The sequence below is a fragment of the Embiotoca jacksoni genome, unplaced genomic scaffold, assembly GCF_022577435.1.
Source record: "Embiotoca jacksoni isolate LCO1_2020_lvr unplaced genomic scaffold, fEmbJac1.0.p SCAF_54, whole genome shotgun sequence".
Lineage (NCBI taxonomy): Eukaryota > Metazoa > Chordata > Actinopteri > Embiotocidae > Embiotoca > Embiotoca jacksoni.
The window spans coordinates 327,501-452,500 of NW_027185408.1; the positions used below are offsets into that span (position 1 = coordinate 327,501).

Sequence of the window (125,000 nt, forward strand, 5' to 3'; positions counted from 1 at the left end):
GGTCGTATCATGGTTATCTAACATGGTGGTGGACGTATTATGGTTATCTGACATGGTGGTGGACGTATTATGGTTATCTGACATGGTGGTGGTCGTATCATGGTTATCTAACATGGTGGTGGTCGTATCATGTTATCTAACATGGTGGTGGTCGTATCATGTTATCTAACATGGTGGTGGTCGTATCATGTTATCTAACATGGTGGTGGTCGTATCATGGTTATCTGACATGGTGGTGGTCATATCATGGTTATCTGACATGGTGGTGGTAGTATCATGGTTATCTAACATGGCGGTGGTCGTATCATGTTATCTAACATGGTGGTGGTCGTATCATGGTTATCTAACATGGTGGTGGTCGTATCATGGTTATCTGACATGGTGGTGGTCGTATCATGGTTATCTGACATGGTGGTGGTAGTATCATGGTTATCTGACATGGTGGTGGTCGTATCATGGTTATCTAACATGGTGGTGGTCGTATCATGTTATCTAACATGGTGGTGGTAGTATCATGGTTATCTAACATGGTGGTGGTCGTATCATGTTATCTAACATGGTGGTGGTCGTATCATGTTATCTAACATGGTGGTGGTAGTATCATGGTTATCTGACATGGTGGTGGTCGTATCATGGTTATCTGACATGGTGGTGGTAGTATCATGGTTATCTAACATGGTGGTGGTCGTATCATGGTTATCTGACATGGTGGTGGTCGTATCATGGTTATCTGACATGGTGGTGGTAGTATCATGGTTATCTGACATGGTGGTGGTAGTATCATGGTTTTGACCATCGAAATATAAAAACAAAACCACCACTGTAGTAACACTACTCGCCTTCAAAATAAGAGCGTGTTATTGGCACCTGTGAAGGAGGTCGGTGTGTGTTTGTGAGGGCAGTGAAGAGAAGTTTATCACCGGACTTTAATGTACTCCCACAGACTGCATGAATGTCTGTTGTTCGAGGATATAATAGTCTATTGTTGGGTTGAAGGAAACCCGCGGACGCGTCCTCTGCCGACCTGCAGGTGCAGCGCTACTCCACTTCCTTCCTGTCACCTGACCTGCATTTCCCACCAGGACACGATGCAGAGGGAAGAGAGGAAAATGTGTGTCTGGAAATCTGAGGTTATCGTGGTCATTTCAGCACTCACTTGACCTCTGACCTTTCTTGCACCTCTCCTCTAAATAAAGGTGAAGTTAAACAGCGGCGGTCTTATCCAGAGCAGATAGAGAAGGAAAAGCTGCCGAGGACAGAAACACGGGAAGGAAAACGTTTCTTTCAGCTCGCGTTTAAGTGTTTAAGAGAAAGTGGAACAGATGAGGTTGTTCGTACGATTTATTCACGTTTTCCAACTGTTGTTTTCGTCATGAGTACTTTCAGCAGGAGGTCAAAAGTCTTGAACCAATCAGATGATGCATTTCAGGTGTTGTTTCGTCCTGAGTTTCCTGAAAACTTTAATACTTTAATAGTTTAAAACCGGCCGAGACGAGTTTAGAAAAGAGATTTTTGCCATTTAGAATCCATCGTTTTATCTGAAGAACAAACTGCATGAATCTATTTGAACTTTTATTTTGGAAAAACTGTCGCAACTTTCAGTCAAACCAGGATCGCTGCTCCCTGCTGCTTCTTGCGCAATACTCTGCTTTTTATATCTTATTTTATATAATTAATATGTATTCCTATTCTTTGATATTTCTTTACATTTTTTTGTTTTTTAAAGATTTTACATGTATTTTGTCATTTTAATTCTTGTTGAAGTTTACGAGCAAAGAATACGAATTTCATTGTTCGCTTTAACCGCCTGTATTTTTTGGAAAAAAAAAATCTCTTAATCTTAATCTTTTAAATCTCTTAAATTGTTATCGTTATGCAAACTTCGCAATATTTTGCTTTTTAATGACGTTTATTTGTCATTTATTCATTCGTTATTTCCTATTAGCTTGTTTTCAAAGACCAAAAAACGAACGTGCTCAAATTTTCCACTCATACTAGCATCCTGACAAAAGTTCAAATTCAAACCAACCGATAAACTGACGTCACCCGTCGGTTTGCCAGAAACCTTAACGTCTCTTCATGTTATCGCAGGACGGAGACGAGAAGCTTCCCAGCAGTGATGAAGGAGTGTTGGAGGCTCCTTCAGCGCTTTAATCTCCAAACACGTCGACGCGCTCTCGAGACTGAACGAGGATCTTCTGGAATCTGCAGCAGAAGTGAGGGAGATGTTAAAAGTCCAGATTGTTGGAAAATACCTGTCAGCAGCTTCACCGCCTCCTTCACACACCCTGAGATCCAGAGCCTGTTAACACACACACACACACACACACACACACACACACACACACACACACACACACACACACACACACACATTCCTACATCACCACCAGGGGGCCGTCAGTGTGCCTGTACCAAGCGGGGACTCGTGGTTATTTAGAAAAACTGTAATTGCGAAGATGTGTTTTCTTTTAGAAAATGACCAATAGAAGACTTGTAACTGTCTACCTGTCAGAGTGGAGACCTCGATGGATCTGCAATGGTTGAGGTGAACAAAAGGCTGAAAAAGCACATGGAGAAGAAAAGAGACGCTTTCGATTGGTTTCAAAAATGTATAATAGAAGTATAAACCTGCTTTTTGTCTGCCCCTTCTCGATTCCACCTACGGTTTTATATAAAAGAGTTCGTAGCTTCAGGTCTGTAAAATGGTTCTGATGCAGAAGTGTCTTCAGCTGCAATACCAGCGAGTGCCAGTAGAGGTCGGCTAGAGGTTGGTTGACAAAGTCAATAAATCTGAGATATTGGCCCTCAAAAAGGGGTCTCTTTGATTGACAGGCCTGGGGTGGAATCGGGTTTCCGCTGTAGGTGGGCGGGGCATAGTGTTCTAAACTCCACCCCCTTGTTACTCCCCAGTTTGTCCAAATATGGTCTCTTTTGACATGTTTGATAATAACTGGCTATTTATTAGTCCGCCAGCCTTCAGTGCATCTTTATTGTTTTATTGATACGGTACATTAACTGTTCTACTTTAAACAAGTTAAAAAAAAGTTTCATTTCTTGTGTTTACGTGCAAATTTTACGATTTCTTGCAAGCGGAGAAAAAGGAAAATTGGACAAAAGTTGTTCTTGTTCATTTTACTTTGACATCCGTCGGTGTTGTTCGCCTTCGACATGCGGTCCAGGCATGAAGAGAGACTTGTGTGGCGGACGGCGCTGTTTTCTGGTTTGAGGCTATTTGTTTTACGTCTTTTCGTCTTCTTCTTTCTGAGGCTCCTTTCAGTGAGAACTGAGAAGAGAAGCAGCACGTTGTTCATCATCTTCACCACCTGCCACCGAAAAAGGAAAATCCCCTCTCGTCATGTCCGTATGAGAGTCGGTGTTCGTGGTGTGAGTTCAGACGTCCTGTTCAGCATTAGTCTCACCTCAGGAGGCCGGGACACTTATATCAGATCAACACCACACACACACACACACACACACACACACACACACACACACACACACACACACACACACACACACACGAGGTCAAAGGTCAGATAAATCAAACCTTTATCTGGAAAAATGATCTGTGATTTCACGACACGTGACTCAACTCAACCCAGCGGACAGTGTGGACGTCCGCCGGAGACGACGGGACGTCCTGACTTTTTACTTTGTGCTGTAAAACTGCAGTAAAAAAAAAAAAAAAAAAAAATGCTCCGACGGCTGGAAGAGTTTGAACACAACGTGCTTCACACACAAGCGTGTGAGATGTCCTCAAAAAGCTTCGATTTGATGGAAACCGTTCAGATCGCAATCATTCTGTTTTGAAAACGTTCCCACGTTTTAATTAATTCGTTCCCACGTTTAGATGGTTTCGGGAGTTTTGATAAATAATAGAAACTTGAGTTCTGCTGTTCATACTTCCAACATGGGAAGTTTCCCAAACCGATCTGAGGTCTGCGGTTGATTCAACGTTAAATCAGCCTTCGGCATTCTCCTCTTCAGGAACGTGACCCGGCTCGTCGTGGCCTCCTGACCTCACACGTTCCACCGCCAGGGGCCGCAGGCTGTGTGTGTGTGTGTGTGTGTGTGTGTGTGTGTGTGTGTGTGTGTGTGTGTGTGTGTGTGTGTGTGTGTGTGTGTGTGTGTGTGTGTGTGTGTGTGTGTGTGTGTTGACATTTGTGGCACTTTCTAAAGAGAGATAGTGGGTGTGGGAAAGACCTGCTCGTCCATCTCCAACCGTCCACGACACACACCCTCACACACGATCAGCTGATGCCCAACTCCCCCGACTCTCCCAGCACTGTGTGTGTGTGTGTGTGTGTGTGTGTGTGTGTGTGTGTGTGTGTGTGTGTGTGTGTGTGTGTGTGTGTGTGTGTGTGTGTGTGTGTGTGTGTGTGTGTGTGTGTGTCGTCACGGCTGCTGGGAAAGTCCCCTCGGCTTCAGTAATATTTCAGTGTGACCGGAGCTCAGACTCTCAGAAACATCATCCTCCGCAGCAACAAATGTTTTATATTAAATTTGAAATTCTTGGTGGTCAAAATAGTCAAATAAACCTTAAAACAACCGTTCACGTGTTTTCAGCCTTTTATCGTGTCTGAAGTCGTCCGACGAACACTTTACATGCCTGTTTTCTGAAATCTTCCTCTGAACCTCGTCATCCATCAGTTTAACGAGCAGCTCTAGAAATGCGTCAGCTGAGCGTTAAACAACTTCCGTCTGTGTTTAACGCCGCAGTAGATTTGATTCGGTCATTTACTCCGACACTTCACATCTGACATGATCTGACAGTAAAACCTTTAACGAGTTTTTTTTATTTTTTTTATTTTTGATTCCTGGAACACAGACGAGTTGAGTTCAACAAAGAAGCGTCTTTACTTTGCTGCTGTCGAGAAGAACGACCAACGTTCAGGGAAATTCATAAAAAACAAAAAACGCCTTGTGAGGAACAGCCGGCTCGTTTTAACGCAGAGGAGTCTGAAAACCTGAAAGACAGAACTTCAGACGTCCGTTCACGAGGTGGGATTTTTGTAAACGTTTTTTTGAATATTAGAAATGATTCAAAACTCCCCAAAAAAACGAACGGAAAAAAAAAATTGGTGTATTTTTGGGGCGTTTTCACACCTGGAAGTTTGAACCATTCGGACGAACGCAGTAACAAACGTTTACTCAACATTTATTGGTGCGTCTGACGTCGGTGTCGTCACTTCAGACATTTTAACGAAGAAAAATAAATTACCTGATTCATTTTGTTATTACGTTATTACGGCTTTAAGACCGATTTTTATTCAGTTTTGATCTTTAAATCCTGTGTTTTTAATTGTTGACCAGTTCATTGTTCCCGGTTGGTTAATGCGTGACAACTTCCTGTAATTGGTCCGAAGGTCCGAATCGTCAAAAACGAGCTGCCAAACGAACCGAACGATGGTTCGGTTCGATCTGGACGGAGACGAGCTCTTCCGCTCGGATCAAATATCGGCCGTTCGATCCACACCTGCTACTTTTGGTTCGGACCGAACTGAAAGGCGTGAAAGCAGAATCAGGCTTCGAGACGTTCGTTTCTATTTGCAAAAGGCCTTCGAGCGAGACGGTGAAAAACACAGAAGCATAAAAATGCACTTTCACTGCAGAAAAGTCCCATTTCGTCGTTTCCCATCCGTTTCTATAAATACAGATCATGAGAGGAGCTTTGATGGTGTTAAACGTTCGGAGAGCATGAGGGGGATTTCTTTGTGTAAAAACTTGTACTTTAAGTGGATTAACGTCCTGACGGATGAGAGGAGGAAAGGGAGAGTTGGAGGCAGAGATGCAGTGGATGAAGGGAGAAAAGGATAATTGTGTGTTTCTGCAGTGAAAGACTGTTATTCTTTGGTGCTGCTGAGAGGCGGCCATTGTTAGCTGGAGTTTACCAGTGGGACCGGTCATCAGAGATCACACACCCTGACAGGCGCCCTCGGACCTGATCTCCACGAGCTGCCCGGAGGAGGCTTACTCAAGATTATCTCCTCCAATCAGCAGCGCGCTGCCGGGAGATCTGTTCACTTACTTGTTTGTTCGATCGTCATGTGGGATAAACGTGTTTTCTTAAAAAGTGGCTCCGTGTCGTTGAAGCATTCCTTTGAGTTCCTAGAAAACGGATCTAAACAAAGTCAAGGATTAAAGAAATTGCCAGATTTGATCCTCAAAACTCAACAGCTTTCAGCCAAGCGGCAAAAAAACGTGACGTCGCACGTCGATTTGTGAACAGCTGTTTTTTAGCCTCGAATTTGGCATTTTTTTTTTTTTTTTTTTTTTTTTTTATTGGCCAGAAGTGACCATATTTGGACAAGCTGAGGAGGAGCGGGCGGTTGACCTGATTGGGAACCCGATGACACTCTGCCCCGCCCACCTATCGCTGGAACCTGACTGCGCCACAGGCCTGTCAATCAAACTAGCCCCGCCCCCAAACACAGCTGTGTTTGACTTAATATCTAAGAGGAGAGAATTTATCTGACGACACCATGATGATTTATGGAAAACATTTACTGACTTTGTATTTCAGGAGAGCTTTTTGAATGGGAGTCTATTGCAGACAGCCCCTACTGGTCGTCAGTGGTACTACACTTTAAAGCAATTACGCATTTGGCCAAACTTTTCAGACCCGGAAACTATGAACGAAAGCAAACTAGCCTTCATGTTCGTGTTCTCGTTGAAGTTCAGCATGTCCGAAACGTGTAAAACACGACTTCGATTTGTGATTAAAAGCAAAAGTGCAATCAGGGCGTTTACACTTATTTGCTTATCCACTTCCTGCAGCGCCCCCTGGTGTGTGGAGGACAGGGCCTCTAATTTCTTAACACGTGAAACGTGTTTATTAACCAAAAGTAGGCAATGCCAAGTTTTTAGTTGTTTTTTTTTGATAAACAACGCTTTACATTTCTAATCGAAGTTTTCAGGAGGAGTTCAATAATAAGAAATTAACTTGGTAACTCATTGTATCGCGGTGGGTTCAGGTGTTTGCGGGAAAAGCAGTTTTTCATCTAAGAACGAATGTTTTCTGAAACATCCTCACAGATTCATACCCCCCCCCCCTCTCCAATGTTCCCATGGTTTTCCCAGGCCGGCTCTCCCAGGGTGTTTGACCTGACTCTCGTGCCCCTCTCTGCCCTCGTTCTGCCCCTCTTGGTGCTTCCTGCCCCCTGCTGCTCCACACAGGCTCTTATTGTAGCCGAGCCTACGCCTGCCACTACCCATCACACACACACACACACACACACACACACACACACACACACACACACACACACACACACACACACACATCACACACGATCACACGCAAAATTCATGCACGACGCCAAGACAAATGTGGCTACACACACAATACCTGAAATAATTCACACACAATAAAAGTGAAAATCTTCATGACACGTGGAGAACCCTGTTGCCATGGCGCCACAGTTCAGGTGGTTTGCGTTCTCTGGGTTCTTTAAAAGACGCAGCAGCAGACAGGAAACTGTCAGCAGGGGGGAAAGGACAACGAGGGACAGGTGAAACTAATCAAGGAGCGGGGCCAACAATGCAGAAAAGAAGTCGGAACCAGAACAGAACCTCAGAAGGTCCCGGTGGAACTCGGTGTTGACAGTCTGGGGGACGAATTCACGGTGACACAAAGAAAACCCAGCTGGTGTCTCCTGACCAGACGCACCTTCTACGGTGTTGGACGGTGAAGCTCCGCCCCCTCTGAGCACGCCGCTCATCGCTTCATCGCCGTCGACTTTCGACTTTCAAGGCTTTCAAGTGTCTGACACATTTTTTTTTAATCTGTTCTACGAAGGTTTACTTGGATTTGAGGAACAGCGTTGGACCTACGATGGATTTTACTCTGAGCCACTTCCTTCTGTTGTCGGAGGCGACACACACACACACACACACACACACACACACACACACACACACACACACACACACACACCACACACACACACACACACACACACACACACACACACACACACCACACACACACACACACACACACACACACACACACACACACACACACACACACACACACACACACACACACACACACACACACACACACACACACACACACACACACACACACACACACACACACACACACACACACACACACACACACACACACACACACACACACACACCACACACACACACACACACACACACACACACACACACAGCAGAGGGCAGATATACGCTTCAACCCCTCCACCCTTGTTACACACTATCAAGATCAGAAAGCGTTTCCCATCAGCACACACACACACACACACACACACCACCACACACACACACACACACACACACACACACACACACACACACACACACACACACACACACACACACACACACACACACACACACACACACACACACACACACACACACACACACACACACACACACACACACACACACACACACACACACACACACACAGCAGAGGGCAGATATACGCTTCAACCCCTCCACCCTTGTTACACACTATCAAGATCAGAAAGCGTTTCCCATCAGCACACACACACACACACACACACACACACAGACACCACACACACACACACACACACACACACACACACACACACACACACACACACACACACACACACACACACACACACACACACACACACACACACCACACACACACACACACACACACACACACACACCACACACACACACACACACACACCACACACACACACACACACACACACACACACACACACACACCACACACACACACACACACACACACAGACACCACACACACACACACACACACACCACACACACACACACACACACACACACACACACACACACACACACACACACACACACACACACACACACACACACACACACACACACACACACACCGTCGACAGTCTGCAGACACTGCCCCCCCCCCCTTTACACACACACAGTCACACATATTGAAGTACAAAGTGTGCACACACACCCTTCCTCTCGTGCCTCCGTCCTGACTGAAGGGGAAAACCGGCCGAACAGACTCACTCACTGTTTCCAGGTTGTTTTCTGACGTAACCGACGACATGAAGCGACAAAAAAAAAAAAATATGGTGGACATTTGGTGCAACAGTTTGTGCAAAATTCTATTCAAGGGCAGAATTTCTGTTATTTCTATTTGCCGTGTAACATTTTACCGCATCTTTATTTGTGTTTTCAGTAAAACTCGAAGCTCGAAGGAGACGGACGTTCGTGCTTCAGATTAATGAAATTCAGAGAAAAACAAGTCGAGCGCCAGCGAATGAGAAACATGTCCAGTTTACTCCTGAACAATGAGACCAGGAGGAGGAGGATGAGGAGGAGGAGGAGGAGGAGGAGGAGGGAAGTGGGAGAAAAGGAGGAAAAGAGTGAAGGACTCGAGAGAAAGAAAAGACGTGACTGCGGGTGATTTAGTGGAAGTTAATCAGAGAACGTGAATCGAGCTGCAGAAAGAACGGAAGCGGCTGCACGACGTCTGGAGTGTGTTTGTGTTGGTGCGTCGCTGTCGGCGTGTTTGTTGACTCAGGCGGCGAGCGGCACGGCGGCCATTGTTTTGGTTCGGAGTCCCCGAAGTCTCAGAGTCAGATTTCAAGACGCTCTGAAGGACGATGGGTAACCAGCTGGTTTGTTTACCGGCTAGATTGATGAGGGTGTTTAAATTTAAAAACGAGGGGCAATAAATACGTTCCCAGACGGGGATTCAGAAAGTATTCAAACCTTTTGCACACTTTATCGTGTTGCAGACAACCAGCGGCGACGTCACCGCGTCGGTTTGTGAACGTTATGAAGCCTCCAGTTCAGATTCTGTCATATACCATATTTGGACGAGCTGGGGGAGGAGCCAGAGGTGGATCTGACCGATCTGATTGGAAACCTGACGATACTACGTCCCGCCCACCGATAGCTGTAACCTGACTGCACCACAGGCCTGTCAATCAAACAGACACACCCCCAAAAACAGGTCTTCTTGAATCTTCTTTTCTAATGAATGAGGGATTATTTTCAGATGGACCTCCAGAAAACTAATAAGAAGGAGTGACTTTAGCTAACAACACCGAGATAACTGATGGACACTTTACTATGTTGAGTGCTCTGAAATAACTTAATAAAGTTGAATTTAATTGAATAAACTCAACTAAAGTAAAAATCTTTGCATATAAATTGTTAAATCAAACATTCAGAGTATTAAAATCGGTCACATTCCTGCTTCTGTTCAGTGTTTGTCACCGACATGCTGTAGTACACACACACACACACACACACACACACACACACACACACACACACACACACACACACACACACACACACACACACAGGTTGACATGTCCACTGTAAACCGTCACCTTCCACATTCCCAGCGTTCCCGACGTTCCCTCCTGTTAATCTCTGTGGGACACCTGACTGTGTGTGTGTGTGTGTGTGTGTGTGTGTGTGTGTGTGTGTGTTCGATGTGTGTGTGTGTGTTCGATGTGTGTGTGTGTGTGTGTGTGTGTGTGTGTGTTCGATGTGTGTGTGTGTGTGTCACAGCTCGTCTTTCATGTCCATTTTAATCTCTTTAATTAATTCTAAGGTCCATATTACATAATAGGATCTTCACACACACACACACACACACACACACACACACACACACACACACACATGTGTATGTGTGTTGCTTATATGATGGCATGTCATGTTTGATTGACAACTGTCTCGGCCAATCACAAACACCCTTTTCCTTCTGTTTTTTGCTCCCTCAGCTCTGAGTGACGTCGGCGACCCAACGTCGTGCGCTCGTTTGTGTTTTTTAGGATTTCCTGCTGCCCCGTCCCGACCTCTGCAGAGCTCTATTTTTAAACTGCTGGTGACCTTTGACCCCAGCTGCTTTATTTAGGCTGGTAAACAGTCTGGGAAACTGAGAGGGATTTCCCCAAAACACTGCGTATACTTTAGTGTCTGAGCATGAAATCAGATGGACAGCATGAAATCAGATGGACGTTTTGCACTTTTCTGTCAACGTGAGAAACTGATGCAGTTTAACACAAATGCAAATACTGAAGCTTTAATGTTTATTATATGTATGTTTATATCTGGTTTCTTTTTGCTTAGTAAAGTTTTAACCTGCATTTTGTGGATGCAGAAATGAACTGCGTTCAACAGACGACGGTTTTCTGAAGTGTTCCTGAGCCCATGCAGTGATTTCCACATCAAAATCATGGCTGTTAAAGACGTCTTTTACATGATTTTGCAAATCATTGAATAGAAAACAGGATTTTATCTCCTTGAAAATGAAGTAATTGTTAAAATTGTGGAGTAATTCAATTAAATGATAATATTTGTTGCACATGTTTGAACATCTCAAGTTCTGATAGGTGAAAAGGAAAAAAGGAGGATCTCCAACATGAAGGGAAAACACAACTAAATCCGAGTGCGTGCAACAGTTTAAGACTTTAGAAACATCGCCCTCTGCAGGCTCATCGGCAGACCTACAACGATGACCACTCATGAATCACCCAGCTGAGTGGAGGAAACACCGGCTGAGTTAATGAGCATCTGTTTCGAGTCCAGAAAGATTTCGGGACATTTTTCTGACTTTATATCTGTTTGCGTTGAACAGATGTGCTCCGATGTGTCGTGTCCTTTCAGCTGTAACTTGTAAACAGGAGATTTATGCAAATGTACTGCAGCTCTCGGTTTCAGCAGTCAAAATCATCATATATTTAGTAAAAAAAAAAAAAAAAAAGACAAAGTCAGCAGCTCAGAGAGGAAACCACAATGTGGAATACGTAACTAAAAAGATGCTAATTTTAAAAGATCTGAAATTTAACACCTTCAACACCTTTAACAGGTCTTGCTTCCAAAAATTTAATCTAGAGTTAGAATATAATATCTGCATAATTTATAGATATTACTGTACATTTATAGTAAGTATAAAAAACGAATTTTACCAAATTATCTGAAATGTGAGAAGCAAATTTGTATAATTCCACTTCGGGTGCTTCTTTTTTTCTCGTAACACTGTTTTAAAATAAAACGTCAACAATGAGAACTTTTTTTTTTAATATTAAATCAATTTAAAAAAAAAAAAAAAACAGATACAATAAATAAAACCAAAATAACAAATTATGAATGTCTAAAATTATAAATTGTCCAAAATAAACAGATAAATAATATAGAAACAAAAGCGTAAATATATAAAACACTACACTTGTTTGGCTCAACTTGTTTAACTTTATGCAAATAACCTGTGACGCACCGGAAACGGAAGTTCTGTTTTTTTCCCGCAGGTGTTCTTTTTTTTTTTTTCCTCTCTGGTCTCGCGCCGCTCCAGCTGCCAGCCTCCGGAGGTTTTAAACCGAAAATGGAGTATAAACTGATCATGGCAGTCTCCGGCTTCCCGAGTCTGTACGACACCAACTCGCTGACCTACCGGGACCTGAACATGCGGAGCGACGCGTGGAGGCAGGTCGCCGAGCTCGTCGGTGTCCCCGGTGAGTGCCTCAAGTTTTTACGGCACCGGAACACCGACAGCCGCGCGGGTAACGCGCCGTGACGCCCGTTTGTTTCTCCCGGTAAACACACACTTGGCTGTTTGAGTGTTCAGGGGAAGGAAGGCGCCGGAAAAACGCCGTTTTCCTCTTTTTTTAACAAAGGAAAAAAGATCAAAACAACCGGAGTCCGTCTCTTATTATGCTCCGGCGCTGTGAGGCTCTCAGTTACAAGAACATTGGTTCCTATTGAGGACAAATAAATAAATAAAAAATACCCCACAAATGAATATTAATAATAGTTATAATATAATAATAATATCTTTTAGTAACTGTGACTAGAACAGGAATAAATGGTGCGTTTGTTTGGTCGTTTTTTCAGCTGCTAATCAAAGGAAAGTAAATCCAAGTAAAATATACGTTGTTTTTTTTAACAGTAACAAAAAATAGAATGTATAATAAATGCAAAGGTTATTTTTTATTTCAGGGTTTAGATTAAATTAAAAGACAGTGTGTTCCTGATAATGAAGGAATATGTCAACTTTTGCATCAGTATGGCTCAATGATGTGTTTTAATGAAAATATGATCAGGATTTGGACACAGTCGCCTCAGTTTATATACATTTATTTTATGAGATAAATAACATCTACGTCTTCCCTCCATCAGAGTCGGAGTGCAGGAGGAAGTGGAAGACGCTGAGAGACCAACACCGGCGCGAGAGGCAACGCGAGAAGGAGCGACGGGAGAGCGGGATCGGGCTCTTCAACTACCGGCCGTGGAGATACTCGTCCATTTTGTCCTTTTTGAACCCGTTCATCGACGCCAGGGCGGCGGGCACCAACGGCTGGGCGCTGGACCCGCAGATCCAGGCGGCCGAGATGGTCGGCTGCAGCACGACCACGGAGACGCGGAGCGACGACGACGAGAGTTACGGTTCGTAACTAACGAATCAACAGAGTTGAGTTACAGCCACGTGTCACATCGAAGCGTGTAATACACCTGCCGGTCCACCAGAGGGCAGCGTGTTTTTGTGACACCTGATGCAGGTCATGTGACCGAAGTCTGACAGATGAAGTACGAAATAAATTAAGTCCTTTTTAAAGATGCAGACTTTCCCACTCAGGAGGGTCGAAGTTTGAGTATGACAAAAGAACATGACACTAACACGCGGCCCTCTAGTGGACCAGCGGGAGTATTACACGCTTCGCCGCGATGAAGTTACTCCAATTTGCGTTGTTTCACATTTTGTCACTGAGCTAAACTCTCTACTAAATCATGACTGTTTGTTGTCCTGGCTCCTAAATGGTGGAATGAGCTCCCCAACAACATCAGGACAGCAGAAACTCTGTACATCTTCCACCACAAACTAAAAACACACCTCTTCAGACTTTATCTTGAATAGGAGAACTTTAGTAGATTAAAATGGAACTTACTTTTAGCACTTTGTAGTTTGGCTTTCTAGAAGAAATTGTATTTTCTTGATTCTTCTTGTTCTGGTTTTGTACCCTCATGGTTGAAATGAACTTATTGTGAGTCTCTTTGGACAAAAGCGTCAGCTAAATGAAATGTAATGTAAAAATATCATGTTTACGACGTTGATGCTTCCCGAAGATAAAACATGAAACGTGACGGTTCTGTACGTGTTTTTTTAGGTTTCGCTGTAGCGGACGCCACGACGACAACGACGTCCTCCTCGTCCTCCTCGGACTTCCTCCACAGGAAGCGGCCGTCCTCCGCCGGCTTCGACGCCGTCAGACTGAAAGAGGCGAAGGCGGAGGTGATGTCGGACGGCGTCGCCGCGGACGACGGCGTGCAGACGCAGCAGCACGCCAACGTGAAGGAGCTGTTCGAGATGATGATGCAGTCGGTGACGTCTCTGGCGGCGTCCTTGGCGTCCTCGCACTCTTCCTCGCACTCTTCCTCGCAGCCCTCGGAGCAGCCAACGCCTCCGGCGGCGCCGCCGACCCGTCGCAGCCCGCCGCCGCCGTGGACCGCGTCCAGGCTCAACCAGCTGAAGACGGAGGAGCAGGAGGCCGAGGTGGCCGAGCTGTTGGTCCACACAGACGATGAAGATGAGGAGGAGGAGGAGGTGGAGGAGGAAGCGGAGGAGGAGGAGGTGGAGGAGGAGTGCCGCCCTGCGTCTCCCAGGAAGAAGAGGAGGAGCGTGGACGGGCTGCTGGAGGAGCTGCTGAGGAGGACGGAGGCCCGCGAGGCGCAGAGGGAGCGCGACCCGGCGGAGCACCGGGACGACGTGACGCTGTTCCTGCTCAGCTTGGCTCCGGCCATGAGGAGACTCTCCGCCGAGAAACAGTCGTGGGTCAGAACCAAGATGCAGCAGTTCGTCCACGAGGCCGAGTTCGGCGCCACCAGTTTTCAGTGAACAGATCAAATGACTGAGAAAACATATTTTAAAACTCTGAAGACTTTCATTTATTCACACTTTTATAATCATGTCGCTCTGTTTTTCTTCTTCTGTGGTTTTATGTGGTTTTTAATAAAATCCTCCTGTTACACGTGTTTGTGTTTTTATTTATGAATGAATCAAAGTGAGTAAACACAGTAAACATGACTCAGACAGTTTTGTGGCAAATGTGAAAAAGTTTAACTCGTTAGGACTCATGAGGCGAGTCAGCAGTTGTAATTTAATATCTAATAAAACATGAAATAAATGTTTATTTTGATTCAACTCATCAGTGGTGAAAAAAATATAAATTAAAGTATGTGTAACGTGCTATTAATAATAACAATGATTGTTTGTATTTTGGAGAAACGCCGCCATCTAGCGGCGGATTGTTGCCACTCGCAGCTGAAAGACGTTACATCCGGGTTACAGGGTCAACGCATCAAAACACGGAAGCGGTGGAAGTTGTGAAGTGTTCAGCGCGAGGAGGAGAGCTGCAGGACGGACAGATTTCTGAGCCGTTTCCTCTTCTGACGTGTCGACGTGAGTAAAATCAGCAAACACCAACGTCTCTTTTCAGTGTTTTCATTTTTAGTGACATTTTCTTAATATTCGTGTAAAAATGCACAAAAAAAGGCAAAAACTACTGCAGGCAGTTTTAAACGTGGACCAGGTGAACTGGGGAAGTGGAGGCTGTTTAAAGGGCAGTTGAACATCTTTAAAAAAAACTTAATTCTGTTTAGAGCTGAATAAATAAGATGGTTTAAAATCCAGATTCAGATGCATGAAATCTTTATTCTCTTTTTAAAAACACTTGCAAAATGGGTGATTTCACTTCTTGATGTAGACCACCTCAGACCCGGTCCAGACCAAAAACTGCCACACCTAATCTGGACCAGATTATAAATGATTTATTCTGTTTGTAAAAATCCCCAGAAAATGATGATTTTGCACTAATCCTGTTAAATCTGGTCTGCAGTGAACCTTTATTTTTTCCAAACACACACAAAAGAGTGATTTCACTGCTTTTTAAACACCCAGACCACCTCAGACCAGCTCAGACCAGCTCAGACCAGCTCAGACCACCTCAGACCACCTCAGACCACCTCACAGGGAGCATTATCATTTCCTGTGACTTTAAGTTTAATAAATTATCTGTACAGTCAGTTTATATGACCTTTATTTAACCAGGTAAAATCAATTGAGAACCAGTTCTCATTTACAATGATGACCTGTCAGTACAGTCCACACAGTTTCAATGGAATAAAAGCGCCGCCGTGTCCTGAGTGACTCTGGTCTCTGCAGCCGGACGCCCAGCAGGGCGGCGGGCGGCGCCCCACGATGGCGAAGGTGTTCTGCAGTCCGGCCCGCCACGGCTACGCTGTGGAGGCGTCGCCGTTCATCCCCAACAGAGCGGCCTGCGCTGCCTCCCAGTACTACGGCATCGCTGGTGAGCTTTAGAAACCACTCTGCAGGACGGAGACACGTGTAGAGGACGAACCGATGATGTAACTGTGTGTTTGTAGGTTGCGGCTCCCTGCTGGTTCTGGATGAGACGGAGGCGGGGCTTGTTCTAGTCCGGAGGTAAAGTTGTTGTTTTTGTATTTTCGTTTTTTGTTTTTGTTTTTTGTTTGTTAATTAAGTAAGAAAAAACAAATAAAACTGATCTGGGAACAAACAGCAGCTGATGAATGTCAAGTTCAACCCCTGAAATGTAAAATGAAAATGAAAAATGTAAATAAAAACCGAATGTGATGATTTGTAAATTATATAAACTCATATTTAATTGAAAATAGAACAAAGACAAACATATTGAAACTGACATTTTGTGTTGTTTTATGAAAAATACATGCTCCGGGCTAAAGAGGAGAGGGACCACCCAGCTTGTTATCAGCGCTCAGTTAAAATAAAAAGCTGGCGTCTGTGATACTGAATTCGATGGCAGCAACACGTCTCTAAAACGTTGTTACAGAGTCGTGTTTACCACTGTGCTGCATCACCTCTTGTTTTAACAACACTCTGTAAACGCGTGGGAACTGGGGAAATCTGTCACTGGAGTTTTGAAAGTGAAATGTGGTCCCATTCTTGCCTAACAAGCCGGGTGGTCCCACTCTCCCCCCTCTTTAACCCAAAAGTTTAAATTTAGTCCCTGCATGCGAGTCCATGTAATAATACTTGTGTGTGTGTGTGTGTGTGCGTGTGTGTGCGCGCGCGTCAGCTGGGAGTGGGGCGACGGTCTGTTCGACGTGGCGTGGAGCGAAGCCAACGAGCACCTGTTGGTCGCCGGCGGCGGAGACGGCAGCCTGCAGCTGTGGGACACGGCCAATCACAGCGCTCCGCTGAGGGTGGCCAAGGAGCACACACAGGAGGTGAGACACACACACACACACACACACACACACACACACACACAGGAGGTGAGACACACACACACACACACACACACACACACACACACACACACACACACACACACACACACACACACTGTGTTTGCTGAGCATGTGTGTTGACCCTGGGGTGTGAAGGTGTACTCTGTGGACTGGAGTCAGACCAGAGGAGAGAACCTCGTCGTCTCCGGGTCGTGGGATCAAACCGCCAAAGTGGTGAGATTTTATTTATTTGTGTTTATTTTTATTTTTTTATTGTTTCTGTTTCCTGTTTCCTGTTCCTCTGATCGTCCTTGGTGTTTATGACTTCCTCCTTCGTTTCTCTCCCCTGCAGTGGGACCCGACTCTCAGCCGCTCGCTGACCACGCTCAGAGGTCACGAGGGGGTCGTCTACAGCACCGTCTGGTCTCCCCACATCCCAGGATGCTTTGCGTCGGCCTCGGGTGAGTTAAAGGAGTTCGACACGCGGTGATCGGTGTCAGTTTGAGGTTTGATTCAGTATCTATCTCTTTTTGTTTGTTCTGTCTTCGATTAAAGATATAGAATTATTTTTTTTAAACCTTTAATATTAACTTATGCTTAAAATATTCAACAAATTTTGCAAAAGTTTGAGCAAAAGAAAATTGAAAACAGAAATATTTTGAAGACAAAACTCGCTGAAGACTTGGAAACAGACGACCGTCAGATCTGGGAGAAGTCCAGTTAGATGTGTGAGGCGGCTCGCCACAAGGAGGCGCTGCTGCAGCGGTGTTGAGATTTTAAAGTTTGTGCTTCCAGACGTTCAGACTCCGACTCCGGGGGGAGGGAGGAGGGGGAGGAGGAGGGGGGAGGAGGAAGAGGGGGAGGGGGGAGGAGGAGAAGGAGGAGGGGGAGGTGAGGGGGGTGAGGAGGAAGAGGAGGAGGGGGGAGGAGGAGGAGAAGGAGGGAGGAGGAAGGGGGGTGAGGAGGATGAGGAGGAGGAGGAGGGGGGGGGGGGGCTACGATTGTGAGAAACTGGTTTCCAACACCTCCTTTCTTTCCTTCTTTCATCGACCAGCTTGTTCTCTACTTCCAGTACAACTTTCATCCTCTCTGAACGTTGAACATCATCAAAGCTCCTCTTATGATCCACATTCATACAAACGGACGGGAGACTAAAGACCATGAACTTTTCTGCTGTCAAAAGTAAAACAAAATGATGTTTGTGTTTCGCTCAAAGTCATTTTCATCCGGCTAACATCCGGCAAACATCTGGCTAACATCTGGCTTACATCCAGCTATCTTGAACTCGGTGTTGACGGTCTGTCTCTGGGGGACGAATTCAAACTCCAGCGTTTTGTCCGCTGTGTTTCATGCAAAGGAAACTAGATTTAAAACTGTCCGATTAACATTTTTTAGAAACATTTAATTATCCTGAAGTCGACACAAAACTTGTCCCAAACCGAAATAAAATCAAGCGCTCCTTGTGGTGACACTTCAGGTGTCAAACGACTTTTTTATTAAGCATGAAAAGCGTCCTCAGTCGTGCTGTGATGAAGAAGAAGAAGCACTGAAGGCGTTTCTCCTCTCGCTCCATCGAGGAAGTCAGTTTTTACAAATCAACTTCATTCACGAGACAATTAAGTTGGTTTCCCGGAGGGAGCGCTCGGCTGGCCTCCTCCGTGCGCTGCAGCGCTTATCGGAGGGGCGGAGCCGCGCTGCTGATGGATGTGTGATTGTGGAGCAGCTGGAGAGGAATCTGCTGCAGCTGTCTTCGGTGGAGGACGACGAGGCGCTCCAACAAGTTGGCTGATGAGGTTTGGTTTAATTAGCCAGCGGAAATCTGGGATGAAGTTTTCTAACCGGGGAGATGTTAAACTCAAGGTTTTTAATTCATTATATCTTTGACTGGATCTCTGCGACGCCGAAGAAAATTTAAGTTCTGCATTTAGAAGGAGTATCTTTTTAAAATTTATTTCTGAACATTTGTTCAACCAAACTGGATCTAAGGATCTTGAGGGTGGTGCAGTGGTTAGCATCGTCGCCTCACAGCAAAAAAGGTTGCGGGTTTGAATCCGGTCCTGGGCCTTTCTGTGAGGAGTTTGCATGTTCTCCCTGCGCTTGCGTGGGTTCTCTCCGGGTTCTCCGGCTTCCTCCCATCATCCAAAAACATGCACCTCAGGTCAGGTTACCTGGCGCCGCGCTAGTGGCAGCCTGCTGCAGCATCTCCCCCTGAGAGCCCCCCCTGAGAGCCCCCCTGCTGTAGTGAAGAAATTTCCCCTCAGGGATTAATAAAGTGAAATAAATAAATTTAAAACATTCACAAACTGACTCATATTTGAGCCAAACAGCGACCACCAGTGATGTCATCATCCAGCAGTGATGTCATCGTTGGTTTGTGAACATTATGAATCCTCCAGTTCAGATTCTGTCCGTCACCATCTTTACTAGTTCAGAGCGGTTTGGAGCAGGAAGTGACCATATTTGGACGATCTGGGGGAGGAGCCAGCGGTGGATCTGACCGATCTGATTAGAAACTCCAGAAAACTAATAAGAAGGAGTGACTTTAGCTAACAACACCGAGATAACTGATGGACACATTTTATTCACTTTGGATTTGATGAGAGAAGTTGAATGGGAGTCTATGGAGCCGGAGGCTTTTTGGAGCCGACCTCTAGTGGCACTCGCTGGTATTGCAGCTGGAGACACTTCTGGATCAGAACCATTTTACAGACCTGAAGCTACGAACTCTTTTAGAAACAGTCTGTAGTTGTAACCCACAGATGTCTTTAAGTGTCTTTTTTTTGTCCGACCAGCAGTCTAAAACCAAAATGTTAACTTTTTCAGCTCATTTCCAACGAAAATGATTTTCTCAAATGTGAAATGATCGAATTTGTAGAGACTTTAAGCTCTTTGTTGCATAAAATGAAAAAGATATAAAATCTCCTTTAGTTCGTGCAGCATCGGTTCGGACTGTTAAGATCTGGACGTGATCTGAGAGGTGGACGCTGCCGTCAGAGTTTCAGAGCAGTGAGACAGTTCATCACATCTGTGTTCAGCTAAATGATTCACAGAGAACTGACCTTTTGTAATGAAAGCATCGCTGTGGACGGACTGACCTGCGTGAGGCCGCTACAGCTGTTTACCTGCAGGTTCGTTATGTTGATCCACCTGGAACAGCTCAGACACTCCGATTCAGTACAAACACCATCGTCTTTTTTTGGCCCCTTTAATATTCAGTCAGCGCAAATATATAAAACCTTCTGTTTACCTAAACACTCAACTACAACCTGAAAATAAAGAGCTTTTATGGTAGAAATAAAACAGGTGTGCAGCGTTCATCAGCTCCGAAGAGGGAAATTGTGTCAGAGTCCGAAAGGTTAAAGTCAGCTGGAGTTATCGAGGGAGGCGTTTAAGTGCTCCTGAAATAATCAGACTTATTAAACCTGCTTCCAATAAATCATCACATGCACGACTGCTGAAGGAACCCGTGACTCGACTCAGGTCTCATTGAGCCAGCAGCCACAGTGTGTGTGTGTGTGTGTCCTGCAAAAAGAACACACACACACACACACACACACACACGCTCACACACACACACACACACACACACACACACACACACACACACACACACACACACTCCTGTTGATAAGATATGTGTTTGTTCCATGCTAGCAGGTAGAGTCTGGTTAAATAATTGATAGCAGGCATCAGAGACACACACACACACACACACACACACACACACACACACACACACACACACACACACACACACAGAGCTGGCCTGCTGGCCTCGGGGAAACTTTGGCTGGACGTGAGCTGTGACTGGCCTCTTTCTCTGCTGCCAGACACGACGAACAAACAAACAGCAGCGCTCACAGCTTCAGGGGCCAAAATGTGGATGAATGAAATCGACCTGCGACATCAAAAAGGACCAACGACCAGGAGAGGAAGACTTTACAAGTAAAAAAAAAGGTTTTTAGCAGTGAAATGTCGTAAAAATATATAAGTTAAAGTCCTGTTTGGGACCCTCTGACTGATATCTGGTTATTTATGACCTCATTAGATTGTTAATGCAACAATCTTTAATCTGTGATTTCTTGCCGAGATATTTAGATCATTGGATTGTTGATTGAAAGGGAACCATGTGAGGAGTTTAGAGGGACAAATCCTTCTCAGCTCAGAGACATCTGAACCTTAGAGCCGACTAATCGCTGCCGTGTTTTTGTAAAAAGACGGGATTTGGACCGGTTACAGGCGTCCGGTCCGTTCGTCCAAATATGGTCGCTTCCTGCTCCAAACCGACGGGTGACGTCACTGCTGGTTCAGACTCAACAAAATGCTTTTTACCGTTGTTCTACCTGAAATAGAGAAGACGAGAGTGGTGTGAAATTAAAAGAGCCATTTTCTTTTTTTCTCTCCTGCTGAGACGCATTTTCACACTTTATCTGAAGCCTGCGTGAAGCGCTAAAACACACACACACACACACACACACACACACACACACACACACACACACACACACACACACACACACACACACACACACACACACACACACACACACACACACACACACACACACACACACACACACACACACACACACACACACACAGGAAGGCTGGTGTTGATAGAGGAGTCCTGTCGTGCACCGCTGCCGGCCCGGTAAGAGCTGTAATGAGAAGACGGCCGACGATCAATAGACAGATGGATGGATAGAGAGAGAAACTTCCTGTGAGATCTTCAGTGTTTCTGACTCAGTAAACCGTGAGAAGTCACACACACACACACACACACACACACACACACCACACACACACACACACACACACACACACACACACACACACACACCACACACACACACACACACACACACACACACACACACACACACACACATCGGAAAGTGTCGTCTCTTAATCGTCGTTTCACGAGAGCGACGGTGGTTCTGACTTCGCCGTCTTTTTTTTTTTTAGCCAGAGGTGACCATATTTGGACGAACTGGGGGAGGATCTGGACGCTAAGCCCCGCCCACCTATCACAGAAACTTCTTGATTTTTGTTGTTGTTGCTATAAACCATAAACAAAGTGGCTTTTCTTCTTTGTGTTTTTTAGCAGCTGTTTCCCGGTTTGCACCAGAATAAAAACAAGGCGAGACTCTTTTTCTCGTGCAAAATGTCCATAAGAATGAAAAAACCCCAAAAGAGTGGATGTTGTAGACGTGAAGTCTGCAGACTGAACGAGGAGGCAGTTCAGGCTGAGAGTCCTTTTTGAAAACCACTCGTGGGTGTTGCAGACAGACGATCGGCCGTCGGAGTGACAGCTGAATTACAGGGTGTAATGGTGTTCTCCTGTCGGGGGGGGGGGGGGGAGCTGACCGGAGGAAATTGACCTTTTTATTTGTCCGTCTTTTGGAATTGCTTCGTTCCCGGTTAATGTCGGCTCTCCGCCGCCAGGAACCGTCTGACGTCTTTGAAATGAGGGAAAAAAGTGGAGAAACAGAAGAACTTAGAAGAACTAAAAACACCTCTTCAGACTTCACCTTCAATAGGAGAACTTTAATTAGCTTAACGTGGAACTTATTCCACGAAATTGTATTTTCTTGATTCTAGTTCTGGTTTGAACCCTCATGGTTGAAATGTACTTAACTGGCAGATGGCGTCTCATGCCGATAAGCTTATCGGGGTTTCCCATGCTCCCCGCTGCCTCTCCTCCTCACATCTTCTCAGGGTTTTGTTTTTTTCCCCTCCTCTTCCTCTTCCTCTTCCTCCCTCATCTCCATCCATCCAATTAGGTTCAGTGCCACTCGACATCTCCACCTCCAGCATCAGCAGGAGATCACAGCGTGTCTGTTAGTGTTCGTTGGTGTGTTAAGCTTCAGTTCGCCCTCCGGACCTCCTCCGGCGGCGGCGGTGCCAGTTCCACTTGGTCTCGGCGCCGCTACAAATCGAAGCTTCAGTAAACAACCATCCTCATCCTCATCTTCCTCACGTCTTTATCTCCCAACATCACCGTGCTTCAACTAGTGTCTATAAATCAGCTGTTTCCTGAATGAAAACGTCTCCCTGACGCTGGTTTCACCAAAAACTCCTCTGTGTTCAGGTTTTAAACTTCCTGACGCACATCGAACCCAGAGGCCCCGCCCCCTCTCACAGTTCACCGATCCACCGCAGCGCAGAGCCCGACCCTCTCAAACCCGCTGGAGTAACTCAATAATCTGACTGAAGTGAACAGCTTTTATCAGAACCTCTGATTCTCTGCCGGTGAATTGCTTTGACTTGTGCGTCTCTGAAGAACTCGTCCTCGTATCTTGTGCGCTCGCTGCTCGTGTACCATTCGTCTCTTTTCCTGTTTTCTGTCTCCATTCACAGAATTCAAAACATACGAACGCAGAAGTAATTTCACAATAAAGGAAGCGCGATCGTCTGCATGTAATTCGTCCCGCTGTGTGTTTCGTGACACCGCTGCTCTGCCAGCTCGCCTCGTAGGAGGACGCCGTCCAGCTGTGTGTGTGTGTGTGTGTGTGTGTGTGTGTGTGTGTGTGTGTGTGTGTGTGTGTGTGTTTGCAGGCCTCTCGCCCGGCAGCGCTGGTCATGGTTTCCCAGATAAGCGCTGTGGAGGTGGTCGATCTCTGCTCTCGTCAGGCAACCAAAACAATCATGTAAATCTTCAGTCTTTTGTTCTGCGGTCGCCCACCCGCTCGCTCTGATCACATTCAGCCTCCAGTCTGGAGTGTTTGGAGAATTTTTTTTTTTTGCTTTAATCTAAAATACCAACGTATGACGAGAGAGAAGTGCCCCCCCCCTCCATGTCTCCCCCTCCCCTCCCGACCCCCCACGAGGGAGGGATTAGCTGGAAGAGATGCCATCAGCAACAGGAAGTAGTTTGACCTGCGAGCATGAATCAAATGGTTCTTTGTGACCACAGGAACTTCTCCAGGAACGATGTCAGTGTTCGGGCTCCTGTCATACACGACTGTAGCACTCGATTGGTCAGGACGGATCGATTTGAGCCAATCAGAGAAGGGTTTACCCCTCCTCTCTCAGAGCCAACAGAAAGTCTGTTTTTCATCAGGTTAGACTGGTTTTAAATGTAGATGTAGCTGGTTATTACGAAACCTGGGTTTATTCAAATCTTCTGTTGCATCTGCTATTTAAATGCAAATCAGATTCTGGGTCTGAAAAATGTGGTTAATATGCTGCAATACCAGCGAGTGCCACTAGAGGTCGGCTCCAAAAAGCCTCCGGCTCCATAGACTCCCATTCAACTTCTCTCATCAAATACAAAGAAAACTCGAATTCATGAAAAGCGAATAAGATTCCCACCTTCCTGATGACATTGACTTACGCTTCCAACCCATCTGTCCTGCCTTCTTACACGGACTTCAGCGTCCTTTATTCTTTGTCTCAATATCTTGCTCATCGGATGTTTGTCACATGACCTGCCTCTGTTTATGTCGACATGATGCAGCAAAGACACGCCCCCTTTAGTGGACGGGCGGGTGTTTTACACGCTTTGCTGAGATACTGGGATATGCTTCACATCAGGTGTGTGTGTGTGTGTGTGTGTGTGTGTGTGTGTGTGTGTGTGCGTGCTTGAAGGTGTGTGTGTGTGTGTGTGTGTGTGTGTGTGTGTGTGTGTGTGTGTGTGTGCTTGAAGGTGTGTGTGTGTGTGTGTGTGTGTGTGTGTGTGTGTGTGTGTGTGTGTGTGCGTGCTTGAAGGTGTGTGTGTGTGTGTGTGTGTGTGCTTGAAGGTGTGTGTGTGTGTGTGTGTGTGTGTGTGCGTGCGTGTGTGTGTGCTTGAAGGTGTGTGTTAACTAGCTGAACCTGCTGATACAGCAGAGATACCAGGTTGTAATAGAGCGAGACCCTTTTACAGGAGTCAGCCTCTAATGCACTGCAGATCACACACACACACACACACACACACACACACACACACACACACACACACACACACACACACAGTCATCCTCCAACATTTACATGCAGAGCCAGATGCTCTTTGCTGCTGCTGCAAAAGAAACATAATGTTAAACTGTTCTGCTGCTGTAAACACACACACACACACACACACACACACACACACACACACACACACACACACACACACACACACACACACACACACAGAGTGGAGCTGGCATGTTTTCTGCTTCGTGATGCCAGAGGAGGTCCACGCTTGGCTGAGAGTGTGTGAATGAGGAAAAGGACTGAGGAAGAAGAGGAGAGGAAGAAGAGGAGGGGGGAGGCAGAGGAAGAGGAGAGGAGCCAGAGGAAAAGGAGGGGAGGGAGAGTAAGAGGAGGGGAGGTAGAGTGAGAGGAAGAGGAGGGGAGGCAGAGGGAGAGTAAGAGGAGGGGAGGCAGAGGGAGAGGAGGGGCGTGAGGGGTTAAAACAGTTCTGACAGAATCGATAAAGAGCGGGAGGATGCGGTCCGGACGACACCCGATGGGGGAGGGAGCGTTTTCCATCCATCGCTGGGATTAAAGAGGAGGTGCAGGGAGGAAGAGGAGGAGGAGGATTAATCTGCTGGTCAGCAAACACGAGGTGAAGCCATGATTATTTAAATTGTTCGGACCACGAGTTCACGTTCCAAAATGTTCCGTCCCGTTTTGCTCGCTGTGTTCGCCTCCCAGGGACTTCAGGTGGCGCCTTTTCCGAGGAGCCGGTCACATAATCCTATTAAGCAAATTTATTTTGTTTGCAGCGTCCAGCCGGAGACTCGGAAGTGGCTCCTGCCTTCTCGTTCTTCGAGTCCCGCAAACATCATTGCAAAGTTCAAATAAAGCCGCCGGCAAAATGTTACGACTGTAACTTTAGTTGTCCGAAGGAAAGTGAGACGAGGCCAGCTGCTAATTTATGTCGGTACATCAAACACGTTTCTGAAAGCTCCCTTTAAATACATCCTGGAACATTCACATTATTTGTGTTATTTCCAGCGTTTTACTTGCTGAGTATCACAGCAAAACGTGAAATAGACACGCTTCAGCCTCTCTAGGTGAAAACATCATGCGTCTCTGTGAGTTCAAAATTAAATAAATGACAACGAGTTACAGTGCAAACTCTGGTTAAGCCAGCAGATCATCAGTCTACCACAGCTGCGCTTAATCAATGACCGGGTTTGTCACCGGGCGAAGTGAGTTTGATGTTGGACGTGCAGAACAAGGAAAAGCCCATCAGCTCAGTTAAAGGCTGGAAATGTTTCCCAGCCTCCGTTCGTTTTCAAGCTTTTCGACCTTCACTGCAGCTGCAGAGTACGAACGAACCTCTGAGAACCTGCAGGCTATGAAACGCATGAAGAGGAGGAGGAAGAGGGAGGAGACTAAAGGTTGTGTTTGATGATTGTCGCAGTGCGTTGGCAGATCTACACTCACATCCATACCTCTATCTTTGTGAGGACCGTCGCTGACATTTTACATTACCCTGATCCCTGAAACCAAAACCACGTTCCTTCTGAAGGGTTGTCCTGAAGCGTGGACCGAACTAAATGTCCTCACAAAGATATAAGACCCCGACACACACCTCTGGGTCGATGCCATCATGAAGCGGTCCCTGAAATGAAACCGTGGTCCACGAGAGACTTCGTTATTCGGTGACGCGCTCGGTGAAAGAAAACACGGGCAGCTCCCCTCAATTAACCTCCTCGTCTCTCCGCCGGCCTTCACTTCTGTTTCTGCTTTTATTTTCTGTCTCTCTCCGGAGACGCTTCCTCGCTCCGTCTTCATCTCGTTTAACCGCTCTTTAGTTACAGAAGCGACGTGAATATCTACCGAATATTAAATACAGCTGGAGCTTTTACTAAAGGACGACCCGCTCCAACACTTCAACCGCAGTTTCTGAGGACAGGAAACACTCTTTTAGCTGGGCGGACATTATTCTGAGGAGGATATAGTCCAGAATGATCTGTGGTGGTGCCGGGCATGCTGGGTAATCCTCTGCTGTTTCTGCTCTCAGGCGACGGGACGCTCAGAATTTGGGACGTGAAGAGCGCTGCGTGCCGATTGGCCGTCCCGGCGCACAAGACCGAAATCCTCAGCTGTGATTGGTGCAAATACGACCAGGTATACCCGCCCACCTCCGGCTGCACCTTTGGTCTTTATGTTTTGATCCACGACAAATGAAGTTTATGTTTGGACCAGATGTAGTTGAAGTATTATAGAATTCCATTTAATTGCTTGTAAGTTGAATCTTTCATAAAATGTATGTAATTTTTTTCCCTACCTTAAAATGCTTTTAATACATTTTAAAGCACCTTATTGTAGTTTAAAATCCACATATCAAGCTGTAGTTTATTTTGATTTTCTTAACTCTGAATTCAAATATTGATATCCATCAGATAATAAGTGTAAAATACATTTAACCAGGTATGTTGAAGTTTAAACTGGAATTAACTGGTCTTTTTCCGAGTAAAAATCCACTTCAAAGCTTCTTCTGTGGTTTATTTATGTGCTGAAGTGTGTTTTCGCTCATTTATTTACTTATTCATTTTAATTTCAGCAGCTAGTAATAGTTACGTCCATTGAACCTTAATATGTTTGTTCTAATAATGAGTTTATAATAATGATTTGTCGTCTGTCTGCAGAACATCGTGGCCACGGGCTCCGTCGACTGCACTGTGTGTGTGTGGGACCTGAGGAACGTCCGACAGCCTGTCAATCAACTGCTGGGACACACCTACGCCGTCCGTAGAGTCAAGGTACACATACACACATTTTCAGTTCTGTCTTTTTTCGAGGACAATTAATGACTGTCGGTCTATGAGGACAAAATGTTCCAAAAATGTCCCCACAAGGTCTAAAACTCTAATTGGTCCCCACGAAGATACACAGATGAGTACGCCAAGCCTGGGTTCTGTTCCCTACACACTCTGTCAAATGTCCAACACAGTGTGTGTGCGTGTGTGCGTGTGTGTGCGTGTGAGCGCGCGTGTGTGTGTGTGTGTGTGTGTGTGTGTGTGTGTGTGTGTGTGTGTGTGCGTGCGTGCGTGTGTGTGTGTGTGTGTGTGTGTGTGTGTGTGTGGTCTTATTAGGTCCATTTAAGTGGGTGTTTTGATGCTGTCAGGCTTCACAATGCATCTCTGCCAACACACACACACACACACACACACACACACACATATATTAGATGTGTGTGTGTGTGTGTGTGTGTGTGAGAACAGACAGCTGCAGAGCAGCGAACACAACCCAGTTACTCAGATTAGTCACCACACACGTCATTAAACACACAGAGATGTCACAAATACACACACACACACACACACACACACACACACACACACACACGCACACACACACACACACACACACACACACACTCAGAGGACTTTACATTGACTTGCATTCATTTCCTTCAGGCTTATGTCCCCACAATGTAAGTAAAACAAGAACACACACACACACAAACACTCTTCACAGCTGCAAACAGAAAAACTAAAACTAACGTGAGCTCAGCCAATCGAGCGGCTCAGGCGGGGTTTTCGAGGACAAGGTGTCATCGATCGATCGCCGTTCGCCGGCGTTTGAAAATCTGCCGACTCGTATCGATCCACGGAGGAAGGAGATCAAAATAAAAAGAGACGAGCCGAGGAACTCCAGCCGTCAGATAAATTTATAGACAGTTTAATATAAAAACTCCATTCTGCGATGAATGACGTAATACACCTCGTCGTGACAGCCGATTATGATCGTTTACCTGGTGACGCGTTTCTTTTATTCTGAAAGAGTCAGAGGAAGTAAGCCCGATGATGTCACAGTGATGTCATCAGGGTTACCTCAGTATCGGCTGGCACACTTTACATTCACAGCGTTACAAACTGGAGCTGCGGCGTTGGGAGTTATGTTTGGCTTTTAAGAAGGAGAACAATCAACGCTGTGCTGGTGCATCATGGGAAATGTGGGATCCAGTGTGTTTGATGTTCGACACGCCAAACTCTTAAAAACAGAGTATCTCAGCGTCCGTCCGAACTTTACAGAACTACAAACGTTTAAACAAGGAAAATAAAATCAGTAAACTACTTATCAGTATTATTGATATATAACTATATATACATAACTATTTATTAATTATTATTTGTTCAATATTTGTAATTAAAATGATAAATAATAATTATAAACTTTATTAGAACACCTGCTCCTTCATGCAGATATCCAGTCAAACAATCATTTAAATGTTTTATCCAAATCAGGACGGAGTCGATAAATTAAAGGAAAACTACTGAAAATAAAATCGGTGTTTATCCGAGGAAACGCGTCTTCGTCTCTCGATAACTTCGTTCTGCCGAGTCTTGTTATTTTTGTTGTTGTCTTTTTTTTGCTTCGGCAACAAACGACTTTTGCCAGTGAAGCAGCTCCAAAAAAAAAAAAAAGCATCAGTGGAGAGAAAAGTGTTAAACGAGGCAGAGAGTCGCTGATAAGAAAGGTGAAGCTGTCAGAAGCAGAGAGGCGGAACAAATGAACGAATAAATTAATTTAAGAGTGCTTAGCCGACAGTCGCTGAAAACGGCTCTCCGCGGACTCTTTTCAGGCTCTGTGTGTGTCGGCACAATCCTCGAAGTGCTGAGCAGAAAAAAAAAGGAGGGGAGATGGGGGGGGGGGGGGGGGGGGGACTCCACTCAACCCGCCTGAAGCCGTCCTTCACTTTGATGGAGAGAAAAATGTTTTAAGCATTCAGGTTTTTTGTTTTTCTTCATGAAAACAAGCTCAAACACAGCAGATGAAAACATGTCGGTCCCCGAGGATCTGAACATAATAAATACACTTCAACAGAACAAACTCAGCAATTCTGCAGGTCCTCTGCTTTGTAGTTTTATTTTGAAAGGACAACTTTGTTTTTCTTCTAAAGGCTAAATTATTTATATTGCTTTTCTGTTTGTGAAACCACACGTGGTTATTTACCTTCCGAGATTAGAGATTGATATCAATATAAAACATGTTCGTCTTTTTTATTGCTCCTTTATTTTGTAGGATTGTTTTTTTATCAGCTGATCATTACCGTGCCGTTTTCTTTGTTTTTCTGTGTTGCATCACGTCTCGTTTAAACAACACTCTGTAAATGTTTGGGTAACCGAGGAGACCAGTGGCTGGAGTTTTGAAAGTGAAATGTTGTCCCATTCTTGCCTGATAGAGGATTTCAGGCGTTCAACAGTTTAGGGTCTCCTTTGTCGTAATAATACTTCTTGTAATAATCTTTATTTTTATAGCACGAGCAAGGGGCGGATCTGAGCCTCGAGTACTCTATGCCCCGCCCACTTATAGTGGAAACCTGACTGCACCGCAGGCCTGTCAATCAAACCAGACACGCCCACCCCAGACATGTCTGTGTTTGAGTTCTAATATCGAATCAGTGCTGACAGGTTTTTAGGAGCCGGGCCCTAGTGGCCCTCAGTGGTATTGCGGTTAAAGTCAGCCTCACCAGCTCCGTCCACTTGTATATAAAGTCTGCTGTAAGCTCTTAAAATGAAGTCTGAAACCAGCTGAAACAGGTGCACGTTAAACAGATGATATCAGTTTCCCGATTGTAATAGTTTTCGTTCCTCTCCATGCAGTTCTCTCCGTTCAGTAAGACGGTGTTGGCGTCCTGCTCGTATGACTTCACCGTCAGGTAAGATCACATTTCATGTGACATTTCCCTTTTATGTCCTTTTCTGTCTCGGTCGTGAGGCGACGTGAGAACTTTTTGTCAGATTAAATTGTCCTCAGCTTGTCGTCGCCGTGAAACACCGGGAGTCAAAACGCTCCCGTCGAGACGTTGAGAAGAATGTGTGTAACTCATTTTGCATTAATGGTCCATGGAAATGAAGGACGTCATACGAGTTTAATGTTTTGGCACAAAGAAATGAAGAGTCGACATTAGAGAGGAGACACAAAGTGTGGCGGTGGCAGAAACCCTGCAGAGCTCCTTCAAACTTTTGTCAAAGAAAACTCAGTGTTTGAATCAGGTGACCTCTGGCTGCTCTCTTCCTTTTTGAATGGGAGTCCATTGGAGACAGGTTTTTTTTGGAGCCAGCCCCTAGTGGCCGTCAGTGGTATTGCACTTTAAGGCAATTCTGCATTGTCTTCACTTTTCAAACTCGGAGGGTACGAACATTTTTATCTACATTCGATGGTGGAACCTTTAACAATAGAGAATTAAGCTAAGCAGCGGCACTTTAGCACACCCTGCTGGTGACACGTAGTTATGTCACCTGTCAAATGGCTTTTTCCAGTTAAATTCAGTGTGGTGTTGTCCCCCACATTTTAACACCCACCGCTACTGATTTCTAAAATTCTTTCTATGATCTGTTACAGACATGAACTAAAAAGATAAAGTGAAAATCCTCCACTAGGGGGCTCCAGATACTGCTTGAGACAAAGTTGTTCTCCTTCTCAGTCAAACCTGAACACACAGACATGAAAACATATTTTGATATTGTATATATGTATTTAATATCTTCATACTGAATCTGCTGTATGAATATACTTGCTTGCTCGTCACATATTTGTAGCGGATGGAAACGGCCGTTTTCTTTTACTGACTTTACTCAAAATTTGGTTAAATTTCACACCAGATTTGGATGGAGAACGTCTCATGTTCACTTAGAAATAATAATAATAATAAAAAAAAAGACAAAAGTCACAAACATTCCCGTTGAGCTGATTCAGTGGCAGGAAGAGCAGCTCTTCTGGAAAAATGAACTCGGAGATCCCCAAAAAACTCGAGATGGGATTAAAATTCCTGAAGGACCGGTGATTTTTACAAGAAAGCCAGCCGCTCAGTGCGACTGTATTTCTGGGCTCAAGGCTGTGAAATCACCCTGATACGTGATTAAAATTCCTGCCAACCGCTGCAGAAATTAAAATCTCCTCCTCGACTAAAAAAACCCATCTCACACCGAAGTTTTAACTTTTTCTGGAGGTTAAAAAGACGCGAGGAGTTTCTGCTGCTTGTCTTTCAATTACCACCCAAAGTGGATGGATGGTGTCATCCTGGAGGAAGAAGTAATGAGTCGGGACACGGCGTGATAACGTGTGATAAAGTTAACTGCTGTGTGAGACGGGGAGGCGAGAGAGGGCCGGAGACACAAAGACCCGACGAGCTGCAGAGTTCATAAAATGTGTAATTTCAGGGAAGGCTGCTTCTGTGGTTCTACGAGAATATGCTGCTTCTTAAAGTCCACCTGGTCTCTCCGTCCAGCTCAGCGGTGGAGATTCAACACAAAGTCCTCTGAGTCGATTTTACATTAAGAAACATTGCAAACTGTTATGTAAGCTACTTAACGTCTACGTTACGTTTTGCACAATCTCCTTTTTTTCTTTTAAAGCTGTTAATGAATGGAATTAACTAAAAGTCTTTAAAACCTGCACAGGTTCCCACAAAAAAAAAAAAAAAAAAAAAAAGAATTTTTAAAAAGCAGAATCGTCAGTTTTAAATTTGACAAACTTTTTTTATTTGTTTAATTTCTTTTTATTATATTTGTTGGCATATTTTAATAACATATCATCTACAAGAAACAAAACAAAACAACCAAAAAGCGGTCAAATTGAGTCCAGATATTGTTCCCGTTCATGCTGACGTTATTCCATCGTAATTTCTTAATAAGTAAGACTGAAACAAGTTCATGATGCAATCCTCCGTTTGCAGCTTTATGTTAAAGGATATTTATTAAAATCCCCAGACTTCACTGATCTGCTGTTTCTGTGGAGGTGGACGTTAAAACACTCAGTTATAAAAGGATAAATATCTTTGTACAAACAGTAAGAAAAAAACATAGAGAGATAAAATGGCAAAAGGGAAAGAAGAAACTTTCAAATAAGATGAATGTGGTTCCAGCTGGCTCGGTGACAAACCTGCGTTTTATTCTTTTATCGATTCAGGCTTTCATTGGCTCAAATACTCAGTGCTGAGTACTGATTTCATTCACACACACACACACACACACACACACACACACACACACACACACACACACACACACACACACACACACACACACACACACACACACACACAGAGAGAGAGAGTTTGTGCCTGCAGTAACGACACGCAGAGAAAGAAACGTACCAAACATCATGAAGTTTTGTTTTTCAAGAAGAAGCCCGCCGGCTGCAAACAGACAGAAGATCGTCGGCACACAAATATTTCATGACAATAAATCCTTGTATTTACACGAGGGAGGTTCACCGAGTGCAAATCCTCTTTACCTGCCAGGTAAAGATCCGGTGAAGATCTGGAGGCTCAGACGTCCTCGTTAAGTCGCCGCCTCTTCACGACTCAATGAAAGTGTGTTAAAGCAGCAGAAAAGTTTAGATTAATGACCACCAGGGGGCGTCTGATTCTGATCGTCTCACATCCATCCTGCAGCATCGCCCGTTAATGAGGTGAAAAGGAATCACTCCTGATCGAATCTGCACACACACACACACACACACACACACACACACACACACACACACACACACACACACACGCATCAGCCTCATTTTTCAGACCCGCAAGCTACGAACACTTTTAATGATCCAACCTCAAAGTAATAAAGAGAATAGGTGATAATTGTTACAAGAGAAACATGTTGCGGCCAAAGAAAGCTCACACACATGATCCATCCACGCTGCTTTAAGAAGATACCATCAGATGAAGTAGACCCTCAGAAAGTGTGTTAACGCCACGGTAATGAATGGATTAAGGATGATCTCCCATAAGGGAGGAGACGGAGCATTGGATCAAACGAAGGTCTGAAGAATGCTTTAAGTAAAGAGAGGTTTAGTGATCAGGAGTCATCTGGGGAAAACTTCTCTGACCGAGACGTTCAGACTTCAATGGATCAAACGTTGAATTATTATCAGCAATTATTTGATAACACAATAAAAATCTTAAACCGGACAGCTTTTGATATTTGATCCAAAAGACACAAAATAATAATAATAATAATAATAATAATAATAATAAATGCAGCCACATTAATCAGTCAACAAACCGCTGAAACCTGCCGACACGTCAATCATCTGCATCTTTAAATCTCCAATCTGAGCGTTGTCACTGTGTAAACACACCTGCTTCCACCGACCTGATCCACCTGCACACACAAAGAAAGCACACTCATATGTAAATACATCGCCACACACACTTCCATTGTGTGTGTGTGTGTGTGTATATATATATATATATATATATATCACGTGTGCGTCCACACACTTCTTTTAATGCTTGTTCTTCATCCCGTCCTCCCTCCTGGAGGAACCTCGCTCACCCTTCAAACCCAAATCTGTTTCTTGACACGTCTAGATTTTATCCATCAGATCGATTTTTAAAAGTCTGGACAGAAAAAAAATAACCACACAAAATGTGTTATAGGTCTTTTTTTTGGGCACATTTTGCAGTTTTGAAATGATTTCTTGCGTCACCATGTGACGGCTTCAGTCCACCGCAAAGTTGGAAGGAAACTACCGGAACAAGATGATTTATCGCGCGTCTTGTCGCGCTTCCGCGTCGGAAAGCCGCGTCACCGGCGTAGCTACGCGTACGTCGTTACCACGGCAACCCACGCAGATAGGATGGAGATGTCTGGACGCGCCGAGTCTGCTGTGCGATTGACGGTGCAGACAGTCAGTCCTAAAGATCTGATCCGAGAAAACAAATCCAATTTCCTGGAAGTCCGTGCGAAGCCTCGGTTCAGAGCGGAGCCCTCGTCGTGATTTCATCTCCTCCGCGGCGGGAAAACGTTTTCCAGCAGCCTTCAGAAACTCCTGCAGGTTAACGTCAGCTCACCAAAACTCTTTCAGACTGAAAATGTCTCGGCGCAGGTTGAGCTGTATGCAGACGATAATGTCCTTCATGTATCTGGTGGAAGTCCTTCAGACATGTTGAAGCTTAGATACAGTTTTGTATTTCATGCCGCAAATACTCCTCTCCTGTCTCTTAATATTTACCTTATTGTGCTGCCTGTCAGTCACAAGTAGCACAAACAACATTTAAAGCCGCTTATTAAGACATGTATAAACGAGAAATAATAATTTCAGACAGGAAGCCGATAAAATCACAGAGTCAGAGGTCATGTTTTCTTTTCTTAATGTCTCATGTTTGTTTTAGATAATGAGTTCTGTCCAGAGTGTGTGTGTGTGTGTGTGTGTGTGTGTGTGTGTGTGTGTGTGTGTGTGTGTGTTAACATTAATTTCCTGTTTGAATTAGAAGCCTCAATGACAGCAGCTCAGCGGAGCTTCATTTCACTCTCTTTATGTTTCTCTCCTCCTTTCTGTCACTTAATTCTCTTAGCTTACATTTTTTTTGTGTAGTTGTTCTTCTGCTTTCTTTTATTTTTCTGTCCCTCGTTGCCTCTCTTCTCGTCCTTAATGAGTTTCATAGCTGACGGCTGAATGGACTCTTCCACAGAATGAAGTACAAAAAGAAGCTAAATGATTATCTATCATGGAAACAGGTGACAAAAGACGACGCAGTACAAATAACACGGTGTGTTTGTCTAACTGGGACATTCATGTGGTCCTGTAGACACACACACACACACACACACACACACACACACACACACACACACACACACACACACACACACACACACACACTGAATCTGACATGTGTTTTTGTAAAACAGAAAATAGATTAATTCATTAATTCTTCAGTTCATTCTCCTCCGAAAGAAAGAATTTCTCAACTTCAGGGCTGCAAATAATAATTACTTTTACGATCAATCAAACTGTTGATTGTTCTTTTCTCGATTTGTTTGATCAATAGTCCAAAAATTTAAATCGTATTTGGGAATTTTTTTTTATTGAAACATGAGTGAAAATCATTGGCAGATAGAAATGTCTCCATCAAGCTTTTTGTTTTGGACCCCCCGAAAAAGTAATTGCAGCATTCATTAGATATTAAACACAGATATGTTTGGGGGGGGGGGGGTGTCTGGTTTGATTGACAGGTCTGTGGTGCAGTCAGGTTTACAGTATAGGTAGGCAGGGGCGTATCCACCCATGGCTCCTCCCCAGCTCATCCAAATATGGTCACTTCCGAGTAAAAAAAAAACAGACATCGAGGAACAACAGTAGTTGATAGTACATTTTTTTAAATTTATTTTTTAAGACCTATAAACGGCCTTTAATTTACACATGTTGCACCTAGATGTAATAAAACCAGAAAAGATCGATTTAACAAACAACTGCAGCACTTATGAACTTGTAATTTCACACATATGTAGCTTGTAAGTTGCTCACAGAGACCTTAGTTTTTGTAAATGAGCTACTTGTTTCACTTGTCGGTGCTGGGGTCCATACAGCAGGGGGCGCTGCAGAATGGGGTTCAATTAATGGAGGGGGTCTCCCGTCATAAATTATTGACACTGATATTTAGAAACCTTATTTTTTTCCCCCGATAGTTGGATGCTCTTTTTGCTAGAGGTAAAACCAGACTTTGACCAACAGTCAGAATTCAAACTCATAGTTCACGAGAGTTCAATAAAGATTTTTATATTAATCCATAAAAATGCCTTGATCTGCAGATTTCTCTGCTAATCTACTTAAAATAAATTCTGCTAATTCTACTTTGCTACTATATTTTTTTTCTCTCTCTCGCAGTGTTGAAATCTAAACAGCTGATTCCCTGCAGTCACCAGTAAATCACCGCCGTTGCTCTTTTTTTTATGGAGCCAATCAAGGCTGCAGTGGCTCTTAGCTGCAGGATTATGACTCCGGCATGTTAATGCAATGAATGGGGCCTCTGTGACAGAAATGCATTCCTTTCGGTGGAAATGTTTTTTTATTGCCACGTTGCTTCATTGAGTTTCAGACGTATCGCTCTGCACTGCAGGTGATGAACGTGTTCATCGTGGTTAGACGTACTTTACAAAATTACGTGTCGATTTTTGGTGAATGCACGTTTTCATGGTCTTTTACCGCTTATCACCTCTATCAGCCACTAAATCCCATTGTTACTGGGTATCCTGTTTGTTTGTTTTTTAATGCTCATTACACTCATTATTGGATGGATAAAAAACAGCAGGAGATTGACAGGTTGATTGGTGACGTGGAGGAGGCGTTGTGTTGGACCGCGTTGGATATCTTTCGATTGACCAGTCGACCGGGGATTAGAGATCTCTTCTGGTCAACGCCTCGGGATCCTCCCAGAGCGGCTGGAACGTGTTACTGAGGAGAGGGACCACCCCGACCTGACACCAGTTAAATGGTAGAAAAATGGACGGATGGATAAGATAACAGAGACAACTTTGTTTTTCTAAAATCTGTACCACTACAGGGGTAAAAAAGAATAAATCGAGCTAGTCTTGAGGGTGGCACCAGAGGAAAGACTCGACTCAACTTTGATCAACTGAAAGCCTCAGTAAGCTTCAAACAAGCTTTTCTTTCATTTCATTTCATAGTGGCAGTAGAGATAGACAGGAAACATGGGAAGAGAAATGGAGGTTATGAAATGAAGCGAAGGTCTTGAAAGGCGAACTGTTGAAGTTGCGGTTACGTAGTATTAACCTTCAGGTTACCGTGGCGCCACCTGAAGCCACATTTATAAGTGAAAAGCAGTAAATACTAAACTGTATTAAAGCAAAGGCAACGCCATCTGAGTTATTTAGGGACAAATACTATAACTGGGGTTTTGTCTGAATTTAGAAGTAGAGAGTTTCTGGCTTTGCAGCGTTTCCTCGTAATGTTGCATAAAGGAAGCATGTAAAGCGTGAAAAGTTTCGGCCCTGGTACAGAACCCTGTGGAACTCCATGACTAACTTTTGTGTTCATTAAAAGGTCATCGTTGACATAGAGGTTGAAAATCTATCGTGACAAGTATTGGACCCAGTACAGAACCCTGTGGAGCTCCGAACTTTTGTGTTCTTGGTAGAGTTCTTTTTCTTCTTCAACCTTTTCTATGGGAAAGTTTTTTTTGTTTTTTTTGTTTTTTTTACACACAGTTTGAGTCATCAATCATTCCAGAAACAAACGCAGTCTGCTCATTAGGACTGAACCACTCTGCACTGCAGTACTGTAGAGCACACACACACACACACACACACACACAAATACACAATCACACAAATACATGTACACACAGGAAACCGAGCGTGAGCTGTAATTTACACTAACAACGCACTCAATATATAATATCTCTCAATGGCTGACTCTCCCCAGACACCCATCGCTCATTGTGTGTGTGTGTGTGTGTGTGTGTGTATGGGTGGGTGGTGTGTGTGTGTGTGTGTGTGTGTGTGTGTGTGTTGCAGCTCTTCCAGTATTAATATGGGTCTAATGGAGCCCAATGGGAGCTGCAGTGTTCCTCCTGAAAGTGATTTAATTACATTTGCAAAGTGGATGAGTCTGGAGGGAGTGTTTGCTGTGTCAGGGCTTTACTCACACACACTCACACACACACACACACACACACACACACACACACACACACACACACACACACACACACACACACGCGCCGGCGAACACGCCACTCCGTCAAGACCAGGAAGAGAAACAGGCTTTCAATTAGTCTGATTGGCCGCCGCTGCCCGAGGTCTGGAGGCAGTGTTTTATTGGCTCTCCACTTTTCTCTCCGCGTCTCTTTTACTTCTTTATTTTTTCATAACCTCATTTTCTAGATTGCCGTCTCCTCTCGCATCCCTTCATCTTCAGATCTGTGGAGCTGCGTCTCTCCAATTCTCCTTCTGTCTTACTTATCATCCTCCTCCCTCATCATCCTCCCTCATCATCCTCCCTCATCATCCTCCCTGTGTAGCAGGACTTTGTAATGATTATGAGCAGGTGTGTTCTTCTTCTTTTTACACCAACCTGCAGAGGGATTCACTGTTCCCGTCACATTCAGTATCTTTGCAGTTATTTCTGCGTCTGTTGTGGGAAATTTATTTATTTAGGAGTTATTTTCTCTGTGTTTTTTTTTTTTTCATCAGCTTATGGTCACTTTAGCTCCAGCTGCCTCCTCCTAGTCCTAAAAATGAGCTGTCGGTCCCAACTTGCCTCTAAAAACATCCAAAGTTTGGATGAGCTTGTGTTTATAGCATCAACACGGAGAAAAACTTCTGCATTATCTTTTATTTTATTTAAGTTGTCATTTTGATTTCAGAGGATTCTTTTTTGAGCCCAGTTCGTATCATTCAAAATCAACTATTATACAGTTCCCATGTAGTTTTAAATGAGCCTAGATTGACTCTTACTGTAAAAAATTAAAAGTTTAACTGAATAAAAAGCCTTCTATAGTTTTATAGACAAACTGCCTGCTAAAAAAAACAAACAGCATTTCATCTGAAATTGAGTTTGCATCTGTTTTAATGGGCTGGTAAATGTTTAAATAACATTACAGACCAGTTTGTTGTGTTTAGCGGACACAAATGAACTATATCATCATAAAAGAGCATCAATAACAAATACAGCAATTTTTGAAATAAGAAGACCACATGAGAAAACACGATACTTTAACTACCAGGTTATAAAAGACCATTTTGTTGTTTCTGAGCTGTTTGTTTTGGTCGCTGCCTCGGCCACAGCTCTGAGTTGAACTTCTTCTTTTCAGCTTTTTTAAAGTTGTGATAAATGATGTCATGAATCATCATCGCTGTGTTTTATTCTTTATAACCAGCAGAGGAAGTCAAACGTCTTTGTGTTTTTTGTGTGTTTTTTAGGTTTTGGGATGTCGGTAGAAACGAGCCTCTCCTGGACACCGTGGAGCATCACTCAGAGTTCGTCTGCGGATTAGACTTCAACCTGCACATCCCCAACCAGGTGACACACAAACACACACTTCCTGTTGGTACCGTCTGTCTTATTGTACCCAACCAACCCAAAGATCTAAACTGGAGATGAAGTTTTCGATGAAAAACCTCCATTGAAGTTCATTAAAATAGCAAAAAAAAGTGAATGGAAATAGCTTCTGAATTTGTCATTATTGATCTTTTATTTGGGACCAACCTGCCGGAGAATAAACCTCCATCAAACTCTGAATTAGAATCCTACATAGAATAAACATCCTCCACCAAAAAAACGTGAACATTTTATTTGGCTCGTTCATCATTTGGACGTTCTCGATGTGTTCTTCAGATTTAGGAACATTTCCCCTGAATCCTCCTCACCGTGTCCTCGTCCGGTTTCTGTGTGACCGTTAAAACGGAGCCATTCATCAGTCTGTCTGCACACACACACACACACACACACACACACACACACACACACACACACACACACACACACACACACACACACACACACACACACACACACACACACACACACACAGCAATCTGTCAGGAAGCCGAGCTCTCAGATGTGTCGGTGATAAAGATGTGGTGAATTGAAAAGGCCACCGGTGTCAAATACAGTTTTTCTGCTGCTTTAGACAGGCGGTGTCTCTGCTGCACCGTGTGGTCCCCCTCCTTTATCTCTAGGGAGAGAGAGAGGAGGAACTCAGAAGCAGAGTGGTAAAAATGACTCCCAGCATGCGTGGGAAACACTGACAGACGCCATCGAACCCAACAGAATCCGTGTTGAAGTCCGCTGCTCGGTCATCACTCCTACGTCACTTTGAAACTTCAGCTTTTGTTCGCAGCCGTCCTCACGATGCTGTTTGTCAACGTGATTTTTTTTAGCTTTTAGAAGGTCAACGTTTTTTTAATGGTGTCTTTTTTTTGTCTTATTCTCTATTTATTGTCGGCAAATCTCATGAAAAGACCAAAACGTACTGAGTGTGTATGAAAGCCTGATAAATGTTGTTTCCTCTGTACTTCAAAAACTATTGAAAGACATCCGAAAAAAGGCTCGCGCTATTTTTTACGAGGTGCGTTGAGTCGCCAACAGCTGACTGGGAAAAAAAAATCATGTTGGGATGCAAATAATAACGACCAAGATGGAAGAGAGCGTACGTGATAACGAGGAACCCACGACTTCACGGTAAACCGTCAGTTTCCCACGGCAACCAATCACAGAGGGCAAACTGCCCCCAACGTAGACAAACGAGTTGTGTGTGTGTGTGTGTATGTGTGTGTGTGTGTGTGTGTGTGTGTGTGTGTGTGTGTGTGTGTGTGTGAGGAAGCAGCCGCACTAATGAGCTGTATTGTTATCGGACTTGTCATTATTGGAAAGCAGGCTGTAAAACACCACACACACACACACACACACACACACACACACACACACACACACACACACACACACACACACACACACACACACACACACACAGCTGTGACAGTGTGGAGGACACCCAGAGTGTCGTCACAGAGCAGATCTCCCCTTTCCTTCTTTATTGTTTCTCTCTGAACGAGCAAATTTGTTTTCTCTGTCATTTTAAATAACGAAAAATTTTAGTTTTTGAAAGTGTTGCAGAATTTGAACGTGACGCGGCGCCGATACGGTCGATTATGAAAACTTGACATTTTATTTTATTAGGAACATCAGATGTTTGAGGTCAGATATTTTGGGCCACAGAAAATCTTCATCACGCCCGCTTACAGCCAAGTGTTCCTGAGCCCATGCAGTGATTTCCACAACACGAAGATCACAGCCATACAATATCGGTTTTCTGCCTTAAACCCTTTCGTCTGATTTGGGGTCAAAAGATGTCCACTTACAGCCAAGCTCAAAGCTTTTTACACCGTGTTTAGTTCGACTCGTCGAGTTTAAAGTTAGTCTGACCCATAAAGAGAACAAACACATCGATGGGAAATAAGTTGAAATAAACTGGAATTGACAGATAAAAGGTGTTTTTATGGGGAGAGTGCAGCTGAACACAGAAAGAGATTTGAGTCGAATGTTGCGCAGCGTTTCTGTTTGTAAGAACTCGAGATGAACTCGTGCATCATTTCCATAAACACGTCTGGTAATCCCGACATCAGGCTAATCTTCTGGAAACCCGACAAAGCTCCATTATCAGTCCACAGAGACATCAAACTTCCTTTTTGCACTACTACTTCTGTCTTTTGGGGTTTTTGGGGGTTGTTTTTTTTGCCTTTAGATTATTTCTGTTTTAATTTCGTCCTCTGATCAAAGTGCTAACCGGCTCCTCTTTAATCACTTTTTGTTCTAATCGCCGTCTTTCTTCCTTTCTCTCTCTCTCTCTCTCTCTCCTTCACACCTCCTCCCTCAGCCCTGGTCTCATCCAGGCGTAGCCATGTGTGTGTGATGGATCGCCCTCGTTACAAGACAAACCACACACACACACACACACACACACACACACACACACACACACACACACACACACACACACACACACACACACACTCTGGAAAACAAACCAGGCGTCGTGGACCTTTGTGCGGTACGACAGAGCGTGATTAATATTTGCGTCTGGTTTTATTCTACGTTGTTCTTCATCCACAGCAGCTGTAAAAGGAAAAAAAAAATAAAGCGACGTGTTAAGAACACTTTAATATACGGTTTTATTTAAAAAGAAAACGTGGCTTTATTTTCCAGCTGGAGACTGAAGTTTTGAATCCAACCAACAGGAGGACGTGGTGCGATCGTTACCGACTATTTCTGGATTAATTAACATTCAGTACAACAAAAACTTTCGAACAGAAGGAATAATGTTGATTGTCTGGAAACAGCAGCTGGTTCTTGTCAACATGTTGGATGCTGAACACAAATTCTGTCCGTGTTCGAACTCCCGAACTAGCAAAGATGGTGAGCAGGAAGTGACCATATTTGGACGAGCTGGGGGAGGAGCCAGAGGTGGATCTGACCGATCTGATTGGAATCCTGACGATGCTACGTCCCGCCCACCGATAGCTGTAACCTGACTGCACCACAGGCCTGTCAATCAAACAGACACGCCCCCAAAAACAGGTCTTCTTGAATCTTTTTGAAAGAGAAATCCACGTTGACGTTTCCTCTCCCGGGTGAAAGTTCTGGGTTCGTTCCATCCAACCGTCCCCCGGTCTTCTCCCTCCGCGGACTTCACCCCCTTCGTACTTTGTCACATGACCTTTTTCGACCCGTCTCCTCAGGGTGCACGACACGTAAGCCACCATGTGTGAACCTCCATGATGCCAACAGATTAACAAATACAGTCGGGTTTTTGTTTGGCGGCCCTTCGTGGTACCGTAAAGCACGAGTCAGGATTTCCAAAACAAAAGCTTGATTCAAAGCCTTGTTACCGTGACAATTCAACAGCGATAACGTGTTTTGTGCTTCATAACCGCTGTGTGACTTTCCCCCCCGAGAACACAAGCTTATTAGTTTTTTAATTACTGTTTCTTCATCTTTTTCTCATTATTTAGAGTAAAAATCCATTAAATATTCCTCAGACTTTGAACTTTGTCTTACCTTCACGTTCCCTTTAGTCTGCCGGCCTCTTTCCTCACCACACATCTCCTCGTTCTCCTCTTTGTATGTTTCTCCCGCTCTGAGCTCTGCTGCAGTCTTGGCAGCCTTCGCATTACGACCGGCTGTTAAAGTTAATTAAAGGAGGGCATTCCTCTCCTCGACGGCTGAGTCACTGCACGACCACTTTGCTTACTCATCCCCCCCTCCCCCTTCCCTCCCCCCCTCCCTCACCACCCCTCTCCACCCCCCCAGGAGGCTGATTCAAAGATCGGATGGAGCGGGAGGGAAGAGCGGCGGTCCGGTGGGAGGTGGCGGTCGTGGAAAAGCACGGTCGTGTTTAGTTGTGACTGAAATCGTGAGCGAAATTGGAGTTTGTTGACCAGATTTTTCAGATTTCTCGTAAGTTTCCCGTCGCGCCGCTCGGTTGCGTGTTCGTGTCGTCACGCCGGCTGAATCACTGAGTTTGTTGGATAACGACAATCAGTGTTGAATTTTTGAAGGTTGTAACCTTACAAGAAGGCGCGTGGTTTTTGTTTACCCGCGTTCATAGCGAGACATCCAGAGAGGGTGAATTGTCTTCATGATATAATTAGAGTCCACTCTAATGTGAACACCGTGTTTGTTTCTGAGGAGTTTGAGCTTTTTATTTCCTATTTAAGTGGTTTTATTATTTTGGCTCTGATGTATATCTGCCTGTTTTTAGTTTTTTAGTAGTTTTTTTGTGGTTTCTGTGACCCTAAACGGAGGTTAGAGACAGACGTGGCAGGTAAAACTGACCTGACAGACATGAACTCACTCTGACGTGAAAACATTCCTGACTGCAGCCGAAACCTGCAGCACAGCGACCGAACGCAGCAGGACTTCTTCCTTTAGTTCTTTATTTATAACATCACCTCGTCACCCAGCAGCTGCAGCTTCTTCTTCTTCTTCTTCTTCTTCTTCTTCTTCTTCTTCTTCTTCTTCTTCTTCTTCACTGTTTAAAAGAACACAAAGCCCGTTCTAACACCTGTGACGACGGGAATCGTTGAAAGCGAAGTGGAACCGAGCGTCGCACTTTGAGGTGGTTTTGTGTTCTGCAGCCAGGAGAGATGACAGAGAGGCAGTGTGTCATTCAGCTGATAGCCACGTCCCGGCTGATTACAGAGTGGAGGGAGGGGAGGCGGAGATGCAGCTGACTCCATGTTGGACTCCTGTCGTCCTGCTGCAGAATGAATTTCAGAGGTCTGATGTGTGAGGAATAAAAATCTAAACAAGAGTCTCAAACTTCTGCAGATGTTTTTTTTTTTTTTTTTTTTTTACCAGAAAACACTTTGACACGAAGAGTTTTACATGATTGAACACACTTTGATTCAGGTGTTGCTGCTGAGAGTTTCCAAAACGATGCTGTGTAAAATGTAAATATAATTTGGAGCATCAAGAATTGAAAAATACGACAAAGGAGACCTCGAACGGTTGAGCAGCTGAAATCAGAACGATCATAAAGAATGGGACCACATTTCACTTTCAAAACTCCAGCAACTGGTCTCCTCGGTTCCCAAACGTTTACAGAGTGTTGTTAAAAGGAGAGGTGATGCAACACAGTGGTGAACGTGCCCGTGTCCCGACTTTTAAAACACGTTGCTGCCATCAAATTCAAAATGAGCAGATATTTCTTACACAACAACATTGACATGTTGTCTTTGGTATATTCTCAATTAAATATGGGTCTCATTCTGCTTTTATTTAACAACAATAAAAGTCCGTTGCTTTTTTTCTGTTTGGTGAGCTTTGCCGTCTCGTTCTTATTCTCCGTCTGACGGTTGAACCTGAACTCAACCTCCTGTGATTTCTGAACAGGCGTGTTCGTCTGCGTGTGCTCTGAAAGGTCCGCCGGGAACATTTCTGCTCAGCAATTAGAGGTAAAAACACCACAATTGAGAGGAGAAAAAAAAAAAAAAAAGCTGCAGGAACACGAGGACCGAATGTTCCCTGCTGACGGCGGACGGCAAAAATAATCTGCGGCTTGAAAACACGTCGGGAAGCTTCGAGCTGGAGACTCAGAAATGTAGAAAACAGAATTACATAAAAGTCTTCAACATCTTCCACCAATAAAACTACGATTGAAGGTTTCGGTCAAACCTGCATCTTTTTGAATCGAAGCAGGAGGATGAATAAATGAGAAGTAAATAATATTCCAAAAGTCTTCTGCATCATTTTACCTAAATCTTCCTGACAGTCATTCTGTCGTATTTTGTATCGCTGCAATTTTGAAGTTCCTTATTTCTATCTTTATTTTTTTGGATGCAGTGTTTTGAACATTTGTTATAGAAGCTGTGGCTGTAGGTTGAACTCCCAGGATGCACTTGGTGCTCTTGAGCAAGGCGTTTACCCTGTAACAGCATGTGATTGGCTGTGTTGTCTGCAGGTGTTGGACTGTTCCTGGGACGAGACGGTGAAGATCTACACGCCCGCCTGCCTGTCGGCTGGAAACCACAGTGCAGCACCTTAAAACACACACACACACACACACACACTCACACACACACTCACACACACACACACACACTCACACTCTCACACACACACACACACACACACACACACACACACCAGTACTACTGTACTTCTGAGGACGTCGTACTTAGCGAAGCATCGTGTCGGCTCGAGTAAAGCACCGGAGTCGCGCTTGTATTTGACGCCACCTGCTTCACAACGATTGGTTCATTCACAAGTTTTCACTGCTTAAAATAATCCTTTATTATTAAATGATATTTAAATGTATTTATGATAAAGTTTCCTCTAATTGTATCTTGTAAATCAGGATGTTTCACAGTGAGAGTAATATCCACGTAATCATATTTTTTCTCCCTTATCGCTGTGGTATTCAGTTCATCTCGAGAGGAAATGTCAACTGTGACTAAGTTCTGGTTTAAAATGCCACCATCATGTAGATATGCTGGTCCACAATGATGACTTGTATGTGCAGTGCCTTCAATAAAGCAGCAGATATCACCGTAACGCTGTCCATTCGTTTTCAGTCAGAAGGTCACTGTCCTGTCACTAAAAGAACATTTTAGGAACGAGAATGTTATTAAAAATATATTTATTTCAGTTGTAGATATCAAAACAGTTTGTAAGATCTTCGAAACAGTTGTTAAAAAATGTCGACGCACAAAAAAAAGTTTTAAAGTAGATTTAACCACGTTAGCACAAAGCTCACAGGTGAACCAGTTTTTTTCCCCACCAGGGGGCAGAAGAACTCCACAACATTAATGTCAATATAGTAAAAACGCACATTTCCCAACAATTTCTTCTGTAAGAAATTTTGGAAAAATGCGATTCCAATATAATGAACAGAACTTTAACTCGTCTTTGAGATGTTTGCGAGAGCTTACAATTTTACTCAATTCACGCAATAAATGTACGAAATAAAAGCTCTGCTGAAATCATTGCAGCACAAAGTAAACATTTCTAAACAAAACCTGCTTTTTCAACAAACTCGACTCCTCGTTTAGCCCATAGTCGGTAGTGGGAACGAGTTTTACTGCAACTGGAACACTTACCCACCTGTGTTGGAAAAAATAATTAAAATAATTTCTCAACTATTACCAAAAAAGAAAAAATTCTGCAAATTGCATTGCAAGTTTTGAGAAATGCTGCTGCAATATAATTTTTTATTTTTTTTTATTTTTTTTATTTTATTTTTTTTTTTTATCACAACTCTGAAGTTGTCACTAAATGCACATTTGCACACTTCACTGGCTTCACTTTGCATGTTTCCTCATTCCATCACCACCATGTGCTACATATTCATTTGTAAATCCACATTAAAATGGACTCAGGCCTGTTCATCCTGTTTTAAGTCAAATTACTCGGCCTAATCTATATTACCTATAGTCAGTGGAACAATGGATGCATGGATTTGTCGGGTTTTTTTTCCCCTGCAGAGAGAGAAGAGTCCCGGTCTAAATCCTCGGCCTGGTCTTAATCTCCCCTCGTTTGAAAGCGTCTCCGTCTCCCTCTGTCTCTGCGTGTTAATTGGAAGCTAATGGTCTGAGCTGGATAACGGCGGATCTCCCTCCCTTGTGGCCTGGAAACTGATTTTCTGATGAAATATTTCAATTAAAATATTGTCCAAGTCATTTCCACGCCTGTTATGACTGATGATGTCTTTGTTTTTTGATAAGGAGGAGGAGGAGGAGGAGGAGGAGGAGGAGGAGTCGCACTGTTGGCAAATATCCAAACATTTTTTATCTACAGAAAGAAAAGCTGCAGGATTCTTTAAACTTTCTGGTTTAGGCCAAATCAAGTCTCAGTCACATTCAAAAATTGTTTTAAAGCAGTTTTTACAGGCGACTGAAAAAATAAATAGACTGATATTTTGAGCTAATTTCCTGTTTTCAGACTCAAACGTGAGATTTTGCTGTTTCTTTCTGTTTCAGATCCGTTGTGGCTCTCAGACCGTCTCGGGCTCATTTTATAGATTCAAAATACATTTAACAAAACAAAGAAATCAGCCTCGTAACCCTCGATCAGACTCGTGTTCGTACATTTCTGCTTCTTCTTCTTGCAGATGTACTTCTAAACTTAATATCTGTAAAATCGGCTCATTATTTAATCCTGGATCCGTCCTGGACACATTTCTGATTTATTCCATCTTTTAAAAAGAAGATTTTGGCAACATACACATTTTCTGTCACAGCAATAAATCAGCTTTTGCATGAACTGAGTGAAGAGAGACGAAGGTTCACCGAGGGACAAACAGATACAAACAGAAGCAGCTGCCATCCAACCGGTTTTAATTCTACAACTGATCGCTTTCATGAAACGAAGATCACCACGACTGGGAGATGATTTCCAATCCGGTCCTGACGAGACGAACCCAAAAGGTTTTCATTGGGGATCAAACATCCACACCTTTACAAGACCCGTATAAAAATGTTTGTGAAAGATGCTTGTGGCCGGTTTTTAATAAACCCGTCGGTCCGCTGGAGGTTAACGAGGCGGCGTCACCCTCGGAAAGTCCACGCACATGACCGGCGCTGTGGTCATTTGAAGGAGGTCGTGTGACAAATAACAAAGACTGTTTAATCTCATAATTGTGAGTCAGCTTGTGGGTGATAAGATGGATAAAACCCATGACTTTCTCCCGGTGGACCGGGAGTTCGTGCCTACAAAAAAAATAAAAGAGACGTGTCTTTCTTTTGAGAAATCTTTTCCGAACCTTCGCCAAGTTTAACCCGACTGGTTTCTGCTGACCTGAGGGTTCGGACCTGTTGGGGACTGACGGGTGGATCTGTACGGCTGCCTGTAAATAGACTGTGATACAGAGTCGTCCTATTTCTTGGTGACGTCTTGTCACGATTGAACTTCACTGCCCTCCACTGGATTTCAGGATGTACTGCAGCTAGCAGCCGCATTCTCTCACGTCGTTAACGAAAGGGAAAAATAGTTTGTGAATCGGCCCCGTGATTCGGATCCACTCCAAAATGTAATGGGTTATTCTTTGGCCCACGCTGCACCCTTCCACCAAGTTTCGTGAAAATCAAGCTGTTTATTTTTCTGTAGTCTTGCAGACAAACAAACAAACAAACAAACAAACAAACAAACAAACCGAAAAGCAGAACATTGATAGCAAAAGATGTAATATCTGATTCTGCATTATTTAGTTATTAAAATAAACTTTCTTTTTGGTATTTTGTGGATACTTAATGTGTTTATAGTTTATTTAAAGGGATAATTGCACAATAAGGTACATTAACCTTCTAAGAGCTACGAAAAGAAAAGGCACATAAATCAACTGGACAATAGAGGAATAAATGATCAGGCAGACACGTGGTGAGGTCAACATAATCGGTGTATTTTAGTACAATGACTTCTATGATATAACAAGTAAAGACCCCCCCCCCCTCTCTCTCTCTCTCCCCCTTTCCCCTCCCTCCCCCCTTTCTCACTCTCTCTCTCTCCCTCTCGGGTGCTCAGCCAAGAGTCGCTGCGGCAAAATGTCATATTTCACTGGCTGCGCTCTCAGAGGACGACCTCCCCTCTACTGTACACCTCCTGCACATCTGCTGCTGCGCGTCTACTGTACTCTACTGCAGATTTCATTCCTGGGGATTCTCCTCCTCTTCTCTTTTCTACCTCTCTCCTCCTCTGCGTCCCTCTCATAGTTACCGGAGGTTGGTTTTTTTTCTCTCTCTCTTTTTCAGGAGCCAAAAGCGCAAAGAAAGTCACTCCTGAAAGATGTTCTGCTGATAATAATGAATGAGTGGAAACTAAAACCTGAACTGAGAGTTTGTGTTTTTTTGAACTCCGCGCAGCAGAGGAGAATGAGTCTGAGCTGCAGTTTGAAGTAAGAAGAAAAACCGAAGAGTCAGCAGAACCGAACCGAGGATCTCCTTCCCTTTTTTCTGTCTTCACATTTTTGTAATCATTTCTTTCACGAAAAGCTCCTGAATGCAGATTAATTCTCCTTCACTGGCGGTGCTAACGCGGGGTTTTATGCAGCCTCACGTCCTTCCTTTCCTCCCGTTTCTCCGTCCAACAGCAGCGCTTCGCGGCTGTGCGTAAAAACCCAAATCCTCCCCCTTCATCCCCGATAAGAAAGCTCTCCAAACCGCGCTGTGAGAGGACTCATCCCTGCCAAAAAGTAGCCTACTTCCCATCTCCTATTTGGCTTTCTTTAAAGCAAAACCAGCAGAGCACCACCATGGATGTGTATAACAGACGGCTGCTGGGGATTTCCGTGGCCGTGGCGCACGGCGTTTTCTCCGGCTCGCTCAACATCCTGCTGAAGTTCCTCATCAGTAATTATCACTTCAACTACCTGACGCTCATCCAGTTCCTCACCAGCAGCACGGCGGCGCTCACTCTGGAGACCCTCAGGCGGCTGGGCAAAGTCGCGATCCCGCCGTTCAGCCGGCAGCTCTCCAAGGTAAAAACATGAACTGACGCTTTCATTTCAGTGGCACTTTTTGGTGATTCTCAAAAAACAGAAATCCAAAGACTTCCAGTGGTAGCCTGTTTCATTTTGAGGTAAAAAAAAAAAAGAAAAAAAGAAAAAAAAAGCCTCCAACTATCAAACTGATAAAAACAATGTCTGAAAACAAATCTACGTCTTTTTAAATGAATATTATCACAAGTATTTTTACCCAAAATTCAAAGTCAGCCAATACATCTTGTAACTGTGTTTTTGTTTAAATGCAGAAAAGTAAAACCATTTCTTCAAGCCTTCTGTTTTTGGTGTCTGATGTTATTTTCTTAATTGATGTTCCTGTATTTATTTAGTTAGGTAACAAACAACTGTCAAAATTGGGTTTTTACATAAAAACATTTCTCAAGACAAACTTCATCTTCAGTTCATCACTACATTGCTAAAAAGTTAACATTAAGAGTTGATATGAAACTTCTGGATGCCTGAAATCTTTTTTTTTACATCATTGCTAAAAAAGCAGCACCCTAAAAATTCCACCCTACCCCCACCCTACCCTACCCCCACCCTACCCCCACCCCACCCTACCCCCACCCCACCTGATTGACTGACTGGATAATTGACCGACTGACAGATCGGCTGAGTTGCTGACTGACTGATAGACTCATTAACAATTATTGACTGTTTGTACAAATCACTGCAGTAAAAATGCACCCGAAGAAAGTTGTAATTTTTTTTTACAGCTGAATTAAAATGAACATTTATTTAGTTTATGAAAGTATAAAATATGTAGATCATTGCAGATGTTTAGTGAAGTTGGTTGCTCCAGTTTGCTGAGTTTTATTTCCCTCCCTGCAGTGATAGCAGCACTGTGTTGGTTCTATACTCTGATTGGTGCAGTCTCAATGTGGGCGGGCACGAAGAAACAATTCAAACTAATTTCCCAACATTAAATCAAATTAATGAAAACATATTGACCGGGAACTTTTTCCTTTGAACGCTGGTTGCTTGTGTTCCCATGTTAGCAAATCTGGGTAGGATGAAGACAGACAAACCCTTTGTGGCAGGTTGGCGACCCCTTGTGGACAGTTTGTGGATGTTTTTGGACAGTTTGCGACCCCTTGTGGACAGTTTGTGGATGTTTTTGGACAGTTTGTGACCCTTTGTGGATGGTTTACAATTCTGCAGCATTTGCTCTCCTTTTGAGAGACTTTGTGGCTTTTTTGTATCTTGGTCATTTAACTCCTTGCAGTTGTATGATTCCCCTCTTTCAAAAACAAATGATGAAAAGTCCCTCCACGGTGAACAGAAGTTCTGAATCAGGAGACGCTGAGACCTCTGGACTCCGAGCCTGGACCCGATCAGCCTGTTCAGTATCCTTTTCTGTTCGGGCACGTGAAGGTCATATGATTCTGATTACAGAAAGCTGTATGATGAAGATAAGGGAGAACTTGAATATGCTAGCTGGAGACCTGTGAAGTTAAGATACTGAATTTTTGGACCAGCGGGGGAGGAGTGAGCATTCGATCTGATTGGAAGCCGAGGTCCTGTCAATCAAACAGACACACCCCCAAACATACTTCTTTTATAATTCTAATATAATTTTAAAGATGGAATTATTTCCAGAAGATCAGATCACCAGAAAACGAATAAAAAGGAAGCAATTTAGCTGATAACACCATGATGAGTTGTGGAAAAAAAAAGAAATTCCAATTTTTTTTTTTTTATGCCAGCCCCTAGTGGCCCTCGGTGGTATTGCACTTTAAGCCACTTCAGCATTGGCCTCACTTTTCGAACTTGGAAGCTACGAACACTTTTAAACACAGTCTATGGTCTGGCCACACACCATTGAGGATGGTCTCCAGTCTTTTAACCGAAATCTTAAACAAACTTCAAACTTTAACGCACTTAGCTCCTCCCACTGGTCACTGATTGGTCCGTCCTTCAGAGTGCGAAAACAAACCTTAAGGCCAAAAGTGTTCGCAGACTAAAATCACAGTCAAGACTGAAGTTGTAATCTAAATGTGGGCGGACCCATTATAGACCTTTAGTAGAGCGCCATCCAGAGGTTTGGGGTGGTATGTACTATACAGACTTTTTCCAGATTCCTTAATGCTGCAACTAAAGCCAAACTAACAGAAAACTAACAGAGAAATATGGCAATGCTGACTTCCTCAAGTCTATTTAAAAAAACAACAACACCATTTTGTATTTGTTACATGTTTCTGCACGAACAGCATTCAGTAATCAGAAACCAGGACGCTGGCATGTCCACGTCTGAATGTTCAGGTTGTCTAACATCTTGATTGATGTGTGTGTGTGTGTGTGTGTGTGTGTGTGTGTGTGTGTGTGTGTGTGTGTGTGTTTGTCTGTGCAGGAGTTTGCGTCGGTGTGTATCCTGTCCACGCTGCAGTCCACCCTCACGCTGTGGTCTCTACGCGGCCTCAGCCTGCCGATGTACGTCGTGTTCAAGCGCTGCCTGCCGCTCTTCACGCTCAGCATCGGCGTGTGCGTGCTCAAGAACGGCGTGCCGTCCGTCGGCGTGGTCACCGCCGTGCTCATCACCACCGGAGGAGCTGCGCTGGCTGGTAGACACACACACACACACACACACACACACACACACACACACACACACACACACACACACACACTCTTATCGCCATCTCTCCAGGACTTCCTGAATCCAGAGTTGTTCTGTGATTATTTTGCTGCACAAAGCGGTTGAATTAGCAGCAGTTTCCCCTGAAATTTGCATGAACATTAACTGTGCGTTTGTTATTTTGGAAGAATGATCCATTAATTTAGCATCGCAATGCAAAACACATTTTCTGCAGAGGAAAAGATTTGTCACGTTCTCCAAATCAAAAACGAATCACCGAATTATACAAACTGCTCTGTCAGACATTTGAGTGTTTTCTGTGAGTAGCAGCTAATGTAGCGTTGAGCTACAAACCTCAAAGGAACCATCAGAACATTTACACCAAAATAACATCAGCCTGAAACAATCATTAAAGTACATTATTATTAAAAGAACTATCGTGTGTTAGGATAAGAACAATTTGAATGAAAAACAATGCTAGCATCAAAAGAACGATGTACATTAGCATAAAAATCATGTACCATTAAACAAACTAATGTACGTTAGCATAAACAGGAACTACAAGAAATGTGTTTCCATAAAAAATATAATGCTAGCTTAGTAAGTAAGTTGTAACGGCCGTTAGCATGAAATCTAACTGTACGTCGGCACCATTTCAAGAACCAACACATGGAAAAGAATTACGGTTCCGTTAAGTAACGTACGACAGATTTTAAAACCTTCTTTTCCATCCAACGATCTTCCTGTTATTACCCTCTCCCATCCGTTCCTCCTTTTAATGTCATTTTAATTGTCATAAGCATCCTGACAACATTGTTCTTCCATAAAAATCCCAGTTAAAGCAGTTTAAATGTTGCAATAACTTTTGTGTCTCATACGGATCCTTAATCAGCTTCCCCAGCTCCTCCATTACTATTAATGATCCTGAAGTCATAAACAAATAGAGAAAATACAAAAAAACTCTAAAGATAATTCATTTCCTGAATCCATCTCCTGTGCTGATGCCGCTCAGTGTGAGCGTTGAAACACGGACTGTGAAATGTGCAGAAGATGAATCTAATGGACAGATTCATCATTCTGGGTTTAATCTCGGTGATAATTGCCTCCGCCCCCGAGTAAAAATAAATCAATCAAATATTAGCATCTTCCAGGCGTCTTTTCGTGGATTAATAAAGTGAGATAATGTCATTTTGTCAACATGTTATGTATGCGTGTCGCTTTTAAACTGGATCATAAGTAAGTCGTTTTCAGGGAAACGAGAAGGAGCCTTTTCATCTTCATTTGGAGGAGGGGGGGGGGATCAAATATTCCCTGTGGTTTTTGGTTATTTAATTCATCAATCCAGATGGGATTTTAAAGTTCATGACATTGCAGGATCTGCTCTATAAAAAAAATAAAACTGGACTACTGAGCAGAGAAGAACATCCAGAAATCTGCTTAGAAATCCTAGAAAAAGAAGTTGCCTTAGAAACGCCACATTTCTACCTTTTCTTCAGGATCACAGTTATCTGTGATAAATGTCTGAACATCGATGATTCACAGCAGACCAGAGCTGCTCATAGATGATTCAGCTGCTTCTGATGCCACCAATTTGTCTAAATGGTAACTAATAGAGGCTGAAGGGGGCTCAAAGAGAACAACAATACCTGCATGATAACCTGCTGAATAAACATTTTCCACTTTCACACTGAGCTGATAAAAATACAGGTGAAAAAAAAAGAAAAATCCACTTTTAAGTACGAGGACGAGGATGGGATCGTTAAAAAAAAAAAAAAAGCAGTCGGTTTTCAGCTCAAAGGAGAGTGTGGAAAAAAAAGAGAAAAGAATCACTACATTCACTCCAGACTGGATTAAAAGCACTGAGCTGGGCAGGTAATATTAGAATCAGCCCATCTTATTACCTACAGAAATAAATCCTGTACAAACGGGGCTTTAGAGACACAAATCCTATGAATAGGAGCATTAAATTGCCTCGCTGGTGATGAGAGCTCATCTGCACCTTCAGCACTATGAAGAGACCTTAAGGACGGCGTATATTAAAGACCGGTGACGTTATATCACCACAGATGTTCGTAGTGAGAGTGTCGACTTTGATAAAGAAGGTTCTTTAAACCGTGAGCACAATCATTCTTTTGGTAAAAGAAAAATATCACGCTCAATCTTGAACAACACTTGTTGATGGTGTTAGCATGTAGCTGCAACACGTTAGTTTTTTGCCGATGATAAATAACATTTTATTGATCTGTAAGTGACTGATTTGTTAACAATCATTCTTTTAACCGAACTTTTCTTAACTTTTACAAAATCATAAATTTGTCTCAGTTGGCTAAAAGTTTCGTGTAAATCAGACGGTAGCTTAAAACATTTGTAGCCATGGCGACGTCACCCACAGAGCGGTTCTCGATGTGTGGGTGGAGCTTCATGCACTCGCCTGTCACTCAAAGCAGCCCCGCCCTTAACTCTGCATAACTTTTAGCCTTAATTCGATTTAAGCGGTGAGTTCTATTAAAATACGTGAAACAGTTATCGTGAACAGGAAATTAACTACCGAGACCAAAACCGTATTTTGTACCAGTTGTTGCTTCTGCTGTAAAGTTTAAATGTTCTAGTGGCCATTTGAGGAACCTGTTAGCTCGCTAAATTGTTAGTCTGTGTGACTTCTGGACTCGGTGTGTTTTTTGCACAGTAAACCAGATATATACACGAAGACGACACAAACACAACAACAATCGATGCAGAAAGACACAACAACAGAAAAACAAAGCTATGGAGAGGAAAAACTGAAAACCTCTTTTGGTCGTTTCCCCTCCAGGTGCTGGCGACCTCACCGGCGATCCGGTCGGTTACATCACCGGTGTTTTGGCGGTGATCATCCACGCCACCTACCTGGTTCACATCCAGAAGACCAGTCTGGACAGCGAGTACGGGCCGCTCACCGCGCAGTACGCCATCGCCATCATGGCCTCCCCGGTACGGACTCTCCTGTTTGTTTACCCGCTGCCGTCTTTAATTCTGTCCTCCGTTCTGACTCGGTCCGTTTGTCCGTGCGTGTCTCCGCCAGGTGCTGCTGGTGTGCTCCATCATCTCCATGGACACCATCAACATGTGGTCGTACGAGGGCTGGAAGGACCCGCGCATCAGCATCATCTTCAGCATCTGCGTCGTCATCGGCTGCGCCATGAACTTCACCACGCTGCACTGCACCTACATCAACTCGGCCGTCACCACCAGCTTCGTGGGCGTGGTCAAGAGCATCGCCACCATCACCGTCGGCATGGTGGCGTTCAACAACGTGGCGCCGACCGGGCTGTTCATCGGCGGCGTGGTGGTGAACACCGTCGGCTCCATCACCTACTGCGTGGTCAAGTACTTCGAGACGAAGAAGAAGAGCTCGTACGAGGACCTGGGGGAGGCGGGGAAGGACGGCGGGCTGCCCGGCGAGCCGTACCGGGAGAAGCTGCCGCTGAGCAGCAGCGGCCACGGATCGGACCCCGGACAGCCGGACACGGAGGGAGGCTTCAGCAGCGACGGGAGGGAGGAGGCGGAAACGACCCATCTGCCCAACGGAGAGCCGTGGACCGGGGACGGCGACGCCGGCTTGAACTCTCGCGTCATGACGGATAAAGAGGCGCTGGAGATGCAGAGGGAGCACTTCCACCGGGAGAGCGCCTCCTCTTTTCAGTCGGCCAGCGACAGCTACGTCGGGGTGTGGAGGTCCGTCAGACATCTGCAGCTCGTCAAGAAAGACCCTTTGCTCGATAACATGGAGCAGCAGAGTCCGTAAGGGACCTGAACTCAGACTCTGGAGAAGAAAACAGGAATAAAAAAAAATATATAAAAAAAAAAAATACGTCTGCTGAAGAAACCAGAGGACAAAAAGAAAACGACAGACTGAACTTCCACCTGGAACCTCTTTTATCAGCATCAGCGGTGCTTAAAAACAAATGCTTGTTGGTCGTGTTCGCTGCTGTTGCAATACCTCAGTTTCACCACCGGGGACTACAGACCAGGTTCTCCGTGTCGTCACCGAGCAGCGAGAAGAGGTTCCCGGGGGAGAAAAATTCTGCCTCTCGTCTCCTTCAGCCTCCACGGCACGGCCGGGACCGCGGGCGTCGCATGATATCGATCCGCCGGCTAGCCAAATAAAAGCAGGTCTTGTAGAAGAAAAACAAAAAACAAAAACAAAAACAAAAAGTCTGCATCTTGTGCAAAACTCGAATATCACATCCAATCAGGGAAGAGCTTCTGAACGTGTCCGGGTTTTGTTTTTGTGGCTGAATTGTTGTTTCTAATCAGAGTGCGAGTGACTCGTCTGCGTCTTGTTTGTCTGAAGTTTGATTTTCTCTCTGCAGGTCCGCCGTCACTCTTTACTGTCGGTCCATCATTTATGTGTTTCCTGTTTGTCGGCGTCGGTGGAAAACGAGGACACGAATAACGTGGCGTCACGCCGGGCTTCAGTGTTCGTTACTTTAACTTTCACGTTTTATTTCTGATGCTGCAGCGATCAGTCGTGGAATGTAACCAGGTACATTTACTCATCGGCAAACTGAACTTCTTGTATTTGAGTATTTTCTTTTCATGACATTTTAAGGGGGAAATATTTTCACTGCAGTGGATTTATCCTGCAGCTTTAGAGACACGATGCTTTGTCATAAATTAAACGTAATAATTTCGCACCCTGAACCAGAAAAATGATTTTCAACTCAAATCGTAATGATTTTAGTCGTTTTTTATGCCAAAATGCCCAAAATGTAACGCTTCCAGCCCCTCAGATGTTAAAGATTTCCTGCTTTTCTTTTCATTTATTTTAATCATCTTTGGTGTTTTTTATGATTTTGAGGTTTGCCGGCACCGTCAAAGCAGCTTCCTGCCGATTCACGGCACTAATTCACGCGTCAAACCCCCACAAAGACCCGTTTAGCCCCTTTGAGCCAAACCACTGAAATAAACTGATTTTGGCATTTTAATCGATGAGACTCGACTTGTGTTCCGACGGCAACAAAAAGGACTTCAGCAGCGCCTCTTTGCAGAAGGTTACTCTGAGGAGCCCAGATATTTTTTACCTTCAGTCAAGAACGGTTGCCCACAGCGAGGTGTGTGTGTGTGTGTGTGTGTGTGTGTGTGTGTGTGTGTGTGTGTGTGTGTGTGTGTGTGTGTGTGTGTGTGTGTGTGTATGTGTGTGGAGGCAATCCCGCACAAAGCAGTGAGTGGTTCCTTCCTCGCAACACACTTAATTCCCTTAAAGCACACTTTGTCGTTGATTATACCTTTCTTGTTGCTCTCCTTATATTTTATTTTTTAGAAAGATTTGGATTTGATGCCTCTAACCGTGCTGGAGTTTACAGACTGCTGCAGAAAAAGGTCGGTGGGTCGGTGGGAAGGAAGGAAACATGGCTTCAGGATCGACTTTTGTTTAAACAGATCGTTTCGAATCCTAAGTGATCAGCAATAACGTGCGATAAGGTAAACTGCAAATAGTTCTGAGAGGTGCATTTGTAGAACTTAGTTGTTGTTAATGGGCGAACTTTTTACAATTAGCTGTTTGTTAGTTGGATGTCAGACTTTCAACACCGAGTTCTACTGGGACCTTCTGAGGCGTCCGAGGGGAAAACATTCACTGTAAACCACCTGAACTGTGGCACCATGGCAACAGGGTTCTCCAACATGACAACACAATAATGCAACAGCAGTCATAGTTCCCCGCCCCACCCCTTACTCAGCTCCCTGCTTTAAAAACAGCCATGATTCTGTAGTGGAAATCACTGCGTGGGCTCAGGAACGCTTGGTTGTAAGCGGGCGTGTTGAAAACGTTCTATTCCCCAAAAATTTGATCCAAAATCTGATGTTTCTCTGCTCCAGTTTCAGGTCTGTGGTGAAATCACAAATTATTCATGTAACGTGAGGAACTCAGGCGATGACACGACTTTGAATCTGGGTCAGGAAGTAAAACTTACATTTTTTTACAATAACTAATAAGATATCTGTTTAGGAGAGAAAAGTTTGGTTGATTTGGCAGGAGGGATGTTCTACATTTTGGGAAATATGTACTCCTATTTACTTTCTGGCTGAGACACACCACATTCAGTGCCTGTAAATCAATGCACATCTAGAGTCATGACATCATCAGCCTACCGTAACATACTGACTGGAAGTAGAAGGAAACAGCCTCTACTATCACCCTTGAAGCGTTCTGATTAACACGTAATATCTAATTTATTTGATCAAATAAGGTTTTAATGGACGTTAGAAGCTGGAACTATTTCTGCTTTGCCGATTTCACGGCGACCGTTAGAGCCCAGGAAGTAAACGTGACGGGCTGCCGTTCACCAAGAAGTTTCTACAAGCACAATGTTTGTTAAAAAAGAGACCCAGAAATGAGCTTCCACCGTCCCACTGTTGTCTGACCGATGAGGCTCTCTGCCCACCTCGAGGCGACTCACCGACGCTATCTAATGAAATCAGTCAAAATCAGCCTCTCAGGGACACGTGTGGGCCACCGAGCCATCCAAACGTCTGAAGGAATTATTCACATCAGCCAGTTGGAGTCAAGACTCCTCCACATGTGGGCTGAGCCGTCACAGACAGACGTTTTCAATTAATGACCAGATCTGTTCCACTGAATTCAACAGCAGATGGCAAAGTTCGATCTCACTTCGTATTTACACCTGCTACTGTCAGCCTTTAACAAGTGTTATCTTTGCTGAATAAGGAAAATTTGCTTTCTTCGAAACCAATCCCAAAGTCTGCGTTTGAAGTAGCAACGCAATTAGCCTAGCTTAGCATGGGGCAATTAGTGCTCCCAATCTGAACCTTGTGGTCATTTGTGGTTTGAAAACAGCAAGATGGCGACGGCCGAAAGTCCAAAAACTGTAGGCTACAAACCAACGGGTGGCGCCACGTGCATAAAACAAACAAAACAGCAACCCACTCGTGGAATAACAGGCGTCCGAAGACTCCCCAGCTCACCTTTAACAGCATTTCTGCAGCAGTCGTGTAGTTTCTGACCTGAATCCTCTTTTTCACCCTTATTTTTCTGTATTTAGGGCCGAACAAGGAGCATTTATCTTCTCTCCTCCAAACATATAGTCTCTTTCACAACGAAAAGCTCTGGGCATCTCCAAATCTGTGGAGAGAAAAAGCTGTCAACCCTTGATATTGATTGATATTGATTTTTTCCTCTCACACTCCCCAAACTTCATTTAACGGTACAAGAGAGGTGCCGTCCCCCGGAGCTGCAGAGAGCCCGGTGCTGATTCCACCATTAACGCTTTAGAAAAAAATATTAAAAAAAGAAGGTAAATGTAGTCGTTAGAGCATGACGTGTGAAACGTTTGGTGTTGTTTCGGGGTGATAATGAGTCAGTGGGTGCTACCATGGCGATGTGGGATGTTTGACTGTGATCCAGAGGTCGGACGCTGGAACTGCCTCCTCAAAGAGAAAACAAAGAGAATTACGATTCATTTGATGTGTGTGTTTAATTCAAATATGAGCCACGAGTGCATGAATGTATTTTTAAATGTCTGGTTTCTCCTTATTGTACTGAAATCAGAAAGGCTGAGAATCACTGTGAAAACCTGCGTTAACGGCCCGGACGTTGAAGGACGTGAAACATTCAGACCTGGTTTCTTCAGTAAACTTCAGGCAGCTGACATTAAATCACTCTTTAGTTCACTGTCATGGATTTTTTTTCTGCGTATTGTATGAAATAAACACTTTTCTGTTGAATGATATAAAGTACACGAAAGTCAGATCAGTTCATTGTTGGTCACATCTGTTGAATCTTTGGAAATAACGCCTAAAAACATGCAATTTCTTTTTTTTTCCTACGACTTCCTGATTATTTCCTGGTGAGTTTCCTGGAAAGAAGTGTGCAATTTGATACCGGAGGGTTCATTTGCATAATTCCAATTGAATTGCTCCCATAACCTCTTTTCTGTCTGAACAGGTCAGATTAAAAATATAAATAGATAATTTAAATAAAGGCAATTAAATATATGTGAAGAATAGAGTGATTAGAAAATAATGACCATATTTGTGATTGTTAATGGAGCGGTTCTATAGAAATTATAATGTTCCCTGTAATTACAGCTGAAGTTCTTTCCAGGAAACTTGAGTCGATGCAGTGAACTGTGGAACATGAACAGCTGGAACATCTGTATGTCTGTCTGTCATTTCACCTACATTGAATGTACTGTATGCAGAGTGTAAATTGTCATGGATGGATTACAGAGTGGGTGTACTTGGCACAAGTCCATGGGGCTCCTGAACTCTGGAACCCTTATTTTTCTTAACTTTATGATTTAATAAATTCAGCAGAGATTCTGATAACGATATTTTTATTTCAAGATTGAAAAGTCACACAAATTTTGCAGAGATTTCCTGTATTTGCATTAATTTATTGCGATCGCAACATTTCCTGGAGGGAATGTCTTCCTCCTATATCAGAAAGATGAGGGGGGATTTACTTGTCTGTGCCCAGGACTCCGTTTTCTTTTAATCCATCCACAGTCACTATACATCCTTTTAGTTGCAAACCACAAGGACAGAAAGTGATTCAGAAACAAATCATCGGTTGTGATGACGGACGCAGCAGCATGTTGGAAGAATGACAGGCAGTAAACAAACAGCCTGCTGTCATGGAACTTTTTTGGTTTTTTTTAAAGGTGAAGTGTGTGGTGCATGAAAATTTAGAAACTTTTTCTGTCTTTCTACAAAAAGTTGTCAAAAGATGTTTTTGTTGACCAAAATAAAGCCAGTCTCATATTTCAAAAGTAACATTGCCGCTCTCTCTGCAAGAGCACTCACGGACGTCACATGGACTCTGCAACTGGAGAAATTGTTTATTGGATTTTTATCTGTCGACCGAAATATCAATACAAAGCCATATTAGAATATATCGTGCAAAATGTCATTAAAAAGTCATACTTTAGCATGTTGTCCGAAATATGATAAAAAGTCATACTATAGCATGTTGTCTAAAAATGTCAGATATGGGAAGAGCATGCTAAACAGTGGAATAAACCAGTATGGGATCAAACCTATAACCTGCTGCATCAGAGCTCAAAGTGCAAACCATTTCATCACCTGTTACTGACTATTGTCATCTAAAAAAATTAGTAAACAATCATAACATAGCATGTCGTCTTAAATGTGATAAAAAAAAAAGTCATGCTATAGCAAGTCGTCTAAAAATTTCAGATAGTGGAAGAACATGCAAATCACGAAGTGAAATAACCCAGCATGGGATCAAAGCTATTACTTCTTGCATCAGAACCTAAAGTGCAAACCACTTCACCAACTGTTATTTAGTAAAGTCATATAAAAATTTAATAAACAATCACACTATAACATGTCCGAAATTTGAATAAAAAGTCAAACTATAGGATGTCGTCCGAAATATGATAAAAAAAAGTCATACTACAGCATGTCATCTCAAATATGATAAAAAAAAAAAGTCATACTATAGCATGTCTGAAATATGATAAAAAAGTCAAACTATAGCATGTCGTCCGAAATATGATAAAAAAAAGTCATACTGTAGCATGTTGTCTTAAATATGAAAAAGAAAGTCCTACTATAGGATGTCATCCAAAATATGATAAAAAAAAAAGTCCGTTATGTCGTCTAATATATGATTAAAAAAAAAATCATACTCAAATCATATACAATGTCATCCAAAAATTTCTAAAAAAAACTCACTATAGCATGTTGTTGAAAAATTTCAGATAGTGGAAGAACATGCAAATCACGAAGGGAAATAACCCAGCATGGGATCGAAGCTATTACTTCTTGCATCAGAGCCTAAAGTGCAAACCACTTCATCAACTGTTATTTAGTAAAGTCATCAAAGAAAACTTTAACAAACTGTCATACATACAGCATGTCGTCTTAAATATGAAAAAAGTCAAACATACATGTCGTCCGAAATATGATACAAAAAGTCATACTATATCATGTCGTCTAAAATATGATAAAAAAAAAGTCATACTATATCATGTCGTCTAAAATATGATAAAAAAAAAAGTCATACACATCAATAGACACATCAACACACACATCAACGAGTTTAACACATCACCCCAAAAAATATAACAAAAATCTGATCAAAATGATAGTTATACATTTGAAAATATAGCAAATGCTAAATACATTATCGACCTAGTATATACAATGTTTTCAATCACAGTAGCATGGTAGTAGCAAAATAAGTAAATAAGCACAAAACTAATGTTTAAAAATAAATTCAGGTATAAATTATTTTTTTTTCTTTTGCAGACATCAGCATGAACAATAGGAAACAAAATAAAATGTGAAAATGACTGCATGTTTTTTACGGATTGAATGACTTGCACTGCAGAGAACTGTTTCTGGAAAGAATAAGTATTGCATTTCGTCGAAAAATGTCAAGTCGTGGAAGAACATGCAAATCACAAAGGTAAATAACCCAGGATGGGATCGAACCTATAAACTCTTGCATCGGAGACCAAAGTGCTAACCACTTCACCATCGGTTATTTAGTAATGTCACCTAAAAATGTAATAAACAATCATAGCATGACATGTCGTCCACAATATGAACAAAAAGTCAAATTATAGGATGTCGTCCGAAATATGGTAAAAAAGTCATACACGTCAGGTTCACGATTTACCCTCCGAGGTAACACACGAGGTTCACGGAGGACGAGACCTCCTAAGGCGTGTCCCTGTAAGGGTAAACCACAGCCACAAACCAAAGGTAAAATAAAAATATGATCAAAAAGTCATACTATAGCATGTCGTCCGAAATATGATCAAAAAGTCATGTTTTCCACGACATGCTATAAGTATGACTTCCGTTAAAGTTATGGATGCCAGCACAGTGGTGCACCTGTCAGTGTTGTCGTCTCTCAGTCGGGATGCACCAGGTTCAATTCCTGCCTGGATTGTTAACGGTGGAATTTGCATGTTCATGCAAAACTAGTAACCTAAAAGTAGAGTTTGTTATCCATAATGTGGATGACTAACTTATGCATGTTGTCCATAACGCAAAACATTACATTCAAGCAATAAGCTGTTTCATTCTTTTGCTTGCACTTTGGAGTTTTATTTTTTTCAATTTAGAATATATGTGTAAAGGCCTATCTAAACTCGTTTTGTCTTAACTTGAAGAAAAACATTATTATTAAAAATTAAAACTGCAATCTATAACTCCACCGTCCACAAATATTCATTCAAATGTGACCAAAATTGCTGCAGACATTCTTTGGATAGTAGATATACGTGTTTTCAAGGAGGTCTGCAGTGATTTTAAATATCTTCCTGTAATGTGTAGTGTATGCAAAACTTTTTCAATTTCTCCAAACGTTTCAACTTCTTTGAAAGTTGAATCACCATCAACAGGTGGAATTTGAACCTTTAATAACAACCTTGGTGAATTTAGTCACCATTTTTAGCGATTCACACATGGTGTACTTTAACGAATTCCTCCCACAGATCTTTTCGGACCGACTTGAAATTGAGTCTGTGCACTCTGAACATGTTTGGAATTAAAAGTTATCAAAATAATTTGTTTTAGTCGATCGGTGTGCCAGTGGTGTCGTGGACAAAAAGTGACCCAAAAGTCATGCTACGGCATGTTGTTCAAAAAATAACTGGCATTTTCAAAGTCAGAAATTACTAATGTCCTTTTTTGTGAGTCATGACAGAAGGGTGGAATTGAACCCCAAACCGTCCAGCTGAGAGGCAGCAATGCTAACCACTGCGCCACCAATCTTCCAAGGAGTTAGGCAGCATTGTGACAAATCTTTAGCTCACTGCAACCTATACCTCCACCGTCCACAAATATTCATTCAAATGCGACCAAAATTGCTGCAGACATTCTTTGGATAGTAGATATACATGTTTTCAAGGGGGTCTGCAGTGATATTAAATATCTTCCAGTAACGTGTTGTGAATGCAAAACTTTTTCAATTTCCCCAAACGTTTCAACTTCACTAAAAGTTGAATCACCATCAACAGGTGGAATCTGAACCATTAATATCAACCTTGGTGAAGTAGAATCTTTTACCTGTTGAGTTAACCAGACTGTCGGCTGAGTCTCTGGAAGCTCTGAGTGACTTTCTCCTGCCACGACTGATTCTCCGGCGCCGAAGATAGTCCTGCGGTCTACGACGCCGACTCCCAGCTGGAAACGACCTCATGAAGACACGGGTTCGAGCCCCGCAGAGGTAACACAACACACATGGTTCACGGTTTACCCGCCGAGGTAACACACCGCACATGGTTCACGGTTTACCCGCCGAGGTAACACACCGCACATGGTTCACGGTTTACCCGCCGAGGTAACACACCACACGAGGTTCACGGTTTACCCGCCGAGGTAACACGCAAGGTTCATGGTTTACCCGCCGAGGTAACACGCAAGGTTCATGGTTTACCCGCCGAGGTAACACAAGGTTCACGGAGGGCAAGAACTCCTAAGGCGAGTCCCTGTAAGGGTAAGCCACAGGTAAAAAAAAAAAAAGTCCAAAAGAGACTTTTTTTTTCATTGTGTACTGGTTGAGTTGACTCACGGTGAGAAGTAATTTGAGGCATGTCAGTTCAGAAAAAGGTCATACTCCAAAAAGTCGTAAAAAAGTCATGATATAACATGTCTAAAATATGGAAAAAAAACTCATTATAACATGTCATCCAAAATATGATTAAAAAAAAAAAAATCATTGCAGCATGTCGGCTAAAAAATGAAAAAAAAAGTCATACTATGAAAATATCAGATAGTGGAAGAACATGCAAAAAACACTGTGAAAATAGCGAGAACGGGATCAAACCTATAACCTCTCCATGGGAGCCGAAAGTGCTAACTACTTCACCATCTGTCATTTAGTAGTCATCTAAAAATTGAATAAACAATCATACGTCGTCTAAAATATGATAAAAAAGTCATACTATAGCATTTCATCTAAAATATGATAAAAAAAAAGTCATACTATAGCATGTCGTCTAAAATATGACAATAAAAAGTCATACTATAGTATGTCGTCTAAAATATGATAAAAAAAGTCATACTATAGCATGTCGTCTAAAATATGATAATAAAAAGTCATACTATAGCATGTCGTCTAAAATATGATAAAAAAAAAGTCATACTATAGCATGTCGTCCAGAATATGATAATAAAAAGTCATACTATAGCATGTAGTCCAAAATATGATAAAAAAAAAGTCATACTGTAGCATGTCGTCTAAAATATGATAAAAAAAAGTCATACTATAGCATGTCGTCTAAAATATGATATAAAAAAGTCATACTATAGCATGTCGTCTAAAATATGATAATAAAAAGTCACACTATAGCATGTAGTCCAAAATATGATAATAAAAAGTCATACTATAGCATGTCGTCTAAAATATGATAAAAAAGTCATACTATAGCATGTCGTCTAAAATATGATAATAAAAAGTCACACTATAGCATGTCGTCGAAAATATCATAAAAAAGTCACACTATAGCATGTCGTCCAAAATATGATTAAAAAAAGTCATACTATAGCATGTCGTCTAAAATATGAAAAAAAGTCATACTATAGCATGTCTTCTAAAATATGAAAAAAAGTCATACTATAGCATGTCGTCCAAAATATGATTAAAAAAGGTCACACTTTAGCATGTCGTCTAAAATATGAAAAAAAGTCATACTATAGCATTTCATCTAAAATATGATAAAAAAGTCATACTATAGCATGTCGTCTAAAATATGATAAAAAAGTCATACTATAGCATGTCTTCTAAAATATGATAAAAAAAAGTCATACTATAGCATGTCGTCTAAAATATGATAAAAAAGTCATACTATAGCATGTCTTCTAAAATATGAAAAAAAGTCATACTATAGCATTTCATCTAAAATATGATAAAAAAAGTCATACTATAGCATGTCGTCTAAAATATGATAAAAAAAAGTCATACTATAGCATGTAGTCCAAAATATGATAAAAAAGTCATACTATAGCATGTCGTCTAAAATATGATAAAAAAAAAGTCATGCTTTAGCATGTCGTCTAAAATATGATAAAAAAAAGTCATACTATAGCATGTCGTCTAAAATATGATTAAAAAAAAATCATACTCAAATCATATACAATGTCATCCAAAAATTTCTAAAAAAAACCTCACTATAGCATGTTGTTGAAAAATTTCAGATAGTGGAAGAACATGCAAATCACGAAGGGAAATAACCCAGCATGGGACCGAAGCAATTACTTCTTGCATCAGAGCCTAAAGTGCAAACCACTTCACCAACTGTTATTTAGTAAAGTCATCAAAGAAAACTTTAACAAACTGTCATACATACAGCATGTCGTCTTAAATATGAAAAAAGTCAAACATACATGTCGTCCACAATATGATAAAAAAGTCATACTATATCATGTCGTCTAAAATATGAAAAAAAAGTCATACTATAGCATGTCGTCTAAAATATGATAAAAAAAAAAAAGTCATTCTATAGCATGTTGTCCAAAATATGTTAAAAAAATCATACTATGGCATGTCGTCTAAAATATGATAAAAAAGGTCACACTATAGCATGTCGTCTAAAATATGATAAAAAAAAAGTCATTCTATAGCATGTCGTCCAAAATATGTTAAAAAAATCATACTATGGCATGTCGTCTAAAATATGATAAAAAAAGTCATACTATAGCATGTCGTCTAAAATATGATAAAAAAGTCATACTATAGCATGTCGTCCAAAATATGATTAAAAAAAGTCATACTATATCATGTCGTCTAAAATATGATAAAAAAGGTCACACTATAGCATGTCGTCTAAAATATGATAAAAAAAGTCATACTATAGCATGTCGTCCAAAATATGATTAAAAAAAGTCATACTATAGCATGTCGTCCAAAATATGATTAAAAAAGGTCACACTTTAGCATGTCGTCTAAAATATGAAAAAAAGTCATACTATGGCATGTCGTCTAAAATATGATAAAACAAAGTCATTCTATAGCATGTCGTCTAAAATATGATAAAAAAAAAAGTCATGCCATGGCATGTCGTCTAAAATATGATAAAAAAGTCATGCTATGGCATGTCGTCTAAAATATGATAAAAAAAAAGTCATACTATGGCATGTCGTCTAAAATATGATAAAAAAGTCATACTATAACATGTCGTCTAAAATATGATAAAAAAAAAGTCATACTATGGCATGTCGTCTAAAATATGATAAAAAAGTCATACTATAGCATGTCGTCCAAAATATGATTAAAAAAAGTCACACTATAGCATGTCGTCTAAAATATGAAAAAAAAGTCATACTATAGCATGTCGTCCGAAATATGATCAAAAAGTCATGTTTTCCACGACATGCTATAAGTATGACTTCCGTTAAAGTTATGGATGCCAGCACAGTGGTGCACCTGTCAGTGTTGTCGTCTCTCAGTCGGGATGCACCAGGTTCAATTCCCGCCTGGATTGTTAGCGGTGGAATTTGCATGTTCATGCAAAACTAGTAACCTAAAAGTAGAGTTTGTTATCCATAATGTGGATGACTAACTTATGCATGTTGTCCATAACGCAAAACATTACATTCAAGCAATAAGCTGTTTCATTCTTTTGCTTGCACTTTGGAGTTTTATTTTTTTCAATTTAGAATATATGTGTAAAGGCCTATCTGAACTCGTTTTGTCTTAACTTGAAGAAAAACATTATTATTAAAAATTAAAACTGCAATCTATAACTCCACCGTCCACAAATATTCATTCAAATGTGACCAAAATTGCTGCAGACATTCTTTGGATAGTAGATATACGTGTTTTCAAGGAGGTCTGCAGTGATTTTAAATATCTTCCTGTAATGTGTAGTGTATGCAAAACTTTTTCAATTTCTCCAAACGTTTCAACTTCTTTGAAAGTTGAATCACCATCAACAGGTGGAATTTGAACCTTTAATAACAACCTTGGTGAATTTAGTCACCATTTTTAGCGATTCACACATGTTGTACTTTAACGAATTTCTCCCACAGATCTTTTCGGACCGACTTGAAATTGAGTCTGTGCACTCTGAACATGTTTGGAATTAAAAGTTATCAAAATAATTTGTTTTAGTCGATCGGTGTGCCAGTGGTGTCGTGGACAAAAAGTGACCCAAAAGTCATGCTACGGCATGTTGTTCAAAAAATAACTGGCATTTTCAAAGTCAGAAATTACTAATGTCCTTTTTTGTGAGTTATGACAGAAGGGTGGAATTGAACCCCAAACCGTCCAGCTGAGAGGCAGCAATGCTAACCACTGCGCCACCAATCTTCCAAGGAGTTAGGCAGCATTGTGACAAATCTTTAGCTCACTGCAACCTATACCTCCACCGTCCACAAATATTCATTCAAATGCGACCAAAATTGCCGCAGACATTCTTTGGATAGTAGATATACATGTTTTCAAAGGGGTCTGCAGTGATATTAAATATCTTCCTGTAACGTGTTGTGAATGCAAAACTTTTTCAATTTCCCCAAACGTTTCAACTTCACTAAAAGTTGAATCACCATCAACAGGTGGAATCTGAACCATTAATATCAACCTTGGTGAAGTAGAATCTTTTACCTGTTGAGTTAACCAGACTGTCGGCTGAGTCTCTGGAAGCTCTGAGTGACTTTCTCCTGCCACGACTGATTCTCCGGCGCCGAAGATAGTCCTGCGGTCTACGACGCCGACTCCCAGCTGGAAACGACCTCATGAAGACACGGGTTCGAGCCCCGCAGAGGTAACACAACACACATGGTTCACGGTTTACCCGCCGAGGTAACACACCGCACATGGTTCACGGTTTACCCGCCGAGGTAACACACCGCACGAGGTTCACGGTTTACCCGCCGAGGTAGCACGCAAGGTTCACGGTTTACCCGCCGAGGTAACACGCAAGGTTCATGGTTTACCCGCCGAGGTAACACAAGGTTCACGGAGGGCAAGAACTCCTAAGGCGAGTCCCTGTAAGGGTAAGCCACAGGTAAAAAAAAAAAAAAGTCCAAAAGAGACTTTTTTTTTTTCATTGTGTACTGATTGAGGTGACTCACGGTGAGAAGTAATTTGAGGCATGTCAGTTCAGAAAAAGGTCATACTCCAAAAAGTCGTAAAAAAATCATGATATAACATGTCTAAAATATGGAAAAAAAACTCATTATAACATGTCATCCAAAATATGATTAAAAAAAAAAAATCATTGCAGCATGTCGGCTAAAAAATTAAAAAAAAAGTCATACTATGAAAATATCAGATAGTGGAAGAACATGCAAAAAACACTGTGAAAATAGCGAGAACGGGATCAAACCTATAACCTCTCCATGGGAGCCTAAAGTGCTAACTACTTCACCATCTGTCATTTAGTAGTCATCTAAAAATTGAATAAACAATCATACATGTCGTCTCAAATATGATAAAAAAAGTCATACTATAGCATGTCGTCTAAAATATGATAAAAAAGTCATACTATAACATTTCATCTAAAATATGATAAAAAAAAAAGTCATACTATAGCATGTCGTCTAAAATATGACAATAAAAAGTCATACTATAGCATGTCGTCTAAAATATGATAATAAAAAGTCATACTATAGCATGTCGTCTAAAATATGACAATAAAAAGTCATACTATAGCATGTCGTCTAAAATATGATAATAAAAAGTCATACTATAGCATGTCGTCTAAAATATGATAAAAAAAAAAAGTCATACTATAGCATGTCGTCTAAAATATGATAATAAAAAGTCATACTATAGCATGTAGTCCAAAATATGATAAAAAAAAAAAGTCATACTGTAGCATGTCGTCTAAAATATGATAAAAAAAAGTCATACTATAGCATGTCGTCTAAAATATGATATAAAAAAGTCATACTATAGCATGTCGTCTAAAATATGATAATAAAAAGTCACACTATAGCATGTAGTCCAAAATATGATAATAAAAAGTCATACTATAGCATGTCGTCTAAAATATGATAAAAAAGTCATGCTATAGCATGTCGTCTAAAATATGATATAAAAAAGTCATACTATAGCATGTCGTCTAAAATATGATATAAAAAAGTCATACTATAGCATGTCGTCTAAAATATGATAATAAAAAGTCACACTATAGCATGTAGTCCAAAATATGATAAAAAAAGTCATACTATAGCATGTCGTCTAAAATATTATAAAAAAAAAGTCATACTATAGCATGTCGTCTAAAATATGATAAAAAAAAAGTCATACTATAGCATGTCGTCCAAAATATGATAAAAAAAAAGTCATACTATACCATGTCGTCTAAAATATGATTAAAAAAAAAATCATACTCAAATCATATACAATGTCATCCAAAAATTTCTAAAAAAAACTCACTATAGCATGTTGTTGAAAAATTTCAGATAGTGGAAGAACATGCAAATCACGAAGGGAAATAACCCAGCATGGGATCGAAGCAATTACTTCTTGCATCAGAGCCTAAAGTGCAAACCACTTCACCAACTGTTATTTAGTAAAGTCATCAAAGAAAACTTTAACAAACTGTCATACATACAGCATGTCGTCTTAAATATGAAAAAAGTCAAACATACATGTCGTCCGAAATATGATAAAAAAATCATACTATAGAATGTCGTCCAAAATATGATTAAAAAAAGTCACACTATAGCATGTCGTCCAAAATATGATTAAAAAAAGTCATACTATAGCATGTCGTCCAAAATATGACAAAAAAGTCATTCTATAGCATGTCGTCTAAAATATTATAAAAAAGTCATACTATAGTATGTCATCTAAAATATGATAATAAAGTCATACTAAAGCATGTCATCTAAAATATGATATAAAAGTCACACTATAGCATGTTGTCTAAAATATGATAAAAAAAAGTCATACTAAAGCATGTCGTCTAAAATATGATAAAAAAGTCATACTGTAGCATGTCGTCTAAAATATGATAATAAAGTCATACTATAGCATGTCGTCTAAAATATAATAAAAAAGTCATACTACAGCATGTCGTCTAAAATATGATAAAAAAGTCATACTGTAGCATGTCGTCTAAAATATGATAAAAAAGTCACACTCTAGCATGTTGTCTAAAATATGATAAAAAAGTCATACTGTAGCATGTCGTCTAAAATATGATAAAAAAGTCACACTCTAGCATGTCGTCTAAAATATGATAAAAAAAAGTCATACTATAGTATGTCATCTAAAATATGATAATAAAGTCATACTATAGCATGTCGTCTAAAATATGATAAAAAAAAGTCATACTATAGTATGTCATCTAAAATATGATAATAAAGTCATACTATAGCATGTCGTCTAAAATATGATAAAAAAAAGTCATACTATAGTATGTCATCTAAAATATGATAATAAAGTCATACTATAGCATGTTGTCTAAAATATGATAAAAAAAAAGTCATACTATAGTATGTCATCTAAAATATGATAATAAAGTCATACTATAGCATGTCGTCTAAAATATCATAAAAAAGTCACACTGTAGCATGTCGTCTAAAATATGATAAAAAAGTCATACTGTAGCATGTCGTCTAAAATATAATAAAAAAGTCATACTATAGCATGTCGTCTACAATATCATAAAAAAGTCACACTATAGCATGTCGTCTAAAATATGATAAAAAAGTCATACTGTAGCATGTCGTCTAAAATATCATAAAAAAGTCATACTCTAGCATGTCGTCTAAAATATGATAAAAAAGTCATACTGTAGCATGTCGTCTAAAATATAATAAAAAAGTCATACTATAGCATGTCGTCTAAAATATCATAAAAAAGTCATACTATAGCATGTCGTCTACAATATCATAAAAAAGTCATACTATAGCATGTCTTCTAAAATATGATGAAAAAGTCAAACTATGGCATTTCGTCGAAAAATGTCAGGTCGTGGAAGAACATGCAAATCACAAAGTGAAATAACCCAGGATGGGATCAAACCTATAACCTCTTGCATTGGAGACCAAAGTACTAACCACTTCACCATCGGTTATTTAGTAATGTCACTAAAAATTTAATAAACAGTCATAGCATGACATGTCGTCTAAAATATGAAAAAAGTCAAACTATAGGATATCGTCGAAAAATTTCAGATAGTGGAAGAACATGCAAAACACCTTGTGAAATAACCTAGAACAGGATCAAACCTCTAACCTGTTGCATTGGAGACCAAAGTGCTAACCACTTCCCCATGTGTTATTTAGTACTGTCATCTAAAAATTTAATAAACAATCACACTATAACATGTCCGAAATTTGAATAAAAAGTCAAACTGTAGGATGTCGTCCGAAATATGATGAAAAAAAATAAAGTCATACTGTAGCATGTCGTCTGAAATATGATTAAAAAAATCATACTCAAATCAAATAGAATGTCATCCAAAAATTTCTAAAAAAAACCTCACTATAGCATGTCGTCCGAAATATGATAAAAAAAGTCACACGATAGCATGTCGTCTAAAATATGAAAAAAAGTCATACTATAGCATGTCGTCCAAAATATGATTAAAAAAAGTCACACTATAGCATGTCGTCTAAAATATGATAAAAAAGTCATACTATAGCATGTCGTCCAAAATATGATTAAAAAAAGTCACACTTTAGCATGTCGTCTAAAATATGAAAAAAAGTCATACTATAGCATGTCGTCCAAAATATGATTAAAAAAAGTCACACTATAGCATGTCGTCTAAAATATGAAAAAAAAGTCATACTATAGCATGTCGTCTAAAATATGATAAAAGTCATACTATAGCATTTCATCTAAAATATGATAAAAAATTCATACTATAGCATGTCGTCCGAAATATGATCAAAAAGTCATATTTTCCACGACATGCTATAAGTATGACTTCCGTTAAAGTTATGGATGCCAGCACAGTGGTGCACCTGTCAGTGTTGTCGTCTCTCAGTCGGGATGCACCAGGTTCAATTCCCGCCTGGATTGTTAACGGTGGAATTTGCATGTTCATGCAAAACTAGTAACCTAAAAGTAGAGTTTGTTATCCATAATGTGGATGACTAACTTATGCATGTTGTCCATAACGCAAAACATTACATTCAAGCAATAAGCTGTTTCATTCTTTTGCTTGCACTTTGGAGTTTTATTTTTTTCAATTTAGAATATATGTGTAAAGGCCTATCTAAACTCGTTTTGTCTTAACTTGAAGAAAAACATTATTATTAAAAATTAAAACTGCAATCTATAACTCCACCGTCCACAAATATTCATTCAAATGTGACCAAAATTGCTGCAGACATTCTTTGGATAGTAGATATACGTGTTTTCAAGGAGGTCTGCAGTGATTTTAAATATCTTCCTGTAATGTGTAGTGTATGCAAAACTTTTTCAATTTCTCCAAACGTTTCAACTTCTTTGAAAGTTGAATCACCATCAACAGGTGGAATTTGAACCTTTAATAACAACCTTGGTGAATTTAGTCACCATTTTTAGCGATTCACACATGTTGTACTTTAACGAATTTCTCCCACAGATCTTTTCGGACCGACTTGAAATTGAGTCTGTGCACTCTGAACATGTTTGGAATTAAAAGTTATCAAAATAATTTGTTTTAGTCGATCGGTGTGCCAGTGGTGTCGTGGACAAAAAGTGACCCAAAAGTCATGCTACGGCATGTTGTTCAAAAAATAACTGGCATTTTCAAAGTCAGAAATTACTAATGTCCTTTTTTGTGAGTCATGACAGAAGGGTGGAATTGAACCCCAAACCGTCCAGCTGAGAGGCAGCAATGCTAACCACTGCACCACTAATCTTCCAAGGAATTAGGCAGCATTGTGACAAATCTTTAGCTCACTGCAACCTATACCTCCACCGTCCACAAATATTCATTCAAATGCGACCAAAATTGCCGCAGACATTCTTTGGATAGTAGATATACATGTTTTCAAGGGGGTCTGCAGTGATATTAAATATCTTCCTGTAACGTGTTGTGAATACAAAACTTTTTCAATTTCCCCAAACGTTTCAACTTCACTAAAAGTTGAATCACCATCAACAGGTGGAATCTGAACCATTAATATCAACCTTGGTGAAGTAGAATCTTTTACCTGTTGAGTTAACCAGACTGTCGGCTGAGTCTCTGGAAGCTCTGAGTGACTTTCTCCTGCCACGACTGATTCTCCGGCGCCGAAGATAGTCCTGCGGTCTACGACGCCGACTCCCAGCTGGAAACGACCTCATGAAGACACGGGTTCGAGCCCCGCAGAGGTAACACAACACACATGGTTCACGGTTTACCCGCCGAGGTAACACACCGCACGAGGTTCACGGTTTACCCGCCGAGGTAACACACCGCACGAGGTTCACTGTTTACCCGCCGAGGTAACACACCGCACGAGGTTCACGGTTTACCCGCCGAGGTAACACAACGCACGAGGTTCACGGTTTACCCGCCGAGGTAACACAACGCACATGGTTCACGGTTTACCCGCCGAGGTAACACGCAAGGTTCACAGAGCGCAAGATCTCCTAAGGCGAGTCCCTGTAAGGGTAAGCCAGAGGTAAAAAAAAGAAAAAGTCCAAAAGAGACTTTTTTTTTCATTGCGTACTGGTTGAGTTGACTCACGGTGAGAAGTAATTTGAGGCATGTCAGTTCAGAAAAAGGTCATACTCCAAAAAGTCGCAAAAAAGTCATGCTATAACATGTCTAAAATATGGAAAAAAAAGTCATACTATAACATGTCGTCCAAAATATGATTAAAAAAAAACAAACTCATTATAGCATGTCGACTAAAATATGAAAAAAAAAGTCATACTATAGCATGTCATCATAAATATGACAAAAAAGTCATACTATAGCATGTTGTCTAAAATATGATAAAAAAGTCATACTATAGCATATCGTCTAAAATATGATAAAAAAGTCATACTATAGCATGTCGTCTAAAATATAATAAAAAAGTCATACTATAGCACGTCGTCTAAAATATGATAAAAATGTCATACTATAGCACGTCGTCTAAAATATGATAAAAATGTCATACTATAGCATGCCTTCTAAAATTTGATTAAAAAAAAGTCATACTATAAAATGTCTAAAATATGACAAAAAAGTCATACTATAGCATGCCTTCTAAAATTTGATAAAAAAAAAAGTCATACTGTGGCATTTCGTCGAAAAATGTCAAGTTGTGGAAGAACATGCAAATCACAAAGTGAAATAACCCAGGATGTGATCGAACCTATAAACTCTTGCATCGGAGACCAAACTGCTAACCACTTCACCATCGGTTATTTGTTAATGTCACCTAAAAATTTAATAAACAATCACAGCATGACATGTCGTCCACAATATGATAAAAAAGTCATACTATAGCATGTCGTCTAAAATATGATAAAAAAGTCGTACTATAGCATGTCGTCTAAAATATGAAAAAAAGTCACACTATAGCATGTCGTCTATAATATGATCAAAAAAAAGTCATACTACAGCATGTCGTCTAAAATATGATAAAAAAAGCCATACAATAGCATGTCGTCTAAAATATGATTAAAAAAAAGCCATACTATAGCAAGTCGTCTAAAATATGATGAAAAAGTCATACTTTAGCATGTCGTCTAAAATATGATGAAAAAGTCATACTATAGCATGTCGTCTAAAATATGATTAAAAAAAGCCATGCTATAGCAAGTCGTCTAAAATATGACGAAAAAGTCATACTTTAGCATGTCGTCTAAAATATGATCAAAAAGTCATACTATAGCATGTCGTCTAAAATATGATAAAAATGTCATACTATAGCATGTCGTCTAAAATATGATCAAAAAATCATACTATAGCATGTCGTCCAAAATATGAAAAAAGTCATACTATAGCATGTCGTCCAAAATATGATAAAAAAGTCATACTATAGCATGCCGTCTAAAATATGTTAAAAAAAAGTCATATTATAGCATGTCGTCTAAAATATGTTAAAAAAGTCACGCTATAGCATGTCGTCCAAAATATGACAAAAAAGTCACACTATAGCATGTTGTCTAAAATATGATAAAAAAGTCACACTATAGCATGTCGTCTAAAATATGATAAAAAAGTCATACTATAGCATGTCGTCCAAAATATGACAAAAAAGTCATACTATAGCATGTCGTCTAAAATATTATAAAAAAGTCATACTGTAGCATGTCGTCTAAAATATGATAAAAAAGTCATACTATAGCATGTCGTCTAAAATATGATAAAAAAGTCATACTGTAGCATGTCGTCTAAAATATAATAAAAAAGTCACACTATAGCATGTCGTCTAAAATATAATAAAAAAGTCATACTATAGCATGTCGTCTAAAATATGATAAAAAAGTCATACTATAGTATATCATCTAAAATATGATAATAAAGTCATACTATAGCATGCCGTCTAAAATATGTTAAAAAAGTCATACTATAGCATGTCGTCTAAAATATGATAAAAAAGTCATACTATAGTATGTCATCTAAAATATGATAATAAAGTCATACTATAGCATGCCGTCTAAAATATGTTAAAAAAGTCATACTATAGCATGTCGTCTAAAATATTATAAAAAAGTCATACTGTAGCATGTCGTCTAAAATATGATAAAAAAGTCATACTATAGCATGTCGTCTAAAATATGATAAAAAAAGTCATACTGTAGCATGTCGTCTAAAATATAATAAAAAAATCATACTATAGCATGTCGTCTAAAATATGATAAAAAAGTCATACTATAGCATGTCGTCTAAAATATGATCAAAAAGTCATACTATAGCATGTCTTCTAAAATATGATCAAAAAGCCATACTATAGCAAGTCGTCTAAAATATGATGAAAAAGTCATACTTTAGCATGTCGTCTAAAATATGATGAAAAAGTCATACTATAGCATGCCGTTTAAAATATGTTAAAAAAGTCATACTATAGCATGTCGTCTAAAATATGATAAAAAAGTCATACTATAGTATGTCATCTAAAATATGATAATAAAGTCACACTATAGCATGTCGTCTATAATATGATCAAAAAAAAGTCATACTACAGCATGTCGTCTAAAATATGATTAAAAAAAAGCCATACTATAGCAAGTCGTCTAAAATATGATGAAAAAGTCATACTTTAGCATGTCGTCTAAAATATGATGAAAAAGTCATACTATAGCATGTCGTCTAAAATATGATTAAAAAAAGCCATACTATAGCAAGTCGTCTAAAATATGATGAAAAAGTCATACTTTAGCATGTCGTCTAAAATATGATCAAAAAGTCATACTATAGCATGTGGTCTAAAATATGATAAAAATGTCATAGTATCGAACGTCGTCAAAAATATGATAAAAAAGTCATATTATAGCACGTCGTTTAAAATATGATAAAAATGTCATACTATAGCATGTCGTCTAAAATATGATCAAAAAATCATACTATAGCATGTCGTCTAAAATATGATAAAAAAGTCATACTATAGCATGTCGTCTAAAATATGATCAAAAAGTCATACTATAGCATGTCTTCTAAAATATGATCAAAAAGTCATACTATAGCATGTCGTCTAAAATATGATCAAAAAAATCATACTATAGCATGTCGTCTAAAATATGATAAAAAAATCATACTATAGCACGTCGTCTAAAATATGATAAAAATGTCATACTATAGCATGTCGTCTGAAATATGATCAAAAAATCATACTATAGCACGTCGTCTAAAATATGATAAAAATGTCATACTATAGCATGTCTTCTAAAATATGATCAAAAAATCATACTATAGCATGTCGTCTAAAATATGATCAAAAAATCATACTATAGCATGTCGTCTAAAATATGATCAAAAAGTCATACTATAGCATGTCGTCTAAAATATGATCAAAAAATCATACTATAGCATGTCGTCTAAAATATGATCAAAAAGTCATACTATAGCATGTCGTCTAAAATATGATCAAAAAATCATACTATAGCATGTCGTCTAAAATATGATCAAAAAATCATACTATAGCATGTCGTCCAAAATATGAAAAAAGTCATACTATAGCATGTCGTCCAAAATATGATAAAAAAGTCATACTATAGCATGCCGTCTAAAATATGATAAAAATGTCATACTATAGCATGTCGTCTGAAATATGATCAAAAAATCATACTATAGCACGTCGTCTAAAATATGATAAAAATGTCATACTATAGCATGTCTTCTAAAATATGATCAAAAAATCATACTATAGCATGTCGTCTAAAATATGATCAAAAAATCATACTATAGCATGTCGTCTAAAATATGATCAAAAAGTCATACTATAGCATGTCGTCTAAAATATGATCAAAAAATCATACTATAGCATGTCGTCTAAAATATGATCAAAAAGTCATACTATAGCATGTCGTCCAAAATATGATAAAAAAGTCATACTATAGCATGTCGTCTAAAATATGATAAAAATGTCATACTATAGCATGTCGTCTGAAATATGATCAAAAAATCATACTATAGCACGTCGTCTAAAATATGATAAAAATGTCATACTATAGCATGTCTTCTAAAATATGATCAAAAAATCATACTATAGCATGTCGTCTAAAATATGATCAAAAAATCATACTATAGCATGTCGTCTAAAATATGATCAAAAAGTCATACTATAGCATGTCGTCTAAAATATGATCAAAAAATCATACTATAGCATGTCGTCTAAAATATGATCAAAAAGTCATACTATAGCATGTCGTCTAAAATATGATCAAAAAATCATACTATAGCATGTCGTCTAAAATATGATCAAAAAATCATACTATAGCATGTCGTCCAAAATATGAAAAAAGTCATACTATAGCATGTCGTCCAAAATATGATAAAAAAGTCATACTATAGCATGCCGTCTAAAATATGTTAAAAAAAGTCATACTATAGCATGTCGTCTAAAATATGATCAAAAAATCATACTATAGCACGTCGTCTAAAATATGATAAAAATGTCATACTATAGCATGTCGTCTAAAATATGATCAAAAAATCATACTATAGCATGTCGTCCAAAATATGAAAAAAGTCATACTATAGCATGTCGTCCAAAATATGATAAAAAAGTCATACTATAGCATGCCGTCTAAAATATGTTAAAAAAAGTCATACTATAGCATGTCGTCTAAAATATGATCAAAAAATCATACTATAGCACGTCGTCTAAAATATGATAAAAATGTCATACTATAGCATGTCGTCTAAAATATGATCAAAAAATCATACTATAGCATGTCGTCCAAAATATGAAAAAAGTCATACTATAGCATGTCGTCCAAAATATGATAAAAAAGTCATACTATAGCATGTCGTCTAAAATATTATAAAAAAGTCATACTGTAGCATGTCGTCTAAAATATGATAAAAAAGTCATACTATAGCATGTCGTCTAAAATATGATAAAAAAGTCATACTGTAGCATGTCGTCTAAAATATAATAAAAAAGTCATACTATAGCATGTCATCTAAAATATTATAAAAAAGTCATACTGTAGCATGTCATCTAAAATATGATAAAAAAGTCATACTATAGTATGTCATCTAAAATATGATAATAAAGTCATACTATAGCATGTCGTCTAAAATATGTTAAAAAAGTCATACTATAGCATGTCGTCTAAAATATAATAAAAAAGTCATACTATAGCATGTCATCTAAAATATTATAAAAAAGTCATACTGTAGCATGTCATCTAAAATATGATAAAAAAGTCATACTATAGTATGTCATCTAAAATATGATAATAAAGTCATACTATAGCATGTCGTCTAAAATATGTTAAAAAAGTCATACTATAGCATGTCGTCTAAAATATAATAAAAAAGTCATACTATAGCATGCCGTCTAAAATATGTTAAAAAAGTCATACTATAGCATGTCTTCTAAAATATGATAAAAAAAAGTCATACTATAGTATGTCATCTAAAATATGATAATAAAGTCATACTATAGCATACCGTCTAAAATATGTTAAAAAAGTCATACTATAGCATGTCGTCTAAAATATGATAAAAAAGTCATACTATAGTATGTCATCTAAAATATGATAATAAAGTCATACTATAGCATGCCGTCTAAAATATGATAAAAAAGTCATACTATAGCATGTCTTCTAAAATATGATAAAAAAAAGTCATACTATAGCATGTCGTCTGAAACATGATAAAAAAGTCACACGATAGCATGTTGTCTAAAATATGATAAAAAAAAAAGTCATTCTATAGCATATTGTCTAAAATACGATAAAAAAAAGTCATACCATAGCATGTCGTCCAAAATGTGATAAAAAAGTCAAACTATGGCATTTCGTTGAAAAATGTCAGTTCGTGGAAGAACATGCAAATCACAAAGGGAAATAACCCAGGATGGGATGGAACCTATAAACCCTTCGCATCGGAGACCAAAGTGCTAACCACTTCACCATCGGTTATTTAGTAATGTCACCTAAAAATTTAAAGAACAATCATAGCATGACATGTCGTCCACAATATGAATAAAAAGTCAAATTATAGTATGTCGTCTAAAATATAATAAAAAAGTCAGACTATAGCATGTCTTCTAAAATATGATAAAAAAAAGTCATACCATAGCATGTAGTCTAAAATATGATAAAAAGTCATACTATAGCATGTCTTCTAAAATATGATAAAAAAAAGTCATACTATAGCATGTCGTCTAAAATATCATAAAAAAGTCATACTATAGCATGTCGTCCAAAATATGATAAAAAAGTCATACTATAGCATGTCGTCCTAAATATGATAAAAAAAAGTCATACTGTAGCATGTCATCCAAAATATGATAAACAAAGTCATACTATAGCATGTCGTCCAAAATATGATAAAAAAAAGTCATACTATAGAATGTCGTTTAAAATATGATTAAAAAAAAAGTCATACTATAGCATGTCGTCCTAAATATGATAAAAAAAAATCATACTATAGCATGTCATCCAAAATATGATAAACAAAGTCATACTATAGCATGTCGTCCAAAATATGATAAAAAAAGTCATACTTTAGAATGTCGTCTAAAATATGATAAAAAAAAAAGTCATACTATAGCATGTCGTCCAAAATATGATAAAAAAAAGTCACTATAGCATGTCGTCCAAAATATGAATAAAAAAGCCATACTATAGAATGTCATCCAAAATATGATAAAAAAGTCATACTATAGCATGTCGTCCAAAATATGATAAAAAAGTCATACTATAGCATGTCGTCCAAAATATGAATAAAAAGTCAAATTATAGCATGTCGTCTAAAATATGATAAAAAAGTCATACTATGGCATTTCGTCGAAAAATGTCAGGTCGTGGAAGAACATGCAAATCACAAAGTGAAATAACCCAGGATGGGATCGAACCTATAAACTCTTGCATTGGAGACCAAAGTACTAACCACTTCACCATCGGTTATTTAGTAATGTCACCTAAAAATTTAATGAACAATCATAGCATGACATGTCGTCCACAATATGAATAAAAAGTCATATTATAGCATGTCTTCTAAAATATGATAAAAAAAAAGTCATACTATAGAATGTCGTCCAAAATATGATAAAAAAAAGTCATCCTATAGCATGTCGTCCAAAATATGATAAAAAAGTCATTCTATAGCATGTCGTCCAAAATATGATAAAAAAAAGTCATACTATAGCATGTCGTCCAAAATATGAATAAAAAGTCAAATTATAGCATGTCGTCTAAAATATGATAAAAAAGTCGTACTATAGCATGTCGTCTAAAATGTGAAAAAAAAGTCACACTATAGCATGTCGTCTATAATATGATAAAAAAAAGCCATACTATAGCATGTCGTCTATAATATGATAAAAAAAAGTCATACTATAGTATGTCATCTAAAATATGATAAAAAAGTCATACTATGGCATTTCGTCGAAAAATGTCAGGTCGTGGAAGAACATGCAAATCACAAAGTGAAATAACCCAGGATGGGATCGAACCTATAAACTCTTGCATTGGAGACTAAAGTACTAACCACTTCACCATCGGTTATTTAGTAATGTCACCTAAAAATTTAATGAACAATCATAGCATGACATGTCGTCCACAATATGAATAAAAAGTCAAATTATAGTATGTCGTCTAAAATATAATAAAAAAGTCAGACTATAGCATGTCTTCTAAAATATGATAAAAAAAAAGTCATACCATAGCATGTCGTCTAAAATATGATAAAAAGTCATATTATAGCATGTCTTCTAAAATATGATAAAAAAAAAGTCATACCATAGAATGTCGTCCAAAATATGATAAAAAAAAGTCATCCTATAGCATGTCGTCCAAAATATGATAAAAAAGTCATACTATAACATGTCGTCTAAAATATGATAAAAAAAAGTCAAACTATAGCATGTCTAAAATATGATAAAAAAGTCATACTATAGCATGTCTTCTAAAATATGATAAAAAAAAGTCATACTATAGCATGTAATCCAAAATATGATAAAAAAAAGTCATACTATAGCATGTCGTCCAAAACATGATAAAAAAGTCATACTATAGCATGTCGTCCAAAATATGATAAAAAAGTCATACTATAACATGTCGTCTAAAATATGATAAAAAAAAGTCATACTTTAGAATGTCGTCTAAAATATGATAAAAAAAAAAAAATCATACTATAGCATGTCGTCCAAAATATGTTAAAAAAGTCATACTATAGCATGTCGTCCAAAATATGATAAAAAAGTCATACTATAGCATGTCGTCCAAAATATAATAAAAAAAGTCATACTATAGCATGTCGTCCAAAATATGAATAAAAAGTCAAATTATAGCATGTCGTCTAAAATATGATAAAAAAGTCATACTATAACATGTCGTCCAAAATATGAATAAAAAGTCAAATTATAGCATGTCGTCTAAAATATGATAAAAAAGTCGTACTATAGCATGTCGTCTAAAATATGAAAAAAAAGGCACACTATAGCATGTCGTCTATAATATGATAAAAAAAAAGCCATACTATAGCATGTCGTCTAAAATATGATAAAAAAGCCATACTATAGCATGTCATCCAAAATATGATAAAAAAGTCATACTATAGCATGTCGTCCAAAATATGATAAAAAAGTCATACTATAGCATGTCGTCCAAAATATGAATAAAAAGTCAAATTATAGCATGTCGTCTAAAATATGATAAAAAAGTCATACTATGGCATTTCGTCGAAAAATGTCAGGTCGTGGAAGAACATGCAAATCACAAAGTGAAATAACCCAGGATGGGATCGAACCTATAAACTCTTGCATTGGAGACCAAAGTACTAACCACTTCACCATCGGTTATTTAGTAATGTCACCTAAAAATTTAATGAACAATCATAGCATGACATGTCGTCCACAATATGAATAAAAAGTCAAATTATAGTATGTCGTCTAAAATATAATAAAAAAGTCAGACTATAGCATGTCTTCTAAAATATGATAAAAAAAAAGTCATACCATAGCATGTCGTCTAAAATATGATAAAAAGTCATATTATAGCATGTCTTCTAAAATATGATAAAAAAAAAAAAATCATACTATAGCATGTCGTCCAAAATATGTTAAAAAAGTCATACTATAGCATGTCGTCCAAAATATGATAAAAAAGTCATACTATAGCATGTCGTCCAAAATATAATAAAAAAAGTCATACTATAGCATGTCATCCAAAATATGAATAAAAAGTCAAATTATAGCATGTCGTCTAAAATATGATAAAAAAGTCATACTATAACATGTCGTCCAAAATATGAATAAAAAGTCAAATTATAGCATGTCGTCTAAAATATGATAAAAAAGTCGTACTATAGCATGTCGTCTAAAATATGAAAAAAAAAAGGCACACTATAGCATGTCGTCTATAATATGATAAAAAAAAGCCATACTATAGCATGTCGTCTAAAATATGATAAAAAAGCCATACTATAGCATGTCATCCAAAATATGATAAAAAAGTCATACTATAGCATGTCGTCCAAAATATGATAAAAAAGTCATACTATAGCATGTCGTCCAAAATATGAATAAAAAGTCAAATTATAGCATGTCGTCTAAAATATGATAAAAAAGTCATACTATGGCATTTCGTCGAAAAATGTCAGGTCGTGGAAGAACATGCAAATCACAAAGTGAAATAACCCAGGATGGGATCGAACCTATAAACTCTTGCATTGGAGACCAAAGTACTAACCACTTCACCATCGGTTATTTAGTAATGTCACCTAAAAATTTAATGAACAATCATAGCATGACATGTCGTCCACAATATGAATAAAAAGTCAAATTATAGTATGTCGTCTAAAATATAATAAAAAAGTCAGACTATAGCATGTCTTCTAAAATATGATAAAAAAAAAGTCATACCATAGCATGTCGTCTAAAATATGATAAAAAGTCATATTATAGCATGTCTTCTAAAATATGATAAAAAAAAGTCATACCATAGAATGTCGTCCAAAATATGATAAAAAAAAGTCATCCTATAGCATGTCGTCCAAAATATGATAAAAAAGTCATTCTATAGCATGTCGTCCAAAATATGATAAAAAAAGTCATACTATAGCATGTCGTCCAAAATATGAATAAAAAGTCAAATTATAGCATGTCGTCTAAAATATGATAAAAAAGTCGTACTATAGCATGTCGTCTAAAATATGAAAAAAAAGGCACACTATAGCATGTCGTCTATAATATGATAAAAAAAAGCCATACTATAGCATGTCGTCTAAAATATGATAAAAAAAAGCCATACTATAGCATGTCGTCTATAATATGATAAAAAAAAAGCCATACTATAGCATGTCGTCTATAATATGATAAAAAAAAGTCACACTATAGCATGTCGTCTAAAATATGATAAAAAAAAAAGTCACACTATAGCATGTCGTCTAAAATATGATAAAAAAAAAGCCATACTATAGCATGTCGTCTATAATATGATAAAAAAAAGCCATACTATAGCATGTCGTCTATAATATGATAAAAAAAAAGTCACACTATAGCATGTCGTCTAAAATATGATAAAAAAAAGTCACACTATAGCATGTCGTCTAAAATATGATAAAAAAAAAGCCATACTATAGCATGTCTAAAATATGATAAAAAAGTCATACTATGGCATTTCGTCGAAAAATGTCAGGTCGTGGAAGAACATGCAAATCACAAAGTGAAATAACCCAGGATGGGATCGAACCTATAAACTCTTGCATTGGAGACCAAAGTACTAACCACTTCACCATCGGTTATTTAGTAATGTCACCTAAAAATTTAATGAACAATCATAGCATGACATGTCGTCCACAATATGAATAAAAAGTCAAATTATAGTATGTCGTCTAAAATATAATAAAAAAGTCAGACTATAGCATGTCTTCTAAAATATGATAAAAAAAAAGTCATACCATAGCATGTCGTCTAAAATATGATAAAAAGTCATATTATAGCATGTCTTCTAAAATATGATAAAAAAAAGTCATACCATAGAATGTCGTCCAAAATATGATAAAAAAAAGTCATCCTATAGCATGTCGTCCAAAATATGATAAAAAAGTCATTCTATAGCATGTCGTCCAAAATATGATAAAAAAGTCATACTATAGCATGTCGTCCAAAATATGAATAAAAAGTCAAATTATAGCATGTCGTCTAAAATATGATAAAAAAGTCGTACTATAGCATGTCGTCTAAAATATGAAAAAAAAGGCACACTATAGCATGTCGTCTATAATATGATAAAAAAAAAGCCATACTATAGCATGTCGTCTAAAATATGATAAAAAAAGCCATACTATAGCATGTCATCCAAAATATGATAAAAAAGTCATACTATAGCATGTCGTCCAAAACATGATAAAAAAGTCATACTATAGCATGTCGTCCAAAATATGATAAAAAAGTCATACTATAACATGTCGTCTAAAATATGATAAAAAAAAGTCATACTATAGCATGTCGTCCAAAATATGATAAAAAAAAAAGTCATACTTTAGAATGTCGTCCAAAATATGATAAAAAAGTCATACTATAGCGTGTCGTCCAAAATATGAATAAAAAGTCAAATTATAGCATGTCGTCTAAAATATGAAAAAAAAGGCACACTATAGCATGTCGTCTATAATATGATAAAAAAAAAGCCATACTATAGCATGTCGTCTATAATATGATAAAAAAAAAGTCACACTATAGCATGTCGTCTAAAATATGATAAAAAAAAGTCACACTATAGCATGTCGTCTAAAATATGATAAAAAAAAAGCCATACTATAGCATGTCGTCCAAAACATGATAAAAAAGTCATACTATAGCATGTCGTCCAAAATATGTTAAAAAAGTCATACTATAGCATGTCGTCCAAAATATGATAAAAAAGTCATACTATAGAATGTCGTCCAAAATATGATAAAAAAAAAAGTCATACTATAGAATGTCGTCCAAAATATGATAAAAAAAAGTCATCCTATAGCATGTCGTCCAAAATATGATAAAAAAGTCATTCTATAGCATGTCGTCTAAAATATGATACAAAAAAAGTCATACCATAGCATTTCATCTAAAATATGATAAAAAAGTCATACTATAGCATTTCATCGAAAAATATCAGGTTGTGGAAGAACATGCAAATCACAAAGGGAAATAACCCAGCGTGGGGTCAAAAATATAACCTCTTCTATCAGAGCCCAAAGTGCTAAACAGTTCACCAACGATGTAGCAAGGACATAAAAAAATTTAACAAAAATTCATACTATAGCATGTTGTCTTAAATATGATATAAAAAAGTCATACTATAGCATGTCGTCTAAAATATGATATAAAAAAGTCATACTATAGCATGTCGTCTAAAATATGATACAAAAAAAGTCATACTATAGCATGTCGTCTAAAATATGATACAAAAAAAGTCATACTATAGCATGTCTTCTAAAATATCATAAAAAAGTCATACTATAGCATGTCGTCTAAAATATGATCAAAAAGTCATACGATTGCATGTCGTCCAAAATATGATCAAAAAGTCATACTATAGCATGTCGTCTAAAATATGATACAAAAAAAGTCATACTATAGCATGTCGTCTAAAATATGATAAAAAAGTCATACGATTGCATGTCGTCTAAAATATGATCAAAAAGTCATACTATAGCATGTCGTCTAAATTATGATCAAAAAGTCATACTATAGCATGTCTTCTAAAATATGATCAAAAAGTCATACTATAGCATGTCGTCTGAAATATGATAAAAAAGTCATATGATTGCATGTCATCTAAAATATGATCAAAAAGTCATACTATAGCATGTCTTCTAAAATATGATCAAAAAGTCATACTATAGCATGTCGTCTGAAATATGATAAAAAAGTCATACGATTGCATGTCGTCTAAAATATGATCAAAAAGTCATACTATAGCATGTCGTCTAAATTATGATCAAAAAGTCATACTATAGCATGTCGTCTAAAATATGATCAAAAAGTCATACTATAGCATGTCGTCTGAAATATGATATAAAAAAGTCAAACTATAGCATGTCGTCCAAAATATGAAAAAAGTCATACTATAGCATGTCGTCTGAAATATGATATAAAAAAGTCAAACTATAGCATGTCGTCTAAAATATGAAAAAAGTCATACTATAGCATGTCGTCTAAAATATGATCAAAAAGTCATACTATAGCGTGTCGTCTAAAATATGATCAAAAAGTCATACTATAGCATGTCGTCTAAAATATGATAAAAAAAAAGTCATACTATAGCATGTCGTCTAAAATATGATAAAAAAAAGTCAAACTGTAGCATGTCGTCTAAAATATGATCAAAAAGTCATACTATAGCATGTCGTCTAAAATATGATAAAAAAAAAGTCATACTATAGCATGTCGTCCAAAATATGATAAAAAAGTCATACTATAGCATGTCGTCTAAAATATGATCAAAAAGTCATACGATTGCATGTCGTCTAAAATATGATCAAAAAGTCATACTATAGCATGTCGTCTAAAATATGATCAAAAAGTCATACTATAGCATGTCGTCTAAAATATGATCAAAAAGTCATACTATAGCATGTCGTCTAAAATATGATCAAAAAGTCATACTATAGCATGTCGTCTAAAATATGATAAAAAAGTCGTACTATAGCATGTCGTCTATAACATGATAAAAAAAAGTCATACTATAGCATGTCGTCTAAAATATGATATAAAAAAGTCATACTATAGCATGTCGTCTAAAATATGATATAAAAAAGTCATACTATAGCGTCTCGTCTAAAATATGATCAAAAAGTCATACTATAGCATTTCATCTAAAATATGATACAAAAAAAGTCATACTATAGCATGTCGTCTAAAATATGATACAAAAAAAGTCATACTATAGCATGTCGTCTAAAATATGATCAAAAAGTCATACTATAGCATTTCATCTAAAATATGATACAAAAAAAGTCATACTATAGCATGTCGTCTAAAATATGATACAAAAAAAGTCATACTATAGCATGTCGTCTAAAATATGATCAAAAAGTCATACGATTGCATGTCGTCCAAAATATGATCAAAAAGTCATACTATAGCATGTCGTCTAAAATATGATACAAAAAAAGTCATACTATAGCATGTCGTCTAAAATATGATAAAAAAGTCATACGATTACATGTCGTCTAAAATATGATCAAAAAGTCATACTATAGCATGTCGTCTAAATTATGATCAAAAAGTCATACTATAGCATGTCTTCTAAAATATGATCAAAAAGTCATACTATAGCATGTCGTCTGAAATATGATAAAAAAGTCATATGATTGCATGTCATCTAAAATATGATCAAAAAGTCATACTATAGCATGTCGTCTGAAATATGATAAAAAAGTCATACGATTGCATGTCGTCTAAAATATGATCAAAAAGTCATACTATAGCATGTCGTCTAAATTATGATCAAAAAGTCATACTATAGCATGTCGTCTAAAATATGATCAAAAAGTCATAATATAACATGTCGTCTAAAATATGATAAAAAAAAGTCATACTATGGCATGTCGTCTAAAATATGATAAAAAAAAAAAGTCATACTGTAGCATGTTGTCCAAAATATGTTAAAAAAATCATACTATAGCATGTCGTCCAAAATATGATTAAAAAAAGTCATACTATAGCATATCGTCCAAAATATGATCAAAAAGTCATACCATAGCATTTCATCTAAAATATGATAAAAAAGTCATACTATAGCATTTCATCGAAAAATATCAGGTTGTGGAAGAACATGCAAATCACAAAGGGAAATAACCCAGCGTGGGGTCAAAAATATAACCTCTTCTATCAGAGCCCAAAGTGCTAAACAGTTCACCAACGATGTAGCAAGGACATAAAAAAATTTAACAAAAATTCATACTATAGCATGTTGTCTTAAATATGATATAAAAAAGTCATACTATAGCATGTCGTCTAAAATATGATATAAAAAAGTCATACTATAGCATGTCGTCTAAAATATGATACAAAAAAAGTCATACTATAGCATGTCGTCTAAAATATGATACAAAAAAAGTCATACTATAGCATGTCTTCTAAAATATCATAAAAAAGTCATACTATAGCATGTCGTCTAAAATATGATCAAAAAGTCATACGATTGCATGTCGTCCAAAATATGATCAAAAAGTCATACTATAGCATGTCGTCTAAAATATGATACAAAAAAAGTCATACTATAGCATGTCGTCTAAAATATGATAAAAAAGTCATACGATTGCATGTCGTCTAAAATATGATCAAAAAGTCATACTATAGCATGTCGTCTATAATATGATAAAAAAAAAGCCATACTATAGCATGTCGTCTAAAATATGATAAAAAAAGCCATACTATAGCATGTCATCCAAAATATGATAAAAAAGTCATACTATAGCATGTCGTCCAAAACATGATAAAAAAGTCATACTATAGCATGTCGTCCAAAATATGATAAAAAAGTCATACTATAACATGTCGTCTAAAATATGATAAAAAAAAGTCATACTATAGCATGTCGTCCAAAATATGATAAAAAAAAAAGTCATACTTTAGAATGTCGTCCAAAATATGATAAAAAAGTCATACTATAGCGTGTCGTCCAAAATATGAATAAAAAGTCAAATTATAGCATGTCGTCTATAATATGATAAAAAAAAGCCATACTATAGCATGTCGTCTATAATATGATAAAAAAAAAGTCACACTATAGCATGTCGTCTAAAATATGATAAAAAAAAGTCACACTATAGCATGTCGTCTAAAATATGATAAAAAAAAAGCCATACTATAGCATGTCGTCCAAAACATGATAAAAAAGTCATACTATAGCATGTCGTCCAAAATATGTTAAAAAAGTCATACTATAGCATGTCGTCCAAAATATGATAAAAAAGTCATACTATAGAATGTCGTCCAAAATATGATAAAAAAAAAAGTCATACTATAGAATGTCGTCCAAAATATGATAAAAAAAAGTCATCCTATAGCATGTCGTCCAAAATATGATAAAAAAGTCATTCTATAGCATGTCGTCTAAAATATGATACAAAAAAAAGTCATACCATAGCATTTCATCTAAAATATGATAAAAAAGTCATACTATAGCATTTCATCGAAAAATATCAGGTTGTGGAAGAACATGCAAATCACAAAGGGAAATAACCCAGCGTGGGGTCAAAAATATAACCTCTTCTATCAGAGCCCAAAGTGCTAAACAGTTCACCAACGATGTAGCAAGGACATAAAAAAATTTAACAAAAATTCATACTATAGCATGTTGTCTTAAATATGATATAAAAAAGTCATACTATAGCATGTCGTCTAAAATATGATATAAAAAAGTCATACTATAGCATGTCGTCTAAAATATGATACAAAAAAAGTCATACTATAGCATGTCGTCTAAAATATGATACAAAAAAAGTCATACTATAGCATGTCTTCTAAAATATCATAAAAAAGTCATACTATAGCATGTCGTCTAAAATATGATCAAAAAGTCATACGATTGCATGTCGTCCAAAATATGATCAAAAAGTCATACTATAGCATGTCGTCTAAAATATGATACAAAAAAAGTCATACTATAGCATGTCGTCTAAAATATGATAAAAAAGTCATACGATTGCATGTCGTCTAAAATATGATCAAAAAGTCATACTATAGCATGTCGTCTAAATTATGATCAAAAAGTCATACTATAGCATGTCTTCTAAAATATGATCAAAAAGTCATACTATAGCATGTCGTCTGAAATATGATAAAAAAGTCATATGATTGCATGTCATCTAAAATATGATCAAAAAGTCATACTATAGCATGTCTTCTAAAATATGATCAAAAAGTCATACTATAGCATGTCGTCTGAAATATGATAAAAAAGTCATACGATTGCATGTCGTCTAAAATATGATCAAAAAGTCATACTATAGCATGTCGTCTAAATTATGATCAAAAAGTCATACTATAGCATGTCGTCTAAAATATGATCAAAAAGTCATACTATAGCATGTCGTCTGAAATATGATATAAAAAAGTCAAACTATAGCATGTCGTCCAAAATATGAAAAAAGTCATACTATAGCATGTCGTCTGAAATATGATATAAAAAAGTCAAACTATAGCATGTCGTCTAAAATATGAAAAAAGTCATACTATAGCATGTCGTCTAAAATATGATCAAAAAGTCATACTATAGCGTGTCGTCTAAAATATGATCAAAAAGTCATACTATAGCATGTCGTCTAAAATATGATAAAAAAAAAGTCATACTATAGCATGTCGTCTAAAATATGATAAAAAAAAGTCAAACTGTAGCATGTCGTCTAAAATATGATCAAAAAGTCATACTATAGCATGTCGTCTAAAATATGATAAAAAAAAAGTCATACTATAGCATGTCGTCCAAAATATGATAAAAAAGTCATACTATAGCATGTCGTCTAAAATATGATCAAAAAGTCATACGATTGCATGTCGTCTAAAATATGATCAAAAAGTCATACTATAGCATGTCGTCTAAAATATGATCAAAAAGTCATACTATAGCATGTCGTCTAAAATATGATCAAAAAGTCATACTATAGCATGTCGTCTAAAATATGATCAAAAAGTCATACTATAGCATGTCGTCTAAAATATGATAAAAAAGTCGTACTATAGCATGTCGTCTATAACATGATAAAAAAAAGTCATACTATAGCATGTCGTCTAAAATATGATATAAAAAAGTCATACTATAGCATGTCGTCTAAAATATGATATAAAAAAAGTCATACTATAGCATTTCATCTAAAATATGATACAAAAAAAGTCATACTATAGCATGTCGTCTAAAATATGATACAAAAAAAGTCATACTATAGCATGTCGTCTAAAATATGATCAAAAAGTCATACTATAGCATTTCATCTAAAATATGATACAAAAAAAGTCATACTATAGCATGTCGTCTAAAATATGATACAAAAAAAGTCATACTATAGCATGTCGTCTAAAATATGATCAAAAAGTCATACGATTGCATGTCGTCCAAAATATGATCAAAAAGTCATACTATAGCATGTCGTCTAAAATATGATACAAAAAAAGTCATACTATAGCATGTCGTCTAAAATATGATAAAAAAGTCATACGATTACATGTCGTCTAAAATATGATCAAAAAGTCATACTATAGCATGTCGTCTAAATTATGATCAAAAAGTCATACTATAGCATGTCTTCTAAAATATGATCAAAAAGTCATACTATAGCATGTCGTCTGAAATATGATAAAAAAGTCATATGATTGCATGTCATCTAAAATATGATCAAAAAGTCATACTATAGCATGTCGTCTGAAATATGATAAAAAAGTCATACGATTGCATGTCGTCTAAAATATGATCAAAAAGTCATACTATAGCATGTCGTCTAAATTATGATCAAAAAGTCATACTATAGCATGTCGTCTAAAATATGATCAAAAAGTCATAATATAACATGTCGTCTAAAATATGATAAAAAAAAGTCATACTATGGCATGTCGTCTAAAATATGATAAAAAAAAAAAGTCATACTGTAGCATGTTGTCCAAAATATGTTAAAAAAATCATACTATAGCATGTCGTCCAAAATATGATTAAAAAAAGTCATACTATAGCATATCGTCCAAAATATGATCAAAAAGTCATACCATAGCATTTCATCTAAAATATGATAAAAAAGTCATACTATAGCATTTCATCGAAAAATATCAGGTTGTGGAAGAACATGCAAATCACAAAGGGAAATAACCCAGCGTGGGGTCAAAAATATAACCTCTTCTATCAGAGCCCAAAGTGCTAAACAGTTCACCAACGATGTAGCAAGGACATAAAAAAATTTAACAAAAATTCATACTATAGCATGTTGTCTTAAATATGATATAAAAAAGTCATACTATAGCATGTCGTCTAAAATATGATATAAAAAAGTCATACTATAGCATGTCGTCTAAAATATGATACAAAAAAAGTCATACTATAGCATGTCGTCTAAAATATGATACAAAAAAAGTCATACTATAGCATGTCTTCTAAAATATCATAAAAAAGTCATACTATAGCATGTCGTCTAAAATATGATCAAAAAGTCATACGATTGCATGTCGTCCAAAATATGATCAAAAAGTCATACTATAGCATGTCGTCTAAAATATGATACAAAAAAAGTCATACTATAGCATGTCGTCTAAAATATGATAAAAAAGTCATACGATTGCATGTCGTCTAAAATATGATCAAAAAGTCATACTATAGCATGTCTTCTAAAATATGATCAAAAAGTCATACTATAGCATGTCGTCTAAATTATGATCAAAAAGTCATACTATAGCATGTCTTCTAAAATATGATCAAAAAGTCATACTATAGCATGTCGTCTGAAATATGATAAAAAAGTCATATGATTGCATGTCATCTAAAATATGATCAAAAAGTCATACTATAGCATGTCTTCTAAAATATGATCAAAAAGTCATACTATAGCATGTCGTCTGAAATATGATAAAAAAGTCATATGATTGCATGTCATCTAAAATATGATCAAAAAGTCATACTATAGCATGTCGTCTAAATTATGATCAAAAAGTCATACTATAGCATGTCGTCTAAAATATGATCAAAAAGTCATACTATAGCATGTCGTCTGAAATATGATATAAAAAAGTCAAACTATAGCATGTCGTCCAAAATATGAAAAAAGTCATACTATAGCATGTCGTCTGAAATATGATATAAAAAAGTCAAACTATAGCATGTCGTCTAAAATATGAAAAAAGTCATACTATAGCATGTCGTCTAAAATATGATCAAAAAGTCATACTATAGCGTGTCGTCTAAAATATGATCAAAAAGTCATACTATAGCATGTCGTCTAAAATATGATAAAAAAAAAGTCATACTATAGCATGTCGTCTAAAATATGATAAAAAAAAAGTCAAACTGTAGCATGTCGTCTAAAATATGATCAAAAAGTCATACTATAGCATGTCGTCTAAAATATGATAAAAAAAAAAAGTCATACTATAGCATGTCGTCCAAAATATGATAAAAAAGTCATACGATTGCATGTCGTCTAAAATATGATCAAAAAGTCATACTATAGCATGTCGTCTAAAATATGATCAAAAAGTCATACTATAGCATGTCGTCTGAAATATGATATAAAAAAGTCAAACTATAGCATGTCGTCCAAAATATGAAAAAAGTCATACTATAGCATGTCGTCTGAAATATGATATAAAAAAGTCAAACTATAGCATGTCGTCTAAAATATGAAAAAAGTCATACTATAGCATGTCGTCTAAAATATGATCAAAAAGTCATACTATAGCGTGTCGTCTAAAATATGATCAAAAAGTCATACTATAGCATGTCGTCTAAAATATGATAAAAAAAAAGTCATACTATAGCATGTCGTCTAAAATATGATAAAAAAAAAGTCAAACTGTAGCATGTCGTCTAAAATATGATCAAAAAGTCATACTATAGCATGTCGTCTAAAATATGATAAAAAAAAAAGTCATACTATAGCATGTCGTCTAAAATATGATCAAAAAGTCATACGATTGCATGTCGTCTAAAATATGATCAAAAAGTCATACTATAGCATGTCGTCTAAAATATGATAAAAAAAAAAGTCATACTATAGCATGTCGTCTAAAATATGATCAAAAAGTCATACTATAGCATGTCGTCTAAAATATGATAAAAAAGTCATACTATAGCATGTCGTCTAAAATATGATCAAAAAGTCATACTATAGCATGTCGTCTAAAATATGATCAAAAAGTCATACTATAGCATGTCGTCTAAAATATGATAAAAAAGTCATACTATAGCATGTCGTCTAAATTATGATCAAAAAGTCATACTATAGCATGTCGTCTAAAATATGATCAAAAAGTCATACTATAGCATGTCGTCTAAAATATGATCAAAAAGTCATACTATAGCATGTCGTCTAAAATATGATCAAAAAGTCATACTATAGCATGTCGTCTAAAATATGATGAAAAAGTCATACTATAGCATGTCGTCTAAATTATGATCAAAAAGTCATACTCTAACATGTCGTCTAAAATATGATCAAAAAGTCATACTATAGCATGTCGTCTAAAATATGATCAAAAAGTCATACTATAGCATGTCGTCTGAAATATGATATAAAAAAGTCAAACTATAGCATGTCGTCCAAAATATGAAAAAAAAGTCATACTATAGCATGTCGTCTAAAATATGATCAAAAAGTCATACTATAGCATTTCATCTAAAATATGATACAAAAAAAGTCATACTATAGCATGTCGTCTAAAATATGATCAAAAAGTCATACGATTGCATGTCGTCTAAAATATGATAAAAAAAAAGTCAAACTGTAGCATGTCGTCCAAAATATGATAAAAAAGTCATACTATAGCATGTCGTCTAAAATATGATCAAAAAGTCATACTATAGCATTTCATCTAAAATATGATACAAAAAAAGTCATACTATAGCATGTCGTCTAAAATATGATCAAAAAGTCATACGATTGCATGTCGTCTAAAATATGATCAAAAAGTCATACTATAGCATGTCGTCTGAAATATGATATAAAAAAGTCAAACTATAGCATGTCGTCCAAAATATGAAAAAAGTCATACTATAGCATGTCGTCTGAAATATGACAAAAAGTCATACTATAGCATGTCGTCTGAAATATGATATAAAAAAGTCAAACTATAGCATGTCGTCTGAAATATGATCAAAAAGTCATACTATAGCATGTCGTCTAAAATATGATCAAAAAGTCATACTATAGCATGTCGTCTGAAATATGATCAAAAAGTCATACTATAGCATGTCGTCTGAAATATGATCAAAAAGTCATACTATAGCATGTCGTCTGAAATATGATATAAAAAAGTCAAACTATAGCATGTCGTCCAAAATATGAAAAAAGTCATACTATAGCATGTCGTCTGAAATATGATCAAAAAGTCATACTATAGCATGTCGTCTGAAATATGATCAAAAAGTCATACTATAGCATGTCGTCTAAAATATGATCAAAAAGTCATACTATAGCATGTCGTCTGAAATATGATATAAAAAAGTCAAACTATAGCATGTCGTCCAAAATATGAAAAAAGTCATACTATAGCATGTCGTCCAAAATATGATCAAAAAGTCATACTATAGTATGTCATCTAAAATATGATCAAAAAGTCAAACTATAGCATGTCGTCCAAAATATGAAAAAAGTCATACTATAGCATGTCGTCTAAAATATGATCAAAAAGTCATACTATAGCATGTCGTCTAAAATATGATCAAAAAGTCATACTATAGCATGTCGTCTAAAATATGATCAAAAAGTCAAACTATAGCATGTCGTCCAAAATATGAAAAAAGTCATACTATAGCATGTCGTCTAAAATATGATAAAAAAGTCATACTATAGCATGTCGTCTAAAATATGATCAAAAAGTCATACTATAACATGTCGTCTAAAATATGATCAAAAAGTCATACTATAGCATGTCGTCTAAAATATGATCAAAAAGTCAAACTATAGCATGTCGTCCAAAATATGAAAAAAGTCATACTATAGCATGTCGTCTAAAATATGATCAAAAAGTCAAACTATAGCATGTCGTCCAAAATATGAAAAAAGTCATACTATAGCATGTCGTCCAAAATATGATCAAAAAGTCATACTATAGTATGTCATCTAAAATATGATAAAAAAAAGTCTAACTGTAGCATGTCGTCCAAAATATGAAAAAAGTCATACTATAGCATGTCGTCTAAAATATGATCAAAAAGTCATACTATAGCATGTCGTCCAAAATATGATCAAAAAGTCAAACTATAGCATGTCGTCCAAAATATGAAAAAAGTCATACTATAGCATGTCGTCCAAAATATGATCAAAAAGTCATACTATAGTATGTCATCTAAAATATGATAAAAAAAAGTCTAACTGTAGCATGTCGTCCAAAATATGACAAAAAAGTCATACTATAGCATGTCGTCTAATATATTATAAAAAAAAAGTCATACTATAACATGTCGTCCAAAATATGATTAAAAAAAAACAAACTCATTATAGCATGTCGGCTAAAATATGAAAAAAAAAGTCATATTATGAAAATGTCAGATAGTGGAAGAACATGCAAAACACTGTGAAAATAGCGAGAACGGGATCAAACCTATAACCTCTCCATGGGAGCCTAAAGTGCTAACTACTTCACCATCTGTCATTTAGTAGTCATCTAAAAATTGAATAAACAATCATAGTATAACATGTCATCTAAAATATCATAAAAAAGTCACACGATGGCATGTCGTCCGAAATATGATTAAAAAAAAGTCATACTATAGCATGTCATCCGAAATATGATAAAAAAAAAAAAAGTCATACCATAGCATTTCATCGAAAAATATCAGGTTGTGGAAGAACATGCAAATCACAAAGGGAAATAACCCAGCGTGGGGACAAAAATATTACCTCTTCTATCAGAGCCCAAAGTGCTAAACAGTTCACCAACGATGTAGCAAGGACATCAAAAAATTTAACAAAAAGTCATACTGTAGCATGTTGTCTTAAATTTGAAAAAGAAAGTCCTACTATAGGATGTCATCCAAAATACGATAAAAAAAAAAAAAAAGTCACGGTTATGTCGTCTAAAATAAGAAAAAAAAAAAATCACACTCAAATCATATAGGATGTCATCCAACATATGACAAAAAAAAAAGTCACGATGTTATGTCTAAAATATATTACAAAAAAAATCAGACTACATCATACTACATCTTGACTTTTTTGGATGTCATCCAAAAATTTATAAAAAACTCACTATAGCATGTCGTCGAAAAATATCAGATAGTGGAAGAACATGCAAATGACAAAGGTAAATAACGCAGCATGGGATTGAACCTACAACCTTCTGCATCAGAGCCCAAAGTGCTAAACACTTCATCACTTGTGATTTAGCAAACTCATCAAAAAAATTTAACAAAAAGCCATACGATAGCATGTCGTTGAAAAATGTCAGCTAGTGGAAGAACATGCAAAACACATTGTGAAATAACCTAGAACCGGATTGAACCTATAACCTCTTGCATTGGAGCCCAAAGTGCTAACCACTTCACCATCTGTTATTTAGTACTGTCATCTAAAAATTTAATAAACAATCATAATATAACATGTCGCCCAAAATTTGAATAAAAAGTCAAACTATAGGATGTCGTGCAAAATATGATTAAAAAAAAAAGTCATACTACAGCATATCATCTCAAATATGATAAAAAAAAGTCAGACTATAGCATGTCCAAAATATGTTAAAAAATTCACACTATAGCATATCATCCGAAATATGATAAAAAATTCACACTATAGCATGTCGTCCGAAATATGATAAAAAGTCACACTATAGCATGTCGTCTAAAATATCATAAAATAGTCAAACTATAGCATGTCATCCGAAATATGATTAAAAAAAAAGTCATACTATAGCATTTCGTCGAAAAATGTCAGATAGTGGAAGAACATGCACAACACTGTGAAATAACCCAATATGGGATCAAACCTATAACCTGCTGCTTCATAGCCCAAAGTGCTAACCACTTCACCACCTGTTATTTACTAAAGGGATCAAACATTTTTAATAAACAGTCATACAATAGCATGTTGTCTTGATTGTGAAAAAGAAAGTCATACTACAGGATGTCGTCGAAAAATGGCAGATAGTGAAAGAACATGCAAAGTACACGGTGAAATACCCCAGCATGGGATCAAACCTATGACCTCCTGCATCAGAGGCCAAAGTGCAAACCACTTCTCCACCTTTTTCTTACTATAGTCATCTAAAAATAGAATAAAAAAGTTATACTATAGCATGTCATTCAAAATATGAAAGAAAAGTCATACTATTGCATGTCGTCGAAAAATGTCAGATAGTGGAAGAACATGCAAGATATTGAAATAATCCAGTAAGGGATCGAACCTAACATCCTCCAGCATCAGAGCCCAAATTGCTAACCAATTCACCGTCTAATTTTGTACTAACATCATCTAAAAATTTAATAAAATCTCATATTATATCACGTCATCCAAAGTGCTATGCACTGCACCACTACAGTATATCATCGTCTTTTTATATAATTAGAACTAATATTTCTTCTACTTCTGCTGATATTTTTTTATTTAAGTCATGAAAAGCTTTACTCTACTGGGTACTAGTACGTTTTCGTTGATCAAATCTTCTCAAAACTGGTTGATTTAGTTCTGATGATTCCTTCATAGGGAAAATTCTGAATTACCATATTTCTAAAACCACCCGGAGAAAGCCTGTGAAGAAATGTCCTCACACTCCACTGGTCTACCTCTGGTCCTCACAAATATGGTACATCAGTACACACACACATACAGACAGAGGCAGTGCATGTTGGGTGTACAGTTATTCTCCAGGGTGCTTTAAGGAACTCAGAGAGGAACAATAATGAAGACACAGGGTGTTTTGGTTTTTTTTTTGAACAATGTTTTTTCTTCTATTTGCACGTGAACTGAATGCTCGTATTGTTTCGGACTGCACACAAAAGTCCGTCTGGTGAAGTGAAAGGACCATCTGCTGCTCGTTTTGCATGTTCAGTGCAAAGTAAATTGAAAATCTTCTCTCACACAATAAACAATTTATCCTGTGGGGGGGGAGGGAGGGAACCCTGTTTATGGAGGTGTTTCCATGGCGATTAAGACGGCGTTTCCATCAGGACTCACCGAGGTTCACTGCACAAAACACCAATGTGAGGGTTCACACTGCAGGCTCGACGTTCGATCATCATCCTGCAGACAGAAAAACACAAAACCATTTCAGACCTGTTTGTTTGAGTCCGTGTTTTTTTCACCAGTAACGCGTCTCCTGTTGTCGTTCACACGTTAACATCCCCTGAATCCACCTTTAATTCTCCGACCTCGTCTGAATATTATATTAATGAATCATAAAGAACGTGTGATGAATGAGCCTCCGACCTGATTCAAGAAAATGAAGCCAAAAACAGTCACATTATATCGTGGTAACGAAAGTATTAATATTTGGCTTGAAAACAAAACTTGAAGTTAGAAAGAAAATGTAAAATAATTAAATTCAGGCATTAAAAAAAACATTTTAATAAAAATAAAATTAATAATTGTTTATTGTCTGACATCAACTCTTTTATTTTGATAAATATATATTTTAAAATGTTCTGGAGGGAGCTGTTGGGGGAGGGGCTCTCAAAAAACATGACTCCATACGACATTCGTCACAGTGACTTGTTATAAATGCAGATCCTAAACATACTAAAGTGTTTTTAAGGCTAGAATTTAAAGTTTCACACACTTTTTACTCATTTTGTCATCGTTAAATGTAAAATTTTATATTATGAATAAGAAAACATGAAAAATAATGTCAAGTTGATGTTCGCCGCTTCAATTTGTTTGCCGCTGCTTCGCCTCCACTCCGTCGGGCCGGAGAGTCTGAAAGGAGGTCCGATGGAGGGAGGACGCAAGACAACTGAGGAATAAAGAGAAAAGTGTGTGACTCAGCACTTTTAACTGCTGGAAAACCCATCTGAAAACTGTCCTTCAAATGCTTCAGTTCACACACACACACACACACACACACACACACACACACACACACACACACACACACACACACACACACACACACACACACAATGGTACGATTTGCAGGTTGTCTCTGTGCTGATAACGAGCCATTTGCAGGGAGAGGAGTGACTGAACTCATTTGTTGGGTTGAAGAGAGGGAAGCAGTTTGAATGACAAAAAAAAAAAAAAAAAAAAAAGAAGGCGTTAGGTCGAGAAAGTGTTTCAGTGAAAACTGAGAGGAGGAGGATCTTTTTATGTCTTCAGTAAAAACTGAATTGATTTTGGCTCGCGTTCAGTCAGAAAGCGAACAGGCGGGATTTCATCTCTGCCGAAGCTCTCCGACTCATCTCAGGATTAATTTGTTGGCTGTGTGCTCACCTCTCTGGAAACCTGTTCATGAAACTGGAGTTTTTTCTCCAAATGTTGTTTATAAGAAGCGAAACATGTCCGAAGTGCGTTATTACTCGCAAGAAAGTCCACAGAAATGTGTTTGGTGCGAGATAGTCGTATCCCCGAAAAAAAGGCGGTGTTTTATATTTGGACTTTTCATGTAACGTTCAAAGGCAGCAGTGAAACGCCGGGAAGCTGCGTGTTGTTTTTTGGGGGGTCATTTTGGGGATAAAATGCTCAAAACTAAAAAAAAAAAAAAAATAGAAAATCTCTCAAAATAACGCCGAGTAAAGTCTCACTTCAAACAGAAGCTCAGTCGTCACGCTGCAGAAGGACCTGGAGCTTTGTTTGTGTCGGCTGCTTAAAGAAGGAGAATAATGGTGAAATAGATGCAACGTGGCTTTTAAGGTTTCGTGTTGAGTAAAGAAAAAAAAATGACACAATAAAGAGAGCGCTTGAATGGATGAATCATGAAACAGGACAAATGCGTCAAAAGAAGCTTTTAGCAGCTTTGTGTTGTTTTATCAAGATGACAAAAAAGGCCACGAGAGAACAACGAACAAAGCAAAATGATGGCAACGTCAAGCAGGAGGAGAAAATAACAACTCAAACATCCGATTGAGAAAAAAAAAGAGAAAATGTCCAATAAGTTTTTAAGGTCAGTGTATTTAAAAGCCCGACGGCTCATTTGATATTTTAAAACATCTTTTGAAGACGTCGCAGGTGGATTTTGAAGTGAAGTCACTGCAAGAAAAACCTTTAATTAGGGCCCGAGCACTGATGGTGCGAAAGCCCTGTTGTTATCCAAGCGATTATTATGATTCTCCGTAAACAACTACATTTTTGCAGGCTTTATCATATTCAAAAACTGATGGTACACCCGTCTCTCCTGGCGAAAATGTTGTTATTTTAGTGGAGTCGCGAGTGGGCGTGGCCAAATGGCTCGCTAGCGCCCCCTAAACAGATGCCCTGGTGGCTCCATTTACCTACATGCACAAAATCCGGTGAACACGTGTATCACACCTAGATGTACAAAAAAGTTACATTGCACCATTACGTCAACTCAACAGGAAGTCCGCCATTTTGAATTTAGTTGCCATTTTTGGCGATTCGAACATGTTGTACTTTAACAAACTCCTCCTTCAGACTTTATTGGACCGACTTGAAATTGAGTCTTTGCCCTCTTAACATGTTTGGAAGTAAAAGTTATCATAGGAATTTGTTTTCGTCGATCGGTGTGCCCGTGGCGGCCAAAAAGGGACCCAAAAGTCATACTATAGCATGTCGTCCAAAATATGATATAAAAGTCATACTATAGGATGTCATCCAAAAAGTGACCCAGAAATTACTTTTAGGTCACTTTTTGCTGTTGTATGACTTTTTTTTTCATAATTTGGATGATTTTTTTAAAAGTCATTATAAAGGGGGTAATTGAACCTCCAACCCTCTTACTGAGAGGCAGCAGTGCTAACTATTGTACCACCAATCTTCCCAGGTGATGGTCAGCATTGTGACAAATCTTTGGCTCACTACAACCTATAACTCCACCGCCATAAATATTCATTCAAATGCGACCAAAATTGCCGCAGACATTCTTTGGATAGTAGATATACATGTTTTCAAGGGGGTCTGCAGTGATATTAAATATCTTCCTGTAATGTGTTGTGTATGCAAAACTTTTTCAATTTCCCCAAACGTTTCAACTTCACTAAAAGTTGAATCACCATCAACAGGTGGAATCTGAACCATTAATATCAACCTTGGTGAAGTAGAATCTTTTACCTGTTGAGTTAACCAGACTGTCGGCTGAGTCTCTGGAAGCTCTGAGTGAACTCCGTGAAACTCTTTCTCCTGACGGGATTCGTCCTCCGGCACCGAAGGTGGTCCAGCGGTCTACAACGCCGACTCAGAGCTGGAAACGACCTCATGAAGACACGGGTTCAAGCCATGCCCAGGTAACACACACACTAAACGGGTTACCCGCCGAGGTAATGTTCACGGGTTACCCGCCGAGATAACACACACGCTTCACGGTTTACCCGCCGAGGTAACACACACAGTTTACGGTTTAGTGAGTGCCCCTTCATAAGCCTCAAGGTTCACGGAAAGCAAATCCCTCTAAGGGTAAGCTACAAAGGTTCAGTTTTGTACCTGCAGTCATACTAATACCAAACCAAAGGTCAACAATACAAAACTAAACAAAAAAAAAAAGTCCAAAAGTGACTTTTGTTTTTCATATTTTGGACATGATATAGTATGACACAGTGGTGTTAGAGCAGTTGCTCAGTGAGAAGTAACTTGAGGCATGCATGTCAGTTCAGAAAAAGGTTATACTCCAAAAAGTCATGAAAAGTCATCCAAAATATCCAAAGTATGTTGTCCAAAATATTCAAAGAAAGTCATACTTTTGGCATGTCATCCAAAAAGTCATCCAAAATTCATTTTTGTATAGAGTATAAAGTATATAGTATATAGTATATAGTATAGCCAGGGCGATGCGGCTAAGTTTGATGTTTGGCCGTGACACAGGAAGTTGATGTTTAAGGTCAAACGATGCTCCAAACCTCATGAAACATGTGTGAAGCTTGTGTTGTGTTGTGTTGTGTTGTGTTGTGTTGTGTTGTGTTGTGTTTTGTGTTCATTACAGGCAGCATCCAGCAGATGATGTCTCTATCAGTCCAACGCGCATCATCAGCTGTGCACTGAGCCGAGACGGCATCAGTGAGGACAGGACACCGAGACAACCGTGACACCGAGACAGGAACAGGACAAACATCTGGACCCAAATTCACACCACGGTACCGCCGTCCTGCGATGATCCGCCCCGCCCTCATCGGTTTCACCTGTCCCTCGTGGTTTTCCTCTCCTCTCCTCGTGCCTCATCCCCGTTCTTTATATTGGTTTTCCTGTTTTCGGACCCGTTTGTAATCCTGCTCCAGTTTTTATGTTTTTTTTTGCGACCTGCTAACCGAACGAGTCGCACCACAACCTCTCAAACCGAGTCTGAACCACCAAACAGACAAAAACCTCCACGTGGTTCTCTGGAAGACGAGCCGCTGCTACGCGGCAGGAGCTGTCACAAAGACGTTAGCGCCAGCTAATCTTCAAACACTTCTCCACGCTCATCCGTTGAGTAACTCGCAGGCTGAAGCTCAGATTAATATGAAGCAGATGAAACAGAGGAATCCAGTCCTGGACCTTCGTAGCGGGACCCACCGTCAGGATGCTTAAGGAGGAATGTCACGTGTTCGTGAGGCACTTCATATGCCTGATGTTGATCTGATCATGCGGCAGCACATGCAGAAAGACTTTCATAAACAAAGGGAGCAGTCCGAGGGAGAAGGTGATTCCCTGAAGGGAAACAGTGTGAGATCTGGATTCATGCACAAGCTCATGATTTTCTGACGTACAATCGCTGACCCGAGATCAGTCATCCTTGTTCCTTGAATCAAAATTATACAAACGATACAATAAAAAAAGATAATAAACGGGGCGAAATGTCATCTGTGAGATCCGCCTTCATGCCTTCAGGAGAATTTACAAAGCAGCAGTTGATGAGAATCTATTTTGTCGTCATCTCTGTTGAAATTGTGCAGTTTGTGTGTGCATGTGTAAGAACTGGGACGTTTCTCTGCTTTGGTGAAAGAGTTTTTCCACTATTGGAGTGTAGGACTTGAATTTTAAGTTTTAAATTTCAGGGTGAAAATGGGACGAAGGACCATGTCTGGAAGTGGTCAAAATATAAGACGTAATCTTCCTCTGGAAAATGAGCTTTAAAAGTGAGGGTGGTCTTATACTGGAGGACGAGACCGTAACGTGTTTCCGACATCAGATGTGGTCGTTGAATGGAGAAAAAAGAAGATTTATATAAGATTATATGGTTTGGAAAAAGATCCTGGTTTGAGTTATGTGAGGAAAAGCTCTCCTGAGTGAAAGTCTTGGGTTTCTTCCATCCAACCCCCACTTGACCCCCGTTTTATAACATGATGCTGCATAACACAAAAGGCATCTCATGCATATGTCTTAGAGGCCAAAAGGAACGTCGCTTCTCTCTGTGACAGAACGATGGTTTAAGACGCATCAGAAATGACAACAGATTCGACCTGCGGGAGTTTGTGAACGCTCCTTGAAAGGGTTTCCACGAGTCTCCAAACGTTCTTTTATCTGAGAGCTCTTCATGTTTAGTGATATAAGATTTAACCAGGGAGACCAGGAAGCTCGCAAGCGTCGGGTTGGAAACCCGCTGGAATAGAGTCTCCCGGCATCTTTTAAATAAATTTGTCAAACAGTGAAGGTTACAGATAATCCGAAAACGGTTTTGAGTTTCAAGAGTTTCAACAGTAGAAAGCTGCAACTGACTGAAGTCTGAAATATGAGTGCATTTCAGGCTTCAGATTATCTCAGGAAAACGAGTGTCAAAGGGTTTCCAATCCTTAAAAAAGATGTCTCGTATCTAAGCAGATGTTTTCAGTGCCTGTAACTCCGCCCACTTTAATAATCACCACCGGTAACAGCTGATTTGACAGATTTGAATGGTGGCAGTTTGCAGCTCACTGAAATCCTTCTGATCGAGGACGTTTCCGACCATAATGTCCCCGTCTTTGTCTCAACACTTAAGGGAAGACGCTTTCCCGTTTCAGCATGGCAGCGATCCAGTTCACAAAGCTTCATAAAGAAACGGGTTTCCCAGTTTGGGATCAAACATCTGGATCTGGAACGACCGACGGTGAGCCCGACCTTCGGCCGTCCGAACGGGAGCAAACACCTGAAAGCAGAAGGCTGTTGGAGCGGATCGTTCATGAATACGAAGACATACTTCTGGTCTGATGGTGTGAGGCCAGCTGGTTATTTCTAGGTTTGTTAATAAAAGCACAGGAAGGTAAGTCTTCGAGGCAGGAAGTGGATTGATGGCGGGTCAAGCAGGTAAAACATTAACGTCTGCCTCCTCTCTCTTTCTGTCTGTCACTGTAATTTCACACATCCCGTGTTTTCGGGCTGACAATACTGAAAAATGCAGCTCGGCTTAGTTTAATCGCCCACACAGGGAGAAACTCTCCTCCTGCGTGGAGACAGGCGTCTTGCATGTTTCCTGCAGATAGGCAGGCGAGAGCGCCGCTTACATTTCCCCACCTGCAGGTTCCTATTGAGCGCTAACATACTTACATTGTCAGGATTTGAAGCTGAACCCTTTCCAAGGATCCGAGTGTTCGCTCTTCGAATGAGCTGCGGCTGAAAGCGTCTTCATTTAGTTTCCATCAACTTTAAATTAACTAGAATACGTGAAACAAGCTACAGGAAAAACGGTTTGGCTGCAGGCCTGTAGGACACAAAAGAAACAACCTCTGGTTTCTGTTTTTTCAGGTCATTTGGAGACCTGAGGTGATAATAATTTCCAGCTCTTTAAAGGTCCCATATTGTATAAATCTAGACGTTCTTTTGTAATTGTAAAGCAGGTCGAGGTGCTATAGATACTGCAAATGTGTCAAAACACTAAATCCACGAAGAAAACAATACAGCTCGAGTTTAGCAACTTCCCTGCTAACAGAGTTATGGTCTAAACTTCACAATCAAACTAAAAAAAAACTAAAAAAAAAGTCCAAACTGTTGAAGTCTGGATTTCCTTTGTTCAACAAGTTTAACCAGGTGAGCTGACTTCCTAATCAGATTCTGTAGCTCCGCCCACATAGGAAGCCGGAAACATCTGATGTTTGGTTGAATCTCTGCGTGATGAACTTTATTTGAGGACAAGATTATTACTTAAAGAACCTCTAGTATAAAACTGTCTCTGCTCAGATCCTCCACATGGACTCATTAATTCAACTCTTATCTTTTGTCACGAGATCGGAAATCTTAAAACAAAAAAATGCTGCACTTCCGCCTCTCTCCCGTATCTCCGTCCTCTTCTCCGCCTCCCTTTATTAGTCCCTTATCTGACATTTTATAGAAACCCTTTGTACTTCGCGCTGCGCTGTGTCCGCTTTTTAATTTATTTTATTCTGTGATTCTTTTGCTTTTTCTTGCACAAAATGTGGCGCCGAAGTGAAGCTCGGAGGAAATGAATCTGTTCCTCTTATCTCGCCTGTTAATTGTCCTTTGCTCTGATGTCCGTGATGTTTCCGAGGTCTCATTCATGTGGTCACCTCTGAGCCCAGCTGCTCTCATTTATTGCAGAGAAATTAAGATTGTTCCACGATTAAACTCATTTTGAGTCAATTTGGGTCAAATCAGAAGCTCTGAATGAACATTTTACTTCTCTAAAAATCCAATAATAACCTTTTATTTTTAAGTAACGCTAGTTTTGTACCCATAACTCAGTCATTGTGTTATACTTATGTTGAAGTTGGAATTATTTATAATTTATCTAAAATGTAAGTCATTACTATTATCATTATTTAAAATGTTATTTACTCAAATTGAACCCCTTATATTTCATTCTTATAAGGTTAAATTTGTTAAGATGTTTTCTTTCTAATCTGTTTTTGTTCATTTTTACTTACATTTTGTTTTGTTATTGTTATTTTACGTCTATCTTAATGTGCATAAGTCTCCTGATCAATTTTTACATTTGAATTGTGTGAAATGTGCTATATGAATAAAGTTTCATTGACTTTTGAAGAGGCCAGACATTTAAATATATCTTTTTTTATATTGCCTCCTTCATGAACTACAATCGTAAAATAAAGAGCTCTGTCTCCATCTAGTGGCTGCAAGGCTGAACTGCACTCTTGATATAATTCATAACCCTTCACGTGGTTATGCGGATATTTCCCCAAAAAAATTCAGTGCAGGTGCTTGTAGGTGGCGCTACACTTTATTACCAAACAGAGTTTCAACAAAAAATGTGTCTGTACTTATGATTTATTTTAGTTAAGGGATAAAGTTGTGTTTGTGTCTTTCTTGTCCTCCTATCATTATGAGGATCGACTCTCAGACCGTACAAGTGAGGACCGTTTGAATAACGAGGACATGAGCCTTGATTTTATGAAACGTTCTTCTGCAGGCTTTGGTTTCTTTTTCTCACAAGTATGTCAAATTGAAATGTGTGTGGTTTATAAACATGCGAGAAATATTGATGTGGAAGCTACAAGATTGTCGATGTTCAGGCTACGAATGGACAAAATAGAAAAATGCAAGTTTGTCAAAAAAAAAAGTCACTTTATTGGAGTAGTCTTTTTTTTTTTTTTTTACTGGCTACCAAACTATGCCTTTCTTACACATTGTTTTACATAAGGCACAGACCTTTTACTCTACATGGCTAACAGTACATATTCGGGTCAGTTTGGCCGTTCATTCCGTCGGGCCGAACCGAATCTTGATTCTGACGTTTGAACTGTAAAATACAGTCGGTTCGTTTGTCCGTTCTCACCTGGTGACGAAGATGAGAACACCTCGGCTGCACCGGCCGGGACAAACCAAAGATTTGAACCTTTACAAAAGGAAGTCGCAAAGGCACAGTAGGATTTCAGTTACAAACACACACACACAATCCTCAAAATACACCACAAACACACACATCTTCTACACACCTGAAGTTTAGCTCGTGCTCTTGCCGTTCCTCTTCTTCTTTTTCTTCAGCGCCTGCTTCTTGGAATCGGCGGTGTCGGAGGAGGCAGCAGTTTTAGACGTGTTTTCAGAAGGTGGAGTCGACTCAGAGGATTTTGACGCCTCTACTGGTTCAGCCGGCTGCTGCTGGACCTTCTGGACCTCCACTGGTACCGCTGGTTTCACTTCAACTGTCGTTGACTCTGTTGGTGGATCAAGCTTTGCTCCCTCAGGTTCTGGTGTCGGTACTGGTTCAGCTGGCTGATGTTGGACCTTCTGGACCTCCACTGGTACCGCTGGTTTCACTTTGACCTTTACTGACTCTGTTAGGGGATCAAGCTTTGCTCCCTCAGGTTCTGGTGTCGGTACTGGTTCAGCTGGCTGATGTTGGACCTTCTGGACCTCCACTGGTACCGCTGGTTTCACTTCGACCTTTACTGACTCTGTTAGGGGATCAACCTTTGCTCCCTCAGGTTCTGGTGTCGGTCCCGGTGCAGCAGGCAGCTGCTGGATCTCCTCCTTAACTTGTTGCAACTCTACAACCAGGACTGGTGTCTGAACCTTCAGATTCGGTTCTGCCGGTGTCTCTTCGGGTGTTGGAGCTCCTGGTGTGGGCACCGTTTGGTTTTGAACCTCTTCAACCTTCAACTCTGGGTGATCCGATTTTACATCTTCCACCCGCTCAGGAGCTGAAACCTGATCCTTTTGGACCTCAGGTTTGGTTTTGAAGTTGTCAAACGCCGAAGCAACCAAGTCTTCCTCGAGGTCCGCCTCATTATCCTCCTTTTCGTCTTTGTCGGCCGGTGTGGAAAACAGGGAGGCAGCAAAGTCCTGCAGCTTGGCCTGCTCCTCCTTCAGACGGCTCATGCCCTCCGATAGAACCGGGTCCTGCTGCTGGAGCTCCTGGAGGTCCTGCAGGTCCTCGGGAGTCATCACAGCAGATTTGTTGGCACCCTCAGCGTCGGGTTTGTCTTCAGGTTCAGAGCAGCCGGAGAACTTTGAGTTCACGTTGGAGTTGGCGAGGCGGACGTCTTTGATCTTGTCGTACAGGACCGTCCTCTCGTCCTGAAGGGTGCGACACAACTTCTCCAGCTTCGCAATCTTCAGGACAAACGTATCGTACTCTCGGCATTTCTCGGCCCTCTAGAAGAAGACGGAGGAGACGAGGTGAAGACAATCAGCCGCAAAGGAAAGTGAGACGAGATGAGAAGGAGACTACAAAACACGAAAACTACGAATAATCAGATCATTGATGCTATTGTCCTCTAAACTCACTTTTCACTGGTCTACTTGCTTCAGAGGAACTGAAACCTGACAAGTCCGTCAACCTGACTGGGTCAACTTGTCTGCAATAAGTTTTGGCTCAAATTTAATTGGGTATCTCTTTTTTGGAAAATGAATTTATGCACATCTGGTCAGGACAGATTTGTCTCGGGCGTGTGTTGAGTTTTGTTGAACAGTTTGGACTCTTTAAGACCTTAAAATCTCTGGAAACCAAAAGTATAAAGAATGTGCGGCCACAACAATCTTCAGTTTGAAATATCTGGTGTTTTACCAAATGTACTTACATTGTTTAAGTCATGCAGCGACGTCACAGTATAATTTCAAGACTTTCAAAACTCGCCGCCATCGTTAACAACATACCTCTTCCATCATATCATTCAGAGCCTTGTTGCAATTCTCGAACCTCGTCCTCCACAGCGTCGACTCTTTCTCCACCTTCTTCATCTTGTCGGACATCTGAAAACGGTGAATGAGTTTAAACCGACAGAGCTGTGCTGAAAGGTCCGTTTCAACGTCAACAAAGTCAGACGTGTTGGAAATACGTCCTAAGATCATGGAACCACTTTTTTCAGAAGCTTCAGAGGTCAGCACCTACATTGTCCATCTCCTTCTTGAAGCGGACGTAGATTTCGTTGCTTTTGGACAGCGTTTCCTGAAACTCGTCGAACTTCTGAGCGTAGAGGGTCAGCTGTGGATGGACGGAGAGACGAGCAAGTCAGACATCAATCACTCATCAATTGAACTTTTTCCATATTTTTTTGAATATTTTAAAATGGAATCATCCCGGAAGCCCTGACTATATATGTACATATATATATATATATATATATATATATATATATTTATTTATTTACTATAGCTCTGTTCAAATGGCCGTTGTATTAACCGTGTTCAGGAGAAAACTCCATACGAACGGCGCCCTCTTGTGGTGTTCATGACGTCAGAACTTTCGAGTTCACGATTTGCTCCGCGTTTGCTGACGTTTACAGAAATAGCGGACGCGACCGAAGCTCACTTTTGGTTGGATGTTAAGCTGACATGTTGTAAGTTTAGTCCCGTACGGTTTGTCTTCATAACTTAATAATAAGTCGGAGCAAAATGTTTTCATGCCTTTGCATTTCGACAGTCTCCTCACGACTTGACCACTTCAGTGTCGATTGTACATGTTAAGCACAAGATCATGAGTTCCACTTGAAGGCAGCATATCATCTACTTTTCCATGAGTGAAAAGATGCAGCGGTCTCCTTTTATGTTGGATTGCAATTAAAAGTTCTGCAGACTGTCAAATCCTGAATCCTGAACAAAGATCATGTTTTAAACCGAAACAATTCACACAAACATGCTACACTGACATTTTATTTGACCATAAAACACGACAGTAATACAAAATTTCTCAATAAATAAAGCACCAATCAAACAAACAAGCTAATTGGGCTAGCTAACAGATCAGATTTTAGCCTACTTTACCAACTTTTCGCTGTTTCTGGAATAAAAAAAAAAAAAATCTTAACTCTGTTTGTTCCCACATAAATAAAACTTAAATCATATTGGAGGAAAAAAAAAAAGATAGAAAATTTGTCCTTCTTAAAGCGGAGAAGCTAAATGCTAACTAGCCTAATCATGAGATAATGAACATCAGTGGGGATTTTTTTTATTTTTTTTATTCCTGGCAGTCAGGAGACGTTTCAGGTCCCTCATTACATAAAATACATCAAATGATTAAATTATTTCTACATTTCCAGTCCTGTCGGAAACCACGTTTCCACTCGGACCCGACCGGTCGGTCAGTCGGTCGCTCGGTCAGTCGGGTCCGTGAATATTCACCTGTGCCTGCATGACAGTCGCCTGCTCTCTGAGTGTCTGAGCCTGCAGTTTCCACTCAGCGGCCTGAACCAGTAACTGGTTAGAAGAGAACAGACAGAGGCGCGTTACAGACGTGTCTTTACCTTCTTCTTCATGGTCAGCTCCTGCTCCTTCATAGCGAAGCATTTCTTTGTTTTGTCAATAGCCTCCCTAAGCAACTACGGTGACAGAGACAACACAGTCAATCTGCGTGACCTTCACACGGGATAACTCATGTCTCATCGAGCATAAAGCAAACGATAACATGGACATACACAATTGCTGCGTGCAGTTATGGATGTTAATACACTTTAAAATTAGAGCTGAAGTTTAGCTTTACTGTAGATGAACAATCAGGCAAACGTGTGAAATACAGCGTAATAAATAAAGTATTAACAGTAGTGGAAGAAAACACGAATAAGATTTATGTCAAACAGAAATATATTGATAAATATGTGACACCACATAGAATTGAACAAATGATAACCTTAATGATGAGTTGTGACTTTTTTATTGACCCCTGTCTGCAGCGCCCCCTGGTGTTTTTTTACGTGTGGAGGCTCATCCTTTTAATTATGTTTGGCATCAGCTCCAAAAAGATTATTTGTTGAGGAAAACAAAAAACCTGCTGTTTTGGAGAGATTTGACACTTAAGTACAAGTGTTGTTTACATGAGACGATGTTCATCGTTAAACAGAGGAGCGTACAACAGGTCCAAAAGAGCGACTGCAGAGAAGGGTTCAATAAAACCTGCTGCATTAAAGCAGAGATCAGAAACAAACTGATCCAACAGCTACATTTGTTTTAATTTAAAAAAGTCCTTGAAATAAGGATATGATGACATCATAAACCGAAGCATACAGCGTGAGCTCGCTGCCACTCACATATTCCTTCTCTCTCTTGTGTCGTTCTTCGGCTTCGGTCAGCAGAGCGTTCGACTGCTGCAGTTTGGCTTCGGTCAGTTTGTGCTGCAGGTCGCGGTGCTTGTTGATCTTCTCCAAACCCTGCAGGAGGAGGAGGAGGAAAAGGAGGAGGAGGAGGAGAAGGAGGAGGAAGAGAAAGAGAAAGAGGAAGAGGAAGAGGAGCATCCATTGTTAGCAGAGACGATCTCAAACGGTTGCATCCACATGCAGACTGAACACGTTGACCTTTGACCTCACCTCCTCCCTGCGCTCACACTGGGACATGAGGCCCTCCAGCTTGTCGGTCAGGTTGGAGTTTTCGAGACACAGCTTGTCGTTGCGGGTGCTGTGCTGCTCGATCTGAGTCTGGATCTCCGTCAGCATTTCCTGGAAGTGGGAGGTGATCTGGGTCCTCTTCTCCTCGTCCTCCGTGCAGCGCCGCAGCGTCTCCTCCTGGTGCAAGAAAACAAAAAAGGGGTTTGAGTGTTGTGGTCCCTCGTGGTGTCGTGACCCCGACCCCAACCCCGACCCCGGCCCAAACCCGACCCAAACGCCGACCCTCACGTACCCTCAGCACGTTGTAGTGCGACTGCAGATCTCTGCACAGAGTCTCCAGTTTGCTACGAGCCGCGACGCTGCCGCGACGCTGCTCCATCAGGATGGAGATCCTCTGCTCATCGCAGCGCTGCGAAGCTGCCTGGAAAAAAAAAACACACACATGGAGGAGGTCAAGCTTGTTTATGCAACTGTTGTTTCAATTTAAAAGTTGAAAAAGAGACGGGATGTGTCTGTGTAAAAATTCCAGAAAGAAAACACTAAATGTAATCCAGTCTCACGATAAAGCGTGAAATAGACACGTTTTGGGCTGTCAAGGCGTGAAAGTTACACATTTTGAAAGTGTGAAACTTTCACGTAAATGTCATGTGACCAAGGTCCGACAAAAGAGGCAACAAAAGACATTTGTCGACGGTATTCAGAGGAAGAAGAAGTGGCTGGGTGGCGTTAGTCAGATGAGGTTTGAATCCAGGAGATGAAAATGCCTTTGTAGAGTAGTTTTTTGTGTTTTAGCAAATACTATCATTTCCCTGTAAACCACATGACTCTACGCATGCATTAGGCTTCATTTTTGCCCGCTACAAGAAAACGTGAAACTTTCACGCCTTAGACAGAGCAAAGCGTGTCTATTCCACGTTTTTCTGTGTAAATGTCTGATGGAGAGTTTCTCACCAGCTCGGTGTACTTCCTGACCAGATCCTTCAGTTTTTCCTCCGGAGAAGAAAGCTTGTTCAGACTCTGCATGATGGAAGACACCTCTGTGGAGAGGAAGAAGCATTTATTACTTTTTAGAGACTTTTTTTCCCAAGAAAGACCTAAAATGGCATTATGGGAAATGTGGGATCGGATGTTCATAGAAGTGAGATTAGTCTTTTCATTTCATCATTTCAGCTCATCAAACAGTCGTGGTTTGTTTTTGCAGATCATTTTCTTTCGTCTCTCTTTCCATCATTTTCCTGTCGACACTTCATTGTCTCAAAAACAAAAAAAATAAATAAAAAAATAACCACGACTGAACTGCCATCCAGACAAAGTGAGAAACCGAGCTCATAAAATCACCACGAACTGGGACATGTGGTTGCAGGACTTAATGTGAAGTTGGTTCTGGTTGTCGGTGGGTGGGTTCTGGAACGGTTCTGGAGGATCTTTAACACTCACCTGTTTCCGTGGCAGCTGTGATGTCATCTTTTGCCTCCTGCATCATCAGTTCCATCTCGGCCTCCTCCACAATCTGTCACATCCAAAACATTAGAAAACTTTCTCTGATGTGCCGACAGCGTGCAGGTTCTGTAAACTCCCGTAAAACAGTTTGTGTAATTCACCTGTTTGTCCAGCAGGCCGGCCACGGATCCGTGGGTACGGATGATGTCCTCCAGCCGGCGGCTGAACTCCTCCATGTGGTTGAAGGAGGAGTTGCAGGCTGCAGCGTCGCCCTCGGAGCCGTCGGGGTCCGGAGACGAGGACGCCTCGTCCGGCTGGGGGGGAACCAACACCTCCGCTTTCACCGACGTCTCCATCCTCAGTGCCCTGATGGACGGACAGTCAGCGTGAAGCATTACTGCAACTGGTGCCACACATCAATCACAATTTCGGGCGTCTGTCAGTGTCTGAGATGTAGATATTCCACCTTCACACCTCGTACTCTTATGTATTTGAAATTATGTATTTTAAAATGCTCCAAAACTGCATGTTTAAAAAAATATCAATATTACTTCGACCCATCACTTAAACCTCTTTAAGTTGGTTGCTTTATTCTCAAAAGAAGGCATGCTGAGAAAAGAAGAAGAAGAAGAAGAAGAAGAAGAAGAAGAAGAAGAAGAGGGCATGCTGGGAAATGCTAAGAGTGAAATGTTTAGCGTTGAGTGAACAAATAATTTTTTTAAGTACTCTTTTAATGAAAGTAAATAATGTTAATAATAATCATGTTAATGTTTTTGAGGACAAAAAATTGTCCTCAAAAAGCTTCATAAAAACTTGGTTACAAAAACCTGTCAATTAAAGTCCCCATGAGGATAGTAAAACAAGTTTGTGTGTGTGAAGATATTCAGTGCATCTGTTTATCTTCACAGCTCCGTCGCAACATGACTGTCGAGTTAAAATTAGCCGTCGGAGGCATCCGACCACACTGTGTCACACACACACACACACACACACACACACACACACACACACACACACACACACACACACCTGTTGTAGTCTCATCTATTCTGAGAGTGTCCAAATATGGTCAAGCGGCCTGTTACAGCCACACACACACACACACACACACACACACACACACATACACACATACACACACACACACACACACACACACACACACACACACTTCACACACACATACACACATACACACAATGCACACACAGTTTCACTGGAATCAGAGTTTATGTTTTGCTGCTTTGTCTGTTTACCTGCTTCATATTCTTCACCACCTGACTCCTCCCCTACTCTCAAAGCAAAGTTAGTCTCCACCCCCACACATATATATACATATATTGCGCAATCCATCCCTGCCCCTCCCCCGGAATTTTAATCAGATGACCAAAACAAAATATGAACGTATCATCCACATAGGTGTTGAAAACCTGAAACCTACCCAGGAGATGGTGGCCAAAATAATGGAAACACCACCTGAAAATAATCCAGAGCTTAAGCAACCAGAGAAACACGTAGCTGAAGGAAGCAAAAAGCAAAAAGATGTGAAAAGTTTCAGTTTTTATCAACTAAAACTTCATCTCGCTGATGTTTTGAATTTTAGATTTTTTTTTAAAGAGATCTTTCCACATCTAAAAATACTCAGCGATAATCCTTCAAATGAATCCAGTTGACATGATGCCTTCAAAGTTCTTCTCTTCTATCTCTATGCTGTCCTTTTCTCTCTCTGCTCTCCTCTCACCCCAACCGGTCAAGGCAGATGGCTGCCCACCTCTGATCCTGGTTCTGTTAACAGATGTTCTCCACCTCTGATCCTGGTTCTGTTAACAGATGTTCTCCACCTCTGAGCCTGGTTCTGTCGGAGGTTTCTTCCTGTTAAGAGGGAGTTTTTCTTTCCCTCTGTTGGAGGTTTTTCTCCCTTAAAGAGGTTTTTTTTCTCTCCTAGCTTATGTGGGAATTGTTGAATTGTTGAATTGTTGGTTTCTCTGTATAATATTATAAAGTCTTGTTGTAAGGACTTTAATGTGTTAAGTGCAATGAAATAACCTGTGTTGTGACTTGGCGCTGTATAAATAAAGTTGAGTTGAATTGAAAGTAAGAAACATGAGTTTTTGTGAGCAAAACGAAAAAATAAATTTGTGGTTCAAGTGAGTCAAAAAACATCTGATTTAACCAAAAGAGACGACAGACAAATTCATAACTGAAAACCTGAAAGTTAACCAACAGCAGAAAAGAGGCCAAAAAAATCTCAACCGTATTAAATGTGTTAAAGGCAGAAAAAAATAAACTAAAGCAGGTGGAAGTAAAAAGAGAACGTGGATATGGACGTATCACAGATCATTTACAGCCGACACACGGGCAGTGACGAAGCAATTTATGGTGGCGAGGCGGACATTATGGAACCTCTCCAAGTCTTCTTCCAGTGTTGTGCATTAAAGTTAAATCATTAAAGGAACCAGAGGAGCATTTAATTATCTGTAAACACCAACTAAAAACCTTTTAGTGCCCGAAACAGGAACAAATAGTTATTTTTTTTATTTATTTTTTTCTAAACTAGTCATGAAATGAGCCGGCAGGAGTAAAGAAACAAAACAAAAAAACGTGAGTAAAAAAGAGATTTCTAAAGAGGTGGACAATAAATAAAAGTCTTACCGGGATCAGTGGAGTGAAGGAAGGAGGTAAAGAAGAGACAGCAACAGGCAGAGGAAGGATAGTAGGAGGAGGAGGAGGAGGAGGAGGAGGGTCCTTCTGACGGGACGAATGACAGCTGACCCCCAAAATAACCCGAGAGGCTCAGCTCAAGGCCTCACGAGTGGTTCAACATGAGTGGGAACGAAGGAGGGCGGGCCGGAGTGCCGATTGGTCACCGAAAGATATCGAGAGGTCACCGGGAGCTGCTGCTTCTCTGAAGGATGTTGGTCCACATATTTAACCAGTTACCCAGTTCAACATGTCATGTGACTATTTCAATTACTTCATCATTGATTATGTAATGTTTTAAACTGATCAACAATGCAAAGAAATGCTTTTAGACTTGTTTTAGGACGAGTTTTAAGACTGATCATTCTGAGTTTACATCTAAATTTTGTTTTTTATCCCTGGTGTTTATTTTATATATCTGAATTTTATTTATTGATTCGTAAAATGTTGATTCATTGTTTCATTTAAAGTCCTTAATTTTATTTAACCTACATTATATTTGTAAACTTATCGTTCTGTTTGTATGCTTGTTTATTTGTTTGGTTCTTTGTTTTTTTAATGTGTGTATGTTGCTCTGATGTGAAACACTTTGGGCTGCAGGCTTGTATAAAAGGTGCTTTACAAATAAAGCTGAGTTGAGTTAATACATTTATGGTAAAACGGTGTAATATATGGTTGACCAGCGGGGGGCAGCAGTGAACCAGCAGGCTGCTGAAAGTCCTCAGAAACCCCTGTTGAAGCCCCGTGTGTGTGTGTGTGTGTGTGTGTGTGTGTGTGTGTGTGTGTGTGTGTGTGTGTGTGTGTGTGTGTGTGTGTGTGTGTGTGTGTGTGTGTGTGTGTGTACTCAGTCATTGTATCTTTGTGAGGACCAGTGTTATTTTTAGACCATCAAAGTGAGGACATTTTTTGTGGGTCAACACTTGGTTTGAGGGTCAGAGTTAGAGTTAGTTTAGAGTAAAGGTTGGGTATACACACACTTAGTTGTGATAGCTTGTTTGTGTGTACTTGTATTACTCACGTTGTGGGGACATACATCTGTTTACACAGCTGCATCGTGGGGACTTGATCCCGTTTTGGGGACAAAAACAAACACGTCCCTACATGATAAATCATTCAAATTTGAGTGCAAAGACTCTGATGTTTGAGGAGAAACAAACACTCTGAGCTTTTCTGTTTGACACTCACTTAACACTAAAAAATGCACTCATTTACACACACACACACACACACACACACACAGTTAAACAAACTGACGGGCGTTCACCGTGTTCAGATGTAAAAGAGACGACCGTCAGACAGTCCTTCACCTCCCGTTCACACTTCCACTGCTCATCTCATTCAGCTCTCTCTAACCAAATCAATCAAACGCACCATAAGAATATTCCTGATATCCAACCGACCACCTCGTCTCCTAGAAAATGATATTCTTGTAATACTTGGTAGAAATTGATTAAAGTTCATTACTTATGTAGAAAGTGTGAAGAAACATTTGCGATTTCACCATGATGGACCTGAAACTGGAGCAGAGAAACATCAGAGTTTAGGTCAAATTTTTGGGGAAACTGAACATGTCCAACCCGCCCGCTTACAGCCGAGTGTTCCTGAGCCCATGCAATGATTTCCACCACAGAATCAGGGCTGTTTTTAAAGCAGCGCCGCCTGAGGGACCGACAGCCATCCAAGATTAGTTTTCGGTCTTGTCCCTTGTGGCTGATTTTGGGTCATATTTTTGGGGAACAGAACATTTTTAAAACGCTGAGCAGGCGTGTTGTCATGTTGGAGAACCCTGTTGCCACGGCGTCACAGTTCAGGTGGTTTGTGTTTCTCTGGATTTCAAAAGACGCAGCAACAGACGGGAAACTGAAACAAACTGACAAAGAAGAGCACACAGACTAAAATACAACAGGGAGGGAAGGACAACGAGGGACAGGTGAGACTAATCAGGGGGCGGGGCCAAACAATCACACAAAGGACAGGAAGTGAAAACAAGACAAGACACAAGAGGTGAGTGATTTCAAAATCAAACAGGAAACACAAAACCCAGACTGACCTGAAGGTTATTTAAACGGAGATCAGATGGGGAAGCCCGGCCGGCGGGGCATCGAGGGATCGAGGGATCCTCAACCAGCAAATGTTTCAACGTTTCACTGTGAAGAGAAAACAGCTGCTTCCACTTCCTTGAAAAAAAAAAAAGCAGGTCTGGCTCCGACTGTAGCGAAGTCTCTGGATTAAACCATCAGCAGCGCTGTGACAGGCGTCCTGCTCTGATCTCATCTCAAAGTAAAAGTCCCTCGGCGGCGTCCCGTCTGAGCCCTCTGTGATCTCGTTTCAAAATAAAAAGTTCCCAGGAGTGAGCGGCGGTTAAACGGCTCCCCAAGGATCTGCTTTCTTTCTCTTTCTTTTTTTACAGTCGGAGTCTGCCGGCCGCTTGCTGTCAGCAAGTTTCCTCTTTTATTTTTGATCTTCTTCTGTCGTTCTTTTAACACTTATTTTTTTATTTGTGTTTTAAATTAGCTTTTCCTTGCAGTCTTTGGCTTATCCTTCATTTTTGTCTCACTTCCATCTGGTCTTTCCTTTCATCCTGTCTTCTTGCCGTCTGACCAACCTTTTTATCTCTCCCTCCTTCCCTTTATCCTTTCACTTTCTTCTTTCTCTCTATTCTTCCATCTTATTTTGTTCCTTCCTCTTTACAATTTTTTTTCTCCTCTCCCTTCCCTCCTTTCTAACGTTCCTCCTTTGCACCTCAGTTTTCTCTGGGATGTAATCATCGGCTGTATGTAAAAACATTTGCAGTTTCCGGGTCTGAAAAGTGAAGCCGATGCAGAAGTGCCGTAAACTGCAGTACCACTGAGGGCCACCAGGGGCGGGCTCCATAAAACCTCTGTCTCCAGTAGACTCCCATTCAAAAAGCATCAACTTCTCTCCTGAAGTCAGGTTATCTGCAATTTCTGACACACAGCTGTGGAAGAGACCCCGCCTCCTCACATAGTTTACTGATCCACCGCAGGACAGTGCCCAACCCTCTTTAATTTGCTCTTTTATCTGTTCAATAAATTCCTTTCAGAATTCACCATCTTTCACTTTGAGCATTAAAACTGAAGAAAAAACAAGTTTATTCTGACGTCTTCATGTGTTTGGAGTTTTTATGATTCATGAGCTGCAACACGCTTTCCAAACGTAGGAGATTACTATGAAACCTGATTAATAATGAGCTGGAAAATAAAGGATTTCCTGTCTCATCCTCTGAACCACATTCATTCTCCATTTATCTGCAGCTTTACGATTTTTTTTGTACTATCTCTGCCTGTTTCTGTCTTTCCATCTCACATTCAATTTGTCCTTTTATTCTGTTTTTCCATTTTCATTCTCTCTCACCCCCCCACTATCACCCCCCTCCCCCTCCCCTCCCTGATTCGTCTGTCCCGCTCATTCTCACAAAGACTAATAAGAGGATCTGTTATCAGTGCAGTGTGTGTGTGTGTGTGTGTGTGTGTGTGTGTGTGTGTGTGTGTGAGTTGCGTACGTGAACGGGATCTAAAAGCAGAGCTGACGTGAGATTATGAAACGCAGCGCAGCAGAATGTGAAACGCCGTCAGAGCTGATTAAGATACAGACAGAAGCAATCTTAGAAAATGGTGCACTTTAAGAAATCTCATCATAAAAGAAAAAAATATAATAATCACGTAAAAAGGTGCAGGTACATCCTCCACAGCTCCACGGCTGCAACTCCTCGCCACCAGCGAACGCTCCACACGCCACCGTGTCCTTGCAGAACCGAGTCTTCATCCCTGTATCAGGTTAATTGCTCGTCTTCATGTCCCTGATAAAAAAAAAATCTCTCCATTAAAAGCTCCTCGTTGCCACGCAGGGTGATTTCATGCCAGCAGTCTGAATTTCTTGGACAGTCCGAAGGTTAAGTAATAATACGTCTCAGCTTTTCATAAATCTCCGCCATGTTTTCTTTTCTTTTTTATGGTTGTCATTTACAGTTTTCTGGCTCTGAAGGCCGATTCATGGTTTCTGTGTTGAATTCAAACCAGCAGCTGTCCGTGGTTTGCAATTCCACTGAGGGCCACTAGGGGCTGTCTCCAATAGACTTCCATTTAAAAAGCAGAAGCGGTACTTTGGGGGGGCGGGGCTTAGTGTCAGATTCACCCTTCGCTCCTCCATAGCTCGTCCAAATGTGGTCACTTATGGTTCAAAAATAGCAAGATGGCAAATGTCAGTTCATCAAGCGGTGGATGTCGGTCGGTTACCGTTTGTTCACGATTGACATCGAGGCCGACGGATGCGGCTGACTTCCTGCTAGTTGAATGGGATTAAAATAAATAATCACTCGGCTCGTCTAGATTTTCCAAATGTTGCTGAACCGAATGGATAAAATTCTGATAATGAAAAAAATAGCTTCTCCTTTGCACCCTCACAAGTCATTGCTTGGATTTTACCCTTGAATTTACCGGCGACTGTCGCTGGATCCTGAACACAACTTTAAAACGTGGAGACTCTCGGGGAACTTCTGGAGTGAAACATAACTATTTCTCAGTGAACAGATGTTACGGCACACACAGGAATAACTTAAAGAAATTATCTTTTTAATCTCATCAGAATTTTAAAAAGTTGAGAGAAAAACATAAAAAAAAAAAAAAAAAAACGGACAGAAACATGCTGTCCAGACAACAAAGACAATTAACCACACAGAAACCCAAAACTCCAGAGTGGTGCCAAGGGGAGAAAAAGCCACAAACAGCTGGGATGTGGCAGCTTTTAAGCAACCTGGAAACAGCTGCCACCAAAAGCTTTAACGACCCTCAGCATCAACCAGCCAGGAACCAGGAACACAACACAAACCCCGCCAGTTACACAGTTCATCTAAATATACTACACCTCTACGAAGGAGTAAAAAGTTAGATGCACTAATAAATACTTTTATTAACCTCCGACTGCTGTACGTGTTCATTAGGGAGCAAAATCAGCAGTAAAATTCTATTAAGTTTGCTGTCAGAGCGTAAAAGTAAACGTTTTAAACTGTAACCACAAATTCTGTCACAAAACGTCGGCATTGAAGGTTCGAAAAACGATGAAACAAAGAGTCGGAGGAATTCTGGCCGTAAACCATCAAATAAAAACAGGAAGAGAGGAAATTGAACCAAACAAGAAAGAAAACGAAGTCGAAAGCAGCAGAAGAAACGAAGCTAAACGAAGGACTGAACAGCAGCGGAGACACGGAGGAGACGGACGACGTGTCGTCTTTAGGTGGACCGAGCCAGGGCCGTCTCATCAGCAGTAATGCCATTTGACCCATTCGGTGGTTTGATTAAGGAGCCATTTGCGGAGGCAATCAAAAGAAAACCAACGTGGTGGATGTTCCTGCATAACTACCCTCACGTCACTCCGATGATGGATTCGTTTCAGCGCTGCCCGTTCGTTAAAAGCCATCTCCAGGAATCATGTCAGCCCTGACACTGCAGCACATCATGAGCTCTACGTATCGGCTGTGCAAAGAGCTCAACTAACAACCATCGTACTCTTTTTCATGGCCGAGAGAGTCTGGCACGTACGAGAGCTGTCGGGTGAATCTGATTCCCGGAGCGCAGAGTTTAACCGAATGTTTGTCCGTTTCAGGTGAAGGACATCTGACACACGTTTGCATCTTCAGAACGATATGTTTTGCTTATTTTCTGCTCAGATTTTGAACGTCTTTTTCTGATGCAGGTTTCTGCGGAGGAGCACTCGTACAGCGGGGTCATTGCTTTTTTTGTTGTTGCTTATTTTGTTTCTATTTTCCCTTTAAGATTGAAGAAGTGAAGCTGCAATCGTAGTTTGCTACAGACTTCATCTGGCTTTTATGTTGAGTTTTATCATTCATCATCATCATCATCATCATCATCATCATCATCATCAGCTCGTTGGCAGGACGACACACCAAGTCCTCTAAAATCCTCCATGTTGTTTTATGCACAGCTCGCCCAGCACTTGATGACCTCATTAATTATCTGAATCTTCCCACAGATACTGGGATTCGATGCTAAATGACCTTCTGTGCACCAAAATGCTGCTTCCAAGCATTTCATGTTTATACAGAGAGTGTTCCTGCAGACTTTTAAGAAAAAGCAAACCACATGCATGTGAGGCCAAATGACTCCTTTCTCTTCATCCCTACCTGAGGTGTTATTTATGCATCTTTTAGATATCTAGATTTAGATTTGAGAACATCTGAGGTCACTCCGGTGACAGGAAGTGTGATTCAACAGTGTCGACACAGAAAATGTTGGGTCACCAAAATCAATCGTGAAGTTCCTCTAACGAGTGTATAAAGGAGAAATCATGAAGAATCTAAATGGAGTTTGGTGTGTTTTTGACCTCTGATGACGCAATTTGTCAAATAATCAACAAGT

General features: G+C 39.5%; 4 protein-coding genes across 6 annotated transcripts; 3 read left to right on the forward strand and 1 right to left on the reverse strand.

Annotated features, from left to right (window-relative positions):
- The first annotated feature begins 12,321 nt into the window (after positions 1–12,321).
- On the forward strand, positions 12,322–15,020 carry LOC138212271 (uncharacterized). Its single transcript, XM_069172565.1, has 3 exons — positions 12,322–12,509; positions 13,174–13,440; positions 14,160–15,020. The coding sequence occupies exons 1-3, from the start codon at positions 12,380–12,382 to the stop codon at positions 14,885–14,887; spliced, it is 1,125 nt and encodes a 374-aa protein (XP_069028666.1). The 5' UTR covers positions 12,322–12,379; the 3' UTR covers positions 14,888–15,020.
- A 336-nt stretch (positions 15,021–15,356) lies between these two features.
- Positions 15,357–46,518, forward strand: pex7 (peroxisomal biogenesis factor 7). Of its 2 annotated transcripts, none has more exons than XM_069172592.1 (11): positions 15,357–15,451; positions 16,153–16,358; positions 16,435–16,492; positions 17,127–17,277; positions 17,437–17,514; positions 17,633–17,741; positions 27,224–27,330; positions 27,852–27,965; positions 30,813–30,868; positions 39,885–39,984; positions 45,926–46,518. In XM_069172592.1, exons 2-11 carry the CDS (start codon positions 16,250–16,252, stop codon positions 46,007–46,009), a joined length of 966 nt encoding a protein of 321 aa, XP_069028693.1. In that variant the 5' UTR covers positions 15,357–15,451; positions 16,153–16,249; the 3' UTR covers positions 46,010–46,518. The 2 variants fall into 2 exon arrangements, with proteins under 2 accessions (XP_069028693.1, XP_069028692.1); XM_069172591.1 differs by having other exon boundaries at positions 16,214–16,358.
- A 3,118-nt stretch (positions 46,519–49,636) lies between these two features.
- On the forward strand, positions 49,637–61,803 carry slc35d3 (solute carrier family 35 member D3). The gene is made up of 4 exons (XM_069172601.1): positions 49,637–50,434; positions 52,809–53,019; positions 55,846–56,003; positions 56,095–61,803. Exons 1-4 carry the CDS (start codon positions 50,210–50,212, stop codon positions 56,815–56,817), a joined length of 1,317 nt encoding a protein of 438 aa, XP_069028702.1. The 5' UTR covers positions 49,637–50,209; the 3' UTR covers positions 56,818–61,803.
- Positions 61,804–109,753: 47,950 nt separating this feature from the next.
- txlnba (taxilin beta a) lies at positions 109,754–118,653 on the reverse strand. 2 transcript variants are annotated; one of them, XM_069172574.1, is made up of 12 exons: positions 118,558–118,653; positions 116,067–116,271; positions 115,903–115,975; positions 115,417–115,502; positions 114,758–114,886; positions 114,448–114,642; positions 114,172–114,291; positions 113,270–113,344; positions 112,041–112,133; positions 111,806–111,901; positions 110,146–111,304; positions 109,754–110,045 (listed from the first exon to the last, which is right to left on the reverse strand). In XM_069172574.1, the coding sequence occupies exons 2-11, from the start codon at positions 116,259–116,261 to the stop codon at positions 110,153–110,155; spliced, it is 2,214 nt and encodes a 737-aa protein (XP_069028675.1). In that variant the 5' UTR covers positions 116,262–116,271; positions 118,558–118,653; the 3' UTR covers positions 109,754–110,045; positions 110,146–110,152. The 2 variants fall into 2 exon arrangements, with proteins under 2 accessions (XP_069028675.1, XP_069028676.1); XM_069172575.1 differs by lacking the exon at positions 113,270–113,344 and adding an exon at positions 113,392–113,466.
- Positions 118,654–125,000: the final 6,347 nt, after the last annotated feature.

Excerpts from the sequence above, each read along its gene's own strand:
- txlnba (XM_069172574.1), bottom strand. The coding sequence starts at position 116,261 with ATGGAGACGTCGGTGAAAGCGGAGGTGTTGGTTCCCCCCCAGCCGGAC. Across the intron at positions 114,887-115,416 it reads TCAGGAAGTACACCGAGCTG|GCAGCTTCGCAGCGCTGCGA; the intron begins GTGAGAAACTCT and ends TTTTTTTTCCAG. Across the intron at positions 111,902-112,040 it reads TCAAGAAGGAGATGGACAAT|ATGTCCGACAAGATGAAGAA; the intron begins GTAGGTGCTGAC and ends CACCGTTTTCAG.
- LOC138212271 (XM_069172565.1), top strand. The coding sequence starts at position 12,380 with ATGGAGTATAAACTGATCATGGCAGTCTCCGGCTTCCCGAGTCTGTAC. Across the intron at positions 12,510-13,173 it reads CGAGCTCGTCGGTGTCCCCG|AGTCGGAGTGCAGGAGGAAG; the intron begins GTGAGTGCCTCA and ends TCCCTCCATCAG. Across the intron at positions 13,441-14,159 it reads CGACGACGACGAGAGTTACG|GTTTCGCTGTAGCGGACGCC; the intron begins GTTCGTAACTAA and ends GTGTTTTTTTAG.
- slc35d3 (XM_069172601.1), top strand. The coding sequence starts at position 50,210 with ATGGATGTGTATAACAGACGGCTGCTGGGGATTTCCGTGGCCGTGGCG. Across the intron at positions 50,435-52,808 it reads TCAGCCGGCAGCTCTCCAAG|GAGTTTGCGTCGGTGTGTAT; the intron begins GTAAAAACATGA and ends TTGTCTGTGCAG. Across the intron at positions 56,004-56,094 it reads TCGCCATCATGGCCTCCCCG|GTGCTGCTGGTGTGCTCCAT; the intron begins GTACGGACTCTC and ends TGTCTCCGCCAG.
- pex7 (XM_069172592.1), top strand. The coding sequence starts at position 16,250 with ATGGCGAAGGTGTTCTGCAGTCCGGCCCGCCACGGCTACGCTGTGGAG. Across the intron at positions 17,515-17,632 it reads GGGATCAAACCGCCAAAGTG|TGGGACCCGACTCTCAGCCG; the intron begins GTGAGATTTTAT and ends TCTCCCCTGCAG. Across the intron at positions 30,869-39,884 it reads TCGTATGACTTCACCGTCAG|GTTTTGGGATGTCGGTAGAA; the intron begins GTAAGATCACAT and ends TGTGTTTTTTAG.